At 46.3% G+C, this 142,982-nt stretch overlaps 4 protein-coding genes, 1 long non-coding RNA gene and 2 pseudogenes across 9 annotated transcripts; 4 read left to right on the top strand and 3 right to left on the bottom strand.

Moving 5' to 3' along the window:
* Nucleotides 1-35,629: 35,629 nt before the first annotated feature.
* Nucleotides 35,630-48,703, bottom strand: PSMB1 (proteasome 20S subunit beta 1). The gene is made up of 6 exons (XM_075554233.1): nt 48,518-48,703; nt 44,752-44,859; nt 40,860-40,941; nt 39,272-39,401; nt 36,051-36,157; nt 35,630-35,917 (listed from the first exon to the last, which is right to left on the bottom strand). The coding sequence occupies exons 1-6, from the start codon at nt 48,628-48,630 to the stop codon at nt 35,732-35,734; spliced, it is 726 nt and encodes a 241-aa protein (XP_075410348.1). The 5' UTR covers nt 48,631-48,703; the 3' UTR covers nt 35,630-35,731.
* Nucleotides 48,704-55,595: 6,892 nt separating this feature from the next.
* LOC142452608 (adenylate kinase isoenzyme 6-like) lies at nt 55,596-57,281 on the top strand (annotated as a pseudogene).
* A 2,385-nt stretch (nt 57,282-59,666) lies between these two features.
* TBP (TATA-box binding protein) lies at nt 59,667-66,485 on the top strand. The gene is made up of 8 exons (XM_075554232.1): nt 59,667-59,819; nt 61,523-61,699; nt 61,837-62,204; nt 63,471-63,558; nt 64,281-64,372; nt 64,894-65,061; nt 65,636-65,730; nt 66,118-66,485. Exons 2-8 carry the CDS (start codon nt 61,646-61,648, stop codon nt 66,195-66,197), a joined length of 945 nt encoding a protein of 314 aa, XP_075410347.1. The 5' UTR covers nt 59,667-59,819; nt 61,523-61,645; the 3' UTR covers nt 66,198-66,485.
* Nucleotides 66,486-68,086: 1,601 nt separating this feature from the next.
* PDCD2 (programmed cell death 2) lies at nt 68,087-77,487 on the bottom strand. 2 transcript variants are annotated; one of them, XM_075554231.1, is made up of 6 exons: nt 77,109-77,487; nt 75,247-75,486; nt 73,423-73,569; nt 70,947-71,050; nt 70,392-70,505; nt 68,087-68,469 (listed from the first exon to the last, which is right to left on the bottom strand). In XM_075554231.1, exons 1-6 carry the CDS (start codon nt 77,377-77,379, stop codon nt 68,311-68,313), a joined length of 1,035 nt encoding a protein of 344 aa, XP_075410346.1. In that variant the 5' UTR covers nt 77,380-77,487; the 3' UTR covers nt 68,087-68,310. The 2 variants fall into 2 exon arrangements, with proteins under 2 accessions (XP_075410346.1, XP_075410345.1); XM_075554230.1 differs by having other exon boundaries at nt 73,387-73,569; nt 77,109-77,485.
* Nucleotides 77,488-77,658: 171 nt separating this feature from the next.
* Nucleotides 77,659-94,437, top strand: LOC142453182 (uncharacterized). Of its 3 annotated transcripts, XR_012785362.1 has the most exons (8): nt 77,659-77,761; nt 78,499-78,940; nt 85,156-85,191; nt 85,271-85,327; nt 86,209-86,260; nt 88,859-88,901; nt 88,986-89,085; nt 91,440-94,437. It is a non-coding gene; the product is annotated as an uncharacterized LOC142453182 (long non-coding RNA). The 3 variants fall into 3 exon arrangements; XR_012785361.1 differs by having other exon boundaries at nt 88,859-89,085; XR_012785363.1 differs by lacking the exon at nt 85,156-85,191 and having other exon boundaries at nt 88,859-89,085.
* Nucleotides 94,438-96,112: 1,675 nt separating this feature from the next.
* On the top strand, nt 96,113-98,394 carry LOC142453123 (WD repeat-containing protein 18-like; annotated as a pseudogene).
* Nucleotides 98,395-104,263: 5,869 nt separating this feature from the next.
* LOC142453181 (uncharacterized) lies at nt 104,264-125,149 on the bottom strand. 2 transcript variants are annotated; one of them, XM_075554228.1, is made up of 5 exons: nt 124,954-125,149; nt 124,253-124,410; nt 107,614-107,737; nt 106,931-107,075; nt 104,264-106,625 (listed from the first exon to the last, which is right to left on the bottom strand). In XM_075554228.1, the coding sequence occupies exons 2-5, from the start codon at nt 124,253-124,255 to the stop codon at nt 105,233-105,235; spliced, it is 1,665 nt and encodes a 554-aa protein (XP_075410343.1). In that variant the 5' UTR covers nt 124,256-124,410; nt 124,954-125,149; the 3' UTR covers nt 104,264-105,232. The 2 variants fall into 2 exon arrangements, with proteins under 2 accessions (XP_075410343.1, XP_075410344.1); XM_075554229.1 differs by lacking the exon at nt 124,954-125,149 and having other exon boundaries at nt 106,931-107,064; nt 124,253-124,268.
* Between the last annotated feature and the right edge of the window lie 17,833 nt (nt 125,150-142,982).

Genomic DNA, 142,982 nt, shown 5'->3' with positions numbered 1-142,982 from the left:
GTCACTGAGGGGCATCATTTCTCATAGTGGGGCCAGCCATGTTGTTCTTCCAAACTCTGTTTATCAGTACATTTGCCAGCTCTTTCTTCTCACCTTGAGTTGTGCCCCATCGGCAAATGGAGCTTCCGAGGGCCGCACCCCCACAGGCCTCACTCCCTTCACGTCACGACTGAGAGAGCGGCGCCTCCTCCCTCAGGTTGCCATTGCCAGTGTGGGACCTTTCGACCGACTGAGGGGCCAACACTCTGGCACAGTCTCTAAGTGTCTGTGTCTGTGTACAGATGGTGTGTCTGTGTGCATGTAAGTCTATTCTATGTGTCTGTGTGTGTATGAGTGGGTCTGTTGGTATGTACATAAGTATGTGTCTGTGGGTGGGCCTGTGTATCTGTGCGTATGAGTTTGTGTGCAGTGTGTCTATGTGTGCGTGAATGTGTGTGCGGTGTGTCTCTGGTGGATCTGTGTGTCTGTGGACCCTCAGGTGAGCATACTCTCACACAGGGCCCTGAAGCCACAGGGAGCAGTGCCACTCTGCCAGGAACAAACATGCCATCCCCACCCCCCAAGAGCACCTGAAGCCAACCAGCTGATGCATCTGAATTCGGAAGCTGAGGGCAGGGCCTGGGTGTGAGTTGGGTGGACTGGGAGGACACGAGGGGTGAGTGAACTGAGCTTGGGGTTGGAGGGCACTGTCCCCTTCTGGACTACACTTAATGGGGCTCTGTGGGCCTCATGCAGTGGACAGTGACAGAAAGAGCTCTCCCCCGATGCCAGTCCACCCACAGGCAGGGCCTCCACTCCCACAGCTCCCACTGTGGGAAAGCTCATCTGTGTACTAAGGAGACACACCCCACCCAGTGAGACCATGTGAACACAGCACAGAGGGGCAGAATTCCACACTGACTCAGAGACCCCAAACAAATGCTAAGACCTACTGCAGTGCTAGATGTTTAATGGGGACTGGGGCGGGGGTGGCAAGCTCAATACCACCCCTGTCCTTCCAAGGATCCACTTCCGGGGGCAGCTCTGACGATGACACACACACAGATCTAAAAGCTGGTCTAAGAGCTGGCACGGCCTCTGTGGAGGCTGCAGGGCCCTCCTCTCTGTCCTCCCAGTCAGGGACCTCGAGTGTCTCCCCTGGGTGCCCTCACAGGACTCCGCTGCCGTGGAACCACTTTTCTGCAGGGGCCCAACAGGCCACACTGCATGACTCTCGGGGACAAGAGCCTGTGAGTGAGGAGCTGTCCCTCAGGGCCCGCCCAGCTGACCTGGAGGGAGGAGGAAGCATCCCAAGCTCATAGGTGGACTAGGGGTCCCTGTCTGCTCCTTCTTCAAGAGCCAAGTTGTCTTTTCCTTTGAAGGAGCCGCAGAGGGCCCTCTCGCTGAGGTACGGTGACCTGGGCTGGGGGCTGAGCAGGTGCCCACAGCCCGTCCCCAGGCCTGGGGTGCTGCACTCAGGGGACGGTGCATTGCAGCCAGGTCAGTGGTTAGGGGTGGGGGGAGATGGGGGAGCGAGCAGCAAGCCCACCTAGGTCCTGAATCCATGGGGTGCCTGTGGCTGCTAAGTTCTCGTTTTCCATTCACCTGTCCTTGCTGCGCTTTCTAGAACGTTCTTGTAAAATGTGTATAGACTGGGGATAATCTATTAAAAATTTAAAACATAAGGAGTTACTTTGCCCACCATCTTAACCTCAAGGAAATCACATGGCATCTCGAGCCCCTTATTGGCTCAAGAATGTGTGAGCTGTGTGAACCCCCTGAGCTGGGGGTCTGTGCAGAGCCTCTAACACTGTGAGCAGTCCACACCACAGAACGGAGTGCATGCTCCCATGCATGCACACACATACACACGCACATACTCACACATGCACACACACACTCACATGCATGCTCACACATGCTAGCCCATGCGCAAGCATGCACATGCTCACACACACTCATGCACGCACATGCACCCACACAGGCACACAAAGACACACACAAATGCACACACGCACACCCATGCCCATGAACACACTCATGCACACAGGCTGCGGTCCAGCCCATCCTTCCCGTGGCTACCCATGGTTTTCCCAGGCTCCCCAGACACAGAGAGGCGACCTGTCATCCCCATATCATGGTGGGGTTGCTTAGAACCACCAACCTGTGGCAAGTTAAACCAAACCAAACCCAAGCCATCCTGTACATTCCAACTCTGGGACGCCATGCAAGGTCTGGGCAGGGGTGGGGGTGGGCGAGCAGACAACACCAGAACCCAGTCCTCCCTGGAAGGGCAGCAGTGGTCTGAGAGTCAGGATCAGGGACTCATAGTCTTGCTGGTGTCCTGACACTGGTGGAATCCTGGGGCAGTGTCCTTCCACCAGATCAAGCTTCCCTCCTGCTGCTCCGTAGGTCCCTGTGGACAGATGACCTTACCTTGGGCAGGGGAGGCATGGGGTGGGGGTCATGGTTCCGAGGACCAAAGTCCAGCCTCAGGCCCTGCCCTGCTGGGTTTGAGGAGATGGGGTTCAGGCCCTGCTGCACTGTTTTTGGGGAGTTGGGATTTGAAAACTTGGACCCTGCCCTGCTGTATTTGGGGGTCTGGGGCTCAAATCTTTCCCTGATGTTTGGGAAATCAAGGGTTGGGGGCTCAGGCCCTGGCCCATTGGGCTTGGGGTCAAGGGTTGGAACCTCAAGCCCTGGCCTGCTCTGTTTGGGGGGTTGAGGTCGGGCCCCATGCCTGGTCAGCTGGCGGCCACAGTGCAGCCCCTGGAAGGGGCCCCCGAGTGCTGGCTGAACATCTGTCAGGCAAACCGAGCAGGCGGAGGGACAAAAGGAGGGATTATTTTCACTCAAGTTCTTCTCTGGCTCAGCAGGTGACAGCCAAGCTGCTGGCCTCCACTCCTCCCGGCTGCAGGGAGGGGGCGGCCACTGCCCGGAAACACAGGCCCACAGGGGGAGCAAAGTCCAGATGGAAAGTTCACAGGCCCACACCCTGAGCGGACCCTCCCATGTTGTGTGCCCCTGAGAACAGGACCCAGGGAAGCTGCAGAGGCCTCAGGGGAGCCTGGTGGCACAGAGGTGACAGGCTGGACTGCTGCCCTCAAGGTCAGGACAGCAGTTTGAAACCAGCAGCTTCTCCCAGGAAGCACGATGAGGCTCCCAGTCGCAGCAACCCACACCGCAGATCTGCCCTCTAGCAGGAGGTCACTCTGAGAAGGCGGACAAGCCGATGGGGCTGGGAGGTGGCCAGCAGGGTCTGGTGCCAGGCGGAGACCTTCTCAGCGCTGTGTCCTCACCTCCCCAGCGCCACGGCTCGCTCACCCCATCCCACAGCTGCGAAGCGGAGCCAACTCCATGGACGCCTTCCAGCCACGGCTCGGTACGTGGCTGCACCAGCTAGCAGGTGCGTCAGTCACAAGAGCCCAGCCCTGAGAAGTCAGCTTCGGACATGCCCTCTGAGCGAATCCACCAGGGACCAGAGTCTTCTTGGCCCACTCTGTGGCGGCGCCCAGACACTGGCTGCTGCACTAGTAAGTGAACGGGCCCGCGGGGTGTCCCTCGCAGGACGGGTCCCCCAGGCTCACATGCCCCAGGAGTTCCTGTGTGGGCCAGGCGAAGGCTCAGGACCACAGCACAGGTGGTCATGGGGATTCACTCTGCTCTCATTCATCAGGAGTTGTCCTGTTCCAAAAGACAGCTGCGCGGCCACAGGCTTGCCCGGAACCGTGCAGCAGGTCTGCACTCTGGGCGAGCCCCCGTCCCACCGAAGGACACAATGCACCTCCACCCCTGCTGTGCAGGCTCCTTGTGTGTGTGCAGCATGGCAAAGACAAGCCATTTCAGGACAGACTGAAGCCTGGCCTGGTTGCTCCAACAGTAGTTGCCAACTTGGCACCAGGTATCGGGGAAGGGCTATCAGCTCACCCCCCCCCAACTTCTGCCTGTCTCTCCCCCCACGGCACCCCCCACCAGCCTGTGTCACACCGCTCCGTGCCCTGACGCCCCACCAAACAGCCGACTGGTCAGTACCAACAGGACAAGGCCCATTGGAGAAGCTGCCAGGTGAATGGGCAGTGCTTCTGGGAGAAAGGTGAGGTGGCAGAGACACACCTCCTGAGGCCATTCTAACACCACCACCCCCAACTCCTGCCATCAGGTCCCTGCGAGTAGGAGTCAATTTGGAGGCAGAGGTCTGGCTGAAGAGGTAACAGTGCTTTGCTCTGACAGTCATATGCTGGGGGGTACCGCTGTGTTCCTGCCCCAGGCCCAAGCCGACAGCCCAGGGAGCAGGAGTCCCCCCAACCCCCACCCCCCAGCGGGCCAGCAAAGCTGCCTTCTCCACTCCAGCAAACAGTGGTTCCACTTCTTCTCCGCACATTCCGAACCGTGTGTCTGTGAGCCAGACTCCAGCCCAGAGCCCCTAAACGTGCAAAACAGCAAGGTCAGATGAGTCTGACGCTTGAATCCCAAGGGCAGGGTAAAACCAAGCCTTCAGTTAGCCCCGAAGTCTATGAACAATGAGTGCGGGCTGCCCATCTGTGACTCCCTAGTTGCAGGGTCAGTGTCATGGAAGCCATGCTGTTGAGGTGGGGCCCTCACTCAGAGACTGGGGTCAGGGTGCTGATTTGGGGCCCTCACTTGGGGATGGGGATCCGGCTGAGGCTGTGCTAAGGGAGGGGTGGAGAGCTTTGGGGCACCAGCACAGTCAGGGTGCTGATATGGGATCCTCAGGGGTGGGAGATCGGACTGAGGCTCTGCTGTTCTGAGGTGCATCTGGAATAGGGAGTAGGTCCTTCACTTACATGTATGTCAACGTAGGTGTGGTCCCTTAGATACTTACTGACTCTGACCTGTAGGAGTTCGAAGATGATCAAGAAGACAAAGGGAGACAGAGGGAGGGAGAGACAGGGAGAGGGAGAGGGAGAGGGAGAGGGAGAGGGAGAGGGAGGGAGAGGGAGAGAGAGAGAGAGAGAGAGAGAGAGAGAGAGAGAGAGAGAGAGAGAGAGAGAGAGAGAGAGAGAGAAAGGAAGGAGAAGCGGAGAGACAGGGAGAGAGCGAGAGGGGGGAGAGACAGGGAGAGGGAGAGGGAGAAAGAAAGGAGAAGGGGAGAGACAGAGGGAGAGAGCGAGAGTGGGGAGAGACAGGGAGAGGGAGAGCGAGAGAGAGAGAGACTTTCCTGGCTCCAGATTTGAGCAAACTGTAAGAAGATAGTATGAGACCATTTTCAGGGGAGTTTGAACATGATCTAGATGGTGGATGTTGAAGAAGTGATGTTAATCTTTAAAGATACAGTTGTTGTGGTCAGGTGCCATCAAGTTACCTCCAACCCATAATGACCCTGCGAACGACAGAGCAAAACACGCCCCATTCTTGCACCATCCTCCTCTCCCTGAGCCCACTGTTGTGGCCACCGTGTCCACCCATTTCCCTGAGGGCCTGCCTCTTTCTCGCTGTCCCTCCACTTTACCAAGCATGATGTCCTTCTCCAGGGACTGGTCTCTCCTGACAACATGCCCAAAGTTCGGGAGACTAAGTCTCACATGCTTGCCTCTAAGGAGCATTCTGACTGTACTTCTTGGAAGACAGACCTGCCTGCCCTTCTGGCAGTCCATGGTACTGTCAGTGTTCTTCCCTGGCACCACGTTTCAAAGGCATTGGCTCTTCCTCAGTCTTCCTTACGCAGCATCCACCTCACATGCACAGGAGGTGCCTGAAAATGACAAAGGCAAACCCTCGAGCAACATGACCTACATGCCCCCAATTTTTTTAATCATTTTATTGAGGGATCATACAGCTCTTATCGCAATCCATCTATCCATGCGTCAAGCACCTTTGTATATCTGTTGTTATCACATCCCAATTTTTCACTCCAAGGGTGTTCCCCTCAGGCTCAGAAGAAACACATGCCTCATAACGAACTCTGTAGAAGACAAGATACGGTGAGTATGCCCAACACCTCCACCGAGTCTCCGCAATTCATGACGGCTGAGTTGCAGCATGTCCAAGCTCTGGGCACCAGTCCTGAGCCGGGAAGCCGAGGACTTCCACTCGGCTGTGTGCTGTACAAGGTCACCAACAATCACAGAGACATTGCAGGAGCACCGCCTGGACCTCCTCTCAGCACCTACTCACAAAGGGCAGAGACGCTCTCAGCAACGAAGCACTGAAGGCTCCACGGTGGCCCTGAGTGGGATGTGGCCCGCGGTGCTAGTCCAGGAAGGGCTATGATGCCTTCATGCTCCAGCATCTACCCATCTGCCCACAGAGGGTCTCTCCTGGGTGTGTGATCGTTACTCTAGGCCTCACAGCTACACTCTTTCCCGGTCTGGCCACTCCATCCTTCCCACAGCTCTCACCACTCCTACAAACTCCAGGACAGGCATTTCTCCCACACCTTGTCCCCTCTCCAGTGGGCCCTGGCTTCTTGGGGAGGAGCTGCCATTGATGCCCCTGGTGCCAGCATGGGGACCCCAGGTCAGGCCATGGGCAGAGCAGGATGCAGCACAGTGCCTCGTTGGGTGACCCCTCCAGACAGGGTTCTTGTCACTCTCGCAGAATGAGTTACTACTGCACAGATAAGGTGTCTGTGGCCCACCACAGGGATTAGGCAGTTTTTCTGGTGCCTGGAATTCTTGCAGGATTGGGGTCTGTGTTAGACAGGGTTCTCTAGAGATATAAAACCAGATTGCTAATCATTTTAGATAGATAGATGATAGATAGATAGCACAAAAAATAGTTAAATTATAAAGCAGTACAAACGGCTCAGTACAATTAAACTGTGTTAGACAGTTGTGAGACACTGGCAGTCCTTCAAGTCTTGAGGGCCACCAGGTAGTCCTCTGTAGAGACTCAGGCTATGCTGGCACAGGCAGCAAACAGCAAGGCAGGTCACCAACAGTCAGCCAGGTCACCAACAGTCAGTCCCCAGCTCAAGAGATGTAAATTCCAGTAGCGTGGTGAAGCAGGTCTTGAAGGAACCTCAAATTACAGTGACACAGTCCACAGGTTAGGTGTCCCACAGGTAGTGTAGGTTGCAAATTGAGGCACAGAACAAGCAAGGCAGCCGCACACTGGTCCGATGATCAAAGAGTGAGAGACCAGAAAGGCGAGGCTCACCGAGCCATCTATCTCTCCACCCTTCACTTAATCCTACACGTGTTTATCGGCCAGGCTGGCACAATAAATGACCTCAGGGTCATGCAAATAAAGTGTATGGACCCCTAATCGGGGATTGGCTGTTTTTTGTCATCCCGTTAAACTTAGATGGGGTGAGAGGACCTCACTGCCATCGTGAAGAGCCAGTAGTCGGGGCGTGGTTGGGGGGCTAACAACAAGGAGATTGAGAGCAAAGTGTTCTGAAATTGAGGTGATGATTGCACAATGCTTCCTGAAGTGATTGAATGATTACTCATATGATATGTGATATATCTGCCAATAAAAGGATTTTTAAAAGAAGAGCCAGTGAGAATGCCACTAGTTAGAGAATTAACCATTTGAGATTAGAAGGGCAGCAGGGGGTTAGAGAAGGAGGAGGGATGGAAATGGGAGGCGGGGAAGTGGGGGCTTGATGTTTTGATGTGGAAATTGCAGCCAATGAGATGAAGGGAAATGTTTATGAACTATTGAATGGAAAATGGATCTGACCTCTAATTCTTCACTCAATTTAGACTACAAAGGGAAGAAGAAGAAGAGGAGGAGGAGGAGGAGGAGGAGGAGGCAGGAGCAGAGTGTGTCTGCTGAACTCAGGCTCCCTGCGGTGCTGGCAAGCATGAGCGCCCACAGCAGCATGCAGGCTTCCTGCACCCCCTGCCCCCTCCCTCCCCCGCACCCCCCCCCAGCAGCTCCAGGGCACATACCAACACGTGAGTTAGCGAGCAGAGCACCTGTGGCCAAGGACTTACTGGCAGAGTGGGTGCCTCTGGGCACTGCTCAATGGAGCTGAAAGCCCCATGATGTTTGCAGGATGGAGCAAGATTGAGTCTGGCTCAGAACCCAGTTTCCTGAAGGCATGTCAAGGAACTGTATCTGAGTTGTTCCCTTACCTCCAGGTTAATCCCCATCCTGAATCACCACCTGCTGCTTCCCTAATACCCCATCCCCAGGAGGCTGAGAAGCAGAGTGAGGTGGGAGGGGAAACTAGGGTCAGAACTGGTAGAGGGTTGGAGAGTGGAATGCCAACTGACCTCCATCTCACAGGGGTCAGCTTCAGGCTGATGCTGCTGACCTCCCCCGGCACCCCCCCCCCACAGTGAAGTTAGGGGAACTCTGACCACCCCCTGGCCCGCTCAGCCCCGCACCCTCCCCACACACTTCTGGGAGTTCCTGGGGTTTCTTGTCTGCCATCGGACACTGTGAGACAGGGGTCTTGTCTCTTTAGAAGAGGACTGGGGGCTGGTCCAGGAACATAAGCAGAGCTTGAAAGGCATGCTTGACAGAATGAACACTTTGAGCACATCAAATGTGTGAATGAAGCATGATACCAGTGAACATACTTGATGCCAACCAATTGAATTTCTGGAAAATGCTGACCTGCTAAAGGTCTAGTAACAGCTATGACGACAGTGGAAAGGGTGCTGCCTGGCCTGCTCTGTACAAACAAACATCTCATGGACTGGCCTTCTTGATTTGAAAGTCAGCGCATTTTATTTGAATGCTTGCCCCAGCCTGGGTGCAAAGGGTGTTGGATTTGGTCTGACAGAGGCCTCGGGGAATGATTGTAATTGGTTGATGTTATTGGAAATAACTTGGAATGGTGATAGCTGGTGTGTGTGTGTGTGTGTGTGTGTGTGTGTGTGTGTGTTGCCTTATTGAGTGCAGAGCTGTTGCTATCTGTCATGAGACGAACAACCACATCCCTCTTCATCTGCCGTTTGCACTGGCTCCACAGGCCAGCGAATGCGTGACTCTCACCAAAAATGATGTCCACGTAGATGAGAGCTGTGGTGGGAAGTGGACAAAACTATGCCAGAGTTGGTCTTGAAAACTAGCAAGAGCTCTCGAGAAAGCCGCCTTCTGTGTGTGTGTGGGCGGGGGGGGGGGGTCACCTATTGGCTTTTCCGGCCTCCATTATAAGAACATTCTAAGTGTCAGCCCCAAGAACACCTACTCGGTTCCTTTCTTATGGTTCGAGCCACCAGTCACTGCTGTGAGAAACGTTGACATCATTGGGGCGGAAGTGCACTGGGGGAAAAATGGATTTTAAATTTTGATTTATATAATGAGGCATCAAAATATTTTTGCGAATTAAATTTCACTTAAACCACAATAAAATGTGCTTTAAATTTTTTCTAAATGTATTTCTTTAAAACATCCTTTCCAACACCTCAAAGTAAAGAAAACAAAAATTCTCACAACTGGATCAATAGACAAAATTATGATAACTGGAAAAAGATTGAGTTTGTGATGCATTTAGTTGTGCCGGGATCCATAATTCATGCATATAGAAACAGCAGTCAAAAGAGCAAACGACATATTGCTTTGGGCAAACTGCACAAGGCCTCTGTGAAGTGTTGAAGAGCAAGATGTTCCTTAGAGGACGAAGGTGAGCCTGACCCAAAGTAAGGCATTTTCAATCCCCTCATATGCATGTGAAAAGAAAACCTGTTATCTTTGAATTATGGTGTTGTCGTTGTCAATAGCAAGGAATACCTATGGTATAGTGGTTAGTGTTGGGCTGCGATCTGCATGGTGGGTAGTTAGAAACCACCGGCCGTTCTGTGGGAAAAAGACTGGGCTTGCCAGTTTCAGAAACCTGTGAGGGGTCTTTAGGCGCAGCATTGACTCCGTGGCAGCTGGTAGACCAAACAACTCTGTCTTGGAAGAAATACAGTCAGAATGCTTCTCAGAAGCAAGGGTGGCGGCGACACTTCGCCCCACATATTTTGGACATTTTGTCAGGAGAGACCAGTCCCTGGAAAAGAACATCATGCTTGGCAAAGTAGAGGGCCAGCGAAAGAGAGGAAGGCCCTCAATTAGCTCAATGGATTCAGTGTCCGCATCAATGGGCTCAAGCATCCAAACCATGGTTCCGGTGGAGCAGGCGTCACTGTGGGAAATGCACAGCCACAATAGGCAGGGTCGAACTGAAAATAGCAACTCAAGATGCGATAGAAGCTGCGGGCAGGGCGGTACTTTCAAACACTTCAAAGAGGTGTGGTGCGGTGGATTTCCCGGTGCAATGGTCGTGTAATCTTTGGACCGCCCTTTCCAGAAAATGGAGGTAACTCAGTTCAGAAAGTGTGAGATCAGTGTTGTGCCCCATTACCAGCCCACATGAGCTTCTTTAGTCATCGGCAGGGAAGAGCTTCACGCGTGTCACACGTCCAGGATTCTGCTTCTGAGAACGCCCGGCATCTGTCTGCCCCGCCACTCAGCCCCACAGCCCCTCCCGACAGGACCAAGGCCTCTTTTCAAAGTTACAGGCCCTTTCAGGGTGGGAACACCTAGTAAGCAAGGTAAGCACCAGCTGACTTGCACTTATTCATCTGTAATGAACAGTGTCCCATGGGAGGTGGTGGGAAACACTCCCAATAACTAACAGAACGCAAGTCAGCCCACGCCTAGCTGCTGAGTGAACAATCCGGCCCTCGTGAGGCAGTGTGTACCCCTGGACCAATTCCATCAATGTTGCTGAACTGCACCGGTGGGAACCGGTGTTCTGCTGTGTGTCTTCTTATTGTTTTTAATTGAGAGATGTGGGTGGGAGGGTTGTTCCTACTCCCACCTGCTCTCCCCCCACAAACCCAAACTCTTTTTGGTTTGTTTGTTTGAAATGAACTTGTCTGTCACGAAAGAGTCCCAGTCCACTTGCTTCCATTGTACTTCTTTTCTAGCCACTCAGCCAGGGCTGCGGTCCGAGGGGGAGGAGCCTGGAGGGGTCTTAGCCTGCGTTCCTTCTCTCTCTCTCTCTCTCTTTAAAATTTTAGCCTTGTTTTGCTATTTTTGTTGTTTTACTGATTTAGCTGTTTCTATAGATATTTCCCTTTTGTTTGGAAAGCATAGTACTTAGGAAGGAAAGCACATTCTAGACCCTGCACAGCCCACCTCAGGAATAGTTTCCTGGTCGATGTGGTTCTTTGATCCGCCTTTCCCCACTGACCTCTCCCCACATTTTCCTGCCCCCTCCCTCTCCCCTCTCCCCTCTGCACTCTGACCCTGGCCTCATCACAGTCTTTAACAGCATCCCCTTTGGTGTGAAAAACAATTTTCTGTTTCTTTATTTTCCTCCATTATAATGGTGTCATAAAATCTCTATCTGTACGAAGTAGACTAATTTTGCTGAGCAAAATGGCCTCCAATGTTGTCCACATCTAAAGGTGTTTGGCAGACCCATCATGGTGTTGCAGGTACATAAACCCCATGGGGGACATTCCTGGGCTTGCTCACTCCTCCTCTGTAGCTGTGCTTCTGCTCCTTTCCCTCTGCTTGCTGTTATGGAACATGGTGCAGTGCGCATAGTGGGCTTTTTGTTTGTTCATGTTTGTTCCTGATTTCTTAAGGGTGTATACCAAGCAGAGAGCTTGAAGGATCACAAAGCACTCGTGCTTGCATTTGCATGAGGACGTGTCATACTAAATTCCGTAACAGCTGTAAAAGTTTACAGTGCCACCAGCAATGTAGGAGCAGCCCAATCTCTTCACATCCTCTCCAGCATTTACTATTGTTTTCTGTTTTTAAACGTTGTTGTCATCGTTTCGGTGTGAGGTGGTAATGCATTGTTGTCTTCATTTGCATTTTTCTTGTGCTAATTGTGTGAGGTCGGGATCATCTAGAGAAACAAAACCAATGACACCCATAGATAGATAAGAAGGAAGTTTGTATTCATGAAGCATCCCAGCCCAAGCAAACTCAATCCCATGGGTCCGGAGCTGAAACCTTCCTCAGACTCCCGGAGCTGCAGGCCGATGAGGCAGAAAAGTGAAGTGGGACCCAGGAAGACCACAAGCCAGTGGGTGCAGGGCCTCGTGGGTTCAAGGTCAGTATAAACACAGCAGGGTTGGGCAGCTGACTTGAGGCCACCCCCAGAGGCAGACAAAGAGCACCAGCAAACAGTAAGGCAAAGTGGCATATAGAGAGTGGAAAGTTCCCAGCTTTGTCTTAAGAGAAAGCCAGACCCGCCGCCCCCCCCCAAGAGGCATCATCAGGCTGTGACCTGATTGACAGGTCGACTCCACCCTACACAGTGCAAGTTAACCTAAAGTCTGACCACCACACTAGTGAACATACACATTTCTTCATATGATGTTGGTTGCTTGGATATCATCTTTAGTAAATTGTCTTCTGCCCATTTTTATCAGGTTATTTGTATCTTTCTTATTAAGATGTTACAGATTCTTTAAATTACCCCCTTATCTGATATTATTGTTAAATATTTTTTTCCCACTCTGTGGGTTCTCTTTTACTTTTGATGAAATCTTTGGATGTGCATGAATGTTGTATTTTTAGAGGGACCCAGTCTTCTATTTTGTCTTCTACCATACAGATATTTTTCATTATGTTCTCAAGTGTACTTGTGCCTGTATCAGGACCCTTAAGTTTGTCCCTATTTTTTTCTTTATGGTTCTAGGGTTTATATTTAGGTCTTTAATCCATCTTAAGTTTGTTCTTTATATGATGTGAGGTATGGGTCTTGTGAATTGGTAAAGATCCAATTTTTCTGGCACCCAGCCTAACACATTATGGTACCTGGGGATTGGGGTACTAGAGAAACAAACCACGAAGATGGAGGTTTGAGGTTTGTGAGACCTCTGCCTTATGGTAGTTTTTCTCCTTTGGCCAGCCAGAGATCAAATATGGCCCTGAAGTTTACTGGGTTTCTTTCTCTAAAGGACATGAGAAATGAAAGTTTAGATTCCTAGAAGCTGTCTTTGCTTTCTCACAATTGAAATGGCCCATGTGAGGGTCATGGGTGTAAACCGCCCCTTAAACTTCTCCAAGACCACGCTGCTTAGTCAAACGGTCTGAAGAAAAGCTGGGCCCTGGCTGATGCCACCAGTGGACTACGACCATATTGCCTATGAAGGGGACAGTAAAGATAAGTAAAGGATTGACCCTGGCTGGTTAAAGAATGTGTTTAGATTCCCAGTGAAAAGGGAACCAGACAAGGATGCCCCTTGTCCCGACTTTTATTCAACATCATCCTGGAAGTCCTAGCTAACAATATAAGGCAACAGAAAGATATCAAAGGTATATGTCTGGAAAAAGAAGTGAAATTATCATTATTTGCTGATGATATGATTGTATGTAATGAGAACCCCAAAGGCTCCACAATAGGAGTTTTGGAAGCAATAGAGCAATATGGTAGAGTGGCAGGATACAAGATCAATAAGCAGAAGTCAATTGGATTGCTATATTCAACTGATGGAATTACAGAAAAAGAGATCAAGAAGGTAGTACCATTCACAATAGCCAAGCATAAATTGAAATATCTAGGGGGATAAACAAAAGGCATGTACGAGGAAAACTAAACTTTATTACAAGAAACCAAAATGGAACTTCAGAAATGGAAGACTATTCCATGCTCATGGATCAGTAAATTCAATACTGAGAAGATGTTAATACTACCCAAGGATTCAAGGCAATCCGATACAAATACCCGCATCATTTTTCAAAGAAATGGGAACACCGACTACCAATTTCATATGGAAAGGGAAGAAGCCCAGAATTGGCAAAGAGCCCCTGAAGTACAAGAATAAAGTGGAAGGGCCTGAATTACCTGACTTTAAGACTTATTCTACAGTCCCAGTTGTCAAAATAGTATGGCACTGGAATAATCATAGATACTCGGAGCAACGGATAAAAACAAAGAGTTCAAAAATAAAAAATAGCAGAATACCGACAACTGATCTTTGTTAAGAAAATAGGAAATAGGAAGCAGAGGCCCTAGAAAACAGATGGCGCTGGGAAAACTGGACATCAACGTGCGGAAGAATGAAGAACACCCTTACCTCACCCCACATACAAGGACAAATTCAAGGTGGATCACAAACCTCGAGGTAAAACCCAAAACTCTCAGGATCATCAATGAGAAAGTTGGGACAAAACTAAGAACCTTAGCACAGGGAATACAGGGGCTTTCAGAAATAAGGGAAGATACACACCAAGACGTAGATAAAAGAGACAGAGACGTGTGGCACATGCTAAAGATAAAACAGTTGTGTGCATCCAAAGACTTCAATAGAGTAAGGAGAGAGCCCACAGACTGGGAAAAGATATTTAGTAATGACACATCAGACAAAGGTCTTATTACTAAAATATACAGAACCCTGCAATCTTACAAGAAAAATACAAATAGGCCACTGAGGAGGTGGGCAGAGGACTTGACCAGAAGATTCACAGAGGGGGAGACCCAAACAGCCAATAAGCATATGAGGAGATGTTCTCAATCTTTAGCCACCGGGCAATGCAAGTCAAAGAACGATGAGATTCCACCTGACACCCACAAGGATAGCCCAATTTAAAAAATGCAAAGCAGCAAATGATGGAGGGGTTGTAGCAAGACAGGAACTCTCATTCACTGCTGGTGGTCTTTTAGATAGATACAGCCACTGTGGAAAGTGATTTGGCAATACCTAAAACAGGTGGAAATCGAGTTATCTTACTACCCAGCAATCCTCCTACTGGGCATATACCCAGAAGAAATAAGAAACAGGCTACAACCAGACATCTGTGCTGCAATGTTCATCGCTGCACAGTTCACAGCCACAAAGAATTGGAAACAGCCTAAATGTCAATCAATGGCGGAATGGATTAAAAAACTCTGGTATACACACACAATGGAGTACTAAGGATCCCTAAAAATCAGTGATGAAAAGATGCATCACCTCATCTCATGGAGGGAGTTGGAGGTGAAGTGAAGTTAGCCAAGCACAAAAGAACAAGTACAACATGAGTCTGTGGAGCACGGGTATGCAACTGCTAGAATCAGCAGAGTAAAAGTTAAAATAGGTTGTATGAAAACCAAAGTTTGAGGTAGGCCTCGGTTTCAGTTTCGGTTTCAAGTTCCTGGTCACTGATGCAACTCATCACCTGATGCACCTAGCCAATGGGACATCGCCTGACATCTCCTGATGCAACCTAACCAATGGGACACATCGCCTGATGACGCCTTAGCCAATAGAGTTCAAGTGACAGCCCACCAGTGACCGACCAATCAGGGAAGCACGCACGAACCCACTTACCAATCACTGCGGGAAAATGCTGGTGCCAGAAGTGTTCTCCAATAAGTTTAAAGAACAGCAACCCTGGACTGCCCCTTGTCCCACCCCTTGTCCCACCCCTTGCCCCTGGTGGGGGTGATTCCCTTTTAGACGCTAAGTCCCAACTGTGCCAGGCAGCGGAGGGAGGAGGCCCTAGATGGAGCTAGCAAATAAACTCCTTTTGCCGCTTTTGCATTTCAACTGGTCGTATTCTTCCGTGCGCCCAAGGTAAAGCTCACCTTTCTTCCCCAAATCTAACACCCAGAAGAGGCAAGAAACAAACCACGGGCAGACATCTGTGCTCCAATGTTCATTGCGGCACAGTTCACAATCGCAAGGAGTTGGAAACAACCCAAATTCCCATCAACAGACGAATGAATTAAAAAACCGTGGTATATACGTACAACGGAGTACTATGCATCGCTAAAAAAGCAGTGATGAATGCATGAAGCATATCGCTGCATGGGAAGAACTGGAGGAAATTATGCTAAGTGAAGTAAGCCAAGCACCAAAGAACAAGTATGACATGAGTCCGCTGAGGTAAGTTTATATATATATTATCTATATAAAAGAGAGAACAGAAAGGTAAGTGCAAAAGGGGCACAGGGAAAAAGCTATACAAACACTCCAGGGGTGAGGTCCAGGTAGTATGGCAGGGGCCAGACCAAATCCAGGGATACATATGGTAGCCAAATAGGGTTGAGGAAGGGAAAGGAAAAAATAAAAAAGATGTGTGATGGGGGAATAGGGCACTGACCCACCCAAGGGGAGGGTATTGTTTGTGTCTCCACAGGGAAAGAAGGACCAGATATAAAGCCAGTGCCAGACAAATGCAGCATGCCAGCAAGGAGTGGGGATCCAGTAGAGGAGCCTCAGGGCTCGGCCCCCATACCAGCCACATGGACAACTGCCCCTCACCCCAGAAGAATTTACTTGAGAGGATGGCACTGAAGCTGCAGCTAGGGGAGAGGGGTATGTTCAATCAAAGCAAATGGGAGCAAAGAAGGGGGAGGAAGAGAGAGTGGAGCACATCCTGGCCCATCAGGCCTGGAAGATGATATCCCTGCTCTGAACAGCCAATTGACAGAGTGGACAATATGGCTGATCCCACTATGAGACACGCCGTCCCTTGATGGCCCAGGGCCCTAAGGGGGACAACACTGGAGACTCAGGGTCGGGACTGGCCCAGACTGACCCTGTGACACTGAAGTAAACCACTAAAAGCGTGCGGCAGAGCAACCGTGGGAGCACAGCAGGGAGCCCTCGAGGGAGTACAAAGGACAGACTCTGGGGCCAAAGCATGGTACCCCATTGGATCTGATTGAAGGACACAGCTAGAGATCAAAAATCAGACCTTGATCTATTTACAGGTTTTTCTTTTAAATTTTTTTCTTTTAATTAGTTTATTCTTCTATGGGTAATTGGTTTCCTTTTTTGTTGTCATAGCTGTGTTCTCACTCATTGCCTATCTTGCTATGACTTGATTTTTGGTGCATATTATTATCTCTACAGATCTATTTAGATAAGATAGACTGGATGAATAGTCTGGAGGAGAAAACAATGAGACCAATGGTTCCAGGGGCACAAAGGGACAGGGGAGCAATAAGTGATCCAAAATCAGTAGCAAGGAAGGTGTGAGAGGCCTGGTAGGGATTCAGCAAGGGCAAGGTAACCAAGAAAAATCACTGAAACCCAAATGAAGGCTGAGCATGAGAGTGGGACAAGAGGAAAGTAAAAGAAAATAGAGGAAATAACCAGGTGACAAAGGGTATTTATAGAGGTCTAAAGACTGGAATGTGCACATGTTAATATATTTATATGAGTATAGGGAAACAGATCTATGTACATATATTTATAGGTTAAGTACTAAAGCAGCAGATGGACATTGGGCCTCCACTCAAACACTTACTCAGTGCAAGAACACTTTGTTCTATTAAATTGGCATTCCAGGATGCACACCTTCCCGACATGATTGCCAAAGAAAAATGTGTGCATAAGCAAATGTGGTGAAGAAAGCTGATGGTGCCCGGCTATCAAAAGATATAGCGTCTGGGGTCTGAAAGGCTTGAAGATAAACAAGAGGCCATCTAGCTGAGGAGCATTCATAGCCTACATGGAAGAAGCACACCAACCTGTCTGACCACAAGGTGCAGGAGGGACCAGTTATCAGAAATGAAAGAACTAAATATCATATCAATGGTGCCCACCTCCCTGATATGATCAATGAAGACAAACGTGTGCATAAGCAAATGTGGTGAAGAAAGCTGATGGTGCCCAGCTATCAAAAGATATAGCGTCTGGGGTCTTAAAGACTCAAAGATAAACAAGTGGCCATCTAGCTCAGAAGTAACAAAGCCCACATGGAAGAAACACACCACCCTGTGTGGCCACGAGCTGTCGAAGGGATTAGGTATCAAGTATCAAAGAACAAAAAGTCATAGCATTGAAAATGTGGGTGAGTGCAGAGTGGAGACTCAAAGCCCATTGGCAGCCAACCGGACATCCCTTACTGAAGGGTTTTGGGGAGGAGATGAACCAGTCAGGGTGCAGGGAAGCAATGATGAAACATATAACTTTCCTCTAGTTCTTAAATGTTTCCTCCCCCAACCCCCAACCACCCACTGTCATCATACCAATTCTACCTTATAAATCTGACTAGACCAGAGGATGTACATAGGTACAGAAAGCAACTGGAAACACAGGAATCCAGGAAAGATGGCTCCTTCAGGACCAGTGGTGAGAGTGGCGATGCCTGGAGGATGGAGAAAATGTGGGGTAGAAAAGGGGGAACTGATTACAAGAATCTATGTATAGCCTCCTCCCTGGGGGAGGGACTGCAGAGAAGAAGGCGGGGGAGACATCAGAGTGTAATATATGACAAAATAATAATAATTTATGAATTATGAAGGGTTCATGAGGTAGGGGGCAATGGGGAGGGAGGCGGGAAATGAGCAGCAGATATTAAGGGCTCAAGTAGAAGGCAAATGTTTTGAGAATGATGATGGCAGCAAATGTACATATGTTCTTGACACAATACATGGATGGATGGATTGTGATAAGAATTGTATGAGCCCCCAATAAAATGATTAAATAAAAATATATTTTTAAAAAAGAAGTCCCTTAAGTGGATTCCTGCCCCTTCCCCGAAAAGAATTTGTTCCAAAGGACGACATTTACTCTGCAGCTCCGGGAGATGGACATATCTGATCAGAGCACACAGGAGCAGATGAAGGGGCAGGAGGAGAGAGTGGAGCACAGCCTGGCCCACCAGGCCGTGAGAATGATGTTCCTGAGTAGAGCAGCCAGTCCACAGAGAGAACAACATGGCTGGCCCCACTATGAGAAATGATGCCCCTCAGTGACTAAGGGCGATACAGGGGACAGCACCGGAGACAGTGTGGGAATTGCGCCTGACCTGATCCCACCACACCGAGGCAAAGCACTGGGGAAGTGCAGCGGAACAGCAAGGGAATGGAGTGGCAAGGTCCCCAGGGAATGCTGAAAGTGAACTTTGGGGCCAGGGCGTGGTGCCCCAACAGACTGGACTGGAAAACGCTCCTAAGGGCCAGCAAACGATCCCTGAACTAACTACAAGCTTTTCTCTTGGGGGGAAAAAAAAAAAAAAAGAAGTCCCAAGTCCTCACAACTGGACCATTAGGTAGCATCATGACAAATGGAGAAAAGGTCTACGTTGTCAAGGATTTTATCATGTTTGGATCCACAATCAGTGCCCATGGAAGCAACAGTCAGAAGATCAAATGACATTTTGCATTGGGTGAGTCTGCTGCACAAGACGTCTGTAGAGTGCTGAAAAGCAAAGATGTTACTTTGAGGACTAAGGTGCGCCTGACTCAGTGTTCTATTGCCTCAGATGTAATGTGAACATTGGCCATTGGATAAGGAAGAACGAGAAAGAATTGGTGTGTTGGCACTAGGTGGTGGTGAAGGCTAGTCAGAGTACCATAGACCATCCAAAGAACAGACATCTGTCTTGGAGGAAGCCTGGTCACAAATTGGACTGACAGTGGCTGCAACAGTGGACTCAAGCATAAGAACAATTGTGAGGACAGCACAGCACAGGTCAGTCTTCCCTTCTGTTTTGCATTCTGTCGCTGTGGGTCAGAACCAACAGCCACAGTAGGAGGCACTGGCAGTTCAGACCTCCCCACCTCCATCAGAGGCCCTAGGACAAGACCCCCCCTATGAGACCAGAGGCCCTAACTCTATCCCGAATCGAGCACAAGAAAGCCAAGTTGATCCTGTGCCCTAGAAGTGGAGGCACACACAGATTACATGTGGCACACAGGCCCCACTGGGACACGGGTCCCCTGACTCGGGTCTGCCCCATGGCTATGCTGATATCCGAGACTTTTAGCATCCAATATCAAGCTTATTTGAAATGAATTCACTGAAGCTCAAGAAATAAAAGGACCCGGTTCTGCCCTTGTCAGAAACTTAGCAAAGCCTCCATGTCCTCTCTGGCCACTGGGAGCGGTAGAGAAGCTGTAGTCCCGTCTCCGCATACCGCCTACAACACAGTGAACTATGTAATATAACCCTTCTAGCTATAGGCTTTATGATCCTCACCCCATGATTGGGTGGGAGTTAAATATGGTGCTTGTGGTCCACGAAGGGAATTGGACTGTTTACAGGAAATGCAATCTAGATGGAGGGCACCTATGATGGTTAATGTATGTGTCTGCTTGGCTAGGCCATTGTTTTCAGAGGCACAGAAGTTAGGAAGTGATGTCATTTGGCAGTTAATGTAATGATGCAGTCATCATTTTGTTCTCTGACATTATCCTTCATTTTGTAATCTGACATAACCAAAACAAAACCCACTGCCACCAAATCAATTCTGACTCATAGTGACCCCTTGAGGACAGAGCACAACTAATGGCCCCTTTTGGTTTCCAAAGCTGTAAATTTTTATAGGAGTAAAGAGCCTCATCTTTCTCCAATTGACTGGTGTATTCACAGCGCTGACTTTGTGGTGAACAGCTCAGCACATTACACCACCAGGGTTCCTTGTTGTTGCCAGGTGCCATCGAGTCAGCTCCAACCCATGGTGGCTCTTTGCATGACAGAACAAAACCCTGCCCAGTCCTGCACCATCCTCACAATTGTTCCTGTGCCAGAGCCCATGGATGCAGCCACTGAGTCCATCCAGCTCATCGAGGGCCCTCCTCTCTTTCACTGCCCCTCTACTTTACCAGGCATGATGTCCTTCTCCAGAGCCTGGTCTCTCCTGATCAAGTGTGTAAGACCAAGTCTTGCCATCCTTGCCTCTAGGGAGCACTCTGGCCTCACTCTTTCACAGACAGGTCTGTTTGTCTTTTCAGCAGTCCATCGTACTCTCAATATTCTTCTCCATTACCACAATCCAAATGTACCTGTTCTTCTACAGTCTTCCTGATTCAATGTCCAGGGTGCCTTAATCTAGTGTACCAATCCTCTATTTGGGATGTGTGGTAAAACCTGGTCTCCAGGTCTGCGGTGTTGGTGCCATTGAGAGTGAGTTGCCCATATTGATACGGCGGGATGATTGTGGGTGGCTCATGTCACCATCTTTCCCCCAGTTGCCACCCTTACCACCCTATTCAACTCGCAGCCCTGCATGGTTTTGCTTCCATGAGGGTATGGCCCCCCTGCAAACTAACTATGAACACTCTACCGAAGTTCCACTCTTCCTCTGGACCCTGCAGCTGGTCTCTCCCCTTTGACCTTCAGTTCTTTCACCTGACTGGATTCTTTAGACTCTGAAGCCCTGTGAGCCAGTAACCTGTTGTCTGGGCTGCCAGCCCCCGTGACCATGTGAGTGAGAGGAAGCCTCCAACCTAACAGCTGGCCTACTCATTCGGGACTTGCCCACTTCTACAACCACTTGATGGTTCAGATGTTCTGTAGACATTCTGGTGTTACAGAACTCAAAGATGGGAAAGAGTCCTGGGGGACAGGAGAGTGGTCAGTGTTGGCGATGATGGCATGGCCCAGCAGGTTGGAAAAGGCAAACATCAGAGACATCTTTAACCTCTGCTCCTAGGAACCAGCTTTGTGCCGGTCCCTCTAAAAGACAAGGAAATCTACTTCATTGTGGGAAAACCAAAAAATGCACTCGCCACTGCAGCTCTTCCATCCTTCCCTCTGCTGCCCTGCCCTGCAGCAGCCAGTATGAGCTGGGGCTGTGCTAGCAAAATGCCCCTGTTCCAGGTGAGGAGACAGGGTCAAACCAGCCCTGGGGCTCCTCCACACGCAAAGTTCAGCAAGGCCCAACTGGGCAGGTCAACACTGCCATCTGGTGGTCCCCTGGCCAACCCGTACTCCCAAACTTGCTGCCAGCTTCACAGCCGGCAGAGGGGGCAAGTGACATCACTTGTTCTTTCCAAGAAGTCGGCCTCATGGGCATGACTTTTTAAAAACGGACACACACAAAACCTCTCTTATTGTGAACTGGGTAAAAGCAGATAATCGGTTTTACATTTTTTTCTTTTCTTTTAAAGTCATTTTACTGAGAGCTTGTACTTTTATCACAATCCATCCATCCATTGTGTCAAGCACATTTGTATGTTTGTTGCCATCATCATTCTCAAAACATTTGCTTTCTACTTGAGCCCTTGATATCAACTCATCAAATCTCCCATTGTCAAGCATGTTTCCATAATATTTTGCCCATCTTTTTATCCCCAAAACACTCGCTGCAATCTAGCCAGTGCTGGTTCATGGCACCCCCTGTGCGTTTCCAAGACAGAAATTGTTTATGGCAGCAGAAAGCCCAGTCTTTCTCCCTCAGAGCTGCTGGTGATTTTGAACTATCAACCCTGTGGATCACAGCCCAACACATAACCACTGCACCACCAGGGCTCCTTATAGGTCAATGGTTCTTCACCTTCCTAATGCCGCGACCCTTCCTCATGTTATCTCATTGCTACTTCAGAACTGTAATTTTGCTACTGTTATAAATCGGGGAACCCCTGTAAAAGGGTCGTTTGACCCCCTAAGGAGTCGCGACCCCCAGGTTGAGAACCACTGTTATAGGCAGATATTTCCCCTGCACCCGAGTTGCTACCTGTCCATTCTCTGGCCTGTAACTTCCCCTTCCCTCCCACTCCTTGTGAGGAGCCATTGTGTTGGTCCCAATTCATAGTGACCTGATGTCCAACGGATGAGACTGCCCGGGCCTGCACCACCCTGTCAGCAGGTGCCCTCAACCTGTGTACTCTTCCCATGGTGGCCACTGCATCCGCACATCTGACGGCATTCCCACCCCTAGGAACCGTTTCTCTTCGTGTGAAATCCTTTTTATTGTTATCATTGACAGTGGTCTCATACAATGTATATCCTTTTGTGATTGACGAAGTTCACTCAGCAAAACGTCCTCCAGGTTTACCCATGTCGTGAAGTGCTTCACTGGCTCAGTGCCCCTTTGTGTGCACTGCTAAAATGTATGCCTTACCACTGAGGGGCATTTAGCTGTTTCTTTTTGTGAACATGGATGTGCCTGTGTCTGCTGGTGTTATGGCTCTCAGTTCTTTTGGATATATACCAAGTAGGCAATTGTCAGGCCATTGGGATTCCCATTCCTAATGGTTTTGCAGCCCCACCAGTGTGTGGGGTTCCAGCCTCTGCACCCATTCCAGTAGTTGGTGTTTTCTGTTTTTGAACTTTTCTAGCAATGCTGGAGAAAGGTGTTATTTCATTGTTTTATGTTGCTCTTCGAATTGAGAATTTCCATCCTAAGAAAAACATTTCTCAAAGATGATTCATCAGCCAAGATGAGGGGCTTCCGGGCAGCCGGGAGCTGTGCCCCAATCAGAGCCACAGAGGAGAGGCTAGCTGGACAGAGAAGGTGGATATGAGAGGGAAACCTGGCAAGGCCTTGCACACACTCCACAGCAGGCAGTAGGTCCACAGAGAGACGAGAGAAGGTAGAGAACCACCACCATCCAAGTGGCCCTGGACCCCGCTCAAGTGTTCCTCTCCCACACTTTCCAGGGGACAATAAGAGCTGGCTAGGTAGTCAGTGTCCTCAATTCCACCTGCACTCAGGGTCCACAGCCCAACCCCCACAAAAACCTGACAACAGGGCCCCTGAGAAAAAGATGAGCCCAAACCTGGCCCTGGAAGCTCCAGGGAGGATAAGGAAGCCTCTGATGTTGCTGTCAGGTGCAGTCTGTTCCAGCCCAGAGCCACTCTGCAAGCAGAACGAAACCCTGTTCCCCTTTGAGCACGTTGTTATCGCCACTGTGTCAACCAAGTGTGTGAAGGGCCTTCCTCTGTGTTGTGCCCTCTGCCCAGCACGGTGTCCTTCTCCAGACTGGTCTCATGACAGGTCAGAAGTACGTAAGACGGAGTTTTGCCATCCTTGCCTCGAAGGGGCACTCTAGCCTTACTTCTTCAGAGACAGGCTTGTCCTTTTGGCTTTCCATGGTACTGTCAATATTCTTCCCCAGCACAATTCAAACACCGCAATTCTTTTGATCTTCCTTGCTCAATGTCCAATTTTCTTTATTTTTTTTAAACTTTTACTTATTTATTCATTTTTAATTTAACTTAAAAAATCGTTTTATTAGGGGTTCATACAACTCTTATCACAATCCATGCATACGTCAGTTGTGTAAAGCACATCTGTACATTCATTGCCCTCATCGTTCTCAAGACATTTGCTCTCCACTCAAGCCCCTAGCATCAGCTCATTTTCCCCCTCCCTCCCTGCTTACCCTTCCCTCATGAACTCGGTAATTTATAAATTATTATTTTGTCATATCTTATACTGTCTGACGTCTCCCTTCACCCACTTTTCTGTTGTCTGTCACCCAGGGAGGAGGTTATATGTAGATCCTTGTAATCGGTTCCCCCTTTCCAACCCACCCTCCTGGTATTGCCACTCTCACCACTGGTCCTAAAGGGATCATCTATCCTAGATTCCCTGTTTCTAGTTCCTATCTGTACCAGTGTACATCCTCTGGTCTAGCCAGATTTGTAAGGTAGAATTGGGATCATGATAGTGGGGGGAGGGCGGGGAAGCATTTAGGGATTAAAGGAAAGTTGTATGTTTCATCGTTGTTACACTGCACCCTGACTGGCTCATCTGCTCCTCTCGACCCATAAGGGGATGTCCAATTGCCTACAGATGGGCTTTGGGTCTCCACTCTGCACACCTCCTCATTCACAATGATACGACTTTTTGTTCTTTGATGGCTGATAACAGATCCCTTCAGCACTTCGTGATCATGCAAGTTGGTGTGCTTCTTCCATTTGAGCTTTGTTGCTTCTGAGCTAGATGGCCGCTGGTTCACCTTCAAGCTTTTAAGACCCCAGATGCTATATCTTTTGATAGCCGGGCACCATTAGCTTTCTTCACCACATTTGCTTATGCCCTGCTTTGTCTTCAGCAATTGTGTCGGAAAGGTGAGCATCATGAAATGCCAGCTTAATAGAACAAAGTATCCCTGCATTGAGGGCCCAATGTCTATCTGCTACCTTAATACTAAACCTATACATATATGCACATAGATCTATTTCCACATCCTCATATATAAATATATTTACACATGCACATGCCTTTATTTAGACCTCTATAAATGCCCTTTGCCTCCTAGCTCTTTCCTCTAGTCTCTTTGACTTTCCTCTTGTCCCACTATCATGTTCAGCCTTGATTTGGGTTTCAGTAATTCCTCTCGGCTACATTTGTCTTGATCAAGCCCTACCAGGCCTCCTACACCCTCCTTACCACCAATTTGGATCACTTGGTGTTCCCTTGTCCCTGGGTTTAACATCACTTCCTTTCCCCCAACCTCCCCCTCTCCCAAGTACCCCCAGAACTTTCAGTCCTGTTGTTTTCTCCTCCAGATTGTTCATCTGGCCTATCTTACTTAGACAGACCTGGGGAGATAATAACATGCACAAAAACAACACAGATCAAAACCAAGCAACAAAATAAAACAACAATAAGCCAAAGACAAAAAACACAACAAAGCAAAACACAACAAGAAAGAAAAGCTTGTAGTTAGTTCAAGGACTATTTGTTGGCCTTTAGGAGTGTTTTCTGGTTGAGTCTGATGGGGTGCCAAACCCTGGCCCCCAAGTCTATTTTTAGTATTCCCTGGGGACTTTGTTGCTCTGTTCCCCTTGCTGTTTTGTTCTATGCCCTTAGTGTTTTGCCTCAGTGTGGTGGGATCAGATCGGATGGAATTTCCACTGTATCTTCATCAATGTCCAATTTTCACCTGCCTATGAGGCAACTGAAAATATCATGGCTACAAAGTAAGGTTCTTGCTTTTCGACGCTCTGGTCTTGTACCGATTTATCAAATACATCATTTGATCTCTTTGACTGCTGCTTCCATGAGCACTGATTGTGAATCCAAGCAAGACAAATTTGAGCTTCACTTGGGGTTCCATGGAAACCTACTTCACTTTGCTTCTTGAGGATCCATCAGGACCACTTCCCTACCTCCACTGCTGGTGGCTTCTGTTGCACCTCAACTTCTCATCTTCCTGCTGTGGCTACCCCACCCTACTTGTCTAACCTGAGGGTAGACTCCCATCTGCTTCCTTGACCTTGAACCAGCAGTCTGTGACTGAATGACCTTCAGTATATTGACTATTCCACGAAAGTGAGCTGAGCTGAGACCCTGTACTAATTAGCTGATAGTATTGTGGACTAATTAGCTGACAAGGGTATTTTTCTCTAAAGAACCCTGCCTAACATGCTTCACTCTGCCTATTCCCAGGTGATTGTCTTCCCAAGTACTGATGCCTCATTCTTCTTTGTGTGTGAGTGTGTGTTTAAATTATTTTATTAGGGACTCATACACCTCCCATCACAATCCATACATACATCAATTGGGTAAAGCACATTTGTACATTCGTTGCCCTTATCATTCTCAAAACATTTGCTCTCCACCCAAGCCCCTGGCATCAGGTTCTCATTTTTCCCCTCCCTCCCCCTTTCCCCCTCCCTCATGAACCCCTGATAATTTATAAATTATTATTTTGTCATATCTTGCTCTGTCCCACGTCTCCCCCCCCCCTTTTCTGTTGTATGTTCCCCAGAAAGGAGATCACATGCAGATCCTTGAAATAGGTTCCCCCTTTCCAACTCACCCTCCCTATACCCTCCCAGTATTGCCACTCACACCACTGGTCCTGAGGGGATCATCCGCCCTGGCTTCCCTGTGTTTCCAGTTCCCATCTGTACCAGTGTACCTCCTCTGGTCTAGTCAGGCTTGCAAGGTAGGATTCGGATCATGACAGTGGGAGGGGGGTGGGGGAAAGAAGCATTTAGGAACTAGAGGAAAGTTGTATTTTTTATCGTTGCTACGTCACACCCTGACTGTCTCGTCTCCTCCCCAAGACCCTTCTGTAAGGGGATGTCCAGTGGCCTGCAAATGGGCTTTGGGTCTCCACTCCGCACTCCCCCATTCATTCACTATGGTAAGATTTTTGTTCTGATGATGCCTGACACCTGATCCTTTGACACCTTGTGATCGCACAGGCTGGTGTGCTTCTTCCATGTGGGTTTTGTTGCTTTTGAGCTAGATGGCCACTTGTTTACCTTCAAGCCTTTAAGACCCCAGATGCTATAGCTTTTGATAGCCGGGCACCATCAGCTTTCTTTGCCACATTTGCCTTCAGCGATCATATCAGGAGGTGAGCCCAAAATGATGTGATTATTTTGTTCTTTGGTGCCTGATAGGTGATCCCTTCAGCACCTCGTGGTCACACAGGCTGGGGTGTTCTTCCATGTGGGCTTTATTGCTTCTGAACCAGATGGCCGCTTGTTTACCTTCAAGCCTTTAAGACCCCAGACGCTATCTCTTTTGATAGCTGGGCACCATCAGCTTTCTTCACCACATTTAGTTGTTCACCCACTTTGTCTTCAGCGCTTGTGTTGGGAAGGTGAGCATCATAGAATGCCAATTTAATAGAACAAAGTATTCTTGCATTGAGGAAGTACTTGAGTGGGGCCCAATGTCCCTCTGCTACCTTAATACTAACCTTATAAATATATTCACATATATCTATTTCCCCATCCTCATGTATAAATATATTTGCATATGTACATGTCTTTATCTGGACCTTTATAAATGCCCTCTGCCTCCCAGTTTTTTCCTCTATTTCCTTTGACTTCCCTCCTGTCCCACTATCATGCTCAGTCCCCACCAGGGTTTCAGCAATTCCTCTTAGTTACATTACCCTTGATCATGCCAAACCAGGCCTCACACACTCTCCTCACCACCGATTTGGTTCGCTTGTTGTTCCCTTGTCCCTGTGTTTATTAACACCACTACCTTTCCCCCCACCTCCCCGTCTCCCATGTCCCCACAGAACTATCGGTCCCGTTGTTTTCTCCTCCGATTGTTCATCCAGCCTATCTTATTCAGACAGACCTGTGGAGATAGTAACATGCACAGAAACAAGACAGAGCACAACCAAGCAATAATATACAACAAAACAACAAACCAATGACAAAACAAAATAAAACACAAGAAAGAAAAGCTTGTAGTTAGTTCAAGGTTTGTTTGTTGGCTTTTAGGAGTGTTTTCCAGTCCAGTCTGTTGTGGCACCATGCCCTGGCCCCAAAGTTCACCTTCAGCTTTCCCTGGGGACCTCGCTGCTCCATTCCCTTGCTGTTCTGTTGCACCCCCCTGATGTTTTGCCTCGGTGTGGCGGATCCAATCGGGTGCAATTCCCTCACTGTGTCTCCGGTGTTGTTGCCTGTAGGGCTATGGATCAGTGAGGGACGTCGTGTCTCATAGTGGGGCCGGCCATGTGATCCTCTCTGTCAACTGGCTGTTTTAATTGGAAACATCGACCTCCTGGCCTGGTGGGCCATGATGTGCTTCACTCTCTCCTCCTCCCCCTTCATCTGCTCCCATGTGGTCTGATCAGATATGTCCCTTTTCCAGAACTGTAGATTCAGTGCAGTCCTTTGATATAAATTCTTCTGAGGGGAGGGGCAGATGTCCCCTTAGTAGTTGGGGTTGGGGCCGGCCCCCCAGACTTCTCCACTGGTTCTCCACTCCACGCCGGCATGTTGCATTCACATCTTGGAGCATCAGGTTGAAGTCTGGTCCCTCTTTCCCTGTGGAGACACAGACAATAGCCTCCCCTTGGGTGGGTTAGTGCCCTGTGACCCCTCTACCCTTTTTATTATTATTTTCTTTTCCCCACCTCCTTTTTTAGTTGTCTACTGTGTGCACCCCTGTATTTGGTTTGGTTCCCGCCACACCACCTAGTTCTCACCCCAGGAATATTTGTATACCGTAGCTTTTTCCCTATGCCCCATTTGCCTTTTTCTCAGCAGCCTTTGAAATCTTTCTATATGTAAGTCAATGCTATCTTTAGGTCTGTTTTCTCTGTTTTGCCCTGTGGGTGAGGTAGTTCTATGTGGTGGTCTCTTATTTATGCTTGGTAAGTGTTGTCCTGCCCATACTAGGTCAGGAAGGATCTTTTGTAGGGCTGGGTTTCTTGTAACGTATTATTTGAGTTTTTCCTTGTCTAGGAAGACTCTTACTTCTCCGTCTATCTTGATCGATAATTTGGCTGGGTATTCTTGGGTTTGCATTGTTTTCCTTCAATTTTTGGAATATGTTACTCCACTCTCTTGTCATAGTTTCTCGTCTCTTCATAGTTTCTGCTGATAGGTCTGAGCGTATTCTTATTTGGGAACCTTTATATGTGATTGCTTGTTTTTCCCCAGCTGCTCTCATGACTTTCTCCTTTTCCTCAAAGTTGGATAATTTATTGTGTGCCTTGGGATCTAGTCTAGCTGGGGTTCTTTCAGCCTCCTGAATGGTTGCCTGGTTTTCATTCACTAAGCTGGGGAAGCTTTCCTCCAAGAATTCTCTCACTATTGTTGCAGGTGACTTCTTTGTTGTGTCTTCCTCTGGTAAGCTAATAATTCTAATGTTGTTCTGCTTCATAGCATCAGACATAGATCTTAAGTTTTCTTCAGCTTCTCTGATGATCTTATTAGATTTTTGTTCGTGTTTGTTAAAATCTGCTTGGCTGTCCTCCAAGTCACTGATGCGGTTCTCTGATTCCTCCAGTCGCTTGTCGAGATCCATGAGTGTGCTACTGGTTTTTGTTATCTCCTCCTTAAGCTCCTGTATTTCTCTTTGATTTATGGCTTTTACCTCTTCTATCGTTTCATCCTTTTTCTGTATTGTTTCCCTCATATCCTCTATGACTCCAAGTAGCATTCTGAAAATTTCTTTCTGTGGCAGCTCAATGTCTGCTTCCTCTATGCATGTAATTATGTTCAGGACATCTTCTGGCATTGCCTTTTGTTTCTCCCGTTTTTTCATTGAGGTCATTGGGGTTGGTGGCTGTTTGCGTTACGTTGTTTTAGATAATCAGGTGCCATTTTTCTGGGAGTCGAAGAGAGCTGGCTCTCTGGGGGAGACTTGTAGGCGTGCTTCTTCAAACTGCCTACAGCTTATTTCACTATGAAATTAACCTACCACTTTATCCTCCTGTGGCTTCCCTCTCAGGGAAGTGACCCAGAGGGGTTGCTGTTAGATTGGGGAAGGGAACACAAGCTCACCTTGGGCACACGGAAATATTACGACCAGTTGAGATGCAAAAGCGACAAAAGGAGTTTATCTGCTAGCTCAAGCTAGGGCTTCCCTCCCTCCACTGCCCAGCACAGCAGGGACCTAGCGTCTAAAAGGGAATCAGCCCCGAGTTCTTTGTTCCCTGGGCTTTTATGGGACCAGGGACCGGGGGTAGTCCAGTGTTGCTGTTCTTTAAATTTATTGGAGAAAACTTCTCGCGTCAACACTGTCCAGTGGTGGTTGGCAAGCAGCTTCACATGTGTTTTCTTGACTGGTCAATTGGGGGGTGGGGGGAGTGGTCGCTGCACCCTACTGGTCAGTCTGGGACAGGTGATGCCTTCTATGACAGAATTACCTCAGTGTCCAGGAATCTGAACTTAGAGCTTAAGCCTGCCCTGGACTTTGGTTTTATACAGTCTGTCATGGTGCTGGTGCTGGCAGTTGTAAACCAGGACCCCACATCCCCTGCTTTGGGGTTGCGGAGGTTGGGCAGAGGTTCCTGCAGCAGCTTGGAGCATTGAGGGGTGTTGGCCGAGCTGTCTTAAGCCCCCAAGCACAGGCAGGAACTGCCCAGTAAGAAGTTTGAGCAGAGTATCCCCTGGTGGGCGTCAGCAGGGCTTTTTCCAGCCCATCTAGCTACACAGGGTGGAGCTCACCTAGCTGGTTGTGGCGCAGGTAAATGCCCTAGGCTAAGAGAAGTGGTCTGGAGGTTAGCAGTAGAATGTGAGACCAAGAAAGAGTCAAAGAGACAAAAAAGTTAAAAGCAAGCCTGTTGAGCCTGAGGATTTTATATTTTTATCTCCCTGGCCAGCTAGAGTATAACAAATGAAATTGTCTCTCACAGTCACTGGACTGCAGCTCCTTGCTGCTTAAAGCTGACTCTTGCTACAGCGGGTCTTTGTTATGCTAAAAGCCGCCAGGCCCTGTAGCTGAGTTCTGGCATTCCTTAGCTAAAGTGTGCCGCAGGTCCAGCTGCAGCGGGTTTGGGTCCCCCTCTAGGTGGGTAAGGCTTCGATGAGAGGGAGACAGAAATCACACAACTCAAAGGTTGCGGTGACTGTTCCAATTTTATTCATGCAAAGCTTCAACTTATATATTCTTTTTCTTGGCTTAAAGCTTATGGCCTGAGATCATACATGAGGAAATTCTCAGGCCACAAGACCGTAACAAGTTACATCAATCTCATCATGATTCTTGGTTAAAATTTAGTACATCTTGAAACTAAAACTTTCTCATACAAGGATGATAGACATAAACCTTCTAACATTAACTGAGCACACTTCAACCAACTAGGGCGCATTGTTCTAACTATGAAATCAATAAAGCACTAATACTTTTCATTATCAAAAATTACTTGACAGGCTTTGGCTGTTCTGTCTTAGGCTGTTCCTCTAAGGCTTTCTTTTCTTGTTCTTACTTTTCCACTAAGTTCCCATAAATTAAACTCCCCAAAGTCTTTCTGTACCAAGGTAGGAGTTGCCTCACAATAGGTAGCTTTGCTTCAGTGGACTTCAAACATCACGGAGGCCCTCTTCTTGCTAACCATTCCATAAAACTTAAACTACTAAAAGGAACTTGTACACCTTTCTTTGTTAACTATTCTTATGCCATTTTCATTGTAAGCCCTCGTATAAGGTAAATCAGGGCCAGGAACTATATTTCTCTTTGGGTTATTTCCTGGAGGGGGATGCCGTGTTCTGCCCCCTATGCGGTAACCAAGATAAGGAAAGGGAAAAAACGTGGGAAGAGGATGATAACCTTTTTTAGAATCTTGCCCAAAAGCACTCCAAATAATTACGGCAAGGCCAATCAAACAAGTCCAAATACATGTCAAGAGCGGGTTTGGGCAGCCAACTCCCACCGTCCAGCTTCTTTGAAGCCGGGCCAGGCTTCGTTCAGCTCTGTCTTCGACGTCACGCAGCAGGACTGGTCCCTTCATCTGTGCTCCTTGGAGCTGAGCAATCAGACTTGGGTTTGAGTTTTAAACCAATAATATATATTTCACCCTTTTTTTTTTTTTTTTGCTTGAGATGTGCTCCAATTTGGGGGCTGTCAAGCTGGCTCCCAGAGGGGGAAATCCAGCTTATTATGAGGGTTATTTCCTTCTCAGTCAATTGGAACTACATTTGTTCCCTGGACTCCCAACTTTCTGGGGTTTTTTCTCCCACACTGCAATCTTCCTAATACAGTATTTTTTCTTTTATTCTAAATAATGGCTATCCACCATTCCACTTGTTGTGGGCTCAAGGCAGTCAACCATGCAGAGAGCTCCGGAGTGAGGTTTCTCTCGTGTCTGGGATTCTGTCCCCTCGGGCATCTGCCTGCAGAAATCGCTATTCCTGGCAAGGGCACAGCTGGCGCCTGCGGGCTCGCCAAAGCTAGAGCACTTTAAAGCATTCTTGGTTTGCTCTGTGAGTGGAAATCCCACACAAAAAGGGATTCAGGAGAAACCCTGGCACCTTAGTTGTAATTTCAGGACTCCATCTCCCCATTTCCTTCACCTCCCGATTTTCTGGTCTGGCAGCAGGAGATCCAGAATGAGTCCTATCTGGTCGCCATTTTCTCCCCCTTCCTCATTCTTCTTTAGGTAGTCCAGCTTCTCAGGTTTTATTTACTCAGCACACAGAAAAACTATAGTGAAATAGTGCAACCCTGACACACACTCTGATTTCACACTATAGCATTCCTTTGCTCTGTTCACACAACTGCTTCCTGATCCTTGCTTGTACAGGCTCCACAGGAACACAATGAAGTTCTCTAGAATTCCCATTCTTCTCAAGGCTGTCCAGTTTATGATGCACAGGTGAATGCCTTGGCAAGGTCAATAAAACACAAGTTAACATCTTTCTGGCATTCTTTCAGTCAAGCTCCGTCATCACTCATTACCAATGATATCCTTTGTTGTACACCCTCTTCTGAATTGTGCCTCAACCCCTGGCAGACTCCTGTCAATGTACAGCCGCAACCATTGTTGGATGTTCTTCAGCAAAATTTACTCAGATATTAAGGACACTGTTCTATAGGCTTGAGCATTCTATTGGGTCACCTATCTTTGGAATGGATCCAAATATGGAGGTTTCGTTAGGTAGCTTAGCCTAGGGACTGGGATGTCCATTAACGCATGCCCAGAAGAGCCAGCATAGGACAAAGCTGGATTTTCCCGCCAGTGGGCACGGATGGGCATTAAACCTGGATCAGCCCACCTGGGCCAGGTGATTGCAATTCAGCCAATGGGACCCACCTGGGATCGTTCACCACGCCTCCCCCGGGAATCCTTTAAAAGGCAGGAACCGAGAGGGAGAGGGGTCTTTGTGGGAGGAAAACTTGGGAGATCTTTGCGTGACCCTGAGCAGTCTCTGCCAGGCTGCATGGTCAAAAGGAATCCTATGGGTGCCGCCTAAAACCTGAAGCATCTTTTAACTCTCATTAAATTCACTTGGATCACGTGCCAGGCTTCGGTGTGAATTCTTTCTCATGTGGAGCCAAGCGACTGAGGTTTAAATCTAGCCCGGAGCGAGAGACCTTACAGTTTTTCAACCATTTGGCCAAGTAGCAGTCTTCCAAATTTCCTGGCAGACTAGTAGTGAGTGCTTCGTGTTTCACAGGCTTGTTAAATCATTTCAATTGGTATTCCATCACTTCCTGCAGCCTTGTTTTTGGCTATTTTCAGTGCAGCTTGAACTTCTTCCTTCAGCACCAGCGAGGCTTTCTCTTATGCTACCTCTAGACATGGTGTGTTCTCAACTAGTTCTTTTTGGTAGTGACTGATTTTTTCCATCTTTTGCTGCTTCCCACATTATTCAATATTTTGCCCACAGAAATTTTCAAAGTTCTGTCTTGAGGTTTTTCTCCAATTCTTTCAGTTTAAGAGATGTTGAGCATATTCTTCCCTTTTGGTTTTCTAAATCTAGGTCCTTGCGCATTTCATTGTATTTGACTTTGACATTTTGTATTCAGGCTGATATCATCCTCTTGCTTTTGCTTCAGTCTCTTCTGACATCCATTTTGATCTTTTCTTTCTCTCCTTTTTAGTGACCTTTCACTTTTTGTTGTCATCCCACGGCTCATCAGGTCTTGTTGTGTTTGTTCAAGGCATCAAATCTATGCTTGAGTTCTTCTCAAAATTATGGCGGAGGGGGGACTCAAGGTCATATTTTAGCTCTTGTGGACTTGTTTCGTTTCAACCTAAACATATATGAGAAATTGATGATCTGGTCCACAGTGGGCCTGTGACCTACTTTTAGCAACTACTGCGCTTCTCCACCATCCCTCCCCACGAAGTAGTAGATTTGATTTGTGTATCCCATCTGGAGGCCATGTCAATGGCTATTATTGGTGCTGTTGGAAAGTTATTTTCTATGAACGAGTTCTACATGTGATCTCCAGCTTCATTTCTATCACCGGGCCCATATTCTCCAACTATTGCCCCTCCCCCATTGTTTGCATTCCAATTGCCTGTAATTATCAATGCATCTTAATCACGTTTGTTCATGGTTCAACTTAGGATATTGGTAGAATCTCAATTTCTTCATCACTGGCTTTCATGGCTGGGGTATAAATTTGAAGTTGTATTGATTGGAGTCCACCTATGAGGGCAGACATAATCAATCCTGTCACAGATTCCACTGTACTTCAAAAGATGTTGAAATGTCCTTTTTAACAACGAATGCAACCCCATCCCGGTTGCGTCATTCCTGGCAGAGTGAGCCATATGATTTAGACTCACAATGGCCAGTATCAGTTAATTTCAGCTAATGCTTAGGATACCGATTTTGAAATTTTGCTGTTGTTCTACTTCATCATTTCTTCCAGTAGCTGTAGGACCTTCAAGGGCAAGTCTTCTGCCATATTTTTTCCCCCTTCCCTTTATTTCCATGGCTCATTATGTTCTACATCGTTGGTTGTCAAACTCACCTGGTCTTCAATCATCTGTGTTAAATGTGCCATCTTCCTTTTTGAGATGGTTTCTAAATTCAGGTGGGAGACACTCCCAATAGGAACCAAAGGTCTTTACAGTTCTACATCTACTCTGGTTAATTCCTTGGAGCTATTCCTCCAAAACAACCACCCATCCTAACCTGATTTCTCTACAATGCCAGGAATAAACTTCCCAAGATATTCCACTTAAACCCATGAAGTCACAATCCAAGACGAGCAGCCCCTTTGGGTGGGTTAAAGACAACCCAAACTGATGGCACACTGCCTGGATATGAGAAAACCTGTGAGTGACATAATCTCCTATCCACTTTCGAAGGGGTGGAGCCTAGCCTGTCAAATCAAGCTGCAGCTTGATGACCGGATTTGGAGGCACAAGGGAGACTGATGTATTACTCGAGGTCAGATACACACTACACACTCTGCTGGTCTCCCTGAGAGACATTCCTTTGACAAGCTACATGGAGCTATGCCAATGGAGCCAGAGCCCTGGAACTGGAGGAAGCCACATGGAGATCCCTGCCAGCACTGAGATGCTTCCACCCTTATTAGATTCATAAGACTTTCTACCCACTAGCCTGGGATCTTCCTGCATTCGGCATCACTGCATATACTGCGTGAGTCTTAAGAGGAATTTGTTTACTGGTATTAGATATATGGGCTAATACCAGACTTAAGGAGTTGATCTGGACTGGGCTGGGATGTTTTCTCAGTATGCAATTGCTCTTGTATATAAACCTCTTTCTCATACACATGAGTGTCTCTGGATTTCTCTAGTCTACCCAGATAAACAAAACCTAAGCGGGCCCCTCAGAATAAACTGATCACATAAAGTGATGCAGTGGCCACTAAGTTGCCTTTTCTGCAATATACACCTGGCTCATTAACTTAAGGAAAAAGTGCTTATGGAAGGCTTTATCCCTGAAACAATGGGGAGACACAGAGGACGACATGGTCATAGTATGCCCAGAAACCTTTAATGAAGTAGGCTGGCCACTCCCATAAAAAAGATCACCGAGGCTGCAGAGAACACAGCCACAGGGACAGTGTGGGCAGCTCAGTCCCTCCGCAAGGGCACAGTTTCCTCCCGGATGCCCTCCCGGGTGACGATGCAGATGCGCAGGGCGTCCCCCGTATACACGTCTCGCTCAGCAGCAGAGATGAAGGCATCCCGCACCAGGCGCAGCGCCCTGTCCAAGGACAGGGGGACGTGCTCCACGTTCTGCATGTTCTTAAATCCAACCTGAGTGGACAGGACAAAGGGGGATGTGAACAGTCCAACAGAGCAGCTCCAGCCACCAGCATCTGGACTGCCCGCCATACACCTTCAAGTTGGACACAGGGCATATAGGAGCAGATGGGGAGCGAGCGGGTACCTGGTTGTCAAGCAGCGGTTGCAGCATGGCACTGGCCGAGCCCCCAGCCTTAAAAGAATCTCTCTGGTAGGATCCCACTGGGTCAAAGCTGTACACGGCGCCTTTCCCTGGGGAGAGAACAGGTTCTGTGAGGACACGCTACCCGTCACAGCCACTAGAGCTGCATTCAGAGGAGCCATGAGTGATGCTGGCTGAAGTGGTCCCATATGTTGGCACAGATGCAGTCAGGGCTGGCACCCCAAGTTGGCCTACCCCCAAGCCCACACGACTGCAAGTGCCTGCCTGCTTCTCCCCTAAGCAGGTCTGCCACCAGGAAGCTCTGCAAGCTACCTGCTGCTGCTGACCATCTTGTTGCCCCAAGCTCTAGTCGACTTCAGAAACGTGTCAGCGTTCCAGTGTGTGAGACAGGGCACACATTCCTCGACAGCAGAGCCACACAACTAGTGCTTAACAAGAAGTCTCTATCAGAGCAACAAAATGCCACACACCAAAAACCAGTTCTGCCCAAGATGCGGCCCCTGCTTTGTACTTGCTACAACAAAGAACCACCATTTCATGCAGCAGCGGCAGCCGCGGAGGAGGAGGAGGAGGAGGAGGAGGAGGAGGAGGAGGAGGAGGAGGAGGAGCGTGGACGTGGGCCACAAGTACAGCACAGCACCTAAGACCCGCCAGCAAAGGCAAATGCAGAACAAAGCAACCTGCCAGCTGCTCACACCACAGACCCCAATGGTCATGACCAGGGGATAATGCCCTTATAGGAAATAGGCTGCTGGAGTGGGGAGGCCCTGCCTGACAAGATAAAGGATCTCAGCCACAAAAGGGGCAGGCTGACCGAGTACAGCAGACACTCCTGCATGGTGAGTGTCCCAGTGAGACGAGCAAGTGACCTGACAAGGGCCTCTAAGTCCACCAGGAAAAGGCAAGGCTGCAAGGGAGGAGGAAGCAGAGGTTCCCGTGTGGGCAGCCTGAATAAGACAGGCAAACGGCCAGCAAAGATAAGCTGCCCGACTGCAATAAAATACGTCTGACCAGACTAAAGCTGGCTAAGAGGTACTGGGCAAACATTTTAGAACTAACCAGCCACAAGCAAGAACACAGAGGCCTCCGCCCCGGTGGGTCATCAAGTGCGGTGGGTCACATGCTGAGCCAGCAGCTTCGCTGTCCACGATCACCCCCAGGGTTACCAAGCAGAGCTGGAAGAACAAGAGGTGGGCACCTAAGGGCATCCTGTCGCAGTCATCTTCAGTGTGGCCCATGTTGTGCACCCAGTGATGCTGAACAACGGCCGTGTCAGCAGTAGGGAGTGCAGGCACCTGTGTCAGCACGCCACCTGTGTCAGTATGTGCATAGCAGGTCCGACTGAGGGACACAAGGAGCACCTCTCGGAGTGTGAAGCTCTCATGTGCACTGCCGTCCCTGGCTGTAATCTGGGGAAGAAGAGTGCCAACAGCAGTGGGAGCAGAGATCTCAGGCCGGGTGGCCACATCGGTGCTGTGGATGCCACCCTCCAGGCCGCCCCCTGCAAATGCAGTCTCTCAGCTCTGGGTATGAACGTTGGGCTCACCAAGGGGCAGGGCAAAGGGCTGGAAGGAACGCTGATGAGAAACTGGTAGAAAGAGAGCAGAAACCTCTAGCCACTGTTCTTCCTCCAGGGTACATGCCCATCCTGTGCACCAAAGGCTGCAGAGCCTGCCTCCCAGGGAGTCTGTCAGGTGTAGGACCCTCAGCCCCATCAGCCAGGACAGATTCGCACAGCCAAGTGGTTCAGACGTTCTTGTAAAATGGACCACCCGAATAAGGCCAAGAGGAATTAAAAGGAGGTCTGTATTTATAAGAGAGATGCCAGAAATACACAAACAAAAAAACAAAACAAAACCTCGATAAACTGTAGAGAGCAGCTGTACCCACTGAAAAGCAAGGTGTTTAAAAAGGCAAACCCGCTTCCCCGCCACATTGGAGCCTGCTGGAAACAGGACTCCAAACAGCAAATGTTTCTGCAAGGCTCCACTCCACGGCCAAGTCTGCAGGCTATCAATGGGTCTCTGGAACCACACGGCTCTTCTTAAAGTGGAAGGTGTTTCCACCCCAAGTGAAACTGGGTTCTATTTAGGGAAAAGATGTGCATCTATGTACCAAGCACACAGTGAGTGCTGGCGGCAAACCTAACAAAACCAGGGTCATCTGGGCAAAGGTGACTCGTGCCCATAGGAGCAGTGGCAGTTGCAGCCCCCTTCCAGAGCAGCCTTCCTGCTAAGGCCACAGGACACAGAATTCGTGCAATGCTGTGCCCTTCAAAGACGGACACTTATTGAAAAGTAAGGAAAATAAAATTGTGAATTAAAAACAGGAAAAGAAAAGCTTCTGGAAATAAACAATTCTGTGAAGCTTTGAACTGGGAGTTAGACACTAAGAGAGCAAGACAAGAGACAGGTAACACGAAGGACACAACTACCTAGAATTAGTGGCTAATCCTGGGGTGGGAGCACGAGAGAGGATGACGCTGGGGAAGAGACATGGGTGGAGATGGGCACTTTGCAGCTGTAGAACACTGCGGCTCAATTGTTCCGAGACTCCTGGAATCAGAAACCTGCTGGGCAGTCTTTACCGAGAGAAGAAAATCAATCCAGATGCGAACTTGGGGCCCAGTGTTCAGGAAGCCAACACGGGGAGGGAGCAGGCAGCCTTTGCAGAGGGTGTGTGGGTACGGATGTGGGTGTGTGGGGTGGGGGCGGGGCACACCCACAAAAAACAGCCGGTACAGAAACTCAGGTCAAGAAATGCCCCTCCAGGAAAATGGGAGCACGGCTGAGAGTGCACTGGGCACCCTATTGTTTTAAGTGGGAGACAAGGAACGGAGTGAGGACCGGGGGCCCAGCAATCCCCCAGTCAGTCCGGTGACAGAGTGACCAAGCAGGTGACAAGGTTTCGAATCAGAAACAAGATGGAGACAAAGTAATAAGACAGGTGGTCCAAGGCCATATGTTCTGACTGAGACCACGGGGTTCCCCCCACCACTCCCACACTGGAGCACCTTGGACACTTGTTAACACTGACTGCAATGTTTGCTGTCGTTACTGGGGGGATACGACAGGGTAAGCTCTGCCAGCTAACATCCTGTGAGAAAAGCATGCTAATGCACTCGCTCCTGAGCTACACAGGACGCCCGACTCCAGCTCACCACCCAGCAGCTACCCCTCTGGGCCCTGGGGGGAGCCACCTACCTTCCTCATCGAGCCCGCCGATGATGTTGTAGACGTAGTAGGGGAAGAAGCGGCGTGAATAGAGGATGGTGGAGAGCATGGCGGCGATGGCCCCAGTGGTCATGGCCTTGTTGTTGGAGTGCTTGTACATCTGCAGGACCGGGAGACAAGCCTCAGCCAGAAGCCCTCTCGGACAAAACACCGCCCACTACACCCTGCCATGGGGCCATCAGGTACACTCAATCTGCCTTCAGCTCTTGAAGATACAGGTTGGCCTGGCAGCCACACCTGCAGGCTATCTCCTGCCCTCCATGTTTAGACTGGCAGGGCGAAAGAACACAGCCCTGCTCCCTGGGCCCATATTGTCTCCTGTACGCTACAGCCCCACCAAGGTAGCTGGGTGCAGTCCCTCCACAGATGACCAGCTGTGCAGGCAGCAGCCGCTCCTAAAGGAGACCAAGCGGGTATCCAGAGTGGGTATAGGGAAGGTGTCCCGGACAGGCACAGGGGACCAGAGCAGGTACAGGGGACCGACCAGCTGCCTAGCACAGGTGAGAGGATCAGGTGCCCAGGACAGGTACCAGGTGCCCAGAGCCAATATAGGAGCCCAGAGCAGGTACAAGGGGCCATGTGCCCAGAGCTGGCACTCAGTACAACAGAGGTTCCCACGCTACTGGGTCCATCAGACCCTCAGAATCCAATCAACCAAGCCCAGGTGTGCACGAATCCAGGCTCACTGATCTCTGCCACAGCACGCCCGTTTGAGGAGTGAGACTGGGCAGACAAAGCAGAGGGCCCACGGTCAGCTGTGCCCACAGCATTCCCAGGGAAAAGCTGCCAAGGGCCCTGAGGTCAGCTGCGTCTGCACTGTCAGGAAAGATTTCCAGGCCCTTCTTTCCTTATTCCACTGCATTACCGCCAGTGCCCTGGTCTAGCCACCGGCGCCACTGTATAAAACAAACTGCAAGGAAGGCAAAGTCCCCGAAGCTGGAAAGACCACTGCTGCCCAACAAAAAGCAAGCGTGAGCCCCTCTGACTGTGCTCCGTGCCCCCTGTGTGGCGAGGTCCACAAAGGTGCCCTGGTAGCACAGTGGCTCAAGCACTCAGCTGCTAACAAGGCCCACTATCTGAACCCACCAACTGCTCCATCTGCACCCAAAGCCTACCCTCACGCTCTCCCTCTGACTCTCCTCTTCCAGAATGCCCGTCTGGTCCAGAGGCCAGTGTGGCGCCCCACCCGTGACACTCAGCTCTGTAGCCCATCGCTGCCACACACACGAGAGCTTCTCCACAACCAACTGACTACTGAGGAAAACATGCTGGTAGGCGGCCCCACACCACGCTCTGGACCAAAAGCTCGGCTGAGCTGCCGTCAGTCTGCACACACAACAATGGCTTGGTTTGCCCACTTTAGATAGAAGAGCCTCTGCAGAAGAAACGCTGCCAACCCTTCAGGGCCCTGCCCCAGTGACCCACCAGCAGCCTCATCCCAAACCTTGGGCATAGACCTGCCTCGCCAGTTGTGCTGCAGGCCTTGAGAGCCAGTCATGACTAGTTAACAGCGTGGGTGGGCAGACACACGCATGCATGCACATACACACACACACACCTTTAGTCTTGCTTCAATGATCTTCGTCAGCGTGAGACAATCGCCATGGAAACCGCTGCACCCAATGACCGTCTTGTCTGTTCTGCAAAAGCACAGGCAAGATAAAGACAAATGTGGGCAACTTTGCCTGCTGTTGACCAACGTGACTAGGACCTGGACCCCTGTATCCCATGAGGAACCCTTGCAGGAAAGCTCACAGGTGGGACCGGGCGACGTGGAACAGCGAGTGGACTAGAGCGGGCTGGGAAGGGCGGCTGTGGCACACACGAGCACCAGCACTAACAGCCAATGAGAGAAAGTGACAATAACAGAAAGAAATGCATTGGCCCTCTACTGTATCCACTGACCAGATCTAACTAGAAACCACTGCTGTCATTTGACTGATATTTTCTAAGGTCAGTCATGTCTGACATTGGTGAAGCCGTATAAAATGGGTGTCCGGACATTTGGAAGGGCAACTGGACAGAACCAGGTGAAAGGCAGAAGCACACCCCTTTGACGTGAGCTAGCAGCTCATGCTGTCATGACTCACCACGGTGCAAAGGCAGCACACATCTCATTGTAAGAATCCCTCAAACAAAATAAAGAAGAGACCACCTTAATCAAAGTACACTCACATGAATTCAACCATGTGTCCCAAAAGCGACTTCCTAAATCTTGAAACAAGAGGAAACCTAGTCCACTTGTCACTGAGCCCAAGCAGAGACCACAAGGAAAAGTTTCCTCCTTCAGCTCCCGAGGCACTGTACCTCCACGGCTGGACTCATCCCCCAAGGAGGCAGCACGGCATCCGGGGCATGCCAGCATCACCTGGTCCAGTCCCACTAAGAGGAGCGCTACATGGCTGGACCGAACCTTAGAACTTTGCCAGAAGGCATTCCTGCACACCCGGACACGATGAAGGGACGAGTCTTTTCGCGCAAAGAGCCAACGTTGAGTAGACATGACATTCATGAAGGCACCGGGTGAGACCTGAGCAGCTGCAACTTCTGGTGATGTCTGCACAGACTCGCAAGTGACTGCTGCTGTTCTAATGACTTCATCTCCAGCCAAAACATTTTCTAAGGAGGTGTTCACATCAACTCCCACCAAAATGATAAGAGAAAGCAGCGTCTCCCAGGTAAGAAGCTGCACTGCACAAGTGGGACAACAATTGCCAGGCCCACAAAGGAAGTGGTGAGCGGGTGAGGGCGTTCAAGGTGGATGTGGTCAGAGGGACTGAAGAGATGGACACGGGTGTCTGCCGCCTTTCCAGTCACCGTGAGGGCCAGTCAAGGACAAGGGAGGAAGTGATGCTTCTTCCTTGCTCACCAAAGCACCCAAAGCTCGGCTCAGCCCCTCCCTATGACAATTCAGGCAAAACTCGCTTTTACGGACGAAGCACAAACACTTTAGCAGCTCCAAAATGGTTTAATGCAAACCACTGCTGCCCTAAAGTGATCTCTCGATGTATATTAAAAACACTCTCACTAAAAATACTAAGTGTGTGAACAAAATTTTTTTTCAAGATCTAATGCATTAATGAATGGATGACAGAATCAAAGATGTCTACAAACAATGAGCACAAGAAAGAAAAAAATGTTCTATACTTGATTGTGGTAATGACTGGACAACTCTTTAACCTACTGGATTGCATGATATGTGAACTATATGCCAATAATACTAAAAACCAAAATATGTGTCTTTGAGAATAGAGGAAAATAAACGAATACTTAACTTCAAATTTAATTATGTAGTTTCTAAAAGTAACTGTCTGAAACAGCCTGTATATATAAACAAAGATGGTTTAGAAGTCAACCTCATGTCACTGGCCATGGTTTATTTCACTGAAGGCTTATGAAATATGGCCACATGTGCTGCAAGTATCCACTGAAGTCTGCGTCCTGGTTCTGTGCAAACTGCACTCAGGACAGAAACCATGGGTCAGAATATACTGGAACCTGTGGGCCACAGGCAGTATGAGTACTGAGTCATTTAAACCTTGCAAAGCTTCAACTGCTTGTACCTTTATACCTGTAACTTTCTCCAAAAGAAAAAAGGCAAATAAAGTCAATTAAAAGAAAAACAGAATGACCTGATAAAGTAATTATAGTGAAGCGCTCCTGGATCAATTTAGCCGATGGCACTTCACTAAGAAATTCTTTTGTTCACCTTTGCTGTACAACTGGAGACCTCTAGGATAAGAGACGGGGGTAGATGTATTATTTCGCTAATAATGCTGAGCGCAGAGCTGGTTCGGATGAACTTCTCCATCGTCCATCCAGGCCATTTACTAGTGTCGCACAGCACGGACGCACGGCCCTTGGCCACATGGTTTACTAGGAGAGGGACAGGCTACCCCGAGGGGCTGGATTCACTTGGAAGCTGTCAGCTACAGCTTCAGGCAGCACACAGCCTCACTCCCTTCCCTGGGCAGGCCAGCTCTCTGGGTCATGCAGTCAGGCTCTGCTGCTGACTGACTTGCGGAGGCCAGTAGCCACTCCAGTGTGGCAGCCCCAGTGCTCCTCTCATCAGCACTTTCAGCCCCCAAGAGGACAGCTTTGCTTTTACAGACATGCCCAAGGCATTCCGTCGTGTGAGTCCCTAACTGCTGCTTCCATGGGAGTTGAAGTCCTTGACTTTAACCTTCTCTCCATTTACCACAAGGTGTCTACTTGTCCATTCGTGAGGACTTTTGTTTTAGGATGAGGTAAGGGACCCTGGTGGCGCAGTGGATTATGTGTTAGGCTGTTAACCATAAATCAGCAGTTCAAACCCATCAGCCACTCTGTGGGAGAAAGATGAGGCTTTCTGTCCCCATAGACTTATAGCCTCCGAACCCCACGGGAGCAGTTCTAACCGTCCTATGGGCTGGAACCAACAGCAGGGAGCTGGTTTTGATCTTCACCAGCAAATGTTTTCAGGACTCCTCCTTGTGGCGAGTGGTTGTGTCATCTGAAGATTGTTAGTAAGCCTTCCTCTCATCCCCACCACTGTCTTCTCACACAGTCCAACTTCTCAGAGTACTTGTCACCATACAAAGCATGGTCAAAGGAGAGATACCTAAGGCACACCCTTTCGGGATTCTAAACCACACAGCACCCCTTGGTTCTGTGTGAATGATTGCCTCTGGACCCGTGTAAGCACAATTAAGTGTTCTGAAATCCCAGGTTATCCAGTTTCCAAGATCCACAGAGCCGCGTTCATCTGCACAGTCAACAAAACACAAGTAAACATCTGTCTCACAAGACCCACCTACCGGACCAGGAGAGCATTTCCTTCTGTTGTACAAAGTGCCGCTTCGGAGCAGAACTGTCGCCTTGGCCCCTCTCGGAACTCCCTCACCCTACTTCTTCCCCAGCCTGACCTCCTGTCTCTGCAAGGCTGACTCCTCACAGGAACAAGTGGGTTGATCCAACTGGCAAACTCTCGTGTCATTATTTGCATGAATAACTGAACAAGCCTTTCAATGGGCTAAACTGACTAATCCTATTGATGTGCCCCAAGTGGATCCAATTACTAGCACAGGAACTGGCATTTTCTGCGGATGGGGCCTGGCTTCTTCCCTAGGCAAAAGTAACAAACTCTCCAAAGAACTAAGCTCAGAGTATTACCACCTAAGGATCGGAGGAGGGGCAATCTCACAAACTGCCCCCTTTAAAAACAAGGCAAAAGGCCACAGAAAATAACTCATTCCACCACACAGGATTTGAAAAACAAACACTAGGTTAACACAGCACTGTTGGTTCCTGAATGTGGCAAATTTCAGAAAATTGTATGCTAACAAATTATTTGGACATACCAATTTAGAAGACTGTTTTCTACAGAAAATGCAAAATAAGCTCTCCAAAACAAATCTAAACCCACGAACCCATAGAGGAGTTGGGAAATGTGTGCTAAGACATGTACTTACAGTTTATAACATTTGGGGCTGTCCCGGGTGTGAATTGAGAATCCTTCGCTCAACCGAGTGTCAGAAGCAACAATTGAAAAGTCTTCTCCAGCAATTGCCAGTACGGTGCTGAGGGAAAAAGACCACACGTTAACATGGCCATGAAGAGAGCACTGCAGATAAAGGTCCCACATCAAAGTATGGGAAAGAAAGCAGATAGTGCGCGGCTTTCAAGAGGAACAGTGTCTGTGGTCTTAAAGGCTTGTATTCAAACAAGCAGCCATCTAAGTGAGGCGTCAACTAAGTCCACAAGGAAGAAGCACACCAGCCTGTGTGATCCAGATAACAAAGAACAAAATCCAAACGTGACGAAGGGAAAGTGCCAGAGCTTAAATTGTGAGCACCTCTGGCAGACCCCTCTGAACATAGGGGAGGTACTGAAACAGCTTTACTATCAGACGGATTACTGTAAACTTGATAATGGTAGATCAAACCATGGTATAATATGGTACTTGGTCAGATGACCTCCCTCTTGACCCAACTTGAATTTGCTCTAGGCTCAAATATTTCTCACCTGTTCCAGAACAGAAATTTCTTCTCTGGCTTTTTGAAATATCGATGGTGGTCTTTTCTTTCTTACTCTTTACTTTTATTTCTATTGCCATTTTGTTTTGCTGTATTTTTTGTTTGTTCTCTTGAGTTTCCCGGTTTGTGAAGCACAGGAGTGGATGCATACACTAGCTCAGGGGTCCTTAAACTGCGGGCTGCCGAAGTCATTTATCCAGGCCACTGGGTGTTTTTGCCCCGTTTTGTTTTTTACTTCAAAATAAGGTATGTGCAGTGTGAATAGGAATTTGTCCATAGTTTGTTTTTTTTAAACTATAATCCGGCCCTCCAACAGGTCTGAGGGACAGTGAATTGGCCCCTGTTTAAAAGATTTGAGGACCCCTGCACTAGCTGATTCGATGATTATCGGGGATATGAAGGGTGGTAGGGTTGGTGAGGGGGCTTGGGGAGCAAACAGTGAATGCAGAATGAGGGAGAAACTGATTGTTCAACCAACTCTTTTAAGGAGATATATCTATGGAAGTTTAGGATATGTGGACAATATATCAAGAAAACTACTGAAAAAGAAACAAACCAAAGTTACCATGGGTGAATCAGGAGGAAGACTTTGCTTAGGGGGCACTGAGTTTATGCAAATGGTGGTACAATAATTTGGAACAGGATTATCAGTAATGGTTGTATAACACAAAAAGTATAATCAACGGTACTGAATTAAACATGTAGAAGCTGTTCGATTGGATAATGTTTTTTGTGTATACTTTTTGCCACAATTAGAAGAAAAAATTACATAAATAACAATGAGCACAAGGAAGAAGAAAATGCTGTGGTGATGATTGTATAATTCTTTTTGACTAAATTATTGACTTGTATGACATGTGGATGAAGTGCCAATAAACCTGTTCAAAAATAAAGAGAAAAATTTACTGAACTCCTCAATCTGGTGACTGGTCTCCAAGCAAGTAAGGGAGTACAGGAAGGAGGAGCGGCCAATGAGAAGCCGAGAAGCCACCTGCTAAAACGACAGGTGAATACCCGCGTGCTGACTCCCAGTGGAGACACAGGAAAGCCACTGATCTTCCACCTCCAGCAGGCTCAGCCCTGCCCGGAGGGCCAGGCACCCACAAGATGCACAGTGTTCTCTAAGTGACTTACTGGGAGACGAATAGCCTGAGCTCTAGAAGTAGCTGTCTTTCCACTCAGCAGATAAGACTGGGGAAAGTTCCTTAACTTCTCAGCGCCATTTCCTCACCTGTACAATAGGCACCCTAACAGGAGATACTAAATAATGTGAAGTCCTCAGATCAACACCTGGCATACAATGGGCACCCTGCAGGTACTGGCTGTTCTCACAAGGCAACGGCACGGAGGGGTGCCCAGGCATAGTGGAGCTTTCTCCAACTCTCCCTCTAGGGAAGCCTCCAAGTCTGGATTCTTGTTCACAACAGAGAAAGCTGCCGCTGCCACACACTAGCTGTGTGGCCCTGGACACATTCTGGTTGATGGCTGCTGTAACCACTAAGGTGCGATTGAGCTACAGCTCTGTAGGAGCCAAGGACGGCCAAAAGGAAGGAGGTACCATATAGAGCACATTCAAGCAGTCTGTTTAGGGGCCCTTTTTGCACAAGCAGGTAGAGGGACCTCAGGGTTCCATGCCATCAGGCAGAGAGAGGATCCCAAAGGCACTGCCAACAATTTGGGAATTACAAGAAACCATGCAAAGTCATCTAAGCAAGGAGAAAATACTTTACAAGTCTTGACAAGACAGGAAGGAAGCCAGCCCTGTTTGGAGATGCAAAGGGTGGAGCTTTGAGAGCCTGCAGTAATAAACACTTCAGAACAAAGATTGATAAAATATAATAATCAAAAAATCTCAAGAAATTAACATTTGTGGGTAATGCCTGAAGTTAGCATACAAGGGGTGAAAAAGTGAGCGATGAGTCGGGAGTGCAAAGCCCTGTGAGATGTTATCACAGAGAATTTCTAACAGTCTGACAAAGCCCATGCATGGCACCTTCCTTACTCACACCAGTGGTGGTACTACAACGCAGTATGGCTCAGCTCAGGCTCAGTCCAGCTAAGGGACTCCTGGGAGTGGATACCGGGATCAAATCGGCTAACTGCCTGCAACTCAAAAGAGTTTTCAGTCTCCCCATAAGGGGGTTCAATAGCTATGAAATGGGCATCCAGAAAGATGGGCAAAGTACCCTTTACAGGGTCAAAACCCCTCAAAACTCACCGCCAGGGCACAATTCGATCCTACAGAGGATTTCTGAGGCTGTACATTTTAAAGGAGCAGATAGCCTCTTCTTTCACAGCCAGGACGAAATCAAAATTCCTACATGCCCAGTAATCCCACAACAATGCTTCATAGTCCTAAGGCACCAATCATCGGTGGTTTTGTTTATTCAAACAGGGTGTGTCTTAATGCATAAAATTTGGTTAATAAACTACTGCCACTGCTTCAACTCATAGCTCCACAGCCCTGATTCTTTAGCGAGGTATCACTTCAAATACGGCTGACTTTTGTGGGAGGGGAGAGAAATCCCCCTTGAAGATAACCTTAAGGCAACAGAGACCGCGTCTGAGGTCAAACCCTCCCAGACACACCCCAAGATTAAGCTTACACGATTTAAACGGTCGAGTAAACGCACTGACTGCCTCAACTTACCCCAAAACAAATTAAATGCTACCAAGTCGATACCGACTCATAGCAACCCAATAGGACCGGGTAGAGCTGGCCCCTGTAAGTCTCTGCGACTGTTACCGTTTGCGGGAATAGAAAGCCCGATCTTTCTCCCGCGGAGTGGCTGGTGGTTTCGAACTGCTGACCTAATAGATAGCAGCCCAGCGCTTAACTACTACGCCACTAGGGCTCCTCAAAGTAAAGAGCAGAAAATGGCTAGGCCGTCGGATCTAGTGCCTTATCTGAAAAGGTGGACCGCCTCCGGCTGTTGCCGCGGAAAGGCTCTGGCCGCCGCCTCCGCCGAGGGCGCCCAGCCCCGAGGCCAAAGGGCGCCTCCGCTCCGGTCCCGCAGCGGCGGCCAGGCTCCGGGCGAGGCACGGACCGGCCAGGCCGTGGGGAGTCGCGATCGCGAGCCCCGGCGACCACCGCGCTGAAGGCAGGGGAGGGCGCCCCCCCCGGCCCCCCCACCCCCCCACGCGAGACCGCTCGGCCCCGCCGGCGGCGCGGAGAGGCAGGAAGACCGAGCTCCGGCTTTACCCGCCGTTGAAGGCGTAGGGCGAGAAGCGCTGCTGCGAGGGCCCCGCGGTGCAGGAAGGCTCCATCCACAGATCGCGGCCGGGCGCCGGGAGCGTAGCTAGCGAGGACATCATCGCGCTGCTGAGCCTCCTGCTGTCTCACGGCGAGATGGCGACCCCGACCGGAAGCGGGCCTCACTTCCCGCCCGCCTCTCCTACCGGAAACGGATCGGCTTCCGGTCCCGCCGCGCGGGCCGCTCTACCCCGTGCTCCTCGTTAGTACGGAAGTCAACGCCCCCTGGCTTATTGGTAGAACTAAGTAAATAAGTTCGCAGCTATGATTGGATTACCTACTTATAGGGACATTATGTAGCATTTTCAAGACTGTAAGTTGTTTGCGAAGCAAATAGCTTCATCTTTCGCCCGAGGTGTGACTGACGGAGTTGAAAGGTTAGCAACGTCACTGAGCTTCTTGATTCACCCCCAAACCCACTGCCATCCATCAATTCTCACTTGTTAGGTATCATTGAGTCAGTTCCAGCCCCTAGTGACCCTATGTACAGCAAAAGAAAACATTGCATCACGATCCTGCGCCATCCTTATTATTGCTCCCATGCTGGAACTCCTTGCAACTCATCAAGAGCCACCCGCTTTTCCGAAGTTGGAGGGAGAGATATGTTTGGGAAGGATTTCTAGGTGAATCACAGCGTAGGCCCTTAAGATACTTGGGCAAAGCCATGCTATCCTCTACAGATAGCAACTCTCCTTTTAAGAAACAGATTTGGCTTGTTACTGGGCCTTCATAGAGACTGAATGTCTAACTATGGGCCACTAAGTCACTAGGTGATCTGAGCTGCACATCATAAACTAGATGTTGTCTCACCTATAATCATAAGTTGGATGTGCACAGCATCATTTCATCATTAAAATTCAGTATTATATAGAAGCTCAAGGAGAACCTGAGGGCACAATAAGTCACATGAAGAAGTGACCCAAGTGCCCATGATCTCTACTCCTGTCACATTCCCTCCACTTTACCTGTGTGCACTTACAGCCCCATGGGAAGTTCCTTGTGACCAGTTGATTGAGGAAGAGAGAAAAAAAACAGGCCTAGTTTACACATGGTTCTGGATGATATGCAAGTACCACTTGAAAGTGGACAGCAACAGCACTACAGGCCCCTTTCTGTGGCCTCCCTGGACAGTGGTGAAGGGAAACCTCCCAATGGCCAGAACCTCAAGTGGTGCACCTGGTCATTCACCCTGCCTAGAAGGACAAATGGCCAAATTGTGATTGCATATTGTTTCATATGCTAATGATTTGCCTTTATGTTTAGGGACTTGGAAGGAACTTGATTGAATAATTAGTGATGAGGAGGTATGAAGAAGTATATGAATAACCCATATGAATGGGCTAAATAAGGCATCGATAATGTAATGATATAGATAGAGATTGAATACAGATAGATACCTTAGGCATTAATGAGCTGAAGAGGGCTACAGTTGACTATTTTGAATCGGAAAAGTATATGGTCTACAATGGCAGGAATAACAAATTGAAAAAGAATGTCAGCATATTTGTGTCAAAAAAATTTTTTCTAGAGCCCTCATGGTGTAGTGGTTATGCATTGGGCTGCAATCCACGTAGTCAGCAGTTGAAAACCACCAGCAACTCCTCGGGAGAAAGACCAGGCTTTCTACTCCTATAAAAAATTAGTCTCAGAAACCCTTAGTGGGTTGCTGTGAGTCATCATTGACTATGGCACTAAGTTTGGTTTGGTTTATCTTGAAGTACAACATTGCCAATGATCAGATAATATCCATACATCTGCAAGGAAGACTATTAATGACTGGCTCAATTTATACATCAACCACTAATGCCACAGATGATGACTTTGAAAACTTCCACCAAATTCTGTTGTCTGAAATTGAATCGCTCAAACATACAATTGATATGTATTGAAAATCACGGGTTATTGGAATGTGAAAGTTGGAAACAAAGTAGAATTGGTAGTTGGAAAACAGATCTCTGGCATTAGAAATGATGCTGAAGATTGTACAATAAAATTTTACAACACCAACAACTTATTCATTGGAAATATCATTATTTTCAACATCATAGGTGGCTACAATACATGTGGATATATATACAAATGGAACACAACTGACTACATCTGTAGAAAGAGAAGGTGGAGAAGTTTGATGTCACCAGTTATAACAAGGCCAGTAACAGACTGTGAAACAGATCATCAATTAAAACCTGTCCACAAGAGCCAAAGTTTGACGTTGAATAGATCTCACTTAATTCAGATACATCTCAAGATTAGACTTGTCACAATGAACACTAAAAATGAAAGATCAGATGAGTTGTGGGTTGACATGAAAGCCATATATGAAAAAGAGAAAAAGGTCAAGAAAGACAGGGAAGAGAAAAAAGACCAAGTGGACATCAAATGAGACTTTGAAACTAGCTCTTGAACATAGAGCAGCTAACACAAAAGGAGGAAATAATGAAGGAAAAGAAGTGTCAGATATCAAAGGGTGACTTGAGAAGACAAAGTATGATAATGAAATGTGAAGAGAGTTGAACTTAGAAAACCAAAGAAGAATATAGCACGCTCAATTGTTCTCAAGCTGAAATAACTAAAGAAAAGCTCAAGGCTCAACTTGAGATACGGAAGGCTTTGATGGGCAAGATATTGGACAGTGAAGGAAGCATCAAGGAATGATGGAAGGTAGACAAAATGTACCAAAAATAGGATGGCGTTCAAGCACTTTTGGAGGTAGCATTTGATCAAGAACCAATTGTGTTAAAGGACAAGTCTACGCTGCAGCACTGAAGTCATTAGGGGAAAACAAGGCTCAAGTAGGATGATGTTGAGATCAACTCTTACATTACCCATGGGTCCGAGAGGGAGCACATCTGCAATGAAAAAGCACACGCCCCAAAGGGATCTCCAAAAGAGTAGGAAAGACTCCTTGCAGGACAGACGCTCCAGGGCCCAGAGCTTTAGGAGGGGCAGACTCAGATCTTCCCCTGCATGCAGCTGGCCACGAGGAACAGGTTTACACAGAAGAACAGTTTACAATTCTTTACGAGTATACAAAAAGCATTAACACGCCCACCAAGGTTATTCGCACGGAGAGGGGAGGATGAGGCTGGGGAATGATATCTTGGCAGGTGCTGTTTTTCTGCATCCTCTGCTAGGGAACAAGGAGCAAAGTGTCTGTTTATCTCAGTCCATTTGCTTTAGCTTATCTACATGTATGAGTCAACTTTAGAGTGTCTTCTGACATCCACTTTGCTCTTTTCTTTCTTCCTGTATTTTTAATGGCCTTCTGCTTTCTTCATGAATGATGTTCTTGATGTCCTCCAACAGCACCTCAGGTTTTTGTCATTGATGTCCGAGGTGTCAAATGTGTCCTTATAAGCTGTTCAGGACATTCAAGAAGGATAGACTCCAGGTTGAATTTTAGCTCCTGTGCATTTGTTTTAATGTTCTTCAACTTGAACTAAAAAAACCAAACCCCACTGCCATCTCGTCTATGCCAATTCATAGTGACCCCTATACATATGAGCAATTGATGGTCTGTTCCATAGTTGTCACCTGGCTTCATTTCTATTGCTAATATTGACCTTGATAGTTGCCTCCCACAGATGTAATCCGCTTGATTCCTGTGTAGTTCAGGTGGTAAGGTCTTTATGGTCAGTCACTGTGTTTATTTTTGAAAAGAAGGATTTGCAATGAAGACGTCCTTGATCTTGCAACATTTTATTATGCTATCTCCATTATTGTTTCTATCACCAAGGCCGTGTTTTCCAACCATTATCCCTTCCTCTTTGTCTTCAACCTTTGCATTCAAATCTCCAATAATTATAAATGCATTTTAATTGTATGCTTGGTCAATTTCAGGTAGAAGAACTTTGTGGAATTCTTCAATTTCTTCATTACTAGCTTTACTGGCAGGCACATAAATTTGAATAAATGTACTAACTGGGCTTTGTAGGCATGCAGATATAACCCTATCACATAAAGCATTTTACAACAGTGCTTCCCAGGGTGGGTGATACTGTTCCTGGGGGTCACTGGGAGGACTCAAGGGGGCTACAAAAGCAGATACCTATAGCTTACCCTGGACTATGTACTAGAATACAAATTCTTAGTCACTAAGTTTTGGTTTTTTATTTCGGAAAAGGAGATTGTAAGCCAAATAAATTTGGGGACCTATGAGCTACAAAGCAGTTCTTGAATGGTTCTTGCTTTCTTTGTGTTTGATAAAGAGTGCAACAACAGTCCGTCACTTCAGGAGGCAGCATGTAAGCAAGACCCAATGGTGCTGAAGGAAGAAGTTTCACAAAAATACATCAGCTGAAAACAAGGCTCCAAGGACTGATGGACGCCCATCGAAATGTTTCGGAAAGCTGATGTAGGACTGGAAGCATTCATCTGTGCCGGGAAATTTGAAAGACAGCTACCTGGTCATCTGACTGGAAGAGATCCATATTCGTGCCCATTCCAAGGAAAGGTGACCCAACAGAATGCTCAAAATAAAGGAACGATATCATTGATATTTCACACAAGTACAATTTTACTGAAGATCATTCAACAGTTGCAACAGCACACTGACAGGGAGCTGCCATAAGTTCAGGCCTGATTCAGAAGCGCATGTGGAACAAGGGATCTCATTGCTGATGTCAGAGGGGTCTTGGCTCAAAGTAGAGAGTATCAGAAAGATGTTGACTTGTGTTTCATTGAATGCCCATGCAAAGGCATTCGACTGAGTGGACCATAATAAACCACCTTGAGAAGAATGGGAATCCTGGAGCACGTCACTGTGCTCATTTGGAACTTGGACATGGATTGTCAGAAAGGATCTTGCTAGCTTATTAGAACAAAGTGTTCTTGTGTTTAGAGAGGCCTTGAATAGAGGCCCAAAGTCTGTTTGCTATCTTAATACTTAACATAAATATATGTACATTGACCTCTAGCCCTTTCATTATAAATTAATATATTCACATATATACATGCCTATAGTTATACCTCAATAAATAGCTTTTGCCTTCTACTTCTTTCCTTTATTTCCTTTTACCTTCCTCCTGTCCCGCTATTGCGTTCACCTTCCATTTGGGCTCTCAGTAATTCCTCTCACATACATTACACTTGATCAACCCCCACCAGGCATTATACCCACTCCTCGCCATCAATTTTAGATCTCTTGTTGTTCCCTTATCCCTGTTTCGTTGGCTCCCTGCTCTCCCTCCCATCCCCCTCCTCTCCCATGTCCTCCCAGGACCACCAGTCCAGTTGTTTCTCCTTGGGATTGTTTGTCCTGTCTATCTTACCTAGAGAAGCATAGGGTGAAAGAAAAAAGGAAAACCTGGTATATAGTTCCGGGTCTGTATACTGACCTTTATGAGTGTTTTCCAATAGGGTGGTCTTTGTACATTTTGTTATAGTACTTGGATTTGTGTTCTCTAGCTGCCCTTTGAAAATTTCCATTCAGTTCATTGACTTCATCCTTTGTTCCATTTCCTTTAGCTACTCTGCAGGTAAGAACACATTGCAGTCTCTTCTGACATTCACTTTTATCTTTTCTTTCTTCCCTGTCTTTTTGATGACCTTTTGATTTCTTCATGATGTTCTTGATGTCCTCCCACAGTTCACTGAGTCTTCTGTCGTTAATGTTCAATGCGCCAAATCTGTTCTTGAGATGTTCTTAGAATTCAGATGGGATAAACTCAAGGTTATACTTTGGTTCCTGTGGACTTGTTTTAACTTTCTTCAGCTTTATCCTGAACTTACACATGAGCAATTGATGGTCTGTCCCACAGTCGGCCCCTGGTCCCGAGCTTCTCCTTCATATCTTCCCATAGATGCGGTCCATGTGATTTCTGTGGATTCCTTCTGAGGAAGTCCATCTGTATAGTGGCCTTTGGTGTGCTTGAAAAAGGGATTTGCTATGAACAAGTCGTTGGTTTTGCAACATTCTATCATGCGATCTCCAGCTTCATTTCTATCACCAAGCCTATATTTTCCAATTACTGTTCCTTCCTCTTTGTTTCCAACTTTTGCATTCTAACTATCAATGCATCTTGATTGCATGTATGTTTGATCCATTTCTGACTCAAGTCTTTGGTAGAATTCTTCAATTCCTCCATCACTAGCTTTTGTGGTTGGTGCATAAAGTTGAATAACAGTTCTATTGATTGGATTTCCTTCAAGTCTGGTAGATGTAATCCAACCACAGATAGTCTTGTACTTCAAGGTGGATTTAGCAAGATCCCTTCTGACAATAAATCCCACCCTATTCCTCTTGATTGTGTTATGCATGGCATAGTAAATCATGATTTTCTGATTCAAAATGGCCAGTACCAATCCATTTTAGCTCACTGATCCCTAGGACAGCGGTTCTCAACCTGTGGGTTGCGACTTCTTTGCGGTCAAATGACCCTTTCACAGGAGTCGCCTAGTGCATCCTGCATATCAGATTCTTACATTATGATTCATAACAGTAGCAAGCTTGCAGTTATGAAGTAGCAACAAAAATAATTTTATGGTTGGGGGTCACCACAACATGGGTGACGGCATTAGGAAGGTTGAGAACCACTGCCCTAGGATGTCATTCTTCATATTTCATTTCATTTTGACCACTTCCAATTTTCTCAAATTCATGCACTCCACAGTCCAAGTTCCAATCATTAGAAGATTTTTGCAGCTCTTTCTCTTCACCTTGAGCCATTACCCATCAGCCAACGATGATCCCAAAAGCTCTACTCATATAGGCTTTGCCCAACTCACATCACCAGAGGCGACTTCCCTCCAAGATGTCAGCTCCTCTTCAGTCACATTTTGTGTGTCCTGTACCCGAGGAGCCCATCTGCCAGCAGTATCTCGGACAACGTTCTGCTTCCTTTGTTTAGGCTTGTCCGTATTCGAAATGCTTCAAAACTCTGTGTAAGGCTTTCAGTGCTTTCTTCCTCCAAAGCGGGGAGTCGAGTCCTTCTCTGCTGTCTGTTCTTAGTCTGGAAACTTCGCTGAAACCTGTTTAGTTTGGATGACTCTGCTGTTATTTAAAATATTGGTGATTAAGATGAAGACCATGTTGCAGGCAAACATCTAGCTCACCAGTAGCCCAGGTGCTGGTGAAACCACACTAGGCAAAGAGCTTACATCAAGATCAGGGCTGAAATACATTAATGTGATTTAGCTAAAGAAGGGCAGTTATATAATGACTATGATGAAGAGTGTATGCGTGATAGTTTTTGTGGGGGAGAAATGCAGCAATAGAGAGATGGCTTGAGTCTGGCCACTGACACCCATGGACTTGGTTCACAGGGACCAGAGGAGAAGATGAGAGCCTATTGGCTAGGCTGAAGTTTAAAGAGTTGTGCAGAACCTGAGTTTATGGCAATCACTTAACCCAAGGTGGGTTTGCAAAGGGACCCAAGCCCAAGGGCAAGGCGGCCAATGAGCATTCCGTTGCAGCTAAGTGAGGCAGTGGCCTACATTGAGTTAACCAAACATGACCAGGTGAAGATATTTGAGCCCGTGAACTGGTGCATGTTGCTGCTGACTCTATGGACGGCCTGATTTGACTTTGCTCATGGATGCAGACTCAAAGGTTCCAACTGGAATGAAGATTATCCATACCAAAGTGCATGTTTGTTTCCTCAGAGCACTAGGTCGATACAAGTGGGCAGTATTGAAATTAGCTATGAAGTGACTGACTTACAAATTTTCATGTGGGGGTAATTTTGATAGGATTATGGTGTAGGTTTTCACATTACTGTAATTGTTAAGTAGAGACTATTTTGTTGGCATATACAGTATTATGTTTAATGAGACTGGCATATTTTGAGTTGTATGCACTATAGTTTTATTCTGTTAGTACAAATGTGATTTTATTATTGTCCTTGTTTTAAAAAATTATATATGGTAAAATAATTGTGTACAAGTGCCAAGTTGGCATGGGTGAACTGTGATAGTTAGGTTTTTGTGCCAACCTGGAACACACCTGTAAGACGATATGGGTTGAGTCTAGCCTGCCAATCAGGTCACAGCCTGCTGGTACCTCCTGGTGGGCATGGCCTCTTCATAAGAAGAATCCTGGGAACTTTCTGAACTTTCTCTCTCTCTCGCTCTCTTTCTGCTTCATCTTCCTGTTGATGAGCCACTTCAAGTCATGCTGCTGGTAGCCAGAGTCCTGGAGATGTGTTCACTGCCGTTGGATTTGCAAGACATTGCACCCAATGGCCTGTGATATTCCTGCATTTTACCTTATTGCACGTGGCTGTGTGAGTCTGAAGAGGGATCTATGGAGTAGTATCAGACTTATGGACTTGATCTGGACCGGGTTGGCATGTTTGCTTGATATATAATTACTTCTTGATATAAAGCTCTCTCACACATATATGCGTGTCCATGGATTTGTTTCTCTCATCAAACTGGCCCAGCACCCAATATGGTTGTCACATTTTAGATGAAGATAGAGTAGTTGATGATTTAGAAAATCAAATGAAAGAAGTGGAGTTATTATTGATTACCATAGTTTTGTATTGAGAACAGATAACTGCATTGTACATAATATTCTAAACAAGAGGTTGTAATGAGAAGAAGCTACAAGATTCAGTGTGAAAAATGTCGAGTTCTGTGTGAAGAAGCCCTGGCATCCTACAAGGTAGAAACAGTACATCAGCTATCTAGCAACAAACCAGAAGGTCTAGAGAATAACATAAACCAGATACCAAAACAGATCGAACAAGGGACAAAAGATCATAGATCTTGACTTTTGAGATTGGCTACATGATCATCACTCTTATTTAAACGCTCTCTGCCCATCATAGAAATTGTCCAAGCATCACCTCCCCCATACAATCGCTGAAGAATGGGTGCATAAGCAAATGTGGCGAAGAAAGCTGATGGTGCCCAGCTATCAAAAGATATAGTGCTGGGGTCTTAAAGGCTTGAAGGTAAATAAACCGCCATCTAGTCAGAAGCACCAAAGCCCACATGGAAAGCAAACCAGCTTGTGTGATCACAAGGTGTCAAAGGGATCAGGTATCAGGCATCATCAGAACAAAAAAACATATCATTGTGAATGAGGGGGAGTGTGGAGTGGCAACCCAAAGCCCATCTGTAGGCAACTGGATATTCCCTTACAGAAGGGTTGCGGGGAACAGACAAGCCAGTCAGGGTGCGGTGTAGCAATGATGAAACATACAACTTTCCTCTAGTTCTAAATGCTTCCTCCCCCGCTCCCCTGCACTATCATGATCCCAGTTCTACCTTACAAATCTGGCTAGACCAGAGGATGTACACTGGTACAGATAGGAACTGGAAACACAGGGAATCCAGGGCAGAAGATCCCTTCAGGATCAGTGGTGAGAGTGGTGATACCAGGAGGATGGAGGGAGGGTGAGGTGGAAAGGGGGAACCGATTACAAGGATCTACATGTAACCTCCTCCCTGGGGGATGGACAACAGAAAAGTGGGTGAAGGGGGACGTTGGACAGTGCAAGATATGACAAAATAATAATTTATAAATTATCAAGGGTTCATAAGGGTGTGTGTGGGGGGGGGAAGAAGGGGAAAAATGAGGAGCTGATGCCAGGGCCTTAAGTGGAGAGCAAATGTTTTGAGAATGATGAGGGCAATGAATGTACAAATGTGCTTTACACGATTGATGCATGCATGGATTGTGATAAGAGTTGTTTGAGCCCCTAAGAAAATGATTTTAAAAAGAAATTGTCCAACTATCAGTAACATTTTTTATTAAAATCGTGTTGTAAGACTAGCATGTGGACAGCAGCAAAGGTTGATGCCTGGTCTCTTTTTTCACCATGAGAAAGCAAGAAAATTTGAAATATAATGAATATAACATTATTTAGGATTGAAAGTAAAGATGGCCATTGTTTAATGCATTAGGGCTAGAGGAAGTTTTATTAAACACATTCCTTAGATATGCAGATGGAAAAACTTCGCTTGCCAAGTGAGGAGGACTTGAGGCACTTGCTGATAAAGATCAAAGACTGCAGCAATCAGTATTGATTACAATTCAATGCAAAGAAGACCAAAATCCTCACCAATGTAACAGTAGGTAATAGCATGATAAATGGATGAACATTGAAGTCACAGATTCTGTCTTGCTTTAATCCACAACATAAGTTCAAAAGAAGTGTTGCATTGGGTCAGTCTGCTGCACAGGATGTCTTTAGGGTATGGAAAAGCAAGGATGTTATGTGAAGACTAAGGTAGATGTTCCTGACTCCGGAGCCATTGCTTCATATGCATGTGAAAGTTGAGCATTGAATAATGAAGACTGAAGACGAATAGAGGAACTTGAATTGTGGTGTTGTTGAAGTATAATTAGAAGTACCATAAACTGCTAAAAAGGACTGAGCTATGTATCTTAGAAGAAGTACCGTCAGAGGCAAGACTCCGCCTTACACGTATTGGCTATGTTGTCAAGAGTCCAGTACCTGGAAGACATCATGCTTGGTAAGGTAGAGGGGCAGTGAAAAAGAGCAAAACCCTCGATGAGCTGGATGGGCAAGGTGGCTGCAACAAGGAGCTCAAGCATGGTAACAATTGTGAGGATGGTGCCGGTGAGGCAGCGTTTATTTCTCCTGTGCACGGAGTTGCTTTGGGCTAGAACGAACTCGATGGCACCTGTTAGGTCCTAACAACAACAAACACTGGTTTCCATCAAGCCGGTTTCGATTCATAAAAACAAAAAATGCAAGCCCACTACCACAGGGTCGATTCTACCTTCTAGTCATCCAACAGAGCTGGCTGAACTGCCCCTTGGGAACGCAGGGCTGTAACCATCACGCTGGACGCGCGCGTTGACGCTTTTCAGTGCCCCGTCCCGGAAAGAGCCGCGGCCACAGCAGCGAGCGCTTGCGCTCGAGGGCCACGCACTGTGCAGTCCTGACTTCATCCGCCTCACAACATCCCCATTTGCAGAAGGACAGAGTCGGTGAACCAAAGAACTTGGGAAAGGAAAAAAATTCTCGTTTAAAAATCACTGGCCGTCCCACATCTAGCAACGACCAATCGGGAAACGCTCGGGAAAAGAGGCCCCGCCCCAGAAGCTCCTCCACGCCCCCAACAGAGAACACAGGAAGTGACGTCACACCCGCGCTTTCCCATCCCCACCGTCCCGGAGAGACGTTGGCCGAAGCCGAGCTTGCGGCTGGCGGACGTGACCTCATCGACGTGCGCGGCGTTCGGTGGGATCGGGCAGGGTCGCCGTGGCGGGCGCCTGGGCCGCCGGCGTCGGAGCTGAGTCGGCCGCCACCGGTCGCCTCTGCAGCAGCTCCAGGTAAACTCGCACCGCGCCTGCCCTCCTCTCCTGCACGCGGGGCGGCGCGGGCGATGTCGGGCCGGGCGCGGACGGCGCAGTCCCGGGTCCCTCCCCGCTCCCGCCGCCCGAGCTGGCGAGGCCGAAGGCGGCTTTCCGCCGTGGGAACCCGGGCGCCGAGGGGAGCGAAGGCTCGCGGACCCGGGCTTCTGTTGGACGGTTGTACCGGCCGTTCCACCGTCGCTCGGAGCCGACGTCCAGGACGCGCTTGGGCCGCCGCCCCTCGGCTTTCGTCCCCCAGGCCGTGGCGTGCGGAGCTTTCAGCGCTCTCGGCGCAGCAGTTAGGTCCGCGCGGCGTTTCGGGGTGCGGCCCTCTGGTTGCTTCTTGAGACTTAAGTCTGGGAGTCTCCGTCGAGATAGGCCTGTTCTTGAGCTGTTTTCATCCGAGGAGCCCTGGCGACACATCGGGTTGAGTTCTGGGTGCTGACCACAAAATCGGCGGTTGGAACTCATCCGAAGTGCCCATACAGACGTACAGCCTCGCCAAGCCTGGGCGGCAGTACCGCCCGACCGTTAGGGTGGCTCGGAGTTGGACTCCCCTCTGCCCCACTGGGTTTGGGAGCTTGGTCAAACCCTGCCTTAAACGGAACCGCCCGCTTCCCCCTTACGAGCAGATCTGCTGTAGCTCAGAGCCCGGTAACGGCTTTGTGGGAAATGCGTTTGATGTGTCAAAGCTAGATGGTTGGTGAGGAGTGTTGTCATAGGGCTCCTGTCAAGAAGACTCTACGTTTATGGAAGTTTGCTTGTTTTCTTCAGTGAGAGCATGCGGGTTATGGGGTCTTTATGTCCTCTTAAAGGGATTGTTGGGGTCTTTCACTCAGTGATGCTCACTCTCTCAGAGTGCAGGTGGTTCTGGGTGACGTTGCTGTGAGCCTACAGAGGGTGTGTGTGTGTGTGTGTGTGTGTGTGTTTACATGTTGGGCTGCTAGTCGCAAGATCTGCAGGCCACTTTGTGGGAAAAAGAAAAGGCTCCTGTAACAATGGACAGCCACGAAACCCAAAGGACAGTTGTAATCTGCCCGATTGGGCTATTATGTGTCAGGATCGATTCCAGGGCCTTGGGCTTTTGGGTGTTTTGTATGAAGGGGCTTCAGAAAGTGAGTGGAAATGGAATTGAAACATCATGCACTTTCTTTCTACCCTCACAACCTTCCTGCAGTTCCAGCCTATCTTTTTATCCATACAGCGCATCACAGCTTTTTATTAATGGCTCAAGAGCTCAATCACAATTATACCAAAATGTGTGTTATGCTGTACAGTGTTTATTGAACTTTACCCTCAAGACTTTGTGGAAGATAGAAAATCGTCCTGAGGTTGGCTTTACAGCGCTGTGTGTACGTGTCATGCTTAGTCATGCTTCTGAACCAGTATTAGACCTTGCATAGAAATTCGTCCCCACCATTGTTAATGGTCATTATGACATCTTCATTTTGGAAATATTAAACTTGTAATAAGCTTAGAAAGGTTGCTATTAAAGCCCCCGTCGTGTGTAGTTTTGCATTTAGTTGGCACCTTCAGCCTCCAGGGTTATAAGGCCAGGAGAAATGCGTTTGTGAATGTCCTTTTTTTATTGGCTTTTCTGCCCTTGCTGTTTGCAAGCCTGGCTTATAGGACTGAGCCTGCCCATGTTCTTACTCTTTAGTATTGCCCCTTTCTCTGAGCAGTGTCACCGTCTCGCTGTGCAAGAAGCTAACTCAGAGGGTGGAGGCCGTTTCTCCAAAGTCTGCTGTGATGCTCCGGGCTGCAGACTGAGTGCCAGGACTCATCTGTCGTGGAGATCAAGCACCATGGATCAGAACAACAGCCTCCCGCCCTATGCCCAGGGGCTGGCCTCCCCACAGGTACCACAGCAGAGACAGGCAGGGAGAGGGCAGCGGTGAGGTAGGCACCTCCGCATCCTCCCTCAGCTAACAGCCTGTTCACTCGCACCTGAGGATTCCATTGGGCAAACCTCACCCCTCTTCTCTACTCTGTGTAGGGCGCCATGACCCCTGGGCTCCCAGTCTTCAGCCCCATGATGCCATACGGCACTGGCCTGACGCCACAGCCCATCCAGAGCACCAACAGCCTGTCCATCTTGGAAGAGCAGCGGCAGCAGCAGCAGCAACAGGCAGCAGCAGCGGCGGCGGCAGCAGCAGCGGCGGCGGCGGCAGCCCAGCAGTCCACATCCCAGCAGGCCCCCCCTGGGGCCACAGGCCAGACACCGCAGCTCTTTCACTCACAGACTCTCACAACTGCACCTCTGCCGGGCACCACCCCTGTGTACCCATCCCCCATGACACCTATGACCCCCATTACTCCTGCCACACCGGCCTCGGAGAGCTCTGGGATTGTGCCCCAACTACAGTGAGTATTGCTGACGACCCGTTCTCACAGGCCAGCATGTTTGAGGTGTGGCCCATGTGTGTGACAGGTGGATGAGCTTGAAGGCCATCTTTGGGTGAATCTGAGTAACACCCTCACCATCACTGAGACCTGCAGTTGTGTCCTCAGGGTCCTGAGGCCTGTGCTCCTGCTTGGTAGTAAGGGCCATGGCCAGATGCCAGTCTGGGCCTTCCTTTGACAGCCCCGCTGTTGTGGTTAGTTTTGGCCTGAGAGGGTAGGGTCCTTGTCCTGAGTGCATTTCTCGACTGGAGGGCAGTGTGTCCTGTTTGGAACAGAGGAGGCAGGAAGTGAGCTATTCTGCATGTGAATGAGGCAGCAGCCCCACTTCTATGGGAATATCCCCGTCCCGTGGAAACTCGGATGGTTAGGGTTGGAAAAGCAAGTGGGATGCCCCTCCTAGCCCAATGGGCCTGGGTCCTGCCGCAGACACACAGATTGTGAAAGCCTCTTTGCTAGGAGGGTCAGAAAACTCAAAAGCAGAGCAGGTAGATAAGCAATGGGCATCTGGAGGAGGGAGGCTTCCGTGAGAGAGACCTTCAGAGTGGTCTCAAGCCTGCCTCACAGTAGGGCAGAGACGTCTGCTGCAAGAACCCGGCAGTTGGCATGTCTGAGGACTCCTAGATGCACTAGGAAGGGGCTTCGCAGAGACTGAGCGGGTTCCCAAGGTGTACTTGATGCAGTGGACACAGAATTCTTGGAAGGAAACGGGTCAGAAAAACCAATGGGTTTGACTGAGGTGAGGTCCTAATGACCCACAGAGGATGCCAGCTGTTAGCCAGCCCCTGGGAGGCCGGCATGGGGGCAGGGAGCGAATCCAGTGAAGTGCTTCTCACAGCTGATTCCTTGTCTAGCAGTCATGCCGTGGCATAGGAACCTAAGAAAAAGGAGTGATGGTCCAGGTAACCAGTGGTGACAGCTGCCTTTGCTGTCAGGTGCCATTGAGTCAGATGTGACTCAGTGGTCCCTGGAGAAGAGTGGAAGGCTGGCGGTAGGTGGGGGGGGTGCGTAATAACGCAGTGATGAAGGGGTTTGGTTAGTGGCCTGGGTCCTGCCTCAGCCTCTCCATCTAAGGTGGGAGCAGGAATAGTCACCTTGTTGCAGTTGATGCGAACAGTGAGTGAGGTGGTCTGAGTGAAATGCCTTGGGGACATTGACCACACAGGCATGCTGGGAAGCTTAATAATTTCCCTGATCATGCTTTAAAAACTTTTTTTTTTTTTTTTGCAGAAACATTGTCTCCACAGTGAACCTGGGCTGTAAACTTGACCTAAAGACCATTGCCCTTCGTGCCCGAAATGCTGAGTATAACCCTAAGGTGAGAGCTGAAGTCTGGTGAAGGCGGGTGGGAAGGGTCTGGACCGCAGCAGAGGAGTAGTGGGGGTTAGAGGACGAGGGAGGCTATGTCAAGAGGTTTCCTCTCCTTCGCTGGGAGCAAGGAAGACTCAGTCTCACAGCCAGTAAAGCCAGCAGCTGAGGGAGTTCAGGAAATGCTCCATAAACTAGTCTTTTATTTGTATTTCTCTGTGGTGATAGAGAAAAGCCACACCGAGTCTTAAAGTTGTTAATGTGTCAGATATTCTTCTTGATCAGGGATTCTCTAATGACCCTTCCAATGATTTGTCAGGTTTTAGGTAACTTAATAACTGAGGTCAGTAATTCTCCTTGAGGTTTAATTTTTAGCAAGAAAGTTTCTTGGAGTGCCGACAGGTTTAATACAAAAGGAACTAAACAAACCCATGCGGAGTGCTTTGCTGCAGGCTGAGTACTTGCCTGGCGTCTTCAGAACAAGCAGCAGCGGGCTCTGCTGACGCCCTCCAGAGGCAGGAAAGGGTTACAGCACAGAAGTTCACACTCAGAAAATAAGCTCTTTTTTAAACCACTTATCTCACAGCTCAGGAAGCAGCAGGTTGCATGGCAGCCCTGAGTGCCTGCTTGCCTCTGTGAGGCATGCGAGCCCTGGGGAACCTGGCCACCAGCCACTGCTACTTCTCAGCCCCCTCTGTCTCCCTCACTAACCCTGTCCTTTGGTGGTTGCAGCGATTTGCTGCTGTCATCATGAGGATAAGAGAGCCCCGGACCACAGCGCTCATCTTCAGCTCCGGGAAGATGGTGTGTACCGGTGCCAAGAGGTGGGTGCCGGGGCCCCAGCAGACAAGCTGCTGCCCCCTGTGACAAAAGCTGACCCGCCCTCAGAGTTGGGCCAGGTGCACTGCTTGCCTGTTTACCTCTCTGGGTCCTACTCTGCATGAGGTGGAGTTAACCATTTGATGGGAAAACACAGGCTCACTCCTGCTTGGACCAGGAGACATAGTACATCAGAGCCCTGGGGGTCTCCAGGATACCACCAGAACTGACTGGTGGTCATGGGTATTGATGTCATCATGTAGGCTTGACCTACACTGTCCCCAGAAGGGTCATCATGTTTGGTAGACATTGGGTTAAGTCATGCGGGTGTTCAGTTCTAAGGCCAAACAAGCTATGTGTGGTGTGCTGACCACCAGTGGGGAGTGGAGACCATCACGGAGCCTCACCAGATGGCTTTGATCATGCCTATCCACCTTCTAGCCTGTTGGAGTGGCCAGCTTGCAGTTCTTAATTTTCTTCATTTGAACTTTTAAGTTATTCTAAATTCAAGTTTCTTTCCTCCCAGTGAAGAGCAGTCCAGGCTAGCGGCAAGAAAGTATGCCCGGGTAGTGCAGAAACTGGGCTTCCCAGCCAAGTTCTTGGACTTCAAGATCCAGAATATGGTAGGCAGCTGTGATGTGAAGTTCCCCATCCGCCTGGAGGGACTTGTGCTCACCCACCAGCAGTTCAGCAGGTGAGGACACATGCCAGGTGGGCAGCGGCAGCCACAGCTGGTTCCTCTAGTCCCTCGCCAGCCCCCTCCTCCCAACATACAGACACACACACTCACTGGGAGGAATCTGCTGCTGCTATCTCCCACTGGTTTCATGCTTAGTGACAGAGTGGAAGCTCCCACCTCTGCACTTTCCCTGACTTCCTCCCAGCACAGGGAACACACTCCGTGTTTTCTATCTTTCCTGCTGTTATTGCTGGCCCCTGTGGCCACCACCAGATGTCAGGTGGTCTGAGATGTCCTGAACTGCCCTTGGCAGACGCAGACAGACACAGCCACACCGACTGACCGCCAAGAGAGCACTTGGGTCAGATTTGGTGGGGCCTCATGTGCAAGCCAACGGCTGTATTTCCCTGTGGCTAGTTCCCTCCATTGCTGGCTGGGGGCATCTTGTTGGAGGGGTGTGGGAGCAAAAGCAGGCAGGCTGCCCATCTCAGATCTGAGGAACCTTGATGTGGATTCTACAGAAATGAAGAAGGGAACGCTCCAGCAAGGACTGCCTTTAACCCCAAACTGCTCTTCTGTTTCTTTGCAGCTATGAGCCAGAGTTGTTCCCAGGTTTAATTTACCGAATGATCAAGCCCAGGATTGTCCTTCTCATTTTCGTTTCTGGAAAAGTCGTGTTAACAGGCAAGTTGTGACAGGCAGTGTCTGAACCGCCAGGATTTCCTTGGTGCTCCCACCCTCACTCTGCAGAGAGAGAAACGAACCCATGGAGTGGGGTTGGGAGTAGGGTGCCCTTGCACCCAGAAGGGAGGCAGCTGCTGCCCTGGTGGTCCTCAAACTGGGTGGTGGGCACCCCAGCACTGTTGTCGAGAGTTGGGTGGAGGCTGAGCAGTGCAGGGGGCAGGCAGGTGCCAAACACCTGAAGTTAGAACAGGCCTGGTTGAGGGTTTCCCAGGTCATCTTCAGGCCTGGGTTGTTCACCCAACAGCAGATGGACATCTGCTCTATACTGCCTGTTTCACCGTGCTAGGAAGTACACGTTCACACCGTCTCCTCTCCTCTTGTCTCCAGGTGCTAAGGTGAGAGCAGAGATCTACGAGGCATTTGAGAACATCTACCCCATTCTGAAAGGCTTCCGGAAGACCACGTAATGGCCCCGCTTACTCCAGCAAGGTGCCCGGCCCCCATGCATTTCTGGCTCAGGTTCCTTCATGCCAGTGGACTTTGCGGACCCTGGTGCCACCGGGCACTCAGTGGCATCTCTCAAGGTGGCCATGGGCTAAGGTTCAGCCTAACCCCTCACTGCTGCCCACAAGCTGCTTCAAGGGACATGTGTCCAGTGTTAGCCACCTCAGCTGCGGACTGGACTTGTATTTTGTTCAGTTTTTGCTACAGTTTTTGTATTTGTATTAGAAAAATAAAGATTTTTTTTTAAGTGTTGTATCTTGAGTTTGTAATGCCAGCCACATTCTGACTCCTGCAGCAGGACAGGATGCTACAAGGGGGTACCCCCAAAGTTGGATTGTGCTGGGCAGAGAGGAGCTTTCACAGTAGTTGTATGCATTTTTCCTACTAGGCAAGCCTCAAGCAACTCACTCTGAGTTACTGCACCCAGTGGAGTCACCTGGGAAGGTTCTGTCTGGTCACAGTGAATTTTTTTCATGAAAGCAGTTTCGCTCAAACCTTAATTTTTGTGATGGCCGATTGAAGAATAACGTGCAGCTGTGAAATTTTGTTTCCTGCTCGGGATACAAACTACAGAAACTGTTGTGATGTTGAACATAGCTATGGGACAAACTCCAAGTGTGCAAGCAGTTTTCTTGTTTGAAAAATGGTGAAATGTCAACTGATGACAAACCCCATTCTGGATATCCATCAGCTTCCCAAATGGATGAAAATGTTGACGCATCGTGCATTTGGAGCTCATTCCACCAGGTCAGGCTGCTAATCAAACTTTCTATTTAGAGGTTTTCAAAAGATTGTGTTAACTGTGCAAAAAAGGCCTGACTTGTGGCAGACGGGACTGAATTTGCCACCATGACAGTACACCTGCTCCTGCAGCCATCTCAGTACGTCAGTTTTTAGCAAAACACAGCATGCCTCTCTTGCCCCACAGACCTTACCTGACCTTGCTCCATGGTACTTTTTGTTTCTGCGAATGAAGAGGGACATAAAAGGATAGCGTTTTAACGACAGAAGAGGTGAAAAAAACGAGGTGCTCTCACCCATCCAAACAGAAGAGTTTGAAAACTGTTTCCAGAATGGAATCGCAGATTTGACTAATGTAAGTGTAATGGAGACTGCTTTGAAGGTGATAAGGGTTTTTTGTTTAAAAAGCAAAACAAAACAGCTTTGGGGAAAAATTCCAAGTTTTTTTTGGGGGGGGTACCCCTTTGTATGCTCACTTAGTGTCCTTTGCAAGGTCAAGTGGGAGCTCAAAGTTCAGCCGCCAGGGGCCACTCTACCTGCTTAGTTGGTCCACATCAGTCCACACTGCCACAAACTGCCCAGAAACTTGGTGTGCTGTGTTCTCTTGCCACTCTGGCACAGTCCCGTCAGATGACTGTGCTGACCACCTCATCCTTACTGTAAGTTGGCTTAGAAGCCACCCTGTAACCTCTCCACGTGGGAATTTGATGCATGTCATCGCTCAAGCACACACATCAGCAATCAGGCCAGCCCGAGCAAGCGTGACCCTTTGCTGGGCTTAGCCGCACCCAGTGAGAATCTGGCTTGGGACTGGGAGCATGTGCACTCTTAGAAACATGAGTTTGGAGAGGGCATGCCTCACCCTGCAGACACTGCCTGCCAGCGTGCCTGGAAGCTGGCAAGGTGCTGACCCAGTCAGTTGAGGTGGCACCCGTGCAAATTCATGTTTTCCAACAACTGGTGCTTTCCCAGTCTTGCTGTTTCAGAACTGAAGCTTCCTGTGCTTGGCCCCAGCCCTCTCACCGCAGTCCCTGCCTGTCCCCCGGGGGCCTGGTGGGTCAGTGCTGCTTGTGTTGCAGGCTGGGAGGTAAGCCAGCACCAGGTATAAGACTGGGCGTGTTAAACAGTTTATCTTTGTGTCGAGCACATTACACACAGGGGAGTTGCTGGACGCACACGGGGACCAGCAGCGAGGTCGGCAACACAGGCCTCACGGCATGGAGTGTGCGGTCAGGTCTGCATCCTCCCGGTACTGGGCGCTTTTGCTTCTCTGCTGCAAACAGCCCCAGAGGTGGGCCTCGAGTGGCTCTTGCCACGCTCGGAAGAGACCGTGCCTTAGGCTGTGTCCGTCACGTCCTGCTTCCACACAAACTCCTCCACGTAGCTAGCACCTAGCGCACAGCTGTCCACGCAGGTGAAGATGCCCAGGACGCCCCAGTCCACACTCCTGCCCAGGCTGTCAGCCTTGAGGAGGTTGAGCAGCTGCGGCATGACCTGCAGAGGGTGATGAAGATCAGACTGGACAACACCCCAGGGCACAGGCACCTCAGACCGGCACGTCGCTCTCCACGGGGCACAGCCCCACCTGATGCCTCACAGGTCAGCTGGCCGGCCAAGAAAATGCTCCCCAGGTCAAGCTTCAGCTGCTCCCCAGGCAGGCACTGTTACTCTGCCTAGAGAAACACCGAGCTAGACGGGGCACTGTTTGCTGAAGGCTGCACGGGTGACAGCATAGTCACAATGAGGGGAAACAACTTTGAAAATGCTCCGCCCTCCACTTTGACACCAGTGACATCTGAGTTCTTTCTAATTCTTCCACCCGGAGAAACAGCACACGGAGGAAGCTGGAGTCAATCCCAGAATCCACCATTCTGTCCAGGGTCTCTCCATACAATCAGCTGTACTCCAGATAAAAACACCTCTCTCAATGCTTACTACCCACCTCCATGACCCAGGAAACGTACAGCACCCACCGGCACTTCCCCCCTTTGGGGTTGACTTGCCCTGTGCCAGTCACTAGGAGTCTGTGTGTTTGAAAGAAATGGGTGTGTGCCCACTTTGTACAGAGGACTGCATGAAGTGAAGAAGCCCCGGTGGTGCAGTGGTTTTACATTGAGCTGTGATCCGCTTGGTTGGCAGTTCGAAACCACGAACAGCTCTGAGGGAGAAGGACCGAGCTTTCTACTCCTGTAAACAGTTAGTCTTGGAAACCCACAGTGGGTTGCCATGAGCCAGCATTGAACTGATGGCAGTGAAGGGTAAGTGTTGTGCTACTAATTGAAACGCCAGTCTCTTCTCAAGAGAAAGATGAAGCTGTCTGCTCCCCTAGACGTTTACAGCTTTGGAAACCCTGCAGGGTAGCTCAACTCTATCCTCTAGGGTCCCCCTAGAGTTGGGATCGCCTGAAAGGCAGTGCATCCTGGGAGCACAATTCTGCAAAACTTGGTCTCTTCAGTGTTTCAATTGGAAATTAGGCTTCTATTTCCAGGTTCTAGTTCTAAGCTCCCTAAAGCGTATACACCTGTCAGAAGATCTAGAAGGCAGTGCAGAGCTCAGGGGAACATGTCTCCCACATAATGTATCACCCCATCCCCAAGTCCAGAGTAACAAGTGTGCCCGCCACAGCTCTACCCTCGAGCCAAGGACACAGGTGTCTCACTATCCATCCCTGCCAAGAGCAGCAGGAAAAGTGTTCCACACAACATCTATAAAAATCCCTCAGAACAAAGTTTCAGAACTGTCCCTTGATTCAGCATTCCTTCTGTTAATGAAATCACGTGGTATTAAAAAAAAAACTCCAAGAGGAACATAATTGAAAAAAAAAAGAGGAACATAATTAGATCATCAAGGAGTTAATTAGGGCGAATTCTATGACTTACATCCCGTAAAGCACATGCTGCCTAGCCCTCCCTGCCCCAGGATACATTGGGTCCCAGTCCCCTATGTGTGGGTAGGAGTCTTGGTGGTGTGGTGGGTCATACACTGAGCTGCTAACCACAGAGTGAGCGGTCTGAAACCACTGGCCACTCCAAAGAGGTCTTCCACTTCTGGAGAGATGCTCAGTCTAGGGAACCCCCAGGGCTGGCTCCCTCTCGCCCCGAGGGCTCCTTTTGAGTGAGAATGAACCCTGTGGTGGTGAGTTTTTGACCCCATCTGGAAAAGCTGACCTCAACAAGATAGAGGCTGCAACAACGGGCACCGTGGGGGTGGTGCAGGGCCTGCAGTGGCTCACCCAGCTGTGCTGGGGGAACGGACTCATGGTACCTCACACAACCACGTGAGCGAGGGCGAGACTTGAGTCAATCGCCATGAGGGATGAAGAGCAGATAAGGCATGCAGCATGGGCCACTCTGCTCAAGTTAAAACATCCGGAGAGGCAGTCAGCTTGGCAACGCACCTCTCAGGGCAGTACGTACCTGAAACTCGAATATTCTCTTGGCACCACAAGGACAGTTCGGAATGTCCTCCTCCCGAGGGACATTTTCACCAGAAATCCAGATGGGTGCAGCCCCACGGCCATACCTGAGAATCTGAAACCAGCCAGGATCACGATCAGACCTTGGTGCCTCACCCTGGAAGCAGTCTGTCTGCAGTCCACTCGTGAGCCCATCCCTGCCACCCTTGCTGAACCAGAGGCCATGGCACAGTATGCTGAGTGCTCACCACGCACTTGCCTTTGTCCACGGCACTTGCCTTTGTCCACGATACTTGCGAGGGCAGTGGAGGCCACCTGGTCCGCCCACCCCAAAGCCTGTGCTCCTTTCACAACATGCGTCCAAGGGCCAAATTCAAGATGAGGGGCAGCGGGCCTTTAGTCTTCCAGCAGCTGTTCAGTGGCTCCGTACAGCAACCCTAATCTGCACCGGCACCCAGGACAGCCCCCAACATCTCCAGTATGTCTCAAAGCCACACCCACAGCGAACACCAGGGCCTGAGGAGTGAGGTCCACAGGAGGGCAAGTGCTAGCTTACCTGCTCAGGCTCAAGAGCTATTTTCGCCTTAAACCTCTGGAAGATCTCATCTTCCCTGGTTTCGTGCTTTGCCATGGACTCCAATTCTTCCTCAAACGCGTCACCTGAGAAGTCACAGCACAGTTACTGGCCACATGCACGTACACACACAGGGCTGGTGTCAGCAGCTCAACGTTACAGTGGAAGGGCAGACACACATGCATGCGTGCACGTGAGGGACCAGTTCCACACGGCAGCATGGCAGGGGGATGACCCAGGACACCTCTGCCCTTCCTGCTACCAGATCCACCTCAACCCCAGGGGTCCTAGCTAACTGCTTGCTTCCTGGGAGTTTCAAACACGAAGTGCCAGTCGGCCTCACGGCACCACTACCAGCGGCAGCACTTCCTCCAGAAAGACCCTTGGACCACATGTCCTCTGGCCAGACACCCCAACCTGACATCATTCTCTAGTGAAGCGAGCCCCCCTGCCCCACAGCACCCCCTCCCTATCCTCTCCTTGAGGCCCAGGCCTGCGGTTGACCCTTCCTGCCCACCACCTTGGAGACTTGTGTGTGGGAAGGGCACTGGGGTGGCGGCAGTCATGTGGCCAGTAGCTGCCTCCTCCCAATGCAGACACGTGCCCTTCAGCCTCAGTTAGAACCCATTAACCCACACCATTTTATCCTGACCCATGCCTGCTTTTTGGTAATGGCAACCCGATGAGCTAGCTCCTGGACCCTCCATCATGACCCTCTTTTACGTGAGTTGCTGCGTCTCATGCGACTCGGGTTGGAGGCCACCGCCTGATCCAGGAGGCACAACAGCCACCATCCGTGGCCTGTTTGTTTGGTTTTAGCTAAAAGACACACCGATACTTCCCGTATCACTAATTACTCTCATCAGTCGGACAGTTTCTAAGTGCTGCTGTGACAGGGACTCCACTCATGGTGGTGGTAACACTACGCCTAGCTTTGGTGGCTGGCAGTAGGAGTTCTGGGTGCAGACCCCAGAGGTGGCTTTATCCTGTCTGCTCCGGGGGAGTCCTTTGTCCTTGGCCTCCACTCCTGGGTTCCAGGGCCGTACCCCACTTATCTCCGGGGCTTGGAAGCCCGAGAGCAGTTCTTTGTGCTCAAACCGAATGTGCTGCACACTCCACGGGTTTCATCTTTTGTGACCGCGAGCACTGATGGCTTGGCACACGCAACTTTAGCTTTCAATGGTGGAACTGACAGTCCCACAGCACATACAAGGCAAGGCATGTTGTGTGTCTAGCGTCTACCCTTGACGCACATCCCCGTCATCTCTGAGGTTCGGGTACTAACATGCATGTGTAAGCAGACATGCCTGTCCATGCAGTGCTGCCCAAGAACTAACCCTCTGCAGACTCCCGAGAACCAAGCTGAGTGCTGAGGCCGCCAGGCTAGGACGCAGCAGGAGCCCGGGGCCTGAGGTGGTGTGAGCGCCTCCTGTGAACTACACATGCACAAGGCAGAAGCACAAGTACTTCACTGACCACAACCAGCAAGAGTCGAGGGGACTTCACACTAAAGAAACCTTCTTTGGTGGTTACTGGGGGGGGGGGGGGGTGTTATTCAGAGAGTGGGCATGTGTTAGCCTGGGTGAGGAGGAAGAGAAAGACATATACATGAGAAGGTATCCCCCCAAAAACAATAGAATCAGAAGACACAGGGAGGGGCACTAGAGTGAAATATAGCAGAGAGCCATGCTGTTACATAAACAATCCCGAGACAACGGTGCTCTACAAGGGGATGCATGGAGGGACACACAGGCTGAATGCATGTGGAAGGGAGTAGTACACTCACGAATACACACTGAGTGGGCAGAGGATATCTGTACGTGCTGTATTTACCTGCCCTACAAACATATCGATGAACGTGGGGCAAAGCTATAAAAACATCTTAGACATAACCAAACACCTTGAGGGAATGGGTCGCTGGGCCTGGAGGCCGCCAAGATTAATCGGCACAAACAGTCCACAAGGACTTGCTCTGGGGAGGAGCACCTAGAGTCGGAAGAGCTTGTGAGTGGCCACCCAAGGTGCCACTATTGGTCCCTCCTTGTCCCCGACAAAGAAGCATGAACAACCCACCTGACGCACGGACACCAGCCTCCACGTGCCCAAGACCAGAACTGGACTGTGCCCGACCACTGCCCATTGCTCTGAAAAGGGACCTCACTAGAAAGCACTGAATAATCTGGAGAAAAATGTGGAACAAAACTCAAAATCCTACAAAGGACCAGGCTCACTGGCTAGATGAAAATAAGTGGGACCTTCAGATCTGGAAATGAACTCACCCCACAGCTCAATTCTCAGCCAAACGACAGGTCTGTAAGGGGAGTAACACACATCTAAGGAGCCAACCGTTTGAGGTCAAGGGGCAGCATTTTTTGAAGGTCAAAGTTTGGGAGGAGGGAGTGGGATTGATTAATGTGTGCACCTGGGACGGACGGCTGTGACGAGAGTGAAGCCTCACCCACGCTGTCCACGTGCTCGCCATGCTCGCCCTCCTCCTCCTCCTCCTTCTCCTCCTCCTCTGCTGGGACTTCGTCTTCCGTTTCTATCACAATCTCATATTCGGGAAAAAGGAAGCTGTGGTCTGGAACCCCGTCACTCACAGCACCTACAAGGAAGGTCGTTGGCATCGTTAGTCACCATCCCACTTTGAAGGTGACAGCATTTTCCTGTCCCTAAGTGATTACAAAGAATCCGTACCCTAACATTTCTCTTTAATAAACCAAAGAGCTCTGGGCACAGGGGGCTAGGTGGGGGCCGTGAACCAGAGGGTTGGGAGTTCACCCCTGCCGTGCTCCTCTGAGAAAGATGAGGCTCCGTCTCTGAAAACCTGGGCGCGTGACTGACTACAAGTGGGCTTGATAGCAGTGAGTGTGGTTTAACATCACAGTCCTCCTACCTGAACCCAAACCGCCACACTCACTGCCACCGAGTCGGTTCCGAAGTTGCCCCTGTGGCTTTCCGAGACAGTAAGCTCTTTACAGGAGCAGACCGCCTCGCCTTTCTCCTGAGGAGCAGCTGGTGATTTCAGATGCTGACCTGTGGGTAGCAGCCCAGTGCATAACCACTGGGCCACCAGGGCTCCCTTTCTGAATGGTCACCCTTCCTAAGTGAGCACACATCACCTGTGCACTTACATAGAGGCACACGTCAGACACCTGTGACCAGGGAATGCCGAGCATAAACAGCGGGGTCAACCCTCAAAGCGCTACCTCTGCCTGCCTGCCTGCCCGCCTTCCCTAGAGATCCGGGCACACAGCAGGGTTCACCCACCACAAAAGCCAGACCTGCGCCAGCCAGAGCACAAGTGGTGACTGCTGCAGTCAGTTTGGAACCTTCACCGACGGCACTGCGCTGCTCTCTGCATAACAGAAAAATCCCTGTTCACTTCGTTGGGCATCCAGGGCACACAGAGGTCCCAAAGGGTCACCCAGCCCTAACCAAAGATGGCAGCACAATGGTCGCTGAGACCTGCAGACGGTGTCCTGAGAGGGAAAGGGTCTCCCTCTCCTGCACCATGTGTGAGTCGCACGGCTAGAGCTCCAGCAGCTATCTTGGGCCTCAGCAAACGGAGACACCACAAACACACGGGCAGAAGGAGCATGAGCCTTCCACACCGTGGAGCACCGTGTCAGTCACGTGAGAGAGAACAGAAGTCGGCCTGAGGACACCAGCATGCGGCTGGGTTCTGTGAAATCACTGGCATCACCTTCTAGGAGCATCAGATCAGAAAGCGAACAGAGAGCACAGGCATGTGTAGCCAAGGGAGAGGCGAGCTCAGCAATGTGGCCTTCTAGGGCCACAAGGCAGGTCTGGTTGCTGAGACACTCTAGAGAAAACCTAAGAGGGCAGTGGAAGGAAGGGCAGAGCCCAGCCCACAAACACGTCTTTAAGCTGCTCAGCACACACGAGGGGGCGCTCTGAAATGACAGGATGACCTCTAGAGTCAGTTTAGAGTCAGATCCCATTCAACTGAGATCTTCATGTAATTACAAATAGAAAGCTCAGGAGGTGCTGCATAAGCCCTCAGTTACAGTGAGCAACACACTAGCAGTTTCTGCCTCTGGCCCTCTACATCAGCCCCTCCTGGGGGCCGGTGAGTGGGGCTGAAGTCAGAAATGAGTGCAGAGGTAACATAAATGACCTCCTTGTTTGTTTTACGCAACGTTCTCTCTCAGAGTGTGAGCTGCCACAGGACGACAGAGCTACCAGTTCCTGGGGCTCACTGGCTGAGGAAGAGTCTACAGGACGTGACAGAGGCTCCGCAACAGCGCTGTGGTCTCACCTGCTGGCGAGCAGGTCTGCCGGTGCCACTTCCAATCCAGGGTCTGGTGTTCCTTGCTGCAGTAATGTGCCTGGTGGCACCTGGAACATGTCTTGGGGGCTAAGCAGCCGCAGACCCGGCAGAGGTGAGTGCCAGACTTGAGCTGGAGACACACAGATGCTCCTGCCTCTGGGGGAGGCTGCTCCAGAGGGGGCTCGTAGGAGTAAAAATCATTCTTCCTGGGTAGCTGATTTCTAAACACTAAGGAAGGAGAAAATTTAATTTTCAATAAAACATAGAGCAGATTAATTCAATTAAGAATTGTGCCTCCACTCCGGACTGAAATTTTAGAAACTTAAAAAATCAGAAGGAAAATTTCCTCCTTGCCCACTGCAGTAGAGTTGATTTGAACTCACAGCCACAGAGCAGAGCACAGGACAAAGCAAATGCCTCATAGGGTCTCTATTGTTCTCCCTCAGAGAGGACAGAGTAGCTGGGGTTTTGACCACCCTATCTTCTGGTGAACAGTCCACTAAGGAACTTCTAATTTTCTGGAAGAAGATCATTGGAGAGTTGGGGTCGGAACATAAGTTAAAAAGACCAGAAGTCTAGAAACTCAATGTGTGTGGGCAGGGGCTGACTCCTGGGGTTGTCAAATTCATCAAATTAATAATGAAGATAAATCAGTAATCAGTCTGCTGAGATGAGAACGATCCATTTTTCTAAAAAATAAAGATAGGTGTCCCATTTGATCAGTGGCTCAAACTCCTTGGCAGAAGGACCAGGCTGTCTGCTCATGTTAGTGTTTTTTCTTTTCTTTTCTGGTTTCTAAGAACAGAATAATTTGTATCCATCTCTAGTCTGATTAAGCCCCTGGCAGATCCCCACTAGAGATGACGGTAAACTTGATTGTACTTGGTCAGTTGACCTCCCTCTTGACCCAACCTGAGTTTGTTTTAGGCCCAAATATTTCTTGTTACATGACAGAAATTTCTTCTCTGGCTTCCCTAATACTGTTATTGTCTGTTCTTTCCTACTCTTTATTTTTATCTTTACATTACTATTATTTTCTCCTTTTTCTGGCTGTTTGTTATTGTTTCTGTTAGGTTCCCAGTTTATGATGCACAGGAGTGGATGAATAGACAATGACTGATGCAATGGTTTATGGGGGAGGGTGGGAGGAATTGGGGAGGGAAGAAACACTGGACCTGATTGTGATGATGTATGGACAACTCTTTAAAAGCGATTTAACCATGGAAGTGTATGATATATGACTATTGTATCACGAAAACTACTTTAAAAAAAGAAACCAAACTTAACCAATGGTTACCATGGGTGAAGGAGGAAGAGTTATTGTTTAGGGAGCACTGAACTTATGTTAATGGTGGTGAAATAACGTGGGAAAGGCTATCGATAATCGTTGCACAACATTAGGCGTACAATCTATGGCAATTAATTATACATACACTGTCGAACTGGAGAGCATTTTGTTGTGTATATTTTTGCTACAAGTTTAAAAAGTATACTAATGACAATAAGTACAAGGAAGAAGAAAACATTTTAAAACTGATTGTACAACTCTTCTTGAAATGAACGAACTATTCAATTGTATGATATATGAAGTGCCAATAAAACGGTTGATAACAAAAACAACTGATTAAGGGTTGTTAAACCCTTGTCACCCCCTCGGCGCCCCTGACGCCTCCAGAGAGGCGCACAGTAAGTGCCCCGAGCGGCTGCCTCTAACCGGGAAGGTGGGCAGCGACCTGCTGTTTCACAGCACAAACAATACGGATACAGATGTCAACTCGGAGCACGGAGCCGCGCGCGGCCCTGCCCCCGCGCGGCCCCGCTTTCTCCCCACCCCGCGCGCGGCCCCTCACCCCGCAGGCCAGCACAGCAGGCTGGGTGGCGGCAGCAGAAGAGGAAGAGGCCACGGTGGAAGGCGTCGGCGCGGCCGGGCAGCGGCGCGTACAGCTGCAGCAGGAAGGTGGGCGGCCGGCTGCAGCGCGGACAGGACAGCGCCGCGGGCCCCGGCAGCCCTGCCTCGCCCAACCACGCCGGCCGGCCGCCCACCTTGCTGGGGAAGAGCGCGCTCCGCAGGCGCCACGCGGGCGCCTCCTCCGCGAAGCCCAGCTCCACCAGCGCGGCCATGGGCCGGCAAGCGCGGCCACGCGGGGCGGGGGCTCTCGGAGCCTGCCTGCCGGCTCCAGCACGCTCCTCGGCGCGGCCGCCGTCCACGCCGGAAGGCGGAAACCGGCCACTCGGTAAAAGCGGAAATGCCTGGGGCGTGCACAGGAAAGGGATTGGAAGAAAAGGACGAGGAGGCGGAACAAGGGCACACGCCAGCCAAGACCCGCCCTTTTCATCCGTACTTCCGGTGCGTGGTGGTGGTGGTTTTTTTTTTTGCTGGGCGCCTGCGCAGTCAGAATCCAGGGAAGCCAGAGGGACAGCCTGCAGTCAAACACAGGAAAGGGAACTAACTCGAGCGCGCTGCGGACAACTGCTGAGCTACAGTACCTCCAAATCCTGGACTGTGAGGACTGTCTGGTTCTCATCCTTCCTAATGCCGCGCCCCTTTAATACAGTGACCCCCCAACCATAAAATCATTTTCGTTGTTGCTTCATAACTAATTTTGCTACTGTTATGAATCATAATGTAATTATGCAAGTTAAAGGCGAAACTGAGGAACTGGGAGGAAGACGGACAAACTGACAGGACAGGGGAGAGCAGGAACAAATAGCTTTATCAGTGGGTAGCTTCCGGACGTGGTACTCAGCTGCTTGGGGGGGGGGCGGGGCGAGGGTTTTTAAAGGGGTGGTGAGGAATGTGTGGCAATTAGCATATGGGGTCTGGAAACCTGGAGAATTGCTTGTCGACTCCTTGCGGCTTTCTTTGAACGCGGAACATCTGGTTTCACTGGTTATCTTATCTGGCAGTTATCTGGTGCTGCTGCTGACCTTTGGGATGTGCTGGGAAGCACATGCAGGGCCCTGACCTGCTTCAGCTTCGTCCAGACGGGGGTTTTCATTGTTACAAATTGAACATAAAGAAAGCATAGTGATTAATCACAAAAACAATATGTAGTCATATATTGTGAAATATATATTTCTAATTATAAATACCGGTAAGTGAAATGTTGTCTTGAAGCATGGTGTAGCATGGGTAACAGTCTTAATATAACAATGGTAAACTACATTGCTACATTTTGTGACAGTATGTGTAAAAAGCCAACATCAGTGCGAAGGCTGAGATACCTTCTTTCTCACTAGATCAGAAATTCTCGGGCAGTCTTTGCAAAAGCACAAAGATCATCTTCCACAATGTCTACTTCTATATTTGGACTTGATATCAAGCTGGAAAACCCTATTTCACGAAGATAATTTGTTGGAAATGTAAGAAGAAGGCTCAACACAGTCTCGTAGCAACATATGACTGCAAACAACTTGATCCAGAATTTTTTAACTGCCATGATAGAAAATTCAGTTCTCCCTGCATCGCTGTTAATAAATCCAGTGGACTTCTCTTGTGCTGTCTCAGGAACATCTTCAACTTTGTGAATGGGCTTCTAGCAAGTGCAAATGGGTGTCAGGTAGATTTGGAATGTACGATGAATTTTCATCTGCAAGCACGTGCAAGCGTTCCTTCACGGAAATGATCGTCGTGATGCTTTCGTCTGGTGTAAGGTCATGTTCCTCAAAGAAAGCAGATAAGGTAGGCAACATGTAAATTTTATTTTCATCCATCCCCCCCCCCCAAGCTGAAGTTTCATTTGGAATGATTGGTTGGATCTTTTCAGACAAATCAAGGCATGTTTCATTTGGTCCTTGCAGTGATAAATTTAACTCATTCAAGGTGGTAAAGGTGTCAACCAAGTAAGCTATTTTCTGCAGTGTACTTTTATTGCTGAAAAGTGCTTCGAACTACAGTCTTGCTTTCTGATTAAAAAATGTTTTGAGTTTATCATGAAGCTCAAAAACATTTAAAAAATTTTTTCATTGTTCAGCACATCCAACTCATTGCACAGTTGTGAAAACTGTCGAGTGTTGAAAGTGATCGCCTTTAAAAAAATTGACAGAACGTATGACGGTTTTCATTACTTCTCGTAACTCTGTGGCAGTGTCTTCATTGCTAATATTTACCAATGAATCATAGAGTGAGTTCCAATGACTTTGGTGCCTCATTCAGTACCAAACTTTGAAATCCAGATCGACATCCTAGCATAGCTGGAGCACCATCTGTGCAAACACCACAAACCTTTTCCCAAGAGATCTTATGCCCTTTCAGAAATGAACCAACTGTCTCAAGTACATCACGTGCAGTAGTTGTTGTTTCAAGAGGTTTGTAAAAGAAAAACTCATATTTAAAGCCGCTATCATTAATATACCTCACGTAAACCAGTAACTGTGAACAGTTTGCAACAGGTGTAGATTCATCAAGCTGGATGCTAAATATTGGAAGTAGAGCAGATTTAGTTTCCTGGATTACCTTATCAAGAATTTCAGCAGACATGTCATCTATTCTAATGTGGACAGTGTCATTAGATAAGGAAATTGCACTCAATTTCATAACAAATTCATCTGTGATCATAACTCAAACAATGTCTCTGGCCACTGGCAACATAAAATCCTCAGCAATGGTGTGAGGTTTTATAGCTCTGGGATTCTGAGTGCCACCAAATATGAAGCTTCAATGGGTGCAACATTTTTGTTTGTGGTACTTGCCACCAGTGTCAAGTCTGACTTTCTTGGGTCCATCAGCTTTGCTTTTAAAATAGTTGGTATCCTTGTTGGCAAAGTTTGCTATCAAATGGCATTTTAGTTTGCTTGGCTTCATAGATTCAGCTGATAAAATTTCACAACGAATAACACATTGCAGTTTCTCAATTCCTGTTGTAATTGTTGAGGTAAAACCATACTGTAAAAAATCCTCACTATATTTTCTTTTCTTAACGTTCTTCTCTACAGGATCCATTATCATGGGATGGTTTGCTAATGAAAATAATATATAACAATGCTTTAATAATATAAAAGATGATACATGGTATAGTTCAATCAATACCGTTCATTAAAATGGTAAATCCTATGATTTACCATTCTGGTTTTTTTTATATACCTCTTATCACAAGGGGGTAGTACTCACATCACCCACAGCTGAATATAAAAAGACTGATCTGTATCCAGATTAAGTTCCCATGGTGTGTGTGTGTGTGTGTGTGTGTGTGTATGTGTGTGTGTGTGTTGGTAGTAGTAGTAGTAGCAGCAGTTGATTTTACAGTACATGATTTTGCATTTACCCAGTAATTATAATTTATGAAGTGTCATTTACATCCAGTACTGCTGCTTTCAACACAGCAGCTGCTCTCTACACAGTAGCTGCTCGCTACACATGTGTGGCCCACATAAGTACCTTATGGCACTAACCCTGTCACATACACCTGTATTTATACGGGGTGTATGTTATGGGATTGGCACAGTGATGTCATCACGTAGGTACTCATGTGGGCGTATCTGCATGTGGGCGGACCCACCTGGAGACAGATAGAGTAGCAATCTCTCGGTTCCTATGACCATCAGAAAAATGTGCTTTCCGATGGTCTTAGGCGACCCCTGTGAAAAGGGTTGCGACCCACAGGTTGAAAAGAGCTGACCTAGAGTGTATCTTTAAGTCTATGGGTTGAATGACCTAGGCATCCCACTCCACTTGCCGGGGGTCAACATAGGGGATGAAAATCACCATTTGTTTTGTGTGCTTTTATTTTAACATAAGTTCAGAAAGACTGGGAGGTTTGATGTGCACAGACCTACTTAGTTTACTACAAGTTAGTTATGGCAAGGGACTATAAGATCCCTTTGAACCAGAGAATCAGAATGAACGATTACAACCACTATGTCAGAGAGGTTAGAGTCCAAGTCCTTTGAATTAAGCATGTACCATTTGTAAGTGGTCTGAGAAGTCCCTCTAGCTGATGTCAGGGTTGTGGCAGCAGGCAGTCATCAGAGTTCCAAGATAACCCTCTGTTTCTAAGTTTTATGGTCAAAGCTACTAGATTTATCACCCAGGCCTCACACACTAAGTGCCAGTGTGATTTTTGCTGTTATGGGTAACTGGTAATGAGATTGGTTTAAGATTTTATGTTTTCCACATTTTTCTCTCAGTCTATTGAAGACATTCTCGTCCAATGACAGTCAGAGTAGTCAGTAGGAATAGCCAGGCACCAACCATGTAGTTCTGGACTCCAGGTCACGGAGGAAAGGTTCACATTACTCTGTGGACTCATTGTTTCCTTACTTCTGTGATTTTCTTCATTCTTCTTTGCTCTGGATAGGGAGAGATCATTAGTTTTATTTTGGATGATTGCTCAAGTGTTTTGAAAACAATTTCTTATGAAGGTTTACAGAACAGATATTCAGTTTTATATTCACCAATCCACACATATTTTTGTTTCAACTCTTTGGAATCACCTCAGTGTGTCATTCCTGATGCCGTTCCCTCTGTGTTTCTTATATCTGTTCTTCCTCCTAACTCCCTCTCTGTAGTTTGTCCTTGTAGAAATGAGGCCTTTTTGATTTTATGTGGTTGATGACTTTAACTCAGAAGTGAGTTCGGTTCCCAACTTAAGGATGATGAGAACCTGACCAGTAAGCTGGGTCTCTTATGATTTGGGGTTTTGTTACACCTTTTCTCTCCGTCCAGGACCATCTAATGCAATACTTTTCAGAACAGAAGGAAGTGGGAGCCAAGTGCCACTGAGTTCTTCTGGTCTCAGAGGTACAGAGATTGATGTTTGTGTGGTTCTTGAGTCCACTGAACTAATTGGTTTTCATTCATTTTAATACATCAGTCATTCTTTCCCTTGGATGGAAAGAGACCAATAGTTGTACCTTACATGACTTCTCAGAAGGCTTTAGTTGCTACACATCACAATAGGATGTAGAACATTGTCTTTGTGATCTATGTTATACCATTTGATCTCCTTGCCCTCACGACTATGATCCTGATTCCTTAGGCCCAGCAATTCCTTTCCCTGAATTTTTTTTACTATGTCTTAAAATTTTTATAACTTTCTCTCACTGCAACTAGTCGGTGCTGACTCATAGTGATGAGCCCATGTGGATTTCTGAGACTAACTGTTTATGGGAGTAGAAAGCCTAGTCTCTCTCTCTGAGCTGCTGATAGTTTTGAACTGCCAACTTTGCCTCACTTTCAGTCAAACTCACTGCCTTAGCAGCCCTATGGGACAGAATAAAACTGTCCCTGTCAGTTTTGGAGGCTTTCAGTCTTTACAGAAACAACACCCACCCCACCCCCATCTTTCTCCCATGGAGTGAAGAAAGCCTTGTAAGCTCTAGTTTATCTATGGATATATTTTCGGTATGTAGAAATACACACATCAAAATAACCTGCCAAATGTACATGTAGGTGCCTCCCAATTTTCCTTCTCACACCTGGTCAACTTTCAAGTCTATCTCTGTATCCACTCATGGCATATTGTTATTACTGTTACTGCAGGATCAGTTGTGTGAGTAATGGCACTTACCTGTGCCGCCATTAATCCTTATCCTCCTTCCAGTATCCTTTATTCCCTTGGTCACTTTTCTTGACCTGTCCATTACTGTGTATTGCCACTTCCGTCACCCACCAGAGGACATTAAGAATATGGACATTGGACCTCCAATCAAGTACTTAATGGAAGAATACTTTATTCTATTAAATTGGCATTCCATAATGCACACCTTCTTGAGATGATTGCTGAAGACAAATGTGTGCATAAGCAAATGTCTTGAAGAAAGCTGATGGTGCCCAGCTATCAAAAGATGTAGGATCTGGGGTCTTAAAGGCTTGCAGGTAAACAAGCAGCCATCTAGCTCAGAAGCAACATTAAGCCCACATGCATGAAGCACACCAGCCTGTGTGACCACGAGGTGTTGAAGGGATCAGGTATCAGGCATCAAAGAACAAAATAATCATATAATTGTGTGTGATGGGGAGTGAGGAGTGGAGACCCAAAGCCCATATGTAGGCAACTGGACATCCCCTTACAGAAGGGTCGCGGGGAGGAGACGAACCAGTCAGGGTGCAGGGTAGCAACGATGAAACATACAATTTTCCTTTAGTTCTTAAATGCTTCCTCCCCTCCACTATCATGATTCCAATTCTACCTTACAAATCTGGCTAGACCAGAGGATGTACACTGGTACAGATAGGAACTGGAAATTGGGAATCCATGACAGATGATCCCTTCAGGACCGGTGATGAGAGTGGAGATACCGGGAATGGAGGGAAGGTGGGATAGAAAGGGGGAACCAATTACAAGGATCTCCATATAACCACCTCCCTGGGGGATGGACAACAGAAAAGTGGGTGAAGGGAGATGTTGGACAGTGTAAAATACAACAAAATAATAATAATTTCTAAATTATCAAAGGTTCATGAGGGAGTGGGGAGTGGTGAGGGAGGGGAAAATTAGGAGCTGATATCAAGGGCTCAAGTAGAAAGCAAATGTTTTAAGAATGATGATGGCAACAGGAAATTTTGAAGGTAGTTATTTCGTAAGCTGATTGGAAGAGATCCATATTTGCACCCATTGCAAAGAAAGGTGACCCAATAGAATGATCAGATTATAGAACAATATAATTGACATCACATGCAAGTAAAAGTTCGCTGAATGTCATTTACCAGCTGATGCAATAATACATTGAAAGGGAGTTGCAAGAGGTTCAGGCCAGATTCGAAAGAGGATGTGGAACAAGGGATATCATTGCTGTTGTCCAGTGGATTTTGGCTGGAAGCAGAGAATATCAGAAGGGATTTTACGTGTGTTTTATTGACTATGGCAGGGCATTAGACTCCATGGACTCATGAGGGCTGTTGGGTGCAAGTCAAGGAAGCAGACTGCTGAGTCCTCTGTAGAGTAATACAGGCAATCCAGCCACAGGCAACAAGCAGCTGAGCAGGTCACCAACAGCCAGAAGAGAGGGTCCAACAGTCCCTAGCTCAAGTGCCCCCTCCTCCTCCCAGGAGCCAGTCCTAGGCTCCTCAGCAGTGCCCAGGGAAGGCTCTGCCCCAGCTGATTGTAGGAGCTTGGATTTTTCTGTTTGTAAACGTGCGCTTATGTAGCATGAAGGGTGGGAAGAGATCTTTGACTCAGGCTGTCAGAGTGGTGGGTGAAAAGGGTTTCACATGGCAGCTGGGTAGTGTTTGTATTTTGTTTCTATCTTAGGGAGCTGAGACAGAAGGAATATGAGCACCAGGCAAGGGAAAGACAGCTGTCGGAAGTAGAGGGAAAAGCATCATTGGCTGTGGAGAAAGTGACCAAATGCAAGTGAGTTTAGCTACTAAGTGCCAATGGCTTATAGTAGCCTCTCGGTCCTTTTGTCTTCAACATGGCCAGTGGTTTAGACTTAGAAAGCATGCTCATGGATAAATCACACAAGAGCAAAATGTAAGGTTACAAGTGAAAAGATGTTAAACCCCCAAAATGTTCTGACCTCCAATACTGGGCTACCTGTGGGGTTGGCATTCACACACATGTTCCTCCAAGAACAGTGCTACTTGTCATGGTTCTTTGGGGAAGCATTTCTGAAGCATAGACCATAGAGGTGAGTGTGCCATTGGATAGACCCAGGTGTAATAATAGTTCTTGTTTACTGAACTCTTAGAACTATGTGATTATGTATACCTATGTGAATTAAAAAAATAATACGTCACTCAGGGAACTGAAGTTTGGGTGTATTGTTTTAATACTGCTTCACTCACTCTCACGGACCATTGTAACTCATAGATAAAGGGTCACAGAATGCAAGAGAATTGGGATCGTGCAGAATGCTCACTTAGACACTGGGTATCATTTGTTCTGCTCCGTCTCAGAGCTGCCACACCTGATGCACATTATTATAGTGGTTCTTGTACTGTGTGCTCTTTTCCAGACTGCTAAGATTGAATGGAAAGCTCGTGACTCCTGGGTAAGTTTTTGTCCGTCTGCTTTTCTTCCTCACGTGCACAGTCTGTCATGACTCAGCAGAGATTTGTTTCCCTCAATAGGTCAGAATGCATGCTGCTCAAAGGGAGAGGGAGGAAGACCGCCCACTTGACACACAGGTATGGCATCCTTACTTAAAAGTTGTCGGGAGCTGCGTGTCTCCCCACCCTGGAGTTTAGCCATTGAATCTACTCTAGCCATACAAACTGTCCAGAGGTTTTTCTGCCCTTTGTTCCTTTCCCGCCAGAAGTGTGGCTGCCTTGACCCTTGCTAGGATTGGTGATCTTTCACTAGCAGCTGCTATGCTCATTGGTCAATACATGTCTGATGGCATCTCCCCCCAGGCTCACCAGGAATGCTTCATTAGCATACTTACCTGTTTGATCAGTTGCCCGACATCCCTTCCTTGTTTAAAGATGCATGACTATTGGCTACCTCAGCTGTACCCTATTTTACATGTGACGTAATCGTGCCAGCCCCTCTCTGGCTATTTAAACCTCTGCTCTCAACTCAATAAATGAGGCTTGATCAGATTCCTGTCTTGCCTCCATTTCTCGCGCCCTTGCCCATCTTCATTCCCAGTCCCTCTTTCAGGTCCACGTTGATGATGTCCTGCTGGACAGGACAAAAAGTGTATTTTCTATTTGGTTTCTGGTATTACACTTGGTATTCTCCAGCTCATTCAAGTCTATTTATACTTTACCTTGAAGCTTGGAAGTCATCCCTAACAGAGTAAAGTTACAAGAGGGGTGCCATTATTTTTAAATCATTTTATTAGGGGCTCATACAACTCTTATCACAATCCGTACATCCATACATTGTGTAAAGCACATTTGTACATTCGTTGCCCTCATCATTCTCAAAATGTTTGCTCTCCACCTAAGCCCCTGGCATCAGGTCCTCATTTTCCCCCTCCCTCCCCACTCCCCCTTCCCTCATGAACCCTTGATAATTTATAAATTATTATTTTGTCATATCTTGCTCTGTCCCACGTCTGAAGGGTACCATTTTAAGGAACCTCAAGATACTTGGAAGACCTGACTTGCAGAAAGGTAGGGCATATTTTCTTACAAAGCAAAGTAACCTTTTCCCCAGGGCAATGCACGCATTATCTTAGAAACAGGAGTATTGACTGAAGAGGTTGTCTCATGAGTGACAAGACACGGTCCTCCTCAGAATGGCTTTTTGGGCCCTTCCCCTGTGAATGGTAGAGCTCTTTCTCTCCACTGACCCTGTCCCCCCAACCACCCCCATGCCCCACCCCCCACCAGACCAGCACAAAAGCTCTTGGTGATATCTCACCGAAGCTACATGGGACGACAAGAGAGTTGAGTCAGGCCCACGTTCAACCTTACATTAAAATTGTTGAAAGTTCTTTCCTTCATCTGAGTCATTTCACATAAGCAGTATTTTAAAATGTGAGTGGAAATAGATGAATAGCATACGGCAAGCTTTGCTTCAGAACTGCAAACACTCATTTCTTTAGCTAAGTGAGATAGTTTATTGTGCCAGCCCACAGTCTCCACTCCTGTCACATTATCTTCTTTCTCCCAGTCAGCACCTATGGCTTCCTGGGGAGTTCCTTACAAACATACTTTAACTGAAGGCCAAAAAAGTCATGCTTGGTTTACGGGGTTTACGGATAGCTCTGCACGATATGCAGGTGCCACTCGTAAGTGGACAGCAGCAGCACTACAGCCCCTTTCTGTGATCTTTCTAAAGGATAGTGGTGAAGGGAAATCTTCCCAATGGGCAGAATTTCAAGCAGTGCACCTGGCTGTTCAGTTTGCATATAAGGAAAAATGACCAGATGTGAGACTGGATACTGATTCATGGGCTGTGGCTAATGGCTTGGCTGGATGGTCAGGGAATTGGAAGGACCATGATTGGAAAATTGGTGACAAGGAGGTGTGGGGAAGAGGTATGTGGATAGACCTCTGAGTGGGCCAAGAAAGTAAAGGTAATTGTATCAAATGGATAAGATGACACGCGCTGTGGAGACTGGTTCTCCTCTTTCCTCTGCCACTCCTGTTATCGCCCAATGGACACATGAACAAAGTTGACATGGTGGCACGGATAGAGGTTATGCATGGGCACAGCAACATGGACTTCCACTCACCAAGGCTGACTTTGCCACTGACACTGCTGAGTGCCCCATTTTTCAGCAGCAGAAACCAACATAAAGTCCAAGATATGGGACCATTCCTCGGGGAGATCAACCAGCAACTTGGTGGAAGGTTGATTACATACGTCCACTTCCATCATGGAGGTGACAGCGTTTTGTTCTTACTGGAATAGACACCTACTCTGGATATGGATTTGCCTTCCCTGCACGTGATGCTTCTGCCCAAACTACTATTTGTGGACTTACAGAATGCCTCATCCATCGACATGGCATCCCACATAGCATTGCTTCAGATCAAGGAACTCACTTCACAGCAAATGAAGGAAGGCAATGGGCCCATTCCCATGGAATCCACTGGTCGTATCATGTTCCTCATCATCCTGAAGCAGCTAGCTTGATAGAACGATGGAATGGGCTCCTAAAGACACAATTATAGCACCAACTAGGTGGCAGCTACTTGCGGGGCTGGGGCAATGTTCTCCAGGAAGCTGTATACGCTCTAAACCAGCGGCCAATATATGGTGCTGTGTCTCCAATAGCCAGAATTCATGGGTCCAGGAACCAAGGGGTGGAAGCTAGAGTGGCACCGCTCACTATTACTCCTAGTGATCCCCTTGCAGCATTTTGCTTCCTGTCCCAGCAATCCTGTGTTCCTCAGGCCTGGAGGTCCTGGTCACAAAGGAAGGAACTCTCCCACCTGGAAACAGTACAAATTCCACTGAACTGGCAGCTGAGAATGCCTCCTGGGCACTTTGGGCTTCTCATGCCTTTGGATCAACAGATCAGGAAGGGTGTCACTGTACTAAGTGGTGTGATTGATCCTGATTACCAAGGAGAAATTGGACTGGTGTTACATAATGGAGGTAAAGAGAAATATATCTGGAATCCAGGAGATACCATAGGCCGACTCTTAGTGCTACCATGCCCTGTGATTAAAGTAATTCATAAATTACAGCAACCCAATCCTGACAGGAGACTTAAATGACCCACACCCCTCAGGAATGGTCTGCGTCACCCCACCAGGCAAAAAACCACAGCCAGCTGAAGTGCTTGCTGAGGGCAAAGGTAATACAGAATGGGTTGTAGTAGAAGGTAGTTCTACCTATCAATTTTGACCACGTAATCGATTGCAAAAGCGAGGTTTGTAATTGTCAGTGTATTTTCTTTTTGTGCTTATTGCATATCTTTCCTTTGTTCAGGTATGATATATCAGATACAATTGGACTCGGTGTGTTTTCATTTATAAGTATGATAGATGATTGATGATAAGTATAAGTGTTATTTCATCAATGTCCAGAAATTATATAAGTATATATGGCTAAAGAATTATGTACAGGTGCCAGGTTGGCAAGGGGTGGATTGAGATAGATAGTTTATTGTGCCAGCCTGGCCGATTAACACAAGTGGGATTAATTGAAGGGCGGTGAGATAAATGGCTCGGTGAGCCTCGCCTTTCTTGTCTATTGCTCTTTGATCATCGGACTAGTGTGTGGCTGCCTTGCTTGTTCTGTGCCTCAATTTTCAGGCTATACTACCTGTGGGATGCCTAGCCTGTGGACTATGTTGCTGTAAGTTGAGGTACCTTTAATACCACACAATTGGAATTTACATCTCTTGAACTGGAGACTGACAGTTCGTGACCTGCCTTGCAGTTTGCTGCCTGTGCCGGGATAGTCTGGATCTCTCTACAGAGGACTCCCTGGCAGTCCTCAAGACTCAAAGGACTGCCAGTGTCTCACAATTCTCTCTGGGGTGAGTTGCACTGAGCCATTTGTATTGCTTTATAATTTAACAGTTCATTTCTTGTATTATGTATCTATCTATCTGTATATAATTTAACAGTTCATTTCTTGTGAGATATATATATATATATATATATATGCAATCTGGTTTTGTCTCTCTAGAGAACCCTGTCTAACACAGTGAGGGACTGAGGGATATAAAAAGGCTTTTCCCCAGCATGTCTCCCCCAGATATATGTCAGACCTAGAACACTGCTTGCAACTAATGGTAAATGATTGTCAAGTTATCTCCCTGAAGTTATTAGCCATCCAGAACAATCAGACTACTGTCTGGTCCACCACAGGTGGTGTTCACTCCCTGCTATTAAGGGCAGTGGCTTGGTTTCCTGATAGAGAGCTCAAAACAGGTCAGACCAGCTCAGTGACAACCAAGGTTAGGTTGCCATCTTGAATCTAGGATCTGCCCATCTTGTCACATGTGAACCCTTAGTCCCTTCTATTCCTATAGCGTTTACACCCCAAGATCCTCCCCCTCCCATTGCTGTATTGCCTATGGTACAACCCCTTCCTGTGATGTATGTGGTTACCTTTAATCAAGGGGCTTGCGCACCTCCAAGTCTATATGAGCCTTGGTTAGAAATAAATCTCTCTCTCCTCCAGTCCTCCTGCCTTCCCCTCTCCCTCCTTCCCTCCTTCCCCATTCCCTCTCCCTCCTCTCTCCTTCTATGCCTCTACATGGACCATCAAGTGGGGCTGAGGTGAGCATGCTACCATGAAATATGTCTGACTCCTTTATTTTACTTTTTCTCCTGTCTCTCTTATTCTCTATGACTTTACTGTAATCTTTATATATTATAGCCATACAATTGCCCATGATAAGTTGTCAGGGGCTGGTCTCCCCTGACAAGGGGTATCTTTTATTCTTTTTGTTTTAATATTTTTACTGTACAGTAAATTCATCCATAACTTTCTACATAATTTATCCATCCACTGTGGTAAATTTAACACTCTAACTTTGCGAATAATTTTCATAGATCTCTTCTCTTGTGATTGCTGATATAGTAACATGTATAAATCCATTGATGACCATTAATATGTATGTATTACCTGAAAGTTAGATTTTATATATAAACTGAAAAAAATTAAGTCCATCTAAGGCTTAAAGAACAGGGCCAAAGCTATTAGTTTACTGATATTATTCTTATTCAAAGGTCTGACTTCAATTTTTAATTTGTACTTAAATTATGAAACATTTCCTCCAGTGTGCATTGAGAGACCCCTGATTTTAGTGGTCAATTCAGCGCTTGGGATGGAGACTTGTTCTTGGGGCCAGAGGTCATTTGAGGCATCTGGGAAAGTTACCAACCCTCGAAAAAAAAAGATGCATATGTGATGGAATCTAGGGTTGTGGGGCAGTTTGTTAGTGCTTATACAGAATATGCTGAGTCACAGGCACCCACAGATGCAGTCCTACCCCGCCTACAGGGTTGCTATCAGTCAGAACTGACTTGATCGCAGTGAGTTTGTGTGTCTCAACCCACCTCAGTGCCTGGCAACCTCTGATCTTTTTATTCTCTCTCTAGTTTTACATGCAGTTGCAATTTTATACTATGTAACCTTTATAGACCGCCTTCTCTCAGTTAACATTATACATTTGAGGCTCTTTCTGTCTTCATAAAATGGATTGTTTTCTTATGGTTGAATTTCCCTTATTTTATTTGTTATTTATTTTGTTGAGTTGTAGAAGTTATTTGTATATTGTTTATTATTGTTATATTCTTATCAGATATATATTGTTCCCAAATAACATTCTGCAGGTTGTCTTTTCACGTTGATAAAATCCTTTGCTGCACAAAAAATCCAAAAGTTTATAATATGTGGTGATATATTATTTTTCTGAGATGCAGATTCTAGGCTTAGGGAAGTGAGCTTCTTCACTAGCTTCCATCTATCAAGTCACTTGCATTCCCACCTCCCTTTACCCTGGTGTCCTCTTCCACTGTCTTGTAAAGTGACTGCTATCTGTTTGATACAGCATGTTGTCTGCTTTAATATGGTCTATTTAAGTCAACTGCTAACAAATGGCCCCCCAAAAGAGAACTTGGGGAAAATATTCTGAGTCAGACTAAGTCTAAATATGTCCTCTGGCTTTAACAAGTGCAGGACCTGGTTCAACTCCTGTGAAGCACAGCAGCTCTGGAAGCTCAGTCCTCTTGAGGGGGAGAAAGAGACCTAATAAATGCTGGCATCTTTCCCATTGTAATGAAATGGTTCAGGGAATTTTCCCACCCCCAGAACACACTCTCCTTAACCCACTTCTTGTGTGTACTGTCTGTGATTTCTTGACTCTTGTGAACTTTGCAGAAGTGAAACTATTCTCCGGGAACCAGGGACCAGAAGAATTCTATTTGCAACTACTCGGTGGAGAAACTTCAAGAAGTCACAAGTCCTCAGAGGCTGTGTTAGTCAGGGTAGACTAGAGAAACAAATTCATAGACACTCTCATATGTGTATAATAAAGAGCTTTATATACAAGAGCAATTGAGTATTGAGAAAGCATCCTAGCCCACGTCAGATCAAGTCTATAAGTCCAATAATGTTCGATACCAATCTACAAAGTCCTCTTCAGACTCACGAAACATGCAATGATGCCAAATGCAGGAAGGTCACACAGGCCAGCGGGTGGAAGGTCTTGTGGATCCAGTGGCAGTGTAAGCATCTCAGCACTGGCAGGGGTTTCTATACGGCTTCTCCAGCTCCAGAGGTCTGGCTCCATCAGCCTATCTCCATGTGTCTTCTCCTCAGGGATGTCTCATAGAGAGTGAGCTGAAAGAGAAAGAGTGAGTCTCCCGCCTCCAAGGAGGAAATACAGGAGTTCCCAGAATCCTCAGGAGAAGGCCATGCCCATACAAAGACCTCATTGGCTATATCCTGATTGACAGGCTAGACTCACCTCTACACTCTTAATCCTCAAATTGACACTAGATTATATAACTACCGCAGAACATCCCTTGTCAATTTGATGTGTTCACATAACTCTTTAGCGATAAATAATTTTCAAACAATAATAAAATCTTATCTGTACCTAATAGGATAAAATCCATACAATTAAAAAATGTGCCACCTTCATTTAAACATAACATTCTATAAGTGAATGAAACAAAAATATCCTATGCCTAACAATTGCAGTTAAGTAACGCCTATACCTTAATCCTATAATCCTATGAAAATATTCCCCTACCTATGACATTTTGTAAGCCAACCACTTCATGTCTTTATCCCTCACCATTTTGCATATCAGTTTCCATTCTGCCCACTTACATCAACCCAGTGCTCTGAGGAGACAATCCTAATCTTTGATGTGAAGAATCTTCTTTCCAGTTGGAACCTTGTGAAGTCTGCATCCATAAACAAAGTCAAATCAGGACAAGCCATCCATAAGGTCAGTAGCAACATACAAGTTTAGGGGCTCAAAAATCTTCTCTTCACCTGTTTGGGCTTGGTCAACTTATTGTGGGCTGCCTCATTTACCCTCACCAGGTGTCCATTGAACACCGCATCTTTAGGCCATGGGCGCATCATAAAATCTCAAGAAGCCTAGCTCCCTTGTGCTGGGTCATGAACTTCAAGACCAGTCAACCGCTCTCATCTTCTCTAGTTTCTATAAACCAGGTCCATGGGTGTCAGTGGCCAGACACAACCTATCTCTTTACTGCTACATTTTTCCCACTTCTACTCAACAAGTGGATCCAGGTGGTCAACTATCAAGCATTTCAGCGTGAGCACAGGCTCCCTTGAAATTCAGCCCTTAAGAGGAGTTTTCTTCATGGCTCCAGATTTTTTCCCAGTTTCTGACAAAAACCACAACTTCAAAATTCAATTATCCAAAGTTCCGTTTCCCCTCTTCAATCTGTCAACAACAGTCCCTTAAGCAAGACTCTGTTCCCTTTCCCCTCTTCAATCTGTCAACAACAGTGCTTAAGCAACACTCTTGGAATGCAAACATCCTAAGTACTCCAAAGCACTGGGTGTAGCTTATCTTTTCAGAGCCTTCTTTGCAGGTGTGTCCTAACCCATTTAAACATTCAAATTTTAATGACTCAAGGAAAGTGGGTTTACAAGCTCTCTATTTTCATGCTTCCCAATAGCCATTTATATCAACGATAATAAGGAAAAGAAATCAGTATAAACAAAGTAGACTCAGATACTAAACTCAATTCTTAAATAGTCCAGTTCAATCCTTATTTAGCTTATCTTAATCCTTATCTCAACTATTCTATTGATACAAAATATGGGATTAGGCCTCTGACAGCATTGTCTCAAACCAAGGCCAGGCCTTCTATCAGCCATTCTGAACTCATTCAGCCATTTTTTTCTAACCAGCATGGTCTCAGAAATTAAAAGGGGCAATTTCTACCCTGAGCTCAAAATATACATTAGCAACATTCATTTTTGCTATTTCAAAGAGGAATAACCAAACAAAATAATAAAACTTTAACTTTCCATATTCTTTCTAGAAAACCCAGTAAACTGCATGGACACATGTGACCTCTAGCTAGCCCCAAAAGGAACACTACCATGAGGCAGAAGTCAAACATCCACTCTCCATTTTATAATTTGTTTATCTAGAACCACACTCCTGGACATAATGTGTTAGTCCAGTTAGACTAGAGAAATTAATTCATAGACACACTCATATGTATATGAGAAAGAGCTTTTTAAAAATTAAGTACTGTTATTACAGGCTCTTACATCGCTTATCACAATCCATGTACTTATCCAGTGTGTCTCGCACATTTGCTGCCATCATCACTTTCTAAGCATTCTCTTCCCACTCGAGCCCCTGATATCAACTCCCCATGTCTTCCTCCTCCTTGCCTACCTTCCCTGACGAACTCTTGAAAAGTTATAGATTCTTATTTTCGTATTAAAAAAATCATTTTATTGGGGGCTTGTACAACTTTTATCACAATCCATACATCCATCCATTGTGTCAAGCACTTTTGTACATTTGTTGCCATCATTCTCAAAGCATTTGCTTTCTGCTTGAGCCCTTGGTATCAGCTGAAGGTGTGCTTCTGGAAAGAAAATCAAGAAAATGGCACTCAGTTCCACTGTTCTCGCTCTCACATACAATGGACCCCTTTCCAATTGCTCCCACTGGGACCTCTGCTGGGTTACTGAAGCATGAGTTTGCTGTTGTTTTATCCCTTTAATTTTGGGGGAAAGGTGTAATCTCATAACCAAAGCATGGGAGAGTCAACCCTCCAACTTTCTATTGTGTGTTTCTTACAATATTAAATGAACTCAGGTATCTTTGTTGTGAATTTCATAATCCATCATTGTTCCTTATATGCTTGGAAATGTGCTATTGCAGAATGTCTCAATTTTGCACAAAATAAAATTATTATGAACTTAAAGTCATTGTTTACTGATGAAATAATGTACACTAGAATTGCTTTAATGTAAACTAAAGAAGAGCATATCAGTCAATACCTGCAGAGAAATTTCCTGTAAATTATGTACACCTAAGCCTATTCTCTGCCTGTACACCTGTTATATCCAGAAAGTCCTGTAATCATACTTTGAGACTTCACCTTGGATTATTTGAATTCTGTTATGTAGACTGTCCAACTAAATCATTAAGGTTAAAAGTAGTCTGTACCTCATAGTTTACCTTAAAACACACACACACATACACACACGCATACAGTAGTATTACACATGAATAAGACAAATATTGTATAGCACCAATGAAACATAAAACTTTCCTCTAGTTCTTTACATGCTTCCTCTCCCTCCCCCCCCCACCCCAACTATCATGACCCCAATTCTAAAGATAAGAGCTGGAAACACAGGGAATCCAGGACAGATAAATTCCTCAGGACCAATAATGAGAGTAGTGATACCAGGAGGGTAAGATGAAGGTGGGATAGAATGGGGAAACCAATAACAAGGATCTACATCTAACCCACTCCCTGGGGGATGAACAACAGAAAAGTGGGTGAGGGGAGACAACGGACAGCGAAAGATATAACAAAATAATAATTTACAAATTATCAACAGTTCTTATGGGAGGGGTTCGTGGAGGGAGAAGACAATATGAGGAGCTGATACCAAGGGCTCAAGCAGAAAGCAAATGCTTTGAGAATGATGATGGCAACAAATGTACAAATGTGTCTGACACAATGGATGGATGGATGGCTTGTGATAAGAGTTGTATGAGCCCTCAACAAAATTATTTTTTTTTAAAGAAAGAAAGTTAAAAAGCTAACCTAAAATTAAAGAGAGAGAGAGTTACAATCTTGGAAACCCACAGAGACTGTTGTACCTTGACTTATAGTCTCACTATGATCAGAATCCATTTGAAGGCAGTGTGCTTGGTTTGGTTTTCTGCTTTGCCCATTTCCATGAGGTCAGTCTGAGCTTATAATGTTCATTGCTTCTTGCGCCCTGCTCAGTCAGGGTGGCCTCCTCTAGCCTTCCCAGTCACTAATATGATCGATAAGGAATAGTCACTTGGAAATTTAATGCCAAAGTAGTATACTACCGAATTTATCAGCTCTGCCTACATTTATGTATGCCTGGCACTGTTAGGTTTTTCGAGTGGATAATACCTCAGTTCTTGGCTTCACACATTGAAAGAATTCATGCCAAAGCCCGTTTTGTAATGCAAGTAGATTTTTATGAAGGACCGGATAAGTTTCAGGAGTAACAGTCTCAAAGTGGTTCACAACTGAGCATGAGCAACCTCATGGAAAGAGCGCCCATACCTGTGGAATGGGGGTGGAAGGATCCCAGGGACGGAGGGTTCGAGGGAGCAAGGGGCAATAGGCCAGGGAGGTCAGAGAGCGAGGGGGTCAGAGCATGGGGGCAAGAGAGTGAGAGCAAGAGAGGCTGTGGGCCCCAAGAAGGAGTTACCCAGTTATTGGGTTATAGTATACTGAGGGGTTAGGGATTAGGTTTAGTTGTTAATGTTTTAGGTTTAGGGTTAGGTTGCGTGCAGTTAGATTTTATGCCAACTTGACACTATGTGAATGTGTAGGGCTGGAGACCAACCTATCAGTGAGGTCACTGCCTAATGATGCCTCCTTAGGGGTGTAGTCTTTTCATAAGAAAGTGAGAAATTGATGTACAGATTCGGCTGGCCAGCTGTGGAGCTGTGTCGTGTGGGAGCTGCACTCGGGCGCCAACCTGCTCACGTACCGTGGCGGCCAGGCCGGGCCCCACGGCCTGGCGCTGCTCAATGGCGGGTACCTGCTGGCGGTGCAGCTGGGCAAGAACTACATCAGTGCCTGCGAGCTGCAGCGGAAGGTTTGGCGGACCAGCTCCAGCATAAGATCATGTGCCCCGGGCTTGTCACCTGCCTTACCACGTCGCCCGATGGCCTCTACGTCCTGGTGGGCATTGAGGAAAGCATACACCTCTGGGAGGTGAGGAGCCCACCACTGCCCAAGGCTGGGGGGTCTTCCTGCGGATCAAGGTCGCATGCTGCCCACCCTCCCTCGGAGATCCAGAGCGTGCTGGCTGTGGGAGCCCTGCCGTGGGCTTTCATTTTCTGCCATTGAGTCACGGCGACCCCCGTGGGTTTCCGAGACTGTAACTGTAGATGGGATAGAAAACCCAGTCGGCCTCTCGCACATCTGCTGCCGCTGCTCCCGAACTGCAGTCCATGCAGCCCGGCTTGTAACCATGTAACCAGGGGCCTCGCTACGGTAGGCAGAGGGTCTCGGGTTGGAGCCCAGAGCCCAGAAGCTGGGATGGGGGTCACCCAGGCCCCGGGAGGAAGACCACAGCAAGAAGCATGGTGATGCCCCCCCCCACCCCCAGGTGGCCCCCAGCCTTGCCAGGTGGGCTTGGGGACAATGGGCTTCCTGTTTCTGCTGGCATTTCTGAGCGTCGGCAACCGCTGTGAGCACAAAGGAGACCTGCTCCAGGCTCCCCGACAGCCCCTCGAGGGGACTGCGCCTCTAGGATCCCCCTTCTGGAGGAATCGTGCCTGCGCGTTCCCACACAGGCGGCCGAGATCCATCTGCCCCAGTCCCACTTTGCGTTCATTCTGTGCACGTGTGGGCCTCTCAGTGCCTGGCTACGCTGGCTTAACCCTCCACAGCCTTGGCACCTGGCTGCCCGGGGTCAGAAGCATGTCCCCTGCTTGGCTACATCGTCTCCTTCACCCCCAGGAGAGCAGTGTCCGCTCACCTCTCCTCCCAGAGGATCCTTCCCCATAGCCCCTTCCCTTGGGGCCTGGCTCCTGAGTAGTGCCCAGCTGGGCTGTGGACTTGTGGGTGGGCACTAGCGCGTGGCCCATAAGGATGTACGGGGAACTTGCTGTGCCTGCTCAGCCGCCTCTACCAGGATGTGGTGTGCCTGCGCTTTACGGATGACGGCAGTCACTTCATCTCGGGGGGGGCAAGGACTGTCTGGCGCTGGCCTGGAGCCTCTGCAGCGTGCTGCAGGCAGACCCGTCCCGGATCCCAGCCCCCCGGCACGTCTGGTCCCAACACACCCTGCCCATCACAGATCTGCACTGTGGCCTCGGGGGTGGGGGGTGGGGTGGGCGCAGGCCCGGGTGGCTACCGCCTCGCTGGATCAGACAGTGAAGCTCTGGGCGCTGTCGTCTGGCGAACTGCTGCTGTCCGTACTCTTCGACGTGGCTTTCGCGGCTGTGACCCTGGACCTGGCCGAGCACCACATGTTCTGTGGAGGCAGTGATGGCTCCATCTTTCAAGTGGACCTGTGTGCCTGGCCCGGGCAGCAAGAGAAGAACTTCCAGCCGGAGCAGGAGCCGGGGAAGGTTTTCAGAGGACACAGGAACCAGGTGACCTGCCTGTCTGTGTCCACGGAAGGCAGCCTACTGCTCTCGGGCTCCCACGACGAGACCGTGCGGCTATAGGACGTGCAGAGCAAGCAGTGAGTGCGCACTGTGACGCTCAAAGGCCCCGTGACCAACGCCTTCATTGTGCTGGCACCCGTGGCCATGCTGAGCTCCGACTTCAGGCCCAGCCTGCCGCTGCCGCACTTCAACAAGCACCTGCTGGGGGCCGAGCACGGCGATGAGCCACACTGCGGGGCGCTCACACTGCGTCTGGGTGTCCACCGCCAGGGTTCGGAGCCCAGTTACCTGGAGCGTGCTGAGCAGCTGCAGGCCATCATGCGCAACGCCATGGAGAAGAGCGATCTGGGCGGCCAGGACCAGCTGCAAATCCGAGTCACAGAGCTGGAGGGTGAGGTGTGTAACCTGCGTAAGATCAACTGAGACCTCTTCAACTTCTCCACCCGAATCATCACTCGGCCCCCCTAGTGAGCACACACTGCCTGCCTGGGGTGCCAGGCACCCTGTCCTGTGGGACCTGAGCCCCAGGGCCCAGGTGCAACTTTCCTACCTGGACCTGAGCCCAGTGCACCAGGCCTGGCCAGAGCCCCCCCCCCCCCGCCCCCCCACACACACCCCCCACTGAGCTCCGGTGTGGAGGTGTCTGAGGAGGAGGGGACAGCGAGGCCGGCTCCGCTGGTTCTTTTTGTCATGTTTCCTGTTGGCGCTGCTGTGGTGTTTTCTTGTTTTGTTTCATTTTTTATGAAAAAACAAAAACCGTCAAAAAAAAAAAGTGAGAAATTCTCTGCCTCTCTGGCCTTTGCCTTCTTGCTTTCTGTGACCCTGTCTGACTCCCAGGATGGCCCCATAGGCCACCAACTGGAAAGGTGTTGGTGCCTTGCCATGTTGCCACTTACCTTGGATCCGTGGGACTTTGAATTCAGTAGTTTAGGATCTGATTTCTGCTCCACCTTTCTGCACCATCAGCCAGTAGCAACATGAGTCTTAAGAGGGCCCAGGCTAGAATCAGTTGCATGTAATTGAGTTGGACTGGGTTGGGATGCCTTCTCAATATAAAGTTCTCTTTTTATACATGTATGCCACTGGTTTTGTTTGTCTAGACAAACCAGTCTAACGCAGAGTGTTATGGTTATGGAGTTAAGGTTAGAATTAGGATGAGAGTCAAGATTAAGAGGCTAGGGAAGGAGTATAGTTATGGGTTTATGGTTATGGTTAGAGGCTTAGAAAATTAACAGAGTTAGAGAGTTAGGGTGAGTGGATTCGTTTTAGGGTAAAATGGCTAGAGGATTCGAAGGCTAGGATTTAAATCAAAGGGCTAGGGTTAGGCAAGGCTAGAGCTAGGTTAAGGGACAGGTTTACAGTGAGGCCTAGAATTAGATATTATGGCTAGAGTTTTATGATTTTAGGTTTTTAGCAGTTTAGGGCCAGGACATTAAGATTAAGGTGCAAAGATTGGAGCTATGGGATTAGGTTATTATAGTATTAGAGGGTTACGATAATAGCTTTATGTCACGAATCGAGGTTAGTGTTGGATGCTTAGGGTTAGGGTTCAGTGTTAATGGTCTGGGTGCTTATAGGCTTGGCAGTTAGGAATGGGGAGTGAAAAGTTGTGGTAAGGGTAAGAAGTTAGGGTGTGTTTCATATTTCATAGGGCATGAGGATCGTAGGGCTAGAGGGTTAGATGTTCAAGGTTACAGTTAGAAGTTTAGGGTTAGAATAAAAGGCTTAATTTTTGGTTTAGGGTGAAGGTTAAAAGATTGAGGTTTAAGGGTTAGCATGTTAAGGTTTTAGCATTTAGGTTTTTAGGGTTACGATGTAAGGGTTGGGTGATTAAGGTTACAGGGTAAGAATCAGGGCTAGAACGTTTTTGGAGGCCTAGGGTTAAAGGTTTACTGCTAGAATTGTTAGAGTTAAGGTTTATGGTTCGCAGGTTAAGGCACTAAGGTTAGAATTAATGAGTTAGAGGTTATAGTTTAATTACTGTTGAGATCTCCTGTTAAGGATTATAGAATTTAACAATTAGCATTTTGGCAGTTAGGTATTTTGGGTTAATTAGGGTGGTGAGGGTGAGGTTAAGGGTTAAGGTTATGGGGTTGGAGTTAAGAGGTTAGGGCGGTTGAGTTCAGTGGTTAAGTTTCAAGGGTCACAGATAGATCTAAGTCAGCTGCATGGAGTAAAATCAGGAAGTGTGCATAAGGGTTATCTTCTTATCATACTTATTCTATCTATATGAGATAAAGTTTATTGTGCCAACCTGGCTGATAAACACATGTGGGATTAATTGAAGGGCGGAGAGACAAAAGGCACTGTGAGCCTTGCCTTTCTGGTTCTTGGGTCTCTTGCTTTCTGATGGTTGGACCAGGGTGCCAGTTAGCCAGTTTCTTGCTTCACCTGGCAGGGCTCACTTCCTGCGATACATCCCTAAGAAGCTACATGGGCCTGCCCTGATGCAGCCCTGGGTTCTGGAGCAGCTGTGTGGAGACCCCTGCCAGCACTGAGATGCTTACATGCTCACTGATTGGGGTTTCCACCTGCTGTCAGCATCCTTGCGTGTGTTTTGTGAGATTGAGTAGTACTGTAGATCAGTGTTGGGCTAATGTTAGACTTATGGGCTTGGATTGCACTGGATTGGGATGCTTTCTTAATGTACAGTTACCCTTTGGATAAAACTCTCTCTTATATACATGAGTGTCGGTAAATTTGTTTCTCTAGTCGACCCTACTAACTCACTGTATGTTGAGAAAACTATCCGAGAAACTAGATTATATGAAGTATGTGCGTCAGGATTGGGGGAAGGAATATAACAACCTGCTCAATATGCAAATGATGCAACCTTACTAGCTGCAAGTGAGGAGGAGTTGAAGCACTTGCTGATGAAGATCAAGGATTGCAGATTTCAGGATGGACTATGACTCAATGTAAAGACCAAAATCCTCACAACTGGTTCAATGGGATAAATTATGAGAAATGGAGAAAAGATTTAAGTTGTCAAAGATTTTGGCTTGCTTAAATCCACAATCAATGCTCATGGAAGCAGGAGTCAAGATGTCAGAAGACAAGTTGCATTAGGTAAGTCTGATGTGCAAGACTTCTTTAGAATGTTGAAAAACATGGTTGTTACATTGAAGACTAAGGTGCATCTGATACAGCCATGGTATTTTCCAGTACCTCATATGCATGTGAAAGTTGGGTACTGAATAAGGAAGACCAAAGAATTGATGCATTTGAATTGTGTTGGTGAAGAATATTAAAAGTACCATGGACTGCTAAAATGACCAACTGATCTGTCTTGGAAGAAGTAAAGCCAGTGGGCTCCTTAAAGGCAAGGACAGTGAGATTTTTTCTCACATAATTTGGATATGTTGCCAGGAGAGAACAGTCCCTGGAGAAGGACATTATATTTGGTAAAGTGGAAGAACAGCAAAAGAAAGGTCCTCAACTAGATGGATTGACTTGGTGGCTGCAACAATGGACTCGGGCATAAGAACAATTATGAGGATGGCACAGGACCAGGCAGTGGGTCGTTCTGTGGTATGCAGGTTTGCCATGGGTCAGAAATGACTTGATGGCACCCAACAAGGCTGCAGTAGTGATGGTCCATTCCTTCTAGGTCAGGCTGTTTGCCCATGTGGAACCCCAAATTGAGCCATTCATCAATTTTAACCCGACTTCTTACACTATAGGCGCTCTGGTGGCATAATGGCAACAGTTGGGCTGCTAAATGCAAGGTTGGCAGTTCGCAACTTCCAGCTGCTCAACAGAAAGGTGTGGTTTTATACTCCTGTAAAGGACTAGTCTTAGAAACTGGCAAGGGCAGTTCTACCCTGTCCTATAGGGTCATTATTGAGTCAGTATCAACTGGATGGCAGTGAGTTTAGAGTTTTTCTTACACTATGATTTGAGACATTTATCAAACCATATATTTTCAATTTTACCAGTGAAATAATCATAATGGTTTTAAACGATTGATAGAATACCAAAGGATGTTCATAACAGAATTACACATACAACTAGATAGCATTTTAAAGAAAACTTCCCTCACTGACCTACAGGAGACAACACTGGAGACACTGTGTGGGAATTGCACCTGATCTGAGCCCACCATACGAAGGCAAGGAAGTCCTGAGGGAATACTAAAAATAGACTTTGGGGCCAGGGCATGGCACCCCATCAGATTCCACTGGAAAACACTTCTAAAGGTTAACAAACAGACCGTGAACTATTTACAGGGTTTTCTTTTTTTTTTGTTTGTTTTCTTTTGTTGCTTTGTTTAGCTCTTTTTTGTGTCTATTATTATCTCTGCAGGTCTCGATAAGCTGGATAAACAATCTGGAGGAGAAAACACTGGAACCCAATGGATCCCGGGGAACATGGAAAAGGGAGAGGTGGGGGAAAGGAAGTGGTATTAACCAACCCAGGGACTAGGGAACAAGTGATCCAAAATCAGTGGCAAGGATAGTGTAAGAGGTTTGGTGGGGTTTGATCAAGGGCAATGTAACCAAGAGGAATTACTGAAACCCAAACGAAGGCTGAGCATGATAGTGGGAAAAGAGGAAAGTAAAAAGAAAAGGAAGAATTAGGAGGCAAAGGGCATTTATACAGGTCTAAATAAAAGCATGTACATATGTATGTTTATATATGATGATGGGGAAATAGATGTGCATATATTTATACGTTTTGTATTAAGGTAACAGATGGACATTGAGTCTCCACTCAAGTACTCCCTCAATGCAAGAACACTTTGTCCTATTAAACTGGCATTCCATGATGCTTACCTTCCTGACAAGATCAATGAAGAAAAAGCAGGTGCATAAGCAAATGTGCTGAAGAAAGCTGATGGAGCCAGGCGATCAAAAGACATATTGTCTGTGGTCTTAAAGGCTTGAAGGTAAACAAATAGCCATCTAGCTCAGAAGCAACAAAGCTAACATGGAAGAAGCACACCAGCCTGTGTGATCACAAGGTGTCGACAGGATCAAGTATCAAAGAACAAAACATCATATAATTGTGTATGAGGGGAATGCGGAGTGGGGACCCAAAACCCATCAGTAGGCAACTGGACATCCCCTTACAGAAGGGTTGTGAGGAGGAAACGAGCCAGTCAGCAATGTAGTGCAGCAACAATGGAACATAAAACTTTCCTCTAGTTCTTAAATGCTTCCTCCCCGGCCCCTCCCCACTATCATGATCCCAATTCTACCTTACAAATCCATCCAGATCAGAGGATGTACACTGGTATATGCAGGAACTGGAATGTCCAGAGCCATGAGGCTCGACCATTACTTGGAATTTATTAGCCTGAGCTCTGGGCATTCTTCTACCCCAGCCTATGTGACAGAGCACTGCAGCTGTAAAGCTTGAGCAAACAAGGGGTGATGCTCTTCAGATAAGCACCCGTGTCCTGCATCCCCTTGATTGGGCAAAAGATCGTCCTCCCCTATGCTTGATTTGCGTGTACATGCCACTCCTCTGCGTACCTAATTGAAGACTGTAAGCCTTTACTGACTCACGGGCAGGGCGCGCTCCCCTGAACTCCCTGATTGGCCCGTTTCCAAGGTAGCCTAATTTGCATGTGCGGCTGAGGCTTCCCCCCTTTGCTGGCCGTTATAAGCTGTGACTCTTTGTTCATTAAAACAGGACTTGGGGAAAAAAAAAACAGGACTTGATCAGGATATTGTCTTGTCCTCATTGTCCGTGCCTCTTGTACCCCCCCAATTCCCACTCTCTCCTGCAGGATCCATGTTGAGTGTCCCGCAGGATGGGACACTGGAAACCCAGGGAATCCAGGACAGTTGAACCCTTCAGGACCAGTGGTGAGAGTAGTGATACCAGGAGGGTGGAGGGAAGGTAGGGTCGAAAGAGGTAACTGAGTACACGGATCAACATATAACCCCCTCCTGACGAGGGGGGTGGACAACAGAAAAGTAGGTGAATGGAGACGTCCGACAGTGTAAGACATGAAAAAATAATTTATGTATATCAAGTGCTCATGGTGCAGGAGAGAGGGGGGAAATGAGGAGCTGAAACCAAGGGCTCAAGTAGAAAGCATATATTTGGAGAATGATGATGGTAACAAATGTACAAAAGTGCTTAACACAATGGATGGATGAATGGATGGATATTTATAAGAGTTGTATGAGCCCCCAATAAAATGATTTTTTAAAAAGAGGAGCGGATACAAAGGGCTGAAGTAGAAAGAAAATGTTTGGAAATGGTGGCAACATATGTACAAATGTGCTTGATAAAATTGATGTATGGAGTGTTCTAAGAGCTGCAAGAGCGCCCCCCCCAAAAAAAAAGATTTATTAAAACAACGAAAAGAAAAACCACAAAAAACAACTACACTGGGATACTGAGTTGTGTCTGGTTTTTAATGATTTTGTTAAACTAAAAATTTGATAGTACATTAGAACGTGAAAAAGTATAAAAACTTTAAAAAGAAAGTACACCTCTTATAGCCACAGGTCGACAATTTTCCAATCAAAGCAATTTGAATATAACAAAAAATGACATTTTGATAGCCATTTAAAGTCAAGTGATACAATTAAAAGAGTAATTTGTTTCCAATCACAGAGCCTATCTGTGAGATCTCATAAGGGTACTGAGAAAGGGACACTAAAAATTTCCTCTTTTTTACATTCAATAAGCGCAATCTAGTATTATAGCTTATGTTTTGTGAGAGCTTCAAAACACCATTGATCTGTTACTTACATAATGGTTTATTTTACATGAGGATTTTCATATATCAAGAAGGTTTAATTAGTGAAGACTTTGATCTATGTGTGAATCTTCACCACCTTGGAAAGGACTGGAAGTAAAAACTTTCCTAACATTTTCTTTATAATACTTGGTTATCTATCACATGCACTTTCTTTTAGGTTTTGAAAAGGTATGACTCCAAGTTTCCCAACCTCAGTGTATACATGTCTTTTTTTCTGATGGATATTCTCACACATCTTTGGAAAACTCAGGGGAAACTGCAGTTTCTTTCATTCCTTATACACTCCACTGGGAGTGCTTACATGCCTAGTGAGGCATGGGAAAGGAATACATTCTCCCCCACACTGGTTAACAATTCTACACGTGTTCCTTGATGAATAACGAAAGCTTTCTCATATTCCTTTATACACAGCCTCTTTGTACTGAGTTACTTAGTGTTGAGTGAGATATGGCCTAGATAAATGTGTTAACAATCTCCTACATTTATAAGGTTTCTCTACACTATGTGTTCTTTTATGTTTAAGGAGGCATGAGGAACTTGACAAAGGTTAGCCCATATTCTTTACATTCATACCTGTCTTCACTGTGAATTCTTCTATGATCAGTAAGTGCTGAGAGACGACATATTCCTTACATCCTTAAGACCTCTCCACACTGTTCTTCTGTGTTCAATTAGGTGTGAGTACTGAGTAAAGGCTTTCTCACATTCTTTACACTTGTAACGTTTCTCCCCACTGTGAATTCTTGTATGATCAGTAAGTGCTGAGAGACGACTAAAAGCTTTCCCACATTCCTTACATTCATAAGGCCTTTCTCCACTGTGTGTTCTTCGGTGTTCAGTGAGGTGTGAGTACTGAGTAAAGGCTTTCCCACATTCTTTACATTCATACGGCCTCTCTCCACTGTGTGTTCTCTTATGTACAGTGAGGTGTGCATACTGAGTAAATGCTTTCCCACACTCTTTACACTCATAAGGCCTCTCTCCACTGTGAGTTCTTTTATGTTTAGCCAGGGATGAAGCATAAATAAATGCTTTCCCACACACTTTACATTCATAAGGCCTCTCCCCACTGTGAATTCTAGTGTGTTCAGTAAGTGCTGAGGGATGACAAAAGGCTTTCCCACATTCCTTACATTTATAAGGTTTCTCCCCACTGTGAGTTCTTATATGATCAGATAGTATTGAGAGACGACTGAAAGCTTTCCCGCATTCATGACATTTATAAGGCTTCTCTCCACTGTGAGTTCTTTTATGTTCGGTGAGATGTGAGTAGAGACTAAAGGCTTTCCCACATTCTTTACATTCATAAGGCCTCTCTGCACTGTGAGTTCTTGTATGTTTAGCAAGGGCTGAAGCACAAATAAATGCTTTCCCACATTGTTTACATCCATAAGGCCGCTCTCCACTGTGAATTCTTGTATGCTCAGAAAGTGCTGAGGGGCTACAAAAGGCTTTCCCACATTCTTTGCATTCATAAGGCCTCTCTCCACTATGGGTTCTTTTATGTTTAGCAAGAGATGAAGCATAAACAAATGTTTTTCCACATTCTTTACATTCATAAGGCTGCTCTCCACTGTGAATTCTTGTATGATCAGTAAGTGTTGAGGAATGATTAAAGGCTTTCCCACATTCCTTACATTCATAAAGTATATCATTTGTACTGTGAGTTCTTTTATATTTAGTGAAGGATAATGAACAACTACAAGGTTTCCCAAAAGCTATGCAGTTACAAAATTTCTCTTTTGAATGAGGTTTTAGATAAGACAGACAATTGCAAGTTTCTCCATAAACCATACAAGTGTGAGAGCTGATGCAATGAGTCAATGTATGACCACCTCTCTCATGAAATTCAAAAGGATTTACACTGGCTGGAGTTTCCTTGATCCTAGAAAGATTTTCAATCCAACAGAAAAGTTTTCCACACTGATCATCCTCTTTATATTTCTTCACATTATCTTCTTTGCTTGTATGGAAATTCTCTATCATACATTTTCTGTTGAAAATAGGGAGATTGTTGTTAGAATCACATCTTTTACCATTTTAAAAGTTATCATACAAAACTGAATGGGCATTTTCTGCCAACTTGTATAATGTTGCAATATCTCAGAGTGTGCCAGATAACGGTACTCTCCAATACACAATATCTGATTCACATTTATATAAATACCGTATTGTGTAAATTAACAGAAACTAACATTTAGTTTGTTTTAGAAACATGTGGTCACATGCGTGCTTGCAAACATCATGGCACATTGAGACTATCTCTTGAGACATTGCTTAATGTCATGGGTATGATACCTCAAAGGCCATTCCTGGTTGACATAATTTTCACTCCCAAGGAATTCACAGATTTCTCCTAACAAGGAAAACCAGGAGTCATTCTTCATGAATTGCTTCACTGTATGTTCATTGCACTTTTGTCCATCATTACCCTGTGAAGAGACTAACCAATAATTTAAAATGAAGTTTCACAATATAAAGCAAAATAGGCAAGAAATTTGACGAGTAACAAGGCATCTGTGAAGAATGAACAACTGAAGCTTTTGACTCTTCCAGAAGTTTGGTAAAGGCCAAAGGATAAGAAGTTTACTGAGAATCAATTCTGTGATGATTCAGAGTGATGGTAACTGAACTAGGGTATAACTTGGATTGAAAAACTGAAAGGTATTGCAAACAATGCATGTATATGTAAAATTAGTATTAAAAGATGAAATGGGAAAGGATTTTTCCCATAAGCACAGAAGGCATCAGAAAATTGATGAAAAATGAAAATGAGCCAGCTCAGATATGTGTGGAAGAGTCTAGCTTCTAGACTGTAAAGTTCCACAGCAATGAAAGCCTTCTCTTTCGCCTGCAGAGCAGCTGGTTGGAAGCCCAAAGCGTAACCCACTACACCCCCAGGGATCCAAATATATATATGTATTATATCTGTATCCAATTAATTTAAAATTAAGTTATCAAAAAAATGACGCCATCCTTACCCGAATCCAGGTTCCTGAATGTTTCCACCATTACATCTCTGTAAAGTTTCCTTTGAGAAAAATCCAGCAAGGCCCACTCTTCCTGTGTAAAGTCAATGGCCACATCTTCAAATACCACTGAATCCTAAAACATCACAGATAGATATTCTGAGATATTGCACCATATTCCTCAAGGTGTACAAAAGGTGAGGCTGACCGTCCAAAATAATTGAGAAGTAACAGGAAGATCATCAAGTTTGTGTGCTCCTCCACTTTCCCTTTGTGGTTTGCGCTTTCTCTTCTGGCAGTACCTTATTACATAGATTTGACAATATTTGTAACACACTGGGTTTTTATACAGTTGAACTATTGATCAACCCCAGTTTTATTCCTTTCTACAAGTGTAAGGAAAAAAAGTATTGTTATTACATTTCCAGTTCACATGTGCGTGGGCTTCTCTCAAACAAAACACATTTAAGCATGATTCTGTAATCATAAGTGAATGGCTTCAGACACAAGTTTCTCTTGTCTGAATAGTACACTTACCTTAGTTTTGTTGGAGTACCTTAAAGTAAAAAAGGAAACTTTTGTGACACGGAAAAGAACTCAATTTTGAGGCCAGGGCTAAAATTATTAAGAACACACGAGTGGGATTCTCCCCCAAAGAATGGAGAATCTACAGGGAAGGTAAAACAAAGGTTTAGTGTTCCCCACAGTTTGGACATTGCAACAAGACATAAGGCAGAGCAGAGGAGATACACTAGACCAAGGGGCAGAGTACCGGAATAGGGCAAAAACTGTGAGGCAGAGCTGCAGGCTTCCGGCTCATAGAACAAGGCAGAAACCAAAGGACAATATGGCAGAGAAGTTGAGGACCTGAGAGACATGCCTGCCAACATGGCTTTGAGGTGGCATTGTGGGTAAAAGAACTGAATGCGTAATTTTTGTAATCTGTTAGCTTTCCTAATTAATCCCATAACCATGAGTATTGTCTGTGAGTTCTGTGTGGTCATTGGAATGAACTATCAAACCTAGCAGAGAAGTATGGAATGGTGTGGGATGCATGGTTTGTGGTTGAATGGGTGTATTTCTGATCTTGGTTTCGTGGCTACTGCCCCAAGCTGGTATAAAAGTGACCACCAGCACTATTTCCTCAATTTCTAACGCAGTGAACTTCTCTCTCCTGTGTCACTATGACCATTTCAGTATTACCATTGTCTCTACAAGGGTAAAGTAAAAAAAAAAATTATTGCTATTTGGGTTCCAGTTCATAAATAGGGTTTTTTTTCCCCCAAAAACAACAACAAAAGTGTTTAAACATGTCTCTTCAATTAACGAAGGGTTTCAGACGAGTTCTCTCAGGAATACATTTGTCAGGATGCTTTTGTGGTATGGGTGGGAGAAAAATGATTTTGAGGTCAGGGTTAATGTCAAATTACACCAACCCCTTAGCTACATGAGTCAGAAGTCGCCAGTCTGAAATCTGATCCACAAACCTAGTACTTCTCTAGACTTGAAGCTGACTGCTTTTAAAACCGTGAGTCATTTTCCTGGAGGACCAGATAAGGTGACAGGCTGCCAATTAACAACTGAAAGCCTGGTGGTCAGGAAGAGGAAAGCCAAATGCAAGACCCAGAGAGAAAAATGTGCCAAAGTTGCTCATTGCAACTACAGAAACATACAATGTCCTGAACTGAAAGAGGGGTTAGCTTGATTAGCCAGGCAATGGAACACATGGAGGTTCAGGGCAACATAGCTCCCTGAGTCCTTGGCCAAAAGTTTTAAGGTAAGCCTGATCCAAAACATGGCACTTTTCATCACATCATAGGTATAGGTATGTGAAATCTGGACAACAAATAAGGAAGACTGCAGAAAAATTGGTTCATTTGAATGATGGTGTTGGTGAAGAATATTGAAACTACTATGGACTACCAGAAGAAACAAGTCTGTTCATAAAAAAATACAGGCAAGTATGAGTTAGAATTTTACGTCAACTGGATATATCTGGGGTGAAGGTAAGGGTGGAGTCCAACCTATCAATCAGGTGACAGCCTGATGATACCTCTGTAGGTGTGATCTTTTGTGAAAGACAGACCCTAAGCAGAAGTGAGCTCTCTGTTACTCCTTGGCCTTATCCTTCATCTAGTTCATCAACTTCCTGTTGTGTTGCCTGTGGACCCTAGGAGCCATTAGGAAGAGTGCCAACCTCAAACTCATTCAGCAGACTTTTTTAGATTCATCTTGATCTAAAACTCTTTCTTATACACAAGGAGTATTACTCTAGACATCTTAGCCTAGCACAGACATGTTATCAGGAGAGCTCAGTCCTTGGAAGAAGAAATGGTTGCTAGAGAAATGCCCTTGATAGTATAGATTGCCACAGTGGCTGCAACAATAAGCTCAAACATAGAAATTACTGTGAGGATGGCAGTGTTTCAATCTGTTGTGCACAGCTCATTAATAGAACCAACTCAATAGCACCTACTTTCTTATTAATGTACCAGACTAACTAGTTAAATATAATAACAAGCCATAATAGATGCAATGATTATAAAGTACAAATAACCAACATGAAAAGATTATAAGGAACAAGAAGTTGTAATTGACTTCATATTGTTACAAGGTACTTACACTACTCATGCAGCAATATACTGTAATTTCAAAATTGACATTTTGTTTATAATTGTATAACGTAAACTCAAGGGTAATCTTTAGAAACAAACTACATAAATACACATGAGGACAAGTAAAAAAAGTATTGCTACAAATTTATATAACCATTCTCAATGCCATAGATTAAATTTTGACCCTTAGGGAGAGAAGGACCACAGTTCAACCTGATGCGCCAAGACTCATGAATGCATCATAGTGGCATGAGGCAGGGAACCAACCAATAGAGAGGACTGCAGGGTTGGCTCCAATCCCAAATGCACACACACACACACACACACACACACACACACACGAAGAATGCACTGCGGAGAACAGCACTGAAGCTACAGCTCAGCAGAGCTCAGCAGAGAGCACAGGAGCAAACAAAGAAGGAAGGAGAGAGAGAGGAACACATCCCACCAAGCCCGAAGGATGATATTCCTGCTCAGAGCAACCAATGCAGAGATGACCATAGGGCCGACCTCACCACGAGAAATGACATCTCTCACTGACCCACAGCTCTATGGAGGGCAACACTGGAGGCACAGTGAGGGAATTGTGCCTCATCTGATCCCACCACACCTGGGTGAAACAACACTAAGGGCGTGCAAGAGTAGCAAAGGGAGCAAAACAAATACGTCCCTGTGGAATATAAAAAAAAAAAAAGACCTTGGGGCCAGGGCGTGGCACCCCATCAGACTAAACCAGAAAACACTCCTAAAGGTCAACAAACAGATCTTGAACTATTTATAGGCTTTTCTTTTTTGTCCTTGGTTTTGGTTGTTGTTTTCTTTTGTTGCTTTATTTTGCTGTCTTGTTTTATGCTTATTATTGTCTCTGCATGTCTATCTAAATCAGACAGGTGGGATAAACAATCCGGAGGAGCAAAGAATGGAGTGATGGTTGGGGTGGGGGGCGGGGCAGGGGAGACAGGCTAGGGGGACTAGGGGTAAAGTAAGGGTGTGTGTGTCAACAAACCCAGGGACAAGAGAACAACACTGATCTAAAATGGCAAGAAGAGCATCGGATGCCTGGTGAGGCTTGATCAAGGGCAATGTAGCCAAGAGGAATTACTGAAACCTGAAGATCAAACATGACAGTGGGACAAGAGGAAAGTAAAAGGAAATAGAGGAAAGAACTAGTAGGCAAAGGACATTTATAGAGGTCTAAATATAGGTACATACATATGTAAATATATTTATATATAACGATAGGGAAATAGAACTATATCACTAAATTTATATGTTAAGTATTAAGGTAGCAGATGGACATTGGGCCTCTACTCAAGTACACCCTCAACGCAAGAACACTTTGTTCTAATAACCCGGCATTCTGTGATGGTCACCTTCTTGACATGATCACTGAAGACAAAATGGGTGCAGAAGTAAATGTGGTGAAGAAAGCTGATGGTGCCCAGCTATCAAAAGATATAAGCAGCCATCGAGCTCAGAAGCAACAAAGCCCACATGGAAGAAGCACACCAGCTTGTGTGATCATGAGGTGTCGATGGGATCAGGTATCATGCATCAAAGACCCAGAACAAACTATCATATAGATGTGAATGAGGGGGAGCCGAGGTGGAAACCCAAAGCCCATCTGTAGACAATTGGACACCTGTTCACAGAGGAGTCACGGGGAAGAGATGAGCCAGTCAGGGTGCAGTATAGCACTGATGAAACATACAACTTCCCTCTAATTCTTTCATGCTTTTGTTAGGTAGTCTAGTTCAGGGACTGGAGAGTCCCTAACGCATGCCCAGAGGGCTGAGCTACGGAAACAAAGGAGTGGCACACTGAACATGCTCAGAGGTTCAGGTTTCCTGCCAGGTATGCGTAGGTGGGCGATGCACCTAGACTGGCCCACCTAATTCAATTCAGCCAAAGGGTGGACCAGGGGTCGTCCACCACGCCTCCCTGTGGAATAATTGAAAAGGCAGGATCCTGGAGTCCACCGTGTGACTTTGCAGTTTCTAGGCAGGCTGCGAGTTTGGGAGGAGCCCTGTGGGTGCCTGTGTAAACCTGAAACTTCTAACGCTCATAAAACTCACTTGGATCACAAACCAGGCTTCGGTGTGAATTCTTTCTCGCGCGGAGCCAAGAACTGAGGTAGCTCTATCCCCAAAGAGATCTAACACTTTCTCCCCACCACTATCATCACCCCAATTCTACCTTACAAATCTGGCTAGACCAGAGCATGTACTCGGGTACAGATAAGAGCTGGAAACACAGGAAATCCAGGACAGATAAACCCCTCAGGACCAATAATAAGAGAGTAGTGATACCAGGAGGGGAAGGGGAAGGTGGGGGTAGGAAGGTAGAACTGATCACAATGACCTACATACATAAACCCCTCCCAGGGGGAGGGACAACAGAAATGTGTGTGAAGGGAGACAGTGGGCAGTGTAAGACGTGAAAAAAAAATTATCAAGGGTTCATGAGGGAGGGGGGTGTTGAGGAAAATAAGCTGATACCAAGGGCTCAAGTTGAAAGAAAATGTTTTCAAAATGATGATAGCACCATATGTACAAATGTGCTCAATACAATGGATGGATGTATGGATTGTGATTAAGAGCTGTAGGAGTCCCCAATAAAATGATTTAAATTTTTTAAAAATTGACTCTTAAACAACACTGTTGTTGATGTTGGTAGATGGCGCTGAGTTGGTTCTTAACTCATAGTCACCCGATGCAGAACAGAACAAAACGTGGCCTGGTCCTGTGCCATCCTCACAATTTCTCCTATGCTTGAACTCACTGTTGCAGCCACAGTGTCAATACGTCTCTTTGAGGGCCCTCGTCTTTTTCACTGTTCCTGTACTTTACCAAGCATGATGTCCTTCTGCAGGGACTGGTCTCTCCTGACATGTCCAAAGTGTGTGAGATGAAGTCTCCCCATCTGTGCCTCTAAGGAGCATTCTGACTGTACTTCTTATAATACGGACTTGTTTATCCTTTTGGAAGTCTATGGTATTTTCAATATTGTTCACTAGCATCATAATTCCAAAGCATTCATTCTAGTTTGGTCTTCCTCATTCATCAACTTTCACATGCATGAGTCAAGGGACAATACTTTGGCTTGGGTCAGGTGCACCTTAGTCCACAATCCAATATTAACACTCTACAGTAGATTTTGTGTAGCAGATTTCTTCAGTGCTATGTGTCTTCTACCTGCTGTTTCCATGAGCACTGATTGTGGATCCAAGCAAGATGGAATACTTCACAACTTTAATTTTGTCTCCACATATCCTTGGTTCAGTTGTGAGCATTTTTGTCTTCTTTACATTCAGTTGTAATCCATACAGAAGGGCTGAAATCATTGATCTTCATCAGCGATTATTTCAAGTCCTCTTCACTTTCAGCAAGCAAGGTTATGTCATCTGCATATTAAAGGTTGCTAATAAGCCCTCCTCCAATCCTGATGCTATGCTCTTCCTCAAATAATCAAGTTTCTCTGCTGATTTGCTCGGCAAACAGGTAGAGTAAGCACCAGGAGAGGATACAGCCCTGTAGCACACCTTTCTTGACTGTAAACTCTGCAGCAGTCCCTTGTTCCATTTGCACAACTGCCTCATGATCCGCGCACAAGTTCCACACGAGCACAATGAAGTGTTCTGGAATTCCTATTCTTCTCAACGTTATCCAAAGTTTTTTGTGGTCCACACAGTGGAATGCCTTTACATAATAAATAAAACACAAGTAAACATCTTCCTATTATTCTCTGCGTCCAGCCAAGATTTACTTAATATCTGCAATGATATGCCTTGTTCCTCCATCCTCTTTCTGAATCCGTCCTGAACCTCTGGCAGCTCCCTGTCAATGTACTGCTGCAACCATTGTTGGATGTTCAGCAAAATTTTACTTGCATGTGCCATCATTGATATTGTTCTGTAGTCTGAACATTCTGTTGGCTTCTGTGTTAGTCTGGGTACTTTAGAGAAACAAATCCACAGAAACTCATGTATAAGAGAGAGTTTTATATAAAGGTTAAGTGTGCATCAAGAAAACATCCCAACCCAGGGCTGCCCAAGCCCACAAGTCCAACATTAACCCATTAACCCATATGTCCAACACCAATCCACAAAGTCCTCCTCTATCTCACAAAACAGACGCAATGATGCTGACTGCAGGAGGAAAGCCGAATCAGTGAATGTGTAATCATCTCAGCGCTGGCAGGGGTCTCACCATAGGTGCTCCAGCACCGAGGGCTGCATAGGGGTAGGTCCATGTGGCTTCTCTTCAGGGATGTTTTGCAGAAAGTGAGCCTTGCCAGGTAAAGCAGGGAACTGGCTAAGGCAGCTGCACCCTGGTCTGACCATCAGAAAGCAAGAGACCCCAAGAACTAGAAAGGCTAGGCTCACTGAACCATTTATCCCTCTGCCCTTCAATTAACCCCACATGTGTCTGTTGGCCAGGTTGGCACAAGAAACTACCTCACGTCTATCTTTAGAATGGGTACAAAAAGGGATCTCTTCCAGTCAGCTGGCCAAGTAGCTGTCTTCCAAATTTCCTGGTATCCACGAATACTTCCACTGCCTCATCAGCTCCTGGAACCTTGTTTGGCTAGTGCCTTCAGTGCATCCTGGACTTCTTCCTTCAGCACCGCTGGTTCTTGCTCATATGCCATCTCCTGAAATGGCAGTATGTTGACAAATTCTTTTTGGTACAGTGTCTCTGTATTCTTTCCATCTCTGTATGCTTCCTGCATGATTCAACATTTTGTACATAGAATCTTTCAGTATTGCAACTTGAGACCTGAATTTTTTCTTCAGTTCTTTCTGTTTAAGATATGCTAAGTATATTCTTGTTTAGATTTCTAACTCTAGGTCTGTGCACATTTCGTTTTAATATTTTACTTGTTTGTCAGTTAGTTGTACTGTGGTGGCTTGCATGTTGCAGTGATGCGGGAAGCTATGTTCTGGTATTTCAAACGCCAGTGGGATCATTCAAAATAAACAAGTTTCAGAGGAGCTTCTGGATTAAGAATGGACTATGAAGGACCTTGCTGCCCATAGGAAGCAGTTGCTGAAAACTTTCTGTACAACATGGACACAGAACACTGTCAGAAATGGTGCTAGAGGATGGCCCCTCGGGTTGAGAGACAGTGGAAATGTGACTGCGTTACTGATTTGTCAATGTTGAGTCAACCATGGTGATGTCAATGGAGTAAAGCCTGTGGGAGTGGAGCCTTCAGGCCTTTCATTTGCTGATGGGATACAACTCAAGTTCAGGAGAATCACTTGCAAAAATGTGATCATGGGAACTTGGACTGCATTAAGAATGAATCTAGGAAACTAGAAGCAATCAGAAATGAAATGAACACATAAAGATTGATATCCGAGGCACTGAGCGAGCTGCAATGGCCTGGTATTGGCTAATTTGAATCAGAACCTCATATAGTTTACTATGCTGGGAATGATACAATCAAGAGGCATGGTGTGCCATTCATAGTCAAAAAGGGCATTTCATGATCGATTTTAAAGTACCATGCAGTCTGTGATAGGATTTTATCTATCTGCATTCAAGGAAATCTAATCAATATAACTATTATTCACTGATGCCATTTTCCAAAACAGTTCTTAATAAATAATGTCCTGTACTTATGTGTATGTCATATGTACTTCAAGAAAATCTGTCACAATGCCCCCACTGGAATGAAAAAAACAAACAAACAAAAAACAGTCTCTATATAACCTTTTTAGCTGACCTCTTCACATTTAATTTAACTAGCCCAGTTGACTTAGAAGTCACTGTTCTGATTGTACCTTGGTTGCTGGATCAGGGTAGTAAATCTAAGACTCATCCACACTTAAAATCTGTTGTATGAAAAACACTGTTAGATTGATATTTCTTAGAAAGCAAGGAAAGACCAATTCTTTGAGCGGACTCATTTACATGCAATGCATTTTTTAGTATCCTTTAGACTAAGACTACTTTGGGATAAACCTCTGTGTATATGAACTAGCATCCTAGTAGCAAGACTTTATATAAAACTCACACCAAAAAAAAACACAACACATTCACTGCCATCAACTTGATTCTGATTCATATTAAAGCTATTGGATAGAGTAGGAGCCATTTTACAAGGTTCCCAAGGCTGGAGACAGACTGGATCATCTTTCTCCTGCAGAGCAGGGAGTCGGCTCAAACTGCCAACTTTCAAGCTACGAGCCCAATGCTTCAGCCAGTGCAGCACCAGGGCTACTGGGAGGACAAACACATTATATAAAAAGATCAATAAAGGCAAGAGAAGGCAGAAAAAAGTGGAAGCAAACAAGGGTGGGGGTATCAACAAATAGAAACAGTAACATTTAAGGCAGACATTAATACAACTATACCAATAATCCCCTTGCCTACATAAAACAATGTAAAAAATCTTAGTTTACAAAAAAATCACTTCATATATTAAAGCACAGAAATATTAAAAACACAGGTTTGGAGAGGAAAGCACTGTCTCCAGTCTTGGCCAAGGATCTTGCAGGAGCCCTATCACTGTGCCTGAAAATCTCCCACCATGGGGATTTCACTTTTGATGACACCACCTTGGAAATCAGGCCCACCCTGGAGGCTTTTGTGGCATGTATCGTCCCGGCTGGGCTGTGTGCTGCTGCCGGGCCACCCAGAGGGCCCTGTGGGATCTGGAGGGCCCCGGATGCGAGGGGTGCTCACAGACCCTGAGGGAGCTTCCCGGAGATAATGAAGGCCAGGAACCTCCTCAGGAGAAGTCGCTTAGACATCTCCATCAGCACAAGCAGAGGGGTGCACAGCCCAACCCTCCCTGCCTGTCAAGGGCACTCAGGCTGAAGTCTTAACGTGCTAACAGTCCACATTCCCACAGTGGGATAGAGAAAGAGCTAAAGTAAAATATGAGCAAAAAGCTAAACGCAACAATCACTAACAAAACAAGCTTACCAAGAAAGATGTTGTTAGAGGCCGGCAAGTGCTGTATACAGAACGAAACGCTACCTGGTCCTGGAAACACACAGTTTTGTCACAGAAAGGCCTACTTACTGAAACGGGAAATTCACCAGAGGAGTTGAGTGGCACATCAGAGCATGTAGAAGAAAGTCAACATGCTGAACGTAGCTGTTATAAGTTGTTGCTTAGTTCTGTGGGGCTCAGTGTGGGCAAGCCAGTACTATTAACACCATGTTCAAGGTGTGACCTTTGGAAGCTGCTTGCCAGGACTGTCTCCTAAGGTGATTCTGAGAGGTAAGAACCATCAACCTTGTGGCTCGTATCACTGAAGACCTCCGTAACTTGGATATAGAAAACAATTAGAACTAATCAGTCAGAGGAACAGAAAGAAAAACGAACAAAGAACAGTGAATAGATTCACTTGGTTTTGTGGGACACCATAAAGTGAATCAACCTATATATCAGGGGTATTCCCAAAGAAAAAGAAACAGGAAGAATTTGTAGAAGTAAAGGCTAGCACAGTTCCAAATTTGTTGAAGGCAATGGCACATCTGGCCATCCAAAAAAGCTCAATCAAGAAGTAACTCAGAAATCCTTCAGAAAATTAACAGAAAGCATGGAGACCAACAGGCAATTGGGTATCATATTTAACGTGATGAAATAAAATACATCGACTAAAATGATGTCGGTCAAAATAGCACATTACAACTCAGGGATACCAAGGTCAGATGGCACGCACAACCAAAATATTTTTAAAAAGACAGCTCGTAATGAACACAGATGCTAAAGTACTCCACAAAATACTAAGAACAGAACCTGAAAGTGTATAAAAATAATTACGTACCATGACCAATTAGGATTTAGCTCAAAAGGCAAGAATAGTTAACATTAATAATAATAATAAATATCACATCAATCACACAAGAAAAAAACACCATCACGTCAACAAAAGAAGCAACATTTTCCACAGACTTATTACGTACTCGATAAGAACACTCAATACACTAGGATGGAAAATGAAATTCTGTACATGACAATAAGCACTCATGAACATCTTAAGAGTTCAAATCATATTCAGTGGTAAATAAAAGCAAAGTTTTCCCTCTAAAATGAAGATAAGGATGTTTCTTCTTTGCTGCTATCCATCAACATCTGATAGGGTGCAGGGAGATGAGCTACTCTGAGTGGAAGCCACTGAAACATGAATGAGATAGAGAATCCATCTCTCTCATGATACAAGCAAACTTGTGGACAGAACAAAGCTTTGGGGCCCTTCATTTGCTGGAAAAGCACAGTCACAGTAAGAACAGCTCAAACATACACTAACAATTGGAATGTGGAATGTACAAAGTAGGAATCTAGGAACAGTGGAAGCCATCAAGGATGGAACAGAATAAACAAAGATGGATGTCCTGAGCATTAGCAGCTGGCGGTGGCCATTTTGAATTAAATGGTCCCATAACTTACTATGCTAGGAATGACAAATTTTAGAGGAATAGCATTCCATTCACTGTCAAAAAGAACACTTCAAGATCTATCTTGAAGTACAATGACTTAGATGATGGTTATTTATCTACCTCCAAGGAAGACTAACTAATACAATTACTATTAAAATTCTGATGCCAAGAATTACACCCAAGTATGAAAAAAAACCCTGAAGAACTCTATCCATTTCTTCAAAATAAACTTGATCAAGCATATAATCAATGCACTGGCAGTTACTGGTGAGTGGAATGCAAAAACAGAAAACAGAATCGGCAGGTGGAAAATATGGTCATAGTGATAGAAGATCTGGAGAGCCCATGACAGACTTTTGCAAGATAAATGATTTCTTTATCATAAACATCTTCTTCAACAACATAAAAAAGCTACTGTATGGTGGAACTTCCCAGATGGAGTCCAGTAGAGCACGACCGGCTACTTTTGTAGGAAGATCATGGAGAAACTCAGTATTATCAGCCCATACAAGGCCAGGGGACAACTGTGGAACAGATCTTGTTTCTATGCAAGTTAAGTATGAAGTTGACAAATATTAAAACAAGTCCATGAGAACCAAAATATAACATTGAGTATAACTCACCGGCCTCTGGAGAACATCTCAGGAACAGAATTGACCCACTGAGCAATAATGATGCAAGACCTGACAAGCTGTGGGATGCCATCGCGGACACCAGCCATTAAAAAGACAGGAAAGAAAGAAAAGACCAAAGTGGGTAGATGTCAGAATAATTCTGAAACTTGCTCTTGAATGTAAAGTGGCTACATTGTATAAAAGAAACTAAAGAGCTGAAGAAAAAATTACAAGAGGCAGCTCAAGAAAATAAAGTTAAGCATTACAATGAAATGTGCAAGAACTTGAGTAAGAAAAATAATTAGGAAGAAAACATTCAATATATCTCAAGTTAAAATTAAAACCTCAAGTTGCAATATTGTAGGATTCTGTGGGCAAATGCTGAATGATGCAGGAAGAGTACAAGGAAGAAAGGAATAGAGTCATTGTAGCAAAAAGAATGGGTATATCGAACCATTTCAAGAAGTAGCTTGGGATCAAAAACTGAAGGTACTGAAAAGTCAAAGCTGGACTAAGGCACTGGGAGAAAGCAAAAGCCCAAGACTTGATGGGATACCAATTGAAATGTCTCACAACACTGATGCAGCACTGGCAACTCTCAAAACCTACCACTACCAGTCTCTTCCACATCATAGCTACCCCTGTGGGTTTCCAAGACTGCAAACCTTTCTGGAAGCAGAAAGCCGTTGTCTTGCTTCCACAGATCAGCTGGCGATCTCACACTGCTTGTGTTGTGTTTAGCAACCCAACGTCTAACTAGCACACCACCAAGGCTCCTTGGAAACACTCACTGGTTTATGCAAAAAAAATTGGAAAAGTTACCTCCCCAACCAACTGGAAGAGATCTCTATTTGTGTCCATTCCAAAGAAAAGTGGAAATTATCAAACAATATCATTGCTATAACATCATCTAACTGCCATCAAGTCAATGTCGCCTCACAGCAACCCTACAGGACAGGTTAGAACTGGCTCTGAGGGTCTCTGAGACTGTCACTGTGAGTGGCAGCAGAAAGCCTTGTCATTCTCCCAAGAAGTTGCTAGTGATTACAAACTGTTGACCTTGCAGACCTCAGCCCAGTCTGTCACCACCACCAGGATTACTATAACAAGATAGTACAATTCAGAAGAAGAAAATTTGTAGCAATACATTGATAGCTGCCAGAAATTCATTAAAGACATGAACTGAGGGCTATCATTGCTGATATGAGATGGATCGTAACAACCAGAAAGATGTTTACGAGTGTTTTATTGATTATATAAAGGCATCTGGGTGAACCATAAAAAATTATGAATAATTATGCAAAGAATGGAATTCCAGAAAATTTAATTGTGGTCATGTAGAACTTGAATATAAACCAACTGGGAGTCATTTGAACTGACACGCCTCACAACTGTTTTTATGCCCATTGTTGCAACCACTGTGTCAACTAATCTTGTTGAGAGCCTTCCTCTTTTTTGCTGCTCCTCTACTTCACCAAACATGATGTCCTTCTCTAGGGCCTGGTCTCTCCCGATAACGTGTCCTAAAACTGGAAATGAAGTCTTGCCATCCTTGCCTCTAAGGAGCATTCTTGCTGCATTTCTTCCAAGGCAGATTTGTTTGGTTTTTGGCAGTCCATGGTTGCTATAGTTTATTGTGCCAGCCTGGCCGATAAACACAAGTAGGATTAACTGAAGGGCAGAGGGATAAATGGCTCTTGTTCTGTGCCTCAGTTTAAAGGGGCACACTACCTGTGGGATGCCTAGCACGTGGACTGTGTCGCTGTAAGTTGAGGTCCCTTTAAGCCCACACGATTGGAATGTTCATCTCTGGAGCTGGAGACTGACAGTTGATGACAGTTGGGGACCTGCCCTGCAGTTTGCTGCCTGGGTATATATAGCCCAGCTCTCTCTACAGAAGGGGACTAGTAACTGGCAGCTCTCAAAAACTTGAAGGACTGCTAGTGTCTCACTGCTTTATAACTTAACTGTTAATTTCTTGTATTATCTATCTGTATATTATTTAACGGTTTATTTCTTGAATTACATATCTATCTTTATAAATATATCTATATATAATTACTAGCAATCTGGTTTGCCTCTCTAGAGAACCCTGTCCAATACAATGGTACTTTCAGTTTTTGTGAGCACCATAGTTCAATTATTTCTTCCTCAGTCTTCCTTATTCATGTTCAACTTTAGATGTACACGAAGTGACTGGAAATACCATGGCTTGGATCAAGTGTACCTTAGTCCTCAAAGTAATATCCTTGCTTTTCAACACTTTAGTCTTGTACAGCAGATTTAACCAGTGCAATGAGTTTGATCTCTTGACTTGATCTAACAATTTTAGAGGGTCCTTTGGCATCAACTTGATTGCAACGACGTTGGGTGAGACATCTCTCCATCAAGGATAAGGTATCACTTTCTACTGACACTGATAGTAAAGTTCAAAAACTGAAAATAAATGCTAGAAAGGGTGTGGAGTGATAAGGCTCTCATTCGCTGCTATTGAGACTGTAAAACTGCATAACCACTGTGGAAAGCAGCACGGTGCTTCCTCAAACAACTAGGGAAAGTACCTATGACCCCACCAACACTGCACTCATTATACAGCCTACAGAACTAAGGAACGCGGTTTGTACAGATCTATGCACACCCACGTTCTTCATAGCACCACCACAGTATTTAGAGCACAGAAACAATGTAGATGGACATCAGTGGAGGAATGGATAAAGTCTGACACACACACACACACACATACATACTACACATTGCTAAAGACTAAGGACGAAAACGTGAAGAAGACCCATGACATGGATGGATCTGGAGGACATTATGCATTAGGTTGAGTGAAGTCAGTCATTCACAAAAGGACTAATATGGTAATAGACCGCTTTTAAACAACACAATCACAATAATGCGTTTTACAGCAAAAGAAACAATTCTTTGAGCATCACCGGGGATGAGAGGGAAATAGAGGAGGAAGCAATAAGCTAGCGCAGAGATCAGCAAATTCTTGAGATGGAAGAGCCAATACTGCCCCTCGCAACAATTTAAAAATTACTTGAGAGCCACAAAAATATTTTTACAAACAAAATCACCATTATCTGAGAAAAGATTTTCCACCAGAACCACATGTATGTACCAAAAGAACCACATATGGTTTGAGAGCCAGAGTTTGCAGATCCAGGTATTAACCAGGCTGAAGAGGAATACAACATTCTATAAGGAGAAAAGTAAAAAAAGGTGGTGGTGGTGGTGGTGGTGGTGGTAGGGGAACCCACAGGGCAAACTTTTAAATGATTGGAAGTTGTTAAATACAGAAATGGTTATTTTAAATGTCAATTCCTATAGATTTCAAAATACATTTTTTTAAAGGAGAAAATCCCTTTTAAAGGAGAATCACCATCTAACTCAGAACTCTCTCTTTCCACTTCAATAGAGAACGAAGAAGATCAGTCCGTCCGTCAGCTATGACAGTCAGAAGAACGAAGTCCCACACAGCCAGGCTTAGCACAGTAGCTGCTCAGGCATAATACGTTATATGTAGCAGTCTTCCAGGATCCCTTTAAATATTTAATACGCTTACAAGTAACTTTGTTGTTGTTCTTGTTAAGTGCCATGAAGTCCATGCTGACCCACAGCCACCCTATGCACAACAGAATGAAACACTGCCTGGTGCTACACCATCCTCACAACTGTTCCTATGCTTGAGCCCCTTGTTGCAGCCACTGTGTCCATCCATTTCCTTGAGGGCCTTCCTCTTTTTCACTGCCCCTCAACTTTACCTAGCATGATGCCTTTCTCCAGGGACTGGTCTCTCCTGACAATATGTCAAAAGTATGTAAGGCAATCTTGCCCATCCTTGCCTTTAAGGGTCATTCTGGCCATATTTCTTTCAAGACAGATTGCTTTGTTTTTAGGAGTCCATGATACTTTCAATATTGTTATCCAGCACTGACCCTCCAGCATAGAATTCAAATTTATTGATTCTTCTTTGGTCTTCCTTATTCAATGTCGACCTTCCACCCACATAAGGCAATTGAAAATACCATGGCTTGGGTCAGGCACACCTTAGTCCTTAAAGCAGCATCCTTGCTAAAGAATATTGAGGGGAAAAGGTAACTTTTATATCAGTTAAAATAGACATTTCTCTGAATTTGAGGAGTTTCGTAACAATTAAAATATTTTCAGCAGAATCGTAATAAATGGATCCCGAAAGTTGCCTATAATGGAAACTGTAACCCTGAGAACTTAAAATGCCCCCAATGCCCATGTTCAGTTTCTCTAGCAAAATAGTATGAACTTTACATTCTACACTGACACTATGTGGAGTAAGCAGAATTCTGAGAGAGGTGGCATCAGCTCTCAGCATCAACAGGCCCAGAGGACAACCTTGAATAGATGACCTGCTTCTCAGGTAACACTCTAGCAAAACTGTCCTCCGCTGGCCAAAATGATGGCTCTGCAGATCTCGCACATGACCCAGTGGGGCCCACTCTCCTGCATTATTCCTTCAGTGAGCTCATTACAGTGGCAAGCCCCAAACAGGACCATACAAAGAGTCAGACTTCTACTCCTAATAACACTCTCTCCATTTCTTTACCCACTTATCACAAACTTCTACAACTGCACAGAAAGGCCCCAGTGTCTGGAGAAACCCAGACCACTGCAGAGACAGGGCAGGATGGCTCTGAGGGCCTAGGGCCTCCTCAGACAGATGGCTCCGTTTGCAGGCTCAGGGCAGGAGACTGTGCTATCCAACACAGAGGACCGACACTCTTGATGAGACAGTGAGGCGCCATGGTGCCAGTTTTGAGATTCTAGTCAGGAAAGGTGTCCCCAGGTATGCAAGGCCTGACAAAGTCCACAAGAACAGGGCAAGGTACCAGTGAGAGTAGAGTAGGGCCTTGGGTGCCTCTAAGAATTCAGTCCCTTCTACCATCCATTCCTCCATTGGAAGAAACACAGGACTGGCCCCCCAAATCATATACAACTTCACCAACTGCATTAAGAACGTCCTGCCTTTCTTTGGGGCTCACCATTCAAAGTTCTGTCGAAACTAGTCAGTCACTGAAGGGGAATGGCCTTGGAAGCAAGTCGCCAAGCAGGTAAACGTGGATCACAAGCCAAGGTGACTGGCCCAGGTGGTAGCTGTCTAGACGGGATTCATTCTCTCTGGCCGGGCCGAGGCGGGGACCTGCAATGAAAGGAGGAAAGAGAGTGGCTAGTTGCTGGCCCCCAGCTCCCATTCCCTGCGCAGACTTCCCACTAAGCGGGGTGCAGAAGCTGCTTGCAGAGGCTGCCTCAACCGCTGGCTCCGATCGCGCCGACGCCGTCTGGCCAGTCCTGCGTCCGGACCGCAGAGAACACACGGCGCTCGGGTAATCGGTGCGCGCGTGCCCTAGGATGGTCAGCATTCTACACCGGACGACCCGGGGTTGGACATGCTGTTTCTGACACGATCCTGATGAAACCTCTGTCTCACGGCCAAACAGCTCCCGCAGTGCGCTTCCTACGAAATCTCTCCTCGCGAAATTGAGCCAAGTGCGGTTGTGAAGTCCCGACCCACCTCCTACCGTGATTGCCACGGCTTCACACGTCTTAACAGAGAGCCCTTTCTCGCCACAGGCGTCCTTCGTGGCGCGTCCCGATCTGCGGGCGAGCCCGTGAGGGGGGCCGGGGCCCACCGGGCGCTGCCGGCCGCCCTCGACCCCACGGCAGGCGGGCCCCGCGACCTTACCTTCGGAGGCACCGCGTCCCGGGCCGAGGGGCGCGGCGGACGGGCGGGGACCCGGTTCTCGGAGGAGGGCGGGCGGCGGCGGCGAGCCCAGCGGCTGGGAGCAGCGCCGGCGGAACGCAGAGGCGGGCGGAGCGGGGAGCCGCGCCGGCGACACCAGCCCTACCGCGGGGGGCGGCTGTCCGGAAGGACTGCGCGGTGGAGCCACGGCGCCGCCGGGAGCGCGCTTCCGCTTCCGGTCCTTGGCTAGGGGGTGTGGGTGTTGTGTGCGCGCGTGCACGTGCACGCGCGGGCCCAGGAGGGGAGCCGATTCGCGTGCGTACCCGGAAGAGGAGCAGGTTGTTTGGGTTGCAGTACTGTCCCTCCGGTTTCGGTTCTTAGCTCCCCAGTTTCTCCTCCGCCTAGAGAACAGCTAGTGTTGGAATCATACAGAACGTGCGTTTGCGTGCATACCTTCTTGCCCTCGATCGACCTTGAAGAGTGTTGAATAAGCCAACCCAACCTAGCTGCCCGTCATAGTGGGTCTTCACAGGAGTAGGAAGCTGTATCTTGCTCCCTTGGAGCTGCTGGTGGTTTCAAACGGACTCCTTGGCTAGCGGTGCAATGCAGAACCCTAGAAACGGGTTTGTTTTTTGGGGGGAGGGTTGCGTTCCTGTTGAGTAGCATTCTATGGTACTGACACATCTCTACTTGCTTATCCATTCTCCTAGTGATTGGCTACCTGAGCAGTAACCATGTTGATGATTTTTTTTTTCAAAGTTTTGTTTTAGAGCTTAAATTCTGAGCTCTCTGGTGTGCAGAAGGCTATGGATGACAGTGGTAGCCAAAAATCCATTTGCAGGGTCCCCACATAGATTAAACCTCCATTGAATTCTTCTGATCATTAATCAAGGATTCAGATAACCATTGCTTCAGGCAGAGTACCTTGGAAATTAGATTAATTCCACCCCCTCAAGACAGGCCAGGAAGGGACAGTCTCTTTTTTAGACACTTGCCTGACAGTGTCCTGGATGGAGATCACCATTCTGGGGACAGTACGGGGAGTCTCATAGTCACGAGTCATGCCCTATCGGTACACCCTGACCGCCTTGGTCAGGTGGTTCTAGATTAATCTTGTAATCCTTCTATCTGACAATGTATGTGTCCCTATCATGGTCCCACTGTTGTTAGTATTTTCTGTTAAATTCTTCCTTTTGTCTTAGGTGCAAATGTCAATTGTCAAGCCTTGGACAAAGCTACTCCCCTGTTAATTGTCTCTCAAAAGGACCACACACAATGTGTAGAGCTCTTGCCGTCCAGTGGGGAAGAACCTGATCTTTAGTGTAATGAGGACAATTGACAGTTACCTATTCATGCAGCTACACAAAGGGCCATGCTAAGTAAGTGTTAATGACAGAAAATGAATATGAGCTCACAATTAGAAGCTAATCAGAAATAACCTGGGCCAGGCAAAAGTTTCGATTTCCCCCTCGCTAACAATTTGCAGGCTGACCAATTCACTTTAATCTGCCCTTAGTTCTTCATCTTGCCTTCAGGTGTGAGGCGGACTGGCTAGAACTGAGGTAGCACCAGGGGTTCTGTCTGTTCTAAGAGTCCTTCTGCTTTCGCCAGCTACAGCCATCGCCTCCTCTCCCATTTCCTCCTGACTTTATCCCTGGCATCTTAGGCTGATTGCATTCTTCTCGCACTTACTTTCTTTGTCTGGCCCTGGAGAGCTTTTGAGTATGAACCCTACTCGCGCTGAGTGTTCAGTTTGTGCGTGCTAGGATTTCATCCCTGTCGAATTATTACCAATCTTCGTTAGCCAGAGGCTCCCATGACTGTATTGGTGTTTTTTGTAGAGAGGGACTTAAGAACAATTAGGACTTCAAATATAGTTAGACGCTACGAATGTGTTGTTATTAGGCACTTTTGAGTCAATTCCAAGGACCCCTGATGGCGTGGTGGTTATGCAGTGGGCTGCCAACAACATGGTCAGCAATTCAAAACCACCAGCCACTGCAAGGGAGAAAGACAAGGCTTTCCACTCCCAAACTCACAGGGGCAGGTCAACTCTGCCCTGTGGGGTCACCGTGAGTCAGAATCAACTCAATAGCAGTGAGTTTTTTAGTCTATTTCAATTCATCTCAACCACCCCATGTCACAAAGTCAGACTGTGCCCATGAAGTTTTTAGATTGTGATCTTTCTGGGTGCAGATTGCCTGGTCTTTCTGCAGCAGAGTGGCTGGATGGATTTGAATGGTCAGCATTTCCTTATCCCCGAGCATGTAACCACGCCTGTAACCAGAGCTCCTTTGGAACAGGTAACCTGGTTAGATCTTTGAACATCTGACAACCGATCATGATAAAAATTGATACAGAATCATTTTTTAAAGATAGATGATTAAAGTTTTCATGCAACAATAATGATATACCTATTAATAGTGTTTCTGGATTTTTAAAATGAGTGAATAATGGTTAGAATCAAGCATGTTTCCTGCTCTCGTTGTTTGACGGAGTGGAACTCTCCCCTACAGGGCTTTCCTGGATGTAACCTTTATCGAACCAGCTCCCCAGGCCCTTCTGCCTCCCACAAAGCCACTGGGTGGGTTCAAACCACCGGTCTGTCTGTTCGTAGCTGAGCACTTAACGTGTTTGCCACATTAGAGCCCCCGTGAAAGTAAAACTGTCAGTATGTCCCAGTAGGAAGACAGATTCCGCAAATTGGTTATTCTGCCAATAGGTGGCACACTGTTTTACTAGTGCCTTTAAAGGTAATTGCCCCTGTGGAATAGATGCTCTTTCCACCCATTTAAGAAGAGCTTAAACTATTTTAACATGTTGGTGTGCTGCTTCCATGTGGGCTTTGTTGCTTCTGGGCTAGATGGCCGCTTGTTTACTTTCAAGCCTTTAAGTCCCCAGATGCTATGTCTCTCAATAGCCGGGAACCATCAGTCTCCTTCACCACGCTTACTCATGTACACATTCGTCTTCAGCGTTTATGTGGGGAAGGTGATCACACAATGATGGTTTTTCTTCTTTGGTGTCTGCTACCAGATCCCTTCAACACCTCATGTTCACTTAGGCTTGTGTGCTTCTTCTCTGTGAGCTTTGTTGTTTCTGAGCTAGATGGCCACTTGTTTGCCCTCAAACCTTTAAGACCCCAGACATCATATCTTTTTGATAGCTGGGCACCATCAGATTTCTTCACTATGTTTGCTTATGTACATGTCTGTCTTCAGCGATCATATCGGGAAGGTAGGTATCATGGAATGACTGTTTAGCTGAGCAAGGTGCTATTGTACTGAGGGAGTGTGCGTGAGGAGGCCCAATGTCCACCTGCTACCCTACTACTGAACCTATAAATATATGCACCTAGGTCTATTTCCCCCACAATATAAATATATTTACATATATACATGTCTGTATTTAGGCTTCTCTGTATGTCCTTTGCCTCCCACTCCTTTCCTCTATTACCTTACACATTTCTCCTGTCCCACTACCATGTTCAGCCTTCATTCTGGTTTCAGTAATTCCTCTCAGTTACCTTGCCCTTAGTCACTCCCTACCAGTCCTCCTATTCGATCCCTCCACTGGTTTTGAACCACTCATTGTTCCCTTGTCCCTGTGTTGGCCAACACCTCCTCCCTTCTTTCCCCTACCTCCCACACTCTCATGTCCCTCTGGGACCGGTGGTCCCGTTATTTTCTTCTCACATTGTTGGTCCAGCCTATCTTTTCTAGGTGGACCTGCAGATATAGTAATATGTGCATACCAATGCAGATGGCTTTGACAGCACCACATTGGCACATAAGAACATGGCATCTACAGCAGCAACACCAACATGCTAACAAACAAAAAGGCCACTGACATACAAAATTTAAAAGAAGAGAAAAAGCAAAACCAAAAAAAGCCTCAGGGCATAAGGCAGCATGCTGAAGATGACAGCGCAGAGACACGGGAGATCAAGTCCTTGATGATTTTGAGCCAGTGAGCCAGCAAACCCTGGGCTGTCTTTTCTCCAAACTTTCCAGTGAAATGCCTACTGTGGTTTAAGCTGTTTTAGTTTAGAAGTACTGCTAGTTGAAACTCAATGCACCCTGAATAACATGTGTTACTCTAGCTGTCTTAAGGTATGTTTGTGACCTCCTCCCTGGGGGATGGACAACAGAAAAGGAGGGTGAAGGGAGACGTCAGACAGGGCAAGATATGACAAAATAATAATTTATAAATTATCAAGGGCTCATGAGGGAGGGGGAACAGGGAGGGAGGGGAAAAAAGAGGACTTGATGTCAAGGGCTTAAGTGGAGAACAAATGCTTTGAAAATGATGAGGGCAATGAATGTACAGATGTGCTTTACACAATTGATGTATGTGTGGGTTGTGATAAGAGTTGTATGAGCCCCTAATGAAATGTTTAAAAAACGATTTTAACAAAATGATTAGGTTTTAAAATTTGGTGTTTTTCTGATTTCTCGACCATTTCTTTAAACATAAATCGTAATGTAATTTCTTTCTGGCTCCATGAGCCGTAGGTGGAGACAACCCTCCTGGGAAGTTTCCTCCGCTGTCTTCTCTTTTGAGAAGTGTGTGTAGCACTGATGAGTAGTTCATCTGTGAGTATAAAATCTGCTGAAATAGTGTTATCTTAAACTTACTCTACATGAGAAAAGTTGTAAAGAGGAGAAATATAATATTATGAAGACATTGCTGGAGCTTTGCCTGTGCTTCATAGAAAGAGACTTAATTTCCTGGTAAAGTTAAACAATCAGCTACTAATCTAAAGGTCTGTGGTTCGAACTCATTGCCCTTTGGAAGAAAGATGTGACAATTTGCTAACACAAAGATTAAGCCAAAACAGCAGCAGCAACAAAAAACCCTCAAAGGCATTGCCTTGGACTTGATTTCCAACTCATAGTGACCCTATATAGGGTTTCTGAGACCAAATCTGTATGGGAGCAGACTGCCTCATCTTTCTCCTACGAAGAAGCTAGTGAGATTGAACCACTAACCTTACAGTTAACAGCCAACTCCATGAGGGCTTCTTTCCTTTTGCAAACCCCATGGAATACTCCAACTCTGTTCCAAAGGGCTGCTTTAAGTCACAATTCACTCAATGCTGATGAGGTTCAATTATTTTGGTTATCTTTAGAGTTTTATTTTTAATTTTATGCAAACCCTTTCTCCAGGTGAGTGCTGGAAATAAAGTAAATAATATAATAACTTGCGTTTTAAAGGTTTTTCTTTAAAACTTTTTCTACCTTGAAGTCCACTTCCTCACCGATCGCTGTCAACACTTTAAAGAGTTTTTATCCTTTTCATATAATAAACTATTATGAACAAAATAAACAAATTCTGATATCTTCCTAATAAAAGTATTATTCATTCCAGGTCACTCACCACCTTTTACAATCTTACTAATTAGATAAATGAAACTTAGTTAGTACTCTAAGCAGGAAAATATTTTCTTAATACAAGTTTATATTTAGTACAATGGATTTTTAAATACTGGTACTGGGAACATGAATAATTAATGAAAATGTTAAGGGAAATCTATTTACTCATAGAAACAAAATTTAATTCTGTTTCAGATGTTTAATCATCTTTGTATTAAGCACCAACAGTGAATGTAACATTTGGAATAACTATGTAGCATGTAGTAATTTTACTATAGGTAGAAGGTAAACTAAAAATAGAATTTCTTAAGTCTATGCTTGACTCACTTTTTAAAAAAAATTCTGACTTATAGAGGGTTTCGAAGATTTTGCAAATCTTTAAAAAATAGTTTTAATAACATATAATCCATATACTATACAATTTAATTATTCATTCATAGTACGAAGAGTTGCACAATGAACTTATGAACCTTTTCTTCTTGTCTTCTTTATTGTTTGCTCCCATATGCCCCCAGCCTCCCCTGCCGTGCCCTAGGTAATTAGTAATCTAGTTACTGTCTCTGAAGTTACCTCCCTGAATTTGATACACAGAAAACCAACAAAACAAACAGGAAGCAAACAAAAAAAAAATCAACATCAGTGGCAAAATAAAACAGAGAAAAACCTCAGTCAAAAGAAGGCAGAAAATACTAAAAACGGAAACAACTTAAAAATGCGCCAACAGGAAGAGGAAATGACGAAGGGTTGCATCTTCTCCCAACATGGGCCTGGTTGACTTCCTAGTGCTCTCTGCCTGACAGCAGGTCATTCACACCACTCGACTGTGGTCAGGGGGCTTCTCTGGAGGCTGAAGCGTTTGCCTGCATTCATGTGCCTGTACATACTTGAATCTTTGGCACGTATGTCTTTGCAGCATCCTGGAATTGCTGATCCCATTTACTGACCGGGCCTGTGATACTCAGCCAGACAGCCCGGTGTACTCAGCAGTGTTTGGAGGGCGCGAAGATTGCCTAGAAATACTGCTCCAGAATGGCTACAGCACAGATCTGCCCAGATCTGCCCAGTATTTGGCTTCAATTCTCCCATGTGTATGGCTTTCCAAATAGAGTATGTATATTTGCCATGTATGTATTTATTCCTTTTGCTGCGTGGAGATGAGAGGCCCTGTGTGGCACAGACAGCTAAGGGCTTGGCCACGCAGAGGTGGCTTGGAGGACAGAGCTGATGATCTGCTTCTGAAAGATCACGCACAGCTTTGAGAAGCTGGGGTGGGGTGTGTGGTTAAGTGTTGATCACTGCGATCGGTTCGTATAATTACTCTTCACTGAAGATCTCTCAATTGTTATTTTAAGTTCCATATCTAACTCCATTACATACATATTTTTATGAGGTCATGATTTCACGGTTTTTAAAATATTTTTTTAGATCAGAGCAGAATGACTGGATAGTTTGTGAATGTGTGTATCCAATGTGTAATTATGGTCAATGTAGGCCTTCATATTAGGAATTATTTCTGAGTATTTTTTGGTCATAGCAGCTCAGCTCACCTTATCACCTTGAAGTATAATTTTACTAAAACCACACCACACAGTGCCCTTGTCAATAGTATTCCTTGAGAATTTGTTCTGCTGTTTCATGCCATCAATAGATTCAGATTTTAAAAAATTAGCTAGTGGAGTCTAACTGCTGACCTTGTAGTTAGCAGTTCAGTGCTCCTTATTCTATAATATTCACACTTAAATGAGAAATTTTATTCTTATTTCACAAGTACATCAAGGGAATGCAAAATATAAAAATTCTCAGCTGAAAAATCAAAACTATAATCATAGATCCAAATAGAAATTCCAGAACTGAAAAATATAACATTTAAAATGAAAAATTAATTAATTGGTCTCCACACACACAACAGAGTGACAAAGAATGTCAGGGAAGTTGAATATAGACCTACAGAAGCTGTCCACACAAAAGAGAGACAAAAAAATCAGGAGAAACAGGAACACACAGGCTTGGGTTATTAAAGGATAATCTTAAAAGAGTACTCTTGTCTTCTCCCTCCAGAAGAGGAAAAATAGATTGGTGTAGAGGTATTATGTGAATCAATAATAGCTTCACATTTTCCAACATTGGGGAAACATGGCATGCAACAGCTCCGAGGAAACGGCCTCTAACTGGATTGCATCGGGGCTGTGACCTGAGAAGGCATTGTGTCCCATCCTAACCTGTTCATACAGACCCTGTTACGGAGGTGATTACATTATGTCACATCATGTGTGATCACGAGGTCTTAACAACCAAACCACTGAGAATTCTCGCACTGCCAAGTTGACCCCAAAACTGTTAAGGATTTCCTTCTCCAGGCACTGGTCTCTCCTGATTGCATGAGCAACGCACATGAAACAGCCTCACCATCCTCTGTTGGAAGGTGCGTCTGGCTTCCCTCTGTCAGTCCAAGCTCTACTCAAGCGTCTTTACCAACACCATGAGTCAGAGTCCTCGCTTCTTCTATGTCCTTCCTTACTCGTTGGAAGCTTTCACATGCATATAGAGTGATTGAAAATACTGCAGGGTAGGTTGTGCAAATTTCAGTCTTCAGAATGACAGCTTTGCTTTTTGATACTCTCCAGAGCTGGGTCAATGCAATGCATCCTCTGATTTCTTGCTGCTTCTGTGAGCACTGATTGTCGAGCCAAATAAAATTAAGTTTTTGATAATTTCAATGTTTTCTTTATCAGGTTATTAGTCCAGTTCAGATGATTTTTGGAAAAATATGTTTTTTTTTCTTTATGTTGAGCTTCATCCATACTGATGACTGTCATCAGGTTATCAGGTATAGTCTTTGATCTTTAGTAGTAAGTGCTTCAAGCCCTTTCATGTTCAGCAAGCAAGGTTGTGCACTTGAATTGGTGGGGGACTCTGGGAAGCATCTTTCCCAAGTGAGTAGATCTAAAAACTGGTAGCATATAATTAGATATGTTCCCATTTACTGCTTATCTAAATGAGCTGACATATGTAGTGCACAGCATAATGTTTGGCACATAGTAGGAAAATGTCAAAGTTGGTTCTCTCCATCTATTTAGACAAAAAAAATTGAGTACACTTTAGTCTCAATACTAAATGAGTATTTCCACCATTTTTGTGTCTGTCCTAATGTGGCAGCTTGAATGTTGCTGTGATCAAGTATTTGAAAGCTATGTCATCAGTGTTTCAGGTACCAGTAGGGTCACCCTTAGTGGGGAAGAAAGGCTTGGCCACCTCCAACTTTTACCCATTGGAAAGTGGATCACAGCAGAACATTGTCCAACATGCTTGCTTTGGGCACGTCATGGGGGAGTCTTTGCTGAAGGACGACACTATATCACAGCACCGTGACTTGGAGTCAACTTGATGGCAGCTATTTCTATGTAACGTATGTTACATTTATATTGTCTCAAGTCTAGCTTATCAGCTTGCATGTCAGTCAATGTAGATGCAATGTGGAAATGGTTCAGACTGTTGTGGGACTCTTTATAAAACGTGCTGACCAAACAACAAAAGTTTTATTCTCCCTGTAGGTTTCATTTCAGGAAAGCAAGCAGAGCATAGTATAGCCAGTATCTGCGGGAAAGAATTCAAAGCTGAAAAAATGCTCATACTTGTTTTATTCTTTCAATAGATTATAGTCTTAAAATTTGGATTACCTGTAGTCAATGAGCTAAAAATGAATTATATTAATTAGAATTAACATTCAAATAACCAGGATAATCGTATATACTTTTAATATAACTATCATGCATTAAGTTTTTGGTTAATGATACAATGTGGGAATTTCCTAATCTCTTTTACACAGCTAGAAATAAAGATTTGAATTTTGGTTACAAGACTGGTATTTGGAAGAGTCTACTTTTCAAAAGGAATTACTGAGTATTTGCATTCATACGGATTTGGTAAGAAACTTGATGACGTAAGTTTTGAGATTCTGTCTTTATAGCAACAATATGGTGTTACAGTAATATGAGTGTGGTGTAAAATTGTTGTATAAAAAGATAGTCAACACTTAACTGACGAGGTATTGAGTCAAAAATTTTTGCTTTCTAATATGCACTATATCTTTTGCTATTTCTTTGAGAGCTGTAAATTCAGACTTTGTGACCTTTCTTACACTCTTGGCTTGTGTCTCCCAGGAAACTTATTTCGGCTTACAGTTAATATAGTTACATTTAAAAAGTGATAAAAATAATTCTAAATAGTGGCTCTGCGCCTACAAGTTTTCTTCTGTTACCATTTATTCGGTCGGTTTCCTTCTGAGCTCAGGATTGTCATTCTGGACCGTTTCTGTAGTGTCATCCCCATATGAGAAGATGGGCTTCCATTTGAGGCAGTGAAGGAGATGTGTCTCTACCATGGCCCAGATGTGCAGCAAAGGCAGCTTCTGCCCTTTGGGGCTGAAAAGTGAACGAACAGCTGCAGTGACACGGAGCCAGGCTTCACAAGGCACAGTTGAGCTGTTCAGTTCAAGTGAGAAAATGCTCAGGAAGAGCTTCCTTCCATCTGGCGTGGGTAACAGACAAGGGGAGCTTGAAAAGTTGCACAGCCATGGAGACAGAAGTTAATGCCTTTGACCGAAGACTGGAGGAGCAGGACCATGCTTAGATGGCCTGGCTTTGTCTGTCTTCCTCCTTGATACTGACCATTGCCATCAGATTTGTCTCATAGAAACCATTGTTTATTGTGGTCATAGTTTCATATGGGGCTGCACCTGACAAAGCCGACTGTCGTATTTCCCCTCACCTACAGCACTCAGTAAAAGTTATTTATGTCCCTTTGATCAGTCAGCTAATCTCGTTGGTTAGTCATTTTGCTGGCTAATGGAACATCAAATGCTCAGATGTGCTCCCACTTTTCTGAGTGTTGGAAATAGTTCTTTGTTTGCAAGTCGAATGTCCTCATTGTTTCTTGGTACCTATTTGAACTGAAAGGAGGAGCACAGTAGAAAATATGCAAGTTCCTCAAAAGATCTAGACATTGCTTTTTAAGCTTTTAAACCTCTCCTCTTTCTCAGTATCTGTCGATGTTCACTGCTTATGTAACATGTATTCTAATGTGTCACAGTTGAATTTTAGTATGTATGTTGAACCTGATGAACTTTTCCTTTTTTTTTTTTTTCTTTTTTCATCTCTTGGACTTTGAGAGTTTTCTGATTCCTCATCAGGACCAGAGAGAAAATCCGTAGACATGTTTGTGGGAATACAGGGACACTTATTCCATGGTCTTTCAATTCCAGTTTTCCATAAACTTTGTTAAGCCCCCTTTTACATACATATATTTCATGGAAAAATGAAATGGAAAGATAATGGAATTTTTGAGCTAATGGACTTTTGAAGCCCCCTTGTTTGTCCATGTAATGTGTATTTTAACGAGAGGTTATGCAAGCCCTGGAAAAAAAGGCCTGTAATCTGCTTTCCAAAGGACAGCATCCCTGACAACCCCGTAGAGTGCACTGTGAGTCAGTGGACTCCAGGGCAGCTGGGATTGAGGGCCAAGCCCTAAGCTCTGCTGCTGAATGTTTAGTGACATGCAGCCAGCAAGTTCACATAGGACATGGGGGTGCTGCCCCTTTTGGATCTTCTATGTTCAAGACTTTCTTGATAACCTTCCACATTTGGTAAGGTTGGAGAAGCTCAGGACATGCTTACAAAGTTCTTTAACCCTCTAGTTGTTGTTAAATGGCAGTTTGGTTAGAAAGCTATATACACTAGACGGCCTTTTGGGACTGCATGCGCTTGCCTATGGTAACATAAGGCAATGCGCATAATTGGGAGTTTAGAGACAAATTTATCAAATTACTTCTGGATGTGATCAATATTCTATTTTTGAATCCATTGCCAACAGGTCCTTTCGGGCTCAGTGACACTGTATGCCAGAATAGAAATGCCCCACAGGGTCACTGGGATTCCAGATCTTTATAGAAGCAGAGTGCTGCCTCTTTCTCCCTGAGAACGGCTGGTGGGGTTGAACTGCAGACTTTGGGCTTAGCAGCTCTCATCAGTGCTCCTTGTAACAGATTTGAGTGTTACATAGTATGAATGGAGTTATATATTTAATCCAATTTTGAAAACACAAGGTTAAATGATGATAAATAGGTTTTTTTCCTGGGGCTTTTTTTGTTTTTAATCATTTTATTGGGGGCTTGTACAACTCTTTTTTTTAAACAATTTATTAGGGGCTCATACAACTCTTATCACAGTTCATACATATACATATATCAATTGTATAAAGCATATCTGTACATTCTTTGCCCTAATCATTTTTTTTCTCCTCTTTTCTTTTTTTACATTTTATTAGGTATTCATACAACTCTTATCACAATCCATACATATACATACATCAATTGTATAAAGCACATCCCTGCCCCAGTCATTCCCTGCCCCAATCATTCTCAAAGCATTTGTTCTCCACTTAAGCCCCTTGCATCAGGTCCTCTTTTTTTTTCCCCCTCCCTCCCCTCTCCCCCCTCCCTTATGTGCCCTTGGTAATTTATACATCGTTATTTTGTCATATCTTGCCCTATCCGGAGTCTCCCCTCCCCCACTTCTCTGCTGTCCCTCTCTCAGGGAAGAGGTCACATGTGGATCCTTGTAATCAGTTCCCCCTTTCCAACCCACTCACCCTCCACTTTCCCAGCATCGCCCCTCACACCCTTGGTCCTGAAGGTATCATCCACCCTGGATTCCCTGTGTCTCCAGTCCTCATATGTACCAGTGCACAGCCTCTGCCCTATCCAGCCCTGCAAGGTAGAATTCGGATCATGGTAGTTGGGGGGAGGAAGCATCCAGGATCTGGGGGAAAGCTGTGTTCTTCATCGGTACTACCTCGCACCCTAATTAACCCATCTCCTCTCCTAAACCCCTCTATGAGGGGATCTCCATTGGCCGACACTTGGGCCTTGGGTCTCCACTCTGCACTTCCCCCTTCATTTAATATGGTATATATATATATATATATATATATATATATATATATATATATACTTATACACATACATACACACACATATCTTTTTTTTTTTTTTGCATGATGCCTTATACCTGGTCCCTTGGCACCTCGTGATCGCACTGGCCGGTGTGCTTCTTCCATGTGGGCTTTTTTGCTTCTGAGCTAGATGGCCGCTTGTTCACCTTCAAGCCTTTAAGACCCCAGACACTATCTCTTTTGATAGCCGGGCACCATTGGCTTGTACAACTCTTATCACAATCCATATGTACATCCATTGTGTCAGCACATTTGTACATTTGCTATCATCATTTTCAAAACATTTTCTTTTTACTTGAGCCCTTGGTATCAGCTCCTCATTTATTCCCTTCCCTTCCCAACCCTCACTCCCTCATGAACCCTTGATAATTTATAAATTATTATTATTCATGTCGTATACCAACTGATGTCTCCCTTTACCCGCTTTTCTGTTGTCTGTCCCTCTGGGAGGGGGTTATAAGTAGATCGTTGTAATCAGTTCCCCCTTTCTCTCCCTCCCTTCCCCTTCCCCTCCTGGTATCGCTATACTCATTATTGGTCCCGAGGAGGAGTTTATCTGTCTTGGATTCCCTGTGTTTCCAGTTCTTATCTGTACCTGTGTTCATGCTCTGGTCTAGCCAGATTGGTAAGGTACAATTGGAGTCATGGGAGGGGGGGCGGAGGAGGAAGCAGTAAAGAACTAGAGGAAAGCTGTATGTTTCATCAGTGCTGTACTGCACTCTGATTTGCTCCTCTCTTCCTGTGACCCTTCTGTAAGGGGTGTACAATTGTCTACAGATGGGCTTTGGATCTCCACTCCTCACTTCCCCTCATTCACATTGATAGGATTATTTGTTTTGGGTCTTTGATGTCTGATACCTGAGCCCATTGATACCTCATGATCGCACAGGCTGGTGTGCTTCTTCCATGTGGTCTTTGTCGTTTCTCAGCTTGATGGCCCTTGTTTACCTTCAAGTTTGTAAGACCCCAGATGCTGTATTTCTGGATAGCTGTCAGCTTTCTTCACCACATTCCTGGAGAACTTTTCAGAAAATGTTCATGGTGCTGTACGTTATCAAGTCCTAAGAAGGAAATGGATCCACAAAGGTTTGGGAAGTCTAGAAATGTAAGATAAACGTAAAGTACAGTGTTTTCCCTGTGTTTACACATTTTTTTGACAATTTACACTCTTTAATTTTTTTAAATTTAACAGTTGGATCAATAAAATTTAAAGGTGCTTTTCAGATTCCAGGAACCCAAGTGGAGGGTGAATTATGAGAATGACGAGTGCAACGAATGTATAAGGGTGCTTTGCTCAATTGATGTATGTACAGACTGTGATAAGAGCCTTATGAGCCCCAATAAAAAGATTTTTTTAAAGGTGCTTTTCAAATGGTGTTTGAAGGTTGAGCATGTGCATTGAGCATGTATTTGAAAATGTTTAGGAGTAAATGACCACATCTGACCTCCCTTGACCACACATAGGAAAAGAATTTAACTCCAACTCCACATCAGTTCAAGGCTTATTGCCAGCCATGCCTCCACTCTCCGTGCTGTCTGACACCAGCCATTCTGCTCATGGCACTCTGCTTCTCTGCTGGGCTCAACAACCCTTTGTGATGACCCCACAGAGCTTGCAGTATTCACGATGATGGGGGTCCACTTGGGAAGCCAATAGCTCACCACAAGACAGAGTCAGAACTCATTGAGGGGAGTCATTGGTCCACAGCAGCCCTTCCTCCCAGCCAGCAATCAAGTTTCTATGGTCCTCGGCCACTCTCAGTCACCAGGGTGCCATGGGCATAGATGGTTCACCCCTTGCCATTGCCAAAATTAATATTTTCTTTGGAGCTGAAAGAAAGCTTAGGTGTGATATTTAGATTTAAATAAGAAAGCTGCTGGTTCTATAGTTTTTTCCCAGGGTTGGCACTTAATCCCATACGCCGCACTTAGAAGCCGCCAGTAGCACATAATCATTTCTTTATTTCATGCCAAAACTATGTTCTCTGGACTCAACAAAGGAGCATCTACAATTGGGCCATTGATGGTTTCGAATAGCATTCCCTGAATTGCACAAGTGCACATACAATGGCCAGGCTCTCTGAGAATCATGTATCACATTTGTAGTAAGGCAGTGTCTTGAGCCTTTCCCACAATTTCCCTGCATGTTTATTGGAACATGTTCAACAGTTCATGGGCAGCTTGTCGGTGCTGTAGCAGCATCAGCAAGTAATAACTGAAGCAAAATAATCTGAGCCTAGTTCAATGAGGCCAAAGTAGTTGAAATAGACTGGTGTTAGCGGTTTAGAACCATCAGCCAGAAGAATCTCTTTTATCATGTCTTTATGCAGGTCTTTCTGGCAACAAATCTTCTCCATGTTGTGTGTCTGAAAGCAGCCAGAGTAGGGCAAGCTTCACATTCCTGGATGCTCTCAAGAACATCACACATGATGACTGCCTTGCCTCAGTAACACATAGCGAGATGCCAGACAAGCAGCCAACATCATTTTATACGTGTAAATGATAGATTTTTAAAATTTTCTAAGTGCTGTGTAAATGATTATTAGCAAAGAATAATGCATACTCTTTTACCCAAAGAAAAAGAGGACATGGTCTGAAGAGAATAAATAAATTTAAGTTTTAAGCCTATGCTGGGGTTTGACAAGGGGCCCAAGTAGCAGAGTGGCAATGTTTTTGAGCATTCACTCAAAGGTTGGTGGTTTGAAACCGCCATCAGAGAAAGATGTGGCAGCCAGCTTCTATAAAGATACCTGATCCTTTGGATGCCCTGTGCTACAGCTTAGGTCTGTCTCCATGGCAAATGGTCTTTGCCTGGGTTCGGGGACACTTTACTTACGGATCTTGTACACAAAGTGCTCCACATCTTGATTTTAAGTTCCAGACATAAATCCTCAGTAGTCAGTGTCACACAATGGAGAGGCAAACATTTGCATTTGATCTAAAGTGTTCGACTTCTCACTTAGGTCCAAGACTAGTGAAGTGTTTCCTTTCTGTATATAAGATGATTTTAATGATAGTGTTGCCAGTATCAAAGGGAGAATAGTTTTATTCCTACATAAATTCATGCACAGCTACTGCATAGCCAGTACACATGTTTATTAAATGTTGTTACAGTTAAATATCATAAACAGTCAAAATTATGGTTACGTAGTGATTATAATTATGGTTTTCAATGATGGTGTAATATTACTGAAATATCCTTAATCGCCATTGGTAACCACTGTTAATGGTTTGTAAGAATTAATTTTGAATGGAACACTATAACATACTTTTTATTTTTAAACTACATATGTGCGTCTTTTTGTGCTGCAGCGATGGTGCATTCCCTGGGATTGTGAATCTTCTTTTGAAATACGGAGCCCATCTAAGTGAACTGTATCTGGCCCACTGCCTGAAGTATCAGAAGTATCCGGGTTTCGCTGTTTTTTGAAGGAAAGCTGCCCATTGGAACCGTGGAGCCATATGTCCGAATTTATAAATTATGCAGTCAGAGCACAAGCAAAGTCTACAGAATGGTTGCCATATCTCCTGCTTGCAGGGTTTGACCCATTGAACCTTCTATGCAGTTCTTGGTAAGAAACCAGCACATTAGACATTAGCCTTTTTGTGTGAATATGCTACTACGAATTATCCCCGATTTCTTGAGATCCCTGCATTGGGAGAAAGGTGTATGCATGTTCACTGCGATGGCTGGGAGAGGGTTAAGGAGCTGGGGGTGTTGCTGCCAATGGTGAGCTTGACTGTCAGGATACAATCTTGGGAAACCAGTAAGAGGTGACCGGGAGAGAGCAGGATGATAGATACCTGTGAACTGTTGTGTTTTCCTTCTCTGGCCGCCCCCCATGTTCTCTTAAAAAGCCTGTGACAGAAGAAGGAACTATTGAAGCAGCGTTGGAGATACCGGTTATTCTCAGTTCATTAGATTCAGTACTCTTGGCATCTTGTCTAAGTTAAGATCGGTCTCCTTGAATGAGTACTGATTTCTGATGCATCTGAGGACATCCCTTGCTGACTTCAGGTAGTTTCTTAGAAGGGTAGTCCGCTAAGTGTGGATGTCAAGTCAGAAAGAAGAAGGTCATGCCTATCAGGCTCTGCCAAAGTTGTTAGTGTCCAGATGGAACTTAAATGGTCAATGTAGCCGTGAGAGAACGCTCAGCCTAATAGTTACGATGGCCGCTATTACACAGAATTCCGGAATTGGCACCAAGCAGAGAGTGTACGCTTACAACTGCAGTCTCTTCCTGGAAACGAGTAAGCAACCGAGTGCTTCAGATACATCATGTGTAAGAAAAAATGTCTCTCTGGTTCATGGTGTGGGGAATATAGAAATAAAAGCAAACTTGAGATCCAAGCGTCCACAGGACGCTTGATGGTGTCTCCAACAGTTACTCAGCAGAGGCTCATCACTGCAGTTTCCTCCGCACCTTGTCTGTTCCTGTTCACAACAGTCCATTCTACATTTACTAGGCGAACTCTCTGATGTATAAGTTTATGTGGGTGGGGAGTTTATTTTTTTATGCTCATTTTCCCTTTTCTCTTTACATCATTGAGATGTAAGCACTCAGCTAACAGATGCTGTATCACTCACTTCTGAAATCGCTGCGTAGGCTGCCGTGATGATTGCATGGATTTCATGGTGGTGTTTGGACTCCGGAGAGAGAGCTAGCAGTCGCTGCCATCACCACTTAGGAGTTATGCCTGGCTGCTGTGGCATATCCATCCGCACACTCATACTGCCCTCTCTTCTTTCACTTCTTGCCCTACTTTCTTTCAATGCCTCCTGCCCCCAAGGTACACACTTTCTTCGCAGCCATACTCCATTTATTTCTCTACTGATTCTCACTAAGGATCTTGACTCTACTACTTTCAGTCTTCATAGTCCATGCTGGATTCTAATGGATCTGTTTCTTTACCCAACACCTAGCATAGTGTTTACTGAACACTGTTGTTTTTCTTTTCTTTACCACTGTTAGCTCGTGTACTATCAGATGGACTGCAGGGACGATTATTTTATAGAGGAGGAAGCTGAGGCCCTGAGTATGTAACAGACTTGTCCAAGAGCTAGAGCAAGTATGACTCCAAGCTGTCCTGTAGTGTGGCTCAAGCCTGTGCTTGTAAACACTCCAAGGCCGCTTGTTTCCATGGGGAAAGGACGTTGTTGACTTGCTTCACTTTAAGAACTTGAATCTCTTGTGTCACCAGTGGAAGCTGAGTCAAACGTCTTTGCTCTCGCCTCAAGCCACCTTGTTACTGCTGCTGTTCAGGGCAGTGCTGCTGTTTGGGGCCGTGGAGTTGGTTTTGACCCTGAGCCACCGTGTGTACCACACGAGAAAGCACCGCCGCGTCTGTGCCATCCTCACGATCGATGGGTTTGCGCCTGCTGTGGCAGCCACTGTGCCAGTTCAGCCCATCAGGGTCTTGCTCTGTATCGCCGACCCTCCACTTTGTCCAGCTTCATGTCCTTCTCCAGGGACTGCTCTTCACTGTTCGCCTACTGGCTTTTGAGTTGGGCTCTCACCCCAAGACCAGCTGCTGGAGCCCTCCAGCTGCTCCCATCAAGACTGAAAGCTGTGGACACCTCCACGGGACCAGTTCTGCCCTCCCTTATGGGGTTGCAATGAGTTGGAATCTACTGAATTGCCGCGGCAG

Source organism: Tenrec ecaudatus, chromosome 7, assembly GCF_050624435.1.
Source record: "Tenrec ecaudatus isolate mTenEca1 chromosome 7, mTenEca1.hap1, whole genome shotgun sequence".
Classification (NCBI taxonomy): Eukaryota; Metazoa; Chordata; class Mammalia; order Afrosoricida; family Tenrecidae; genus Tenrec; species Tenrec ecaudatus.
The sequence above is the reverse complement of the archived record's forward strand: the minus strand, read 5'-3'. Positions and strand labels throughout refer to the sequence as shown.

Bases quoted from the DNA above. Each gene is read 5' to 3' on its own strand.
- PSMB1 (XM_075554233.1), bottom strand. From the start codon at position 48,630: ATGATGTCCTCGCTAGCTACGCTCCCGGCGCCCGGCCGCGATCTGTGG. The intron at 40,942-44,751 runs GTAAGTACATGT...GTGCTTTTGCAG, and splicing joins AGCCCCAAATGTTATAAACT to AACAGACAAGACGGTCATTG. The intron at 36,158-39,271 runs GTAGGTGGCTCC...TTCTCTCCCCAG, and splicing joins CGGCGGGCTCGATGAGGAAG to GGAAAGGCGCCGTGTACAGC.
- LOC142453181 (XM_075554228.1), bottom strand. The intron at 107,076-107,613 runs GTAAGGATGGCG...ATTATTGGTTAG, and splicing joins ATTCAGGAACCTGGATTCGG to TCTCTTCACAGGGTAATGAT. The intron at 106,626-106,930 runs GTATCATACCCA...TATTTTCAACAG, and splicing joins AACCAGGAATGGCCTTTGAG to AAAATGTATGATAGAGAATT.
- PDCD2 (XM_075554230.1), bottom strand. From the start codon at position 77,379: ATGGCCGCGCTGGTGGAGCTGGGCTTCGCGGAGGAGGCGCCCGCGTGG. The intron at 73,570-75,246 runs GTGAGACCACAG...CCTTCCTTGTAG, and splicing joins GCAGACCTGCTCGCCAGCAG to GTGCTGTGAGTGACGGGGTT. The intron at 70,506-70,946 runs GTAAGCTAGCAC...GGCTGGTTTCAG, and splicing joins TAGCTCTTGAGCCTGAGCAG to ATTCTCAGGTATGGCCGTGG.
- TBP (XM_075554232.1), top strand. From the start codon at position 61,646: ATGGATCAGAACAACAGCCTCCCGCCCTATGCCCAGGGGCTGGCCTCC. The intron at 61,700-61,836 runs GTACCACAGCAG...TACTCTGTGTAG, and splicing joins AGGGGCTGGCCTCCCCACAG to GGCGCCATGACCCCTGGGCT. The intron at 63,559-64,280 runs GTGAGAGCTGAA...TGGTGGTTGCAG, and splicing joins ATGCTGAGTATAACCCTAAG to CGATTTGCTGCTGTCATCAT.